This window comes from Suricata suricatta, chromosome 4 (assembly GCF_006229205.1).
Source record: "Suricata suricatta isolate VVHF042 chromosome 4, meerkat_22Aug2017_6uvM2_HiC, whole genome shotgun sequence".
NCBI lineage: Eukaryota > Metazoa > Chordata > Mammalia > Carnivora > Herpestidae > Suricata > Suricata suricatta.
The window spans coordinates 141,741,604-141,884,457 of record NC_043703.1 but is presented as its reverse complement, the minus strand read 5'-3'; the positions used below and the strand labels follow the sequence as shown (position 1 = coordinate 141,884,457).

At 46.3% G+C, this 142,854-nt stretch overlaps 2 protein-coding genes and 4 long non-coding RNA genes across 8 annotated transcripts in view; 5 read left to right on the top strand and 1 right to left on the bottom strand.

Moving 5' to 3' along the window:
- Positions 1-2,405, top strand: part of YPEL5 (yippee like 5) — a 15,635-nt gene extending 13,230 nt beyond the window's left edge. For all 3 annotated transcript variants that reach the window (XM_029938016.1, XM_029938015.1, XM_029938014.1), the window contains one exon: positions 459-2,405. In XM_029938016.1, the coding sequence (XP_029793876.1) occupies positions 459-683 (225 nt within the window). In that variant the 3' untranslated portion in view covers positions 684-2,405. The remainder of the gene's footprint in view (positions 1-458) is intronic.
- A 32,510-nt stretch (positions 2,406-34,915) lies between these two features.
- Positions 34,916-43,206, top strand: LOC115290201. Its single transcript, XR_003908014.1, has 5 exons — positions 34,916-35,002; positions 35,315-35,413; positions 36,057-36,218; positions 42,662-42,783; positions 43,140-43,206. It is a non-coding gene; the product is annotated as an uncharacterized LOC115290201 (long non-coding RNA).
- Positions 43,207-51,474: 8,268 nt separating this feature from the next.
- Positions 51,475-55,630, top strand: LOC115289133. Its single transcript, XR_003907403.1, has 3 exons — positions 51,475-51,560; positions 53,215-53,328; positions 55,518-55,630. It is a non-coding gene; the product is annotated as an uncharacterized LOC115289133 (long non-coding RNA).
- A 4,613-nt stretch (positions 55,631-60,243) lies between these two features.
- Positions 60,244-63,816, top strand: LOC115289132. Its single transcript, XR_003907402.1, has 4 exons — positions 60,244-60,345; positions 60,520-60,716; positions 63,504-63,629; positions 63,756-63,816. It is a non-coding gene; the product is annotated as an uncharacterized LOC115289132 (long non-coding RNA).
- Positions 63,817-68,526: 4,710 nt separating this feature from the next.
- Positions 68,527-93,803, top strand: LBH (LBH regulator of WNT signaling pathway). The gene is made up of 3 exons (XM_029938013.1): positions 68,527-68,749; positions 71,322-71,424; positions 91,073-93,803. Exons 1-3 carry the CDS (start codon positions 68,724-68,726, stop codon positions 91,259-91,261), a joined length of 318 nt encoding a protein of 105 aa, XP_029793873.1. The 5' UTR covers positions 68,527-68,723; the 3' UTR covers positions 91,262-93,803.
- Positions 93,804-100,759: 6,956 nt separating this feature from the next.
- On the bottom strand, positions 100,760-105,816 carry LOC115289131. Its single transcript, XR_003907401.1, has 3 exons — positions 105,630-105,816; positions 103,611-103,676; positions 100,760-101,298 (listed from the first exon to the last, which is right to left on the bottom strand). It is a non-coding gene; the product is annotated as an uncharacterized LOC115289131 (long non-coding RNA).
- Positions 105,817-142,854: the final 37,038 nt, after the last annotated feature.

The following is a 142,854-nucleotide window of genomic DNA, read 5'->3' as shown; positions in this document are numbered from 1 at the left end:
TCGGTCTGTATATAAAATGTATTTCCAGAAACAGAAAAAACTTTCTTTATGGAATACCTGTTGCATACTAGGTTCTTTTACATCGGTAGCCTTTTTTGAACTCCTCATTGAATGGCGAATGGTAACAGCTGGTCCCAAACTGACATTTTATGGCTCCAAATTGAGGACCTTTCACTGCAACACAGAAAGGTAGCTAGCACGTATGAATAATGTGGCTAGGACTGGTATACAGTACAGGAATTCGGGGGTGCATTAGATGTCCAGTGCAATTTCCAGATATTTGCCTTTCCCAGCAGCTTCTAAAAATAGCCCTTGGGCAGGGTATTGTAGGTCTGACTAAAGTACCAACTGCCATTTGCTTTTCTGAAGTTGCACTCACTGCATCAACCACAATAACCTATGCTTTTTCGGCCGGTAACGCACATGGCTCTGCAATTTTGTGTTCCCCCATTTCTTAGGTAGTTAACCTGCAGTACAGCGAAGTTCAAGACCGGGTCATGCTCACTGGCCGCCACATGGTTCGCGACGTGAGCTGCAAGAACTGCAATAGCAAACTGGGCTGGATCTATGAGTTTGCCACCGAAGACAGCCAGCGCTATAAGGAAGGCCGCGTGATCCTGGAGCGCGCCCTGGTGCGAGAGAGCGAGGGCTTCGAGGAGCACGTGCCGTCCGATAACTCCTGAAGAAAGAAGCTAACTCCATCTCTTCCCAGGTCTCCTTCACTGAAAACAAAAATCTCCTTACATACACTGTCACCTTAGCATCAGGGTCGGATTCGTGAACTGCGGAACAAGAGGTTGTGAGAATCTAAGATGGAAACTTTCTTTCTTTCTTTCTTTTTTTGTTTTTGTTTTTTGTTGTTTTTTAAATTTCAATTTTCCATCCAGCAGCAGTGTGTAGAGAGAATATTATGCAGATGCTGTTAATTTTTTTTTTCCCTGTGTTTACATCTTGAGGCAGAATAGTCTGTCTGCAGCTACACGATGGGCTATGTGAGGGGAAAAGTCTGGGCTATTAGAGTGAAAAAGTGTGTTGTATGTAAATTTTGAAAGGACAATGTGTCAAGAGCATGGTTTTTAAACTCATTTGGGCTTCATTTAAAAAAATTTTTTTAAACCCAGTTATTTCACTTGATTTGCTAGCTTCAGGGAAGAGATCCGAAGTTGTGACCAGCGCTAAAGGTTCAGTGTTAGTATGGCTTGTGCTGGCCCCCGTGCCATATTCTTGTTGGAGATGAACCGTAGCACCAGAGCCCACCTGTCCTTGTCAGTCTTGACCCAAAGATGTCACCAGTCCTAGTTATTTGTCACCACGTAATTGGTGTTGATTGGAAACTTTTCCTGAAATGGGGCAGAACTGCTTGGTTGTCTTTTCCATGTAACTTAAGCATAGTAATATAAATAAAGTGATAGTTGGATGTTTTTGGTCCTGTGTTGCTTTTAAAAACACCTTTTTAAAAGAGCAGAGTATTTAATAAGTAATTTTCCTGGTAACGTGTTTTTTTTTTTAATCTCTTAAGCTAAATTGACTGTGTAGAGATTACTTTGTTGAAAGCATACTGTTGAAACTCCTAGGACTGCATTTAGAAAAGAGTTGAACAGAATGCCAGTGTGCATCCATGCAGAAAGCATTTCATCTGCATCTGTTTTCAAAGAAGGGGGGAAATGAAGGAGCCTATCTAAAATTAGTGCTTTGCAAAGTGTTTTCAGCCTATCCTCATTTTTGTGTTGATTTTGACAAATCTGTAGAACCTAATAGTTTCATCAAAGCACTAGATCTTTGTCATTAGCATTATTTTCTCAGATCTACCCTCAGAAGTTCAGCTATTGAAATTTAAACTGTACTTGGTCCCTTCAAGCAGAAAGGGATCAAATGTGACTCAGGGTGTTATTTTAGCCCCAAATTTACAACATTACGAAGTATTAAAATACAAATGTTTCTTTATCCAAATGATTTCTAGATATTCTAGTATTTGTTTCTGGTGGAATAAATGACATTAAAATTGGCTAATTATTTAAATGTGTGAATGGGTGTTTGCGTGCTCAATCTCTAGGTCTTTGTCTAGAAAGGATATTTGACTCAATTAGCAAAATCTTTCTGTCATTGATACTAGAAGTGACTTCTGAGTACAGTTATGATTAAGTTTCTCTTCTTTGCCTTCGGGCTCTTGGTTAGAGGAGGCATAGTTCTCTGATGAAGTAGGTGTATAATACTGCATTTGAGAGAAGTGGGCACAAATGGTCTTTCCTTCACCGTGGAATAAATCTTCAAACTTTAAGAACCAGCTTTCCTTCCCATCCATTTCCTCCATACTGGCCTTGGATTATATGCACACCCCTGCTAGCCTGCCTTACCTTCAGGGCTATGTGCATCTGCTGTCACAATAAAGTATATTTTGTCTTGCATTGGTGCAATGCTACTTATTTTCCATGGAGTCTAGTAACCGTCTAAGTTTTTTAAAATTTCTTTTTAAGTTTATTTTTGAGAGAGAGAAGACAGAGCTTTGGTTGGGGGAGGGGCGGGGGAGGGGGGAGTGAATCCAAAGAAGGCTCCAGGCTCTGAGCTGTCAGCACAGATCCCGACATGGGGCTCAAACTCACAAACTATGTTAACACCTTTGAGTAGCCCTGGCTTTCTTCAGTTAGCAGTGATAAGGTGACATTCTGGCTTAACTTTACCTAATCTACACCAGGAGATACTGAATTTACCAGTGCTAACTTCTGTGATAGGACTTTGCCTCCAGCACTGAAGAACTAGTTTAGTATATGTGAACAAATAAAATGACCCATCACTAGATTAACTTGGGCGACTGGCAGGTACCACAATGAACAATGAGGTCCTCTATGTCCTCTATGTCCAAATCTTGTATTTGTAGGGCACCTGGGTGGCTCAGTCGATTGAGTGTCCCAACTTTGGTTCAGGTCATGATCTCATTTGGTGAGTTCGAGCCCCAGCTCGGAGGCTGGAGCCTGTTTCAGATTCTGTGTCTCCTCCTCTCTCTGCCCCTCCCCCCATTGGCACTCTGTTTCTCTCTCTCTCTCTCTCTCTCAGAAATAAATAAAACAGTTTAAAAAAATCTTGTATTTGCAAAACTGACAAAAAGCAACAGTGAAGATCAGTCGGATTGGATTGTTTACGGAAAAGCAAACGAACTTCACTGGAGATGAGAAAGCACTGATGGAAAGGATTTTGCTTTGGGATGAGGAGGTTGACCAAATACAGGGGAGTATACCACATAATCAGTGGGTCACTTAGGGATGGACAGAGTTAAGCTTTAATATTTGAAGACTCCAGAACCCTTCTTTTAAAAAAAGATTTTTTAATGTTTATTTTTGAGAATTTGAGTGGGGGAGAAGCAGAGAGAGAGAGAGAGAGAGGGAGATACAATTTAGAAGCTGGCTCTGGGCTCCAAGCTGTCTCCACAGAGCCAGACATGCGAGATCATGACCTGAGCTGAAGTCGGACGTTTAACCGACTGAACCACCCAGGGGCCCCCAAAACCCTTCCTCTTAATTTTAGGTGACAGTGACCTGGAATTATTTTGGTTTTAAATAACAGGAGTGATTTTATTTAAAAACCTAAAAATATTTTGGGGGTTAAGCATTTGCTAGTGATTATTGTAATGATTTATGTTTTCCTTGTGAGTGGCTACTTTGGGATTGGAGGAGAAAACTAGTGGTACCATGTCCGTTTTCTAAATGTACCTGTTTGTAAAAGTCACGTGGGCTGTCTCAACACAGAAGTGGCCCCAGCCCAGGCTGAAATCAGTCCACAGGTAATCTTGATCTGGCAGGATTGGGAAACTACCAGTTGTAAAATATGCAAAGACCTGTTTATGATGGTTCATTTCCACACTGGTTATAAAAAATATCTCACAGTTTAAATAGATATCCACCACCACATGCCTGTTTTAACACCAGTTTCCCACCAGGAGCCATTTAAAACCTTCTAGGGAAGGTGTGAATTGAGCGTAGAGCAAGATTAAACTGAAAAACTCCTGTTAAAGCCTAGCACTTTGCACTGATACGAAAATTATTATTCAAATAAAGCAGAACGAAAAGGAAACAGGATGGATACCCATCTAAAATCGAGTGTGAATTGTATGGCTTCTTTGATTTAAAATAGTGGGACTTAACAAAGTGAAGCTTGTATATTACAGTGTGTATGTAAAATACAAGTTCCGAAGCACCATTACAGATTTTGTGACCCTGGATAACACTCTACTAGGCTTGTGACATCACATGTAATCTGATCCCCTGGGAGGCTTGTTAAACTGAATTATGCCCCCATTCCCTCTCCCAATACCAGATTGGTCTCTGAGGTGGAGCCAAAAAATCCAGAGTTTTTACTCGACTGCAAACAACCTGTCTGTGAATACATGACAATCACTATTCAAACTCAAAATATAGTAGTCTCCCATTATCCGTGGTCTCACTTCCTGAGCTATCAGTCACCACCTATGGTCGACCATGGTCAGGAAGCAGATGATCCTTCTGACAATGTGGCCTCCATCACAATGCCCTTGTCATGCACCCCACTTCCTCTCCTCAGGTTGGCATTTTATCCTCTCAGATCATCACAAGAGGAAAGGTGAGCACAGTACAATATATTTTGAGAGAAGCCACATTTGTAGAACTTAGTATGTTAAAATTGTTCCGTTAATCTCTTACTGTGCCTAATTTATAGATTAAATTTTATCTTTTGTATATATAGGAAAAAACATACTACCTATAGGGTTTGGTACTATCCCAGCTTCAAGCACTGACTGGGGTCTCGGGTGTAAACTTTGACTAAACTTTGAAGACTCGGTGTCATTTACTATGTATGTGACTTTGGGAAGTATGTGACTTAACCTCTTTTAGAGAGAGTGCGAGCAGGGGAGGAGCAGAGAGAGAGAGAGAGAGAGAGAGAGAGAATCACAAGAAGGCTCCGCACTGTCAGCACAGTCCGATGCAAGGCTCAATCTCATGAACACGAGATCCTGACCTGAATCTAAATCAAGAGTCAGATGCGTAACTGAGCCACCAAGTGCCCCTGTGACTTAACCTTCGTTTCTCAAGTATAAATTATAAACACAAGTTCTATCTTAAATGGTTCTTGTTAGAACAGTGAAATACATGGCTTAAAAATCTGTTAAGTATTATGTAATTATGTGGAAAAACTATGCTTTTTTTATTAATCCTTCACAACCCTTCACAATTTACTCCAAGTTTACTCTAAATGAAAGAATGTCCAGAATGCTTTCAAAGTTCTTGAAATCCTTCCTGGTCTTGATATGCCTTCATAACAAATCAGGGCAAGAAATCTGTTTATCAAATGTTATCATCTTGACCTTGTGCCTTTCATAGGCAAAGGAATAGACGTTTTACTTTGCTTTCAAAAATTGCCAACCTCCTATTTTCCTCCTACCATGGAACAAAAGGGAGAGAAGGTAAGTGGCACATTGAATACAACCTCAATGATAAAGTAAAGAAAGAAAGAAAAAATAAAACCTCCATTCTCCCCCCCGCCCCCTCCACCAGACAAGGTAGCTTTCGAGAAGAAACCTGTAAGAATGTTCACTAATAGGTATTGACTGCTTTCCAAACCTAACTTTTATTCTCATGTCTTGTCTTAGCCTATTTCACACTACTGCTATAATAGCATTAGTCCAATTTTTGGAGTCCTAAGATTATGACAAAAATGATTTATATACCAAATCATCTCATTTTAATCCTCTTTTGTGGATTTGCCCCAAAGATAATGAACAAGTCATCGCTTGTCCCTGGCTTTAAAGCAAAGTACAAAGACCAATTCCATCTAATAATTTAGGAAACCTATCCAGAGCAATGCCCAGCTTTGGAAAAGGAGGTATTTACGTTCCTGAGGACTGGCCAGAGGCTCTCAGAATCTGGTGCTGTTGGAGAGACCCCACTTGGTGTGCCTCTAGGTCGGGAGGTTGGCTTCAGCTGTTCCCCAGAATCTCACTCCCCTTCCATAAACTCTGGAGTTGCCATGGAGTGAGCTGTCAGCATCTGGCCACCCCCCTTCTCAGGTGACCACCACTGCCTGTAGCCCTCCCAGAGAATCCTGGGCGAAGTGGAGGCATGGGTCCCTGAGTGCTCTCCTTCCCTAGCTAAGCCATCTCCATTCCCACAGGATCCAAGCCAACTGGAGAGTGCTCAGACGCATTTCTACAACCTGCTGAGAGGCCAAGAGGAATCAGAAGCTTTTCAGTCCCTTTCCTGAGTAAACCTTAGGTCCTGGGTTAAAGGGAGCTCCTTAGAAAACAAGTTTCAAAGATTGAGAGGAGGCAATATTTTCAAGGACTTGAGTAATAAAGAATAAAACAGTTGAGTGGCCCCTGCTGAAGTTTACAGTGAAGGAAGAATATTTTTTAACACAATATCAGCTGGGACTCATGATACCAGGAAAGAGCCAGTAGATGGCATGAGTATGCCAGAAGTTCAGCCCTTAACTGCTAGTCTGACCTGTCTTTTGGAAAAGAACAGCCAAAGCAGTCTTACCTTCAGCTCACCTGAACGCGAGAGGACTTTACTCCACAGGGCAGAGTTGTTGTGGGGGTCAAAGGAAATCAGATGTGAGAACGTGCTTGGATACTACAAAGATCATGAAAACAGCCTGGTTTCCAGTTTTGGGCATAAGTGATTTTTTTTTCTGCCATGTTTGTTTTAGTATCTAAAGTTTGAGCTAATGCAGCTTCAAGCAATGTTTTTTCAACAACTTTTTTTTAATATTAGATTTTATTTTGGAACTGACGTGAATCATAGAAAACTGAATGCCACAGTGTGACTTTGAGGTCAGTTAACCTCCTGAAGTCTGATTTCCTCAATGTTAAAATATGGAAAAACTACTGTATGGGGAATGTGTGTAAAAATTCTTTATTAAGCCATAAAGTAGTCTAAAAATAAAATACACGGCTATAAATTGAGTGAGATTCCGTGAGTTATTTAGCATAGGCTCTTGTTGCTAGAAAGTATTTCACTCATTTCTTTATCCTTTCTGCAACGTTTGAGAGCCCGTTCCTCGTGTAAGACAGTATTCAGCACCGGGAGCCCACTTCCCAGCACCCGGATGAAGGACACCTCCAAGCCCAGTAAAAATGCTCCGAATACTTTGTCAGTACTGACAGTACCCCTGCTGTGGGAAATGAAAGGCATCCAACTAGGGCTGCAAAAGCTTACAAAACACCTTCATTCTTCCAGGGATTGATTCGTTCTGAAGAATGTTACAAGTGCCACGGATTCCGAAATTGGATTGGCCTTCCCTGCTAAAACAAGCTTCATCTGTCCCCCTTCCAGGAGCACCCATAAATCAGTGTTTCCAAGGCACATGGCCATAAAGAAAGAACACGGCTCACATCTGACAGCCATGCCAAGTGGAGGATGTCCTTGGCAGCCAAGTCTCAGGGTCTTCTTTGCACAAGAAACATCCCAGGTAAAGTGCTCTTTAAGTTGGAGGAGCGGGGGGGCCGGGGGGAGTTGTAAATTCACAGGCCTTAAGATTTAGGCATTTTTCTGATGAGTGAGCCCAGACTCAAGTGCCTTTGGATGCTGGACAGTTGTTAAGGTGAGGCCCGTGGGCCCGTGTAAGCCCATGGAAGGTGGGGCGGCAGAGTGGAGACACAGAACATAGACCTCGTCATGACCGTCACTTTCAACTCAGATCAAGAGAGCCGGCCAGGGGCGCCTGGGTGGCTCAGTTGGTTAAGCCTCCGACTAGGCTCAGGTCAGATCTCACATTCATGGGTTCGAGCCCCGTGTCAGGCTCTGTGCTGACAGCTAGCTCAGAGCCTGGAGCCTGCTTCTGGTTCTGTGTCTCCTTCTCTCTCTGCCCCTCCCCCTCTCATGCTCTGTCTCTCTCTGTATCAAAAATAAATAAAACATGGGGAAAAAAAAAAAGAGAGCCGGCCAAACACAGCTTATTCTTTGAGGCCGTGGGCCTCCGTCTTATCACCCTAATCTGGGCCAGCTGCACATTTTAAACATTATGAAACTAAGGCCAGGAGAGGTGAAAGGACTAAGCCAAGGTCTCATTGTAAGTAGCAGGGAGAAAACTATGTTCAGGGCAAGGCATTTTAACACAACAGAGAACCCAACAGGGATATGTTAAAGCCTGGACACTAACATTTTCACGGCCGCCTTGGAGGCAGACTGGTTAAGAGCGTGGACCCTGAAGCCAGAGTCCATGTGCCTGAATCCCAGCTCTAACACTTAATAACTGTGTGCCCTCAGGCAAGTTACTTAACCTTTCTGTGCCTTGACTCCCTCATCTCTAAAATGGTGCTGGGGTGCCTGGGTGGCTCAGTCGGTTAAGCCTCCGGCTTTGGCTCAGGTCAGGTCTCACGTTCGTGGGTTCGAGCCCCGCATCAGGCTCTGTGCTGACAGCTAGCTCAGAGCCTAGGACCTGCTTCCGGTTCTGTGTCTCCTTCTCTCTCTGCCTTTCCCCCTCTCATGCTCTGTCTCTCTCTGTATCAAAAATAAATATAACATTTTTAAAAATTTAAAAAATAAAAAATAAAATGGTGCTGATAATAGCACTAACTTCATAGCACTGTTGTGAGGATAAAATGAGTTTATTATGTGGAAAGTGCTTAGACCAATGACTAGCCTGTAAGCATTACCACTTCCATGTACAAACACATGCATACTTAGAGGTCAAGGTCGTGCAGCTTTACTTAGAGGTCAAAAATCTGTGCATGCATGCATGCACAAATGCGCATGCAGCTGGTGTGGCACTCCCTCTCAGACATACTGATTTCCTGACCTCCTCAGCCTCACATCTTCAACGACCAACTTGGGAAGAATTGCAAAGGGGGGGGCTCGAACAGAGGCCAGAGCTGGTTGGCTTGGAGAGGCCAGTGGGAGTGGGGACTCCTACTTTTCAGGAGTCGTGTAGGCTTCCAGAAAAGCAAGCCCAGGGACAAAGTAGTTTATGCGCACCAGTGTTTCTCCAACTTTAGCGTGCATTAGAATCAGCTGGACAGTGTGCTAGACCACAATGCTGTCTGCACTCCCATACGTTCTGGTTCAGTAGGTCTTGGGTAAAGCCTGAGAATTTGCATTTCTAACAGATTCCCAGGTGACACTGAAGCTGCTGTTCCAGGGGGAGGGGGGGCCGCATGATAAAAACCACTGATATACATTTTTTTGTTCCAATCCTCCAAATAATCTTACGAGTTTGGCATTTTCTCCGTGTTCTAGTGGAGAAAACCAAGTCCAGAGAATATGGCTGACTTCCTCAGCATCACACCATTTGTAGGCAGTGGAACAGGGTCTTGAATCAAGTTGGCCTGGGAGCCTGTGGTGCTTCTCCCTCCCCATGTGGCGTGAGGCATGAGCATTTACTCTCTACCAGGGACCTCGCCATGGGCCGGAGGCACAACAACAGGGTGTCTGTGACGGGCTGGAGTGTGCAGGTGGAGAGGACACAGGGAGACCTCTCTGAAGAAGGGAAGGCCGTCCTACTGGTTCCTACGTCTCCCTTCCCCATTCACCAATAGCCCTATCTCCTGGGCATTCACAGCCCGTAAGTCTGACCAGATCACATCCCTGACACCCCCTTCATTGACTCTCCATTCCCTGCCCCCTCCAAGGCCCCGTCTGATTCTGCAAGTTCATGACCCTCAAAGCTGTAGTCATACTGAGTTTTCATCCGCTTCTGAAAGTGACCTGCTCTCTCTGGCTCACTGTGTTATGCTCAGTTTTCCCTCTGACTAGGGTACCCACCCCCTTCTTTGCCTGGAACACCCCCCCCTTGTCCTAGAAGACCCAGCAGCTCTGGCCACCCACCCCTCAACCCCACCAGTGCGAGCTGTGTACTTCCTCTACCTTCCCGAGAGCACCATGGCTTACCTCTGTCATAGCACTTGTGTGTGTTGTTGGGTAATTACATAGTTGTTGATCTATTTCTCCTGTACTAAATATCTAGTCTAAACCAGCTTTTACCTCTAAGTCCTCGGGGGCTATTACAGTATTTGGTATAGGGTGGGGCGGTGGTCGTGAAACTTGTCTGCCCATTAGAATCACCTAGGCATGGGGCCCCTGGTTGGCTCAGTTGGTTAAGTGTTTGACTTTAGCTAGGTAATAATCTCACAGCTTGTGAGTGTGAGCCCCATGTCTGGGACTGTGCTGACAGCTCTGAGCCTGGAGCCTGCTTCGGATTCTGCATCTCTCTCTCTCTCCCTCTCTCTGCCCCTCCCTGCTTGTGCTCTGTCTGTCTCTCTCAAAAAATAAATAAACATTTAAAAAATGTTTTAAAAAAAATCTCCTGGCCATCTTTGAAAACTTCAAGCCCAGGTCACAATCCAGATGAATTCAGTCATAGTCTCTGAAGGTGGGACCCAGGGCATTAGTACGTTTCTCAAATCTCCCCAGGTGCACCAACGTGCAGACAAGCTTGGGGGACACTGAAGGCGAGTTTCAGGATGCAGGATGGTTGGCTGGCTGGAAGGATGGTTGGACGATCAAGTTGAAGTCTGAAAAGGAGCATACCATGCAGAGAGAGGGAGAAGACTTTTCCATAAAAAGTGGCAGCATGAACAAAAGCCCAGAGGTAACAAAGGACACAGGAGCTGATCCATGATAAAGAGGTAGCGATCAGGCAGACTAGGAAGGACCCAGCTTGGTGTGCTCAGGAATTTAAACTTTGAGTTCCAGTGGTTGGAAAGCATTGGATGAGTATAAGCAGAAGGGGAGATAAACATTTTTTGGAAAACCAATTGGCAACCCTGAGATCTTCTTGGAGTGGGGAGAGGCTGGAGGCAGAAACAAAGTGTTTTTTCCGCTTCGCCCTCCTGCCGGAGACTGGCCTCGGGGGGCGCTGCTGAACTTTAGGAGAGGCCGCCCCAGCGAAGCTAGGTTGTGGGAGCACTTGAGGCTACGGGGGTGAGGGCTCCCTCCTCTACAGCTGCTGCTAAAACTAGGACCTAAAGCCGTGACTTTCTGCCTCCAAGTCTCATAACCTTCATACTTCAAATGATCAGCCACTCCAGGTGGGTTCTGACTCCATGTCTGGCATGAAAGTCATACTTGACAAATTCAAACGCAAAGGCAAGCAGACCTTAAGGGACCGGTGGCCACTAACAAAGCTGAACCCTCCAATTAAACAATTAGTTTTAGGGCTCAAACTACAAAGAGAAACACAATAGTGAAGCCACCAGTTATGCCTTCCAGTTTTATCTCTAGTGAATCTGTCAATCAGCTCTCTGATGCTGTAACCATTGTCGTCTGGATTGGGTCTCCCTGGCCCTCCAGAGAGGCTGCTCACCCAGGAGCCACCCCCATTTTACATGAAACTAGGTTTTCCTCTGGCCAGCTACATGCTGGAGTGTCTTTTTTACACCCTGTTCCTTCAACTAGTGATGGAGGTGGGGAAGGAAATGAGGGGGAGCTTGTGAACTGGAGTCCAAAGACCCCGTGCACTCGACCCTCCACTTCCCCAGCTGGCCGGGCTGGAGCTCCCAGCCACTGGTAGAAGGTCCCAAGCACCTGCCAAGGAGGACTGATAAGACCCCATGTACTCAGTCTGGTTTTCTTTTGTCATTTCTTTCCTCCTCTTGCTTCATCTCATAATTTCTCTCCCTCCCTCCTTCTCTTTTCTCTATTTTTCCTTCCCTCTTTCTCTAGCCCCTGCAACCAGCCTCTTACCCTCTAACCCCATCTCTCTCCTTTGTATATCTGTTACCTTCCTGCCCCAGGGTGGCCACACCCAGTTTTGCCCTGACCAGAAGGAAAGTGGGGACAGAGCTTGCCAAACCTGGAAGCATCTGCAGAGCTATCGCAGCCCAGAAGGGGGCATCCTTTCTGATAGGCACGGAGGCACTGGGGGGCTGGCTGCCCTGATCTCTGTATTCTTCTCTCCTTTCTGTGTCTCTCTCCCCTATTCCAGAGCAATGCAACCGGCTGGACAGAGCATGGGCTCTGGAATCAGGCCTGTATTCCAACCCTGGCTCTGCCATTTACCAGTTTGGTAAACTTGACCATGTTGTTTGCCCTGAGTTTCCATTTCCTCATCTGGGTCCATGTCTTTGGTTGTTAGTTCTAAATGCCTATGGAGGCATTCCAGCATGGGGAACACAGACCAAAGTTGTAAATGCTCAGTGAACCACTTACAGATTGTGTGACCTCAGTACCCAACCTCCCCAAGCCCTAAATTCCTCATCTTTCCAGTATGTAATAGAAGGATCAGATTTGTCAGGTTGCTGTGAGGATAAATAATCTAACTCAGGGAAAGTACTGAACATGAAATAATTGCCAACTATATGCTCTGGCTGTTGTTGTTATATAGTATTTATATGCTACTCAGCATGTGATAGATGCTTCCTGTAGCCAGCCTCCCCTGAGGTTACCTGATGTCCCCAGGGAGCCTCACCTTCTGGAATTCATACTCTCCTCTGGTCTTCTGCACCAAATCACAGCCAGTGTGAATGAGTGTGAATATGGTGGAAATGCGTGGCTTGCAAGACCAAGTCAGAAATGCTGCTCCCAGGTTTAGCTTCTTGAATCATTCGCTCGGGGGGGAGTCAGCCTCCCTGTATCGAGATTGTGCAAACAGCCTGTGGAAAGGCCCCCGTGGAGGGGTGCTGAGGCCTCCTGCCAACGGCTAGTGCCAACTTGCCAACAGCTGCAGGCCTGGCTAACATCTGATGGCCCCGAGCCAGACTGGCTGAGACCCTGAGCCAGAGCCGCCCAGCCAAACCAAATTCCTGACCCGTAGAAACAGCGGAAGATAGAACGAATTATTTGTCTTAAGCCACTCATTTGTTACACAGCAACAGTTAACTAACATAGTGCTTTTAAAAAAATCTCTTTCAAGTGAGAAACAGATTGACATTTCCATTTCAAATCCATGCAGTCTAGCATGCGAACAGCAGGGGGCGCCATTGGACCGTTTTCTGGTCAGGTCAGGCTGGTCCTTTTCTCCTTCAAGCAGGGGGCACATCCGGGGGTTGGGTCAAAGGAAATGCCAGACTAGCCAGCCCCTTCGGGCCCCTGCTCCTCGTTGGCAGAGCTGATGGTGGTCCCAGGGAAATAACCCAAGAATCAGCTCAGAGCTCCTTGCCTCTGGAGCCAGGAAGCCCAGGAAGCATGGCTCAGTCCTGCTTTACTGCTTTGTTATTTTTTTTAATGTTTTTTAATAGCTTTTTTAAACGTTTTTTAAAACATTTATTTATTATTATTATTTATTGAGAGAGAGAATTCCAAGCAGGTTCCACACTTCAGTGCAGAGCCTGATGCAGGGCTCAAACTCACAAACTGTGAGATCATGACCTGAGCCAAAATCAAGAGTCAGACACTTAACCAACTGAGCCACCCAGGCGCCCCATGCCTCACTGCTTTAAAGCACATTTCCAGGCAGGCATAGATACAACGCCTCAGGGGCTCTCCTGTTTTGGGCTTAAAGCAGAGACCCTGGTCAGGGGGCTATGGTTGTGAGGCACCATTTGGGAAGGGTTTTATGTCTCTTCCAAATGACCTATTTGCCACTGAGAAGATGGCTTGCTCTGTCTGCTGTCCTGGTGACCCCAGCCCAGCCTGTCAGCAAGCACCTTCGTGATTGCCTCCTGGTCAGCAGGTGAGCATCTGGCTGCAGGAGGGCCACTGACCTTTCCCATCTCATGCCTGAGGCTTTGGGGCCCCTCAGCACATACCTACGGACCCAGGTCCAGCCTCCAGAAATGAGGACCTGTCAACTGGGTCTGCCCCAACTGCAGAAGAGCTGTGGAAGCAGGAAGCGTTCCTAGGGACCAGATAGATAGCCAGCCCTCAAGAGGGCCACACAGCAAGCTGGAGACTGCTGGCGTCAGAGTGCAGGGCTATAGTTCCTGCTGGGAGGTGAGCAGAGTGGCTCAGTGTACCTCCCTGCTCTCATCTGGTGTTCTCCAGAGAGAATGGAGAGCCCTGGTGGCCCCATCTCCTCTGACTCAAGGTTATCAAAGGCCTTCGGAGTCCTGTTATCTCTTCCTGGCCCGGGAAAAGCCAGGCTTTTAGGGGAGAGAGAAAGGGGATAAAGCCCCTTCTGAACACTTGAGCCATTCCTTGTTGGGGTATGAAGCCTGGGTAAGGGCTGTGGGGAGCGGTCCTCCGATGGGATGAGAAGGTAAAGCTCAATGCATGGCAAGTTGGCTGGCCCCTGACCTCAGGAATGACCCCTGATACTTGTCTCCTTTGCCAAGTAGAACTGGTGAGGAGGCAGGACCACACTCTAGGGGTTTGGAGAAATGTAGGGAAGGCGTATTTTCTCTCTGATGTGGTGTGCTTCAGCACCACACCCACCAGTGCCTTGATCTTGGACTTCCCAGCCTCCAGAACTGTGAGCAATAAGCCCCCCAGTCTACAGTATTGTTGTAGCAGCCTGAATGGATGAAGACAAAGCTTATGGCTTGTTTGACAAGTCTGATTCTATAATTACCGTCATAAAGTATCCACAGCTGATCTTCTCCATCCTGGCTGTTGCACGGAAACCCTCACTTTTCCCGGATTCTCACAGAGAAGTCAACTCCAGTCCCTGGGAGGATCTCTGGTTGGATGGCCACAGCTGCCGAGCGGTCACTTTCCCTTTGCAGACCCACCACGTTGTTATCCTATATGTTAGTATTAAGATAGGGTTAATGGTGTTCATTCCTTTTGTTTTTGAAACTTTCCGGTCACGTGGCAGACACTCGATAAATCTTTCTGTAAACAAATGCTTCAAGGAGCCTTTGGTCTACATGGTATGATAAAACGACACTGATGAAAGAAATGGTGTCATAGGAATATATTCATTCAACAAATGATTCAGCACCTACTGCACGTGAGGCTCTGGGTGCAGGTTGTAGATTCTAAAGTCAAGGAGGGGCACCTGGGTGGCTCAGTCGGTTAAACGTCAGCCTTTTGCTCAGGTCAGGCATGATCTCACCATTTGTGAGTTCAAGCCCTGCATGGGGCTCGCTGCTATCAGCATGGAGCCCACTTCAGATCCTCTGTCCCACTCTCTCTGCCCCTCCCTCACTCACGCTCTCTCAAAAAAGAATAAACATTAAATATAAATAAAAATTTAGGGATGCCTGGGTGGCTCAGTCAGTTAAGCATCTGACTTCAGCTCAGGTCACAATTTAACGGTTTCTGGGTTTGAGCCCTGCATCAGGGTCTGTGCTGCCAGTGCAGAACCGGGAGCCTGCTTCAGATTCTGTGTCTCCTTCTCTATCTTCCTCTCCCCTGCTCATGCCCTGTCTCTCTCTGTCTCTCAAAAATGAATAAACATTAAAAAACTTTTAAAAAATTTTTTAATGTTTTGTTTGAGACAGAGACAGAGTATGAGCAGGGAGGGGAAGAGAGAGAGAATCAGAAGCAGGCTCCAGGCCCTGAGCTGTCAGCACAGAGCCCGACGCAGGGCTCAAACCCACAAACATGAGATTATGACCTGAGCTGAAGTTGGAGGCTTAACCGACTGAGCCACCCAGGTGTCCCTAAAAAACTTTTAAAAAAGTAAAGTAAAGGAGGGAGGGCCCCTGGGGGGTGGCTCAGTGGGCTGAGCAACCGACTTCAGTTCAAGTCACGATCTTACTGTTCGTGGGTTCAAGCCCTGCATCAGGCTCTGTGCTGGCAATGCGGAGCCTGCTGGAGATTGTCTCTCCTTCTCTCTCTCTGCACCTCCCCTACTCACACTCTTACTCCTAAAATAAATAAACTTAAAAAAAATAAAGTGAAAGAGGGACCATATCCATAGCTACCACAAGCAGAAGAACTTTACAAAACAACTCTTGTTTTTGTCCCCCACGTTCAAGGCACCCAGAATGGAGGCCTGGGCCTACCAGCTGGATGAGGTGTGTTGAAACTCTGAAGTTCAATACATTTCTAAGTTATTAGTTAAATAGAAATATTCTACCTAAGTAGTGCACTGAAACCAATGAGAAGTTGGGGTGGTCCCATGTGGCCTAGGGGAGAAATTGGAGAGCTGTAAAGATCAAAGGAGGCCTTGAGAAGCTCAGTGCTGATACATTAAAAAAAAAAAATCCATAAAGGAACTCTCTGGAAGATCTAGGTGAGATGGATGAATGTCTCCACCCCAGCAACACTCCCCTTTCCAATCCAAAACCCAGTCAGTGTGTTCTCACCTGCAGGAGGGCAGAACTCATAAAGTCAGCAGAGGCTCCATAAGCCCATGGCGAAGAGGATGCCCAAAGAGAAATGTGTAGAAAACCATTCGGTTCCCTCTGTATGAAAGGTCTCTGCCAGAAATGTCTTCACCTCCTCACAAAGAAACACACTGCTCCCAACAGCTCGGAATAGCTCTACCCGTTTCTCCGCAGTCAGGAAATTGATTTTCTGTTCTCTCTCGACTTCCTCTGGACAGTGGAACTCAGTTATCAAGCTTCACTTCCTGTTCTCTGGTAACCCTATTTGGCGAAATTAGAATTAGGACTTTAATTCAATGTAGTGCAAAACCCAATGAGATTAGCTTTGTGGTTTCAAGACCTCTGCTAGGAAACAGAAACTCACGTTCTCTATTCCTCTTCCTAAACCTGACAGGCATCCAAGGCGGGGAGGGGGCACCCCAGCCTGCGGGTTGGTGTCACTCTCATGGGGTCTGTGCCCCATTTCACCTAGACTGTTGTGATTTTGAACTCTTTCAGTGCTTGATATCTACCAACCAATTCTGTGAATCTCAGCGGGTACCCATCTTCAAAACAAAAGTGACTATTAGATTTCTTTTCCATGCTGCATGAAAATAAGATGGCCAGCAGCCAAAACACAAGTGGCTGACATGCTGCAGGCACCTCCCAAGTGGGACACAGTTTACACCAGCACCTTATGTGATCCTTACCTGTGTTGGCTTCACGGGTGAATGACCGATGCAGTTCAGAGACCCCCACTCTCAGAAGGGCCCCCACACTTGATTTACTGCTCTGTTGTTGTTGTTTTGAAAGTTTTAACAACTTTGGAGCAAGGGACCCTGCATTTTCATTTTGCACTGTTCTCTGAAGATTTTACCCAGTTCTACCCTCACTGTAACTCCATTGTGTGGTCGGTATTGTTGATCCCATTTTTAGAATGGGAAATGGGTGTTCTGAGTGGGTTCACTAACTCACCCCAGGTCACAGAGGTAGGAAATGGCAGATCAGGGACTTGAAGCAAGGACCCAGCTACCAACCCCACATCCATGTTCTGTTGACTCTGTGATGGCTTATTGCTAACTATTTCACGTCAGTCCACCTCTCCGAATTAGAATATCAATTCTGGACACTGGAGAGACCACTTTGAGGTAAACAGGCTTGAGCAATAAGTGTAGAAAGGGCCCACAGCAACCACCTGAGGCCTGAATACGGATAGCCACACCAGGTGACCCACCTCGAAACATCCGGAGGCCCTAACTGACCAATGAGTTACTTACGACAAGGCACAGTTACCAGAAAAGGGAAGATTCCATGCTTGGCCATAACTCCTTATTGTCCCCTTTTAAAAACAGACCCCCCCAAAGCCTCTCCTTTGTCGTCCTGCCTGCTGGTCTCTTGGGGCATATTCAACAAACTTCTCTCTCCTTTCTTCTGCCTCTGAATTCTCCAGCTCCTAGGTCCCCCCACATATGGAGGCCCCCATCTGACTGAGAGACACCCCATTTATACACCACAGACACTTCAGGTCAGAGAGCATTAGTAGGAGGGTTTTGTCCATTTATCCTCATGATAATTGCTTTAGACCTCCAAATAGTTCTCTGTTGTAGTATGTGTTTTCTGACAAAATGGTTTCCAGCACAATGCAACAAATTTTGTCTTTGAAGCCTAAGCAATGTTTTCAGCCTTATACACTTTTAAAATGGCATTACAGACGCTGACATGAAGAACATTTGCCCTATAACAAAATTACATTTCTTTCTAAGATGTAGTGATTTAATAATTAAAACAATATCCATGAAATATAAATACAAGGTATTCATAAATAAATTAAATTAGATTGTGGCTGCTAAAAGCCAATTATCACGTAAGATATCTTTGATGGCTGAAATAATAAGAGGGCCAAATATTAATTCTGACATCCTCTATAGGCCCTGATTATAAATTTAGCTAAAACTGTTTAATAGGTTATGGAATTTTATTGAGATTTCAGACAGCCTTTAAAATATTCATTGTGTGTTAGAAACTAGTTGTCTTGATTGATTTTAGTTATAATTCTGTTATATGTTTACAAGATGAGAACAGGAGGAGGGCTATAGAACTGAAGAGAAAAGTCTACCCTCCTTATGAAATAATAATGGTGATTAGCATGGTGGCAGCGTGATTGAGAGGTTCCTACGGACCTAGATTTGAATCCGAGTCTCACCACATCCTGGCTGTGTGACCTTGAGCAATTTACTCCTCAAATGTCCTCCTTGTCAGAGAAGGCTTGAGATGAGGAACCAATTAGATAATGCATAAAGCCCATAGCAGAGGGGGGCCTGGGTAGCGCAGGCACGATCTCATGGTTCATGAGTTGGAGCCCCGCATCGGGCGCTGTGCTGACAGCATGGAGCCCGCTTGGGATCCTCTCTCTCCCCTTCTCTTTGCCCCTACCCTGCTCACGCTCTCTCTCAAAATAAATAAATAAACATTAAAAAAAAAAAGAATAAAGCCCATTGCACAGAGCCTGGCACTTAGCAAGCACAAAATAAATATTAGTTCTTAGGATTTCTGCCACAAAGGGGGAGCTTGACTGATTTGGGAAGACAGATTTCCTACCTCAGTTATTATGCTTTAGCCTCTGTCTCAAGGGGCATATGTTTTCTTTAGCACCAACCTGGAAAATGATGGGGATATTCTCAGTGGTGTGTCAGCAAAGGTTGAACTACCAGCTCTGGAGGGCAGGGAGGGTAGGGGCCTCTGGAAATTGTTTGCTGATTTCCAGGGTGTAAATACTTTCCCCGTGACTGGTTCCAGTGATGTGGAGTTTGGAGGAGATGCACACACTCGCTTCTAGAGAGCTGCAGCCTCGGTCCGGCGCTCAGCCCTGAGAAACCCTGGCTTCTCCTGGCTCAGCTGTCCCCTAGGCAAGCCCTGCTGTCCCTGGGCCTCGGCTTCATCTGTAAAATGAGACAGTAGCACCTATCTGGCATGCCTCACACGGTTGATATGACAAAGAAACAGAAGACATGAAGAACCATCAAAAACTGTGAAACACAATGGGAATTAACTGGGCAGCGGCGTTGATATACAGACGACTATAGTTACAGAGGTCCTAGACTTGCAATTCCTTTGTCTTTCACCTGCTGTTCAGCTGGGCTCTGGAGCTGCCGGTTTATTTACCCTAATCTTTTTTCTTCCATCCGACCATTTAGCTCAAAATGATTATCTGCACAATTAACATAATAAAGCAAGTCAGTTAGTCCCTCTCAGGCCCCAGGAAACAAAGACAGGCTGCTATTACTTGAGGCCCAAAGCGGCTATCGGCTATCGGGACTGCGCTCCGAAAACCCTCAGTGTTAGGCCCCACCCACCCCTGGAGCACGGAATAAGGGCCCCTTGTCCTCCGGGGACCAGAGCTGTCCTGGTGACCTGGTCCTCTTGTTTTCCCCTCCCGAGTGGGTGCCCCTAGTTTCTGACTCTAGTTGCTCGGACAGTCACAAAATTCTCTGTTTCTCTTTCTACTTTTGGCCCCTCCCCCTGCTTCTGCTCTCACTACCTGGAAAGCAGCCAGCGTCCGGGGTAGGAACAGGAGTCAGACTGCAGGCGGGTTCAGATCTCAGGGCCCCCAGATGCTTACTTTGTACATTCCTGTGCCTCCCACTCATCTGTAGGATGGGGAAAGGGCACGTGCCTCAGAGGGCTGCTATGAGGTGAACTGAGTGAGAGCAGGTGAGGTGTTCAGAGGAGTGGCCGGCACATAGGGGTCGTTGCTGACAGCTGTCCGGCTTCCTCGCCTTCTCTCTGTGGTCTCCCCCTCCAGCCCGGGCTCTGCTTACATCTCTTTGTCACTGTTCAGCACAGTGTCCCCGCCCCCGCCCCATGGATGGACAGTTCTCATAGGCCTCTGGCTTTCCTCGTGGCTGCCTTTGGCTCCGAGGCACTGTCACCTGACACAAAGGAGGACACCTTATGGTGAGGAGCTGACCTTCATCTGAGGAGGGCTATGGCTGTGCAGGCCCTGGGTCTCTGGGCTCCCCTCCTTTGTCTCAAGCAGTCCTTTCTGAAGCTCGAAGAGGAGGCGACACCAGCCACAAGCATCTCCAGGAAGATCTATTCCACGGCTGGGGAAAGAAGGGTTCTGAAGGGGCGCCTGGGTGGCTCAGTTGGTTAAGCATCTGGCTTCAGCTCAGGTCATGATCTCATGGTTTGTGGGTTCGAGCCCCGCGTCGGGCTCTGTGCTGACAGCTAGCTCAGAGCCTGAATGGAGGCTGCTTCAGATTCTGTGTCTCTCTCTCTCTCTGACCCTCCCCTGCTCACGCTCTGTCTCTCAAAAATAAATAAATTAAAAAAATTTTTTAAATTAAAAAAAAGAAGGGTTCTGAGGATTATGATCAGAAGAAAATACAAGGATGTTTGGTTACTCTTCCCATTTGTGGATGTTTTAGAAGTTTGCCCTGTATTCTCCTCGATTTACAAATACATTCCTTAGAGGCCGTTCGGCTTGTCAGCCCTTTCCCACCCCAGTACCCTTGAGCCGCCCACTTCCCATCAGGAACAACCTCTGAGGATGCCAGGGAACCTCAGGTTGGGGTGTAATTCTCTCCAAGGGCACGGTTAGCTTGATCAGAAAGAGCTTCTTCATTTTCCTCAGAGGGAAAGCATTTAAGAGTGTGTTTGCAAGGTTCAGCTGCTCGTCTAATAACAATAATAATTACCTTAATGTTCTTCAGTAGGGGATTAGTTAAACAAATTATGGTACATCCATGGTACATGATGCAGCCATTAAATTAAATGAAGTAGAACAATACAATGTACCTGATTCCCCCGCTATCCGCGAGGAGAGCTTTCCAAAGAAACCTGAAATGACATTCAGTGAAGAAGCAATTACTATTCATTTGTACGGAAACTATTTTTGAGCACTCCCAGACCCTCCCCCAAAATAACCTTTTGAAGGCTATTTCTGATACCTTGGGACACATCTTGCTCAGAGATGCACAGCATAAATGAAAGCCTCAGAGGCTTGAGGCTGAGACACTGCGTGTAGTTCCCAGAGATGGCGTTTGGTGGCGCCACTCACGGCTGGGGTCGCGCTACCTCTAGGACGGCTGCGCAAACAAACCTTGGAGGCTCTTTTCGCTCATCTCCTTTTTTCCTTAAAAGCGAAAATAAGATTTCTTTTGGTTAGAAAAAACAGGCGGTAGAGTAAGTCTTTTGTAAAAGTGAAGTGGCAGAAGGCAGACGTTCAAAAAGTAGGGGGTACCTGTCTTTCATTAATTGTTATGTCGCTCTAAACCTGTTCGATGCAGGTGGTTTTGTGAGTGATCCAGCTTGGGGCAGGGGGTGCTGCTCTGGATTCTGGAACCGAAGGGCAGTGCCCAGTTGCATCTTGACTTAAAATCATGCCCCTGGATATGCGCCAGAAGGGCGTTTTCATACTGGTCACCTCCCTCTGGGGAGAGAGAAAGGCCAGGCCCGTGCACGTTTCCTGCAACACCGTAGTAAAGCCAAAGGGGTGTCGTAGACATGAGGCTGGGGCTGGAATTACAATTTCTGGGAGACGGCTCGGTTCGGAACTGGATGTTCCAAGTGGAGAACGATTATGTGAGTCACTAAATTGAGGAAGTCTCTGAGACTCCCTTGCGGAATCAGAGTAGGGCTGGGTCAGGGCCAGCAGCTTGCTGGCCCACCTGCGCTGCCTTGGGGACTGAACATCTGGGAAACACCGGAACAGACTACTTTCCACTGGAAGAATTTGCAGGAGCTCTGTACTGGGGAGCAGAGAAAAGGGGAGGGAAGGGGGTTCGAACATGCTACAGAGACCCACAGGGGTGAAAAGGGAGATAGTCTGGGTGAGAATTTTCAAGGCCGCAAAGGGGGGTTTGCAGGAGGGCATTTCTGGGCAGGTTGCCCTCGCTGCTCTGAAATGAGCATATGGCAGGGCAGATAGCAAGCGGGCTGGACATGTGGAATTTGTAACCTCACAGCAGGGACTTGGGGAATGTTGACATCTCCCGAAATTATTGCATTGTGCTTTCTGCCTGCGACCCAAAGAACAAGGCGTGGCGATCCATGCACGCTCTCACCGAGTTCCTGCTGCAATGACACGCAGCTATAAATGAGCAAACCACAGGGTATTAGCCCTTATCATTACTCCGGGTTGCCACCGAACGTGAGCGTCAGTGGGCTGAGGAAGAAAGGGAAGCAATTCTAGAAGCCAGCAAGAAGCAGGACTGACCCATGGAGCTCCCGTCTGAGATGTGCTTTCTGCAGGCCTCAGTCAGCTGGGTAGGGGTGGCTCTACCCTTTGGGGACAGATCCCCGACATTCCAGATCCCCATGGAGACAACAGGTTGCCAGGCCCAAGACTCTCTAGCAACAGGTAGGAGTCTCTAATTTGCCCTCCAAATGGTAGGATAGTCAATAAATGATGACACTGTATTCTCGTCACTCACCCTCTGAGATTTTGCAGTGTGAATGAGATAACCCTGAAAACCGAGGGGGTTGGAAATGGCTTTATATCAGCTGTTCCTGGCTAAATAACAAATGAGCCCCAAAACTAGCTGGAGACAATAATAATCCCTCACTGTTTCTGAGGCTCAGAAATTCAGACTGAGCACAGTGGGGATGGCTTCTGTCTGCTCCACTATGTCTGGGGCCTTAGCTGGAAATCAGAGGGCTCATCCCCTCACGTGGCCAACTCTTGATGCTGACTGTAGGCTGAAGGCCCAGCTGGGCTGTTGGCCAGAAAATTGACATGTGGCCTCTTCATGTGGCCTGGGCTTCCTCAGACTATGGTGGCTAGGTTCCAAAGACAAGGGTCCTAATAGAGAAAGCCAAGCAGACACTGTATCCTTTTTATGTCCTACCTGTGGAAATCACAGTGTTGTTTCACCATACGGCATCTGTTAGAAGTGAGGCACTAAGTCCAACCCGTATTTAAAGGAAAGATTAGGCTCCATTTTTCTGTGGACCTATTTTAAAAATACCATGGGCCTCCTAGTTACATGGATGACAACAAAGAGAAACATTTAAAAGCTGTTGCTCCCTATATTCCCTTTTCCTCACTGTAAGTGTGATGTGGAAACTCAAAGGCAGTAGAGGATTGAAAGATATCATTGAGTTTTGCTGTCATGAAGCCATTCCGTCCCCAGGCTAGTAAGTGAGAAGGAGATGATAAGGTCTCACTTGGGCCCTAGTGGGTAGTGCCCACGGAATTCCTGGAGAGGAATGAAATATGGTCCTAAGGATATTATGATGGAAGGAAGGGGAGTTCTAGTTTGTAAATGGGGACGCTTCATTGGAGGCATCATTAGACATTGGACATCTCTTTGAGAAGATTCCTGGGGCGTCTGGGTGGCTCAGTCGGTTAAGCGTCCAGCTTCGGCTCAGGTCATGATCTTGTGGTTCGTGGGTTCAAGCCCCGCGTCAGGCTCTGTGCTGATAGCTAGCTTAGAAACTGGAGCCTGTTTCAGATTCTGTGTCTCCCTCTCTCTCTGACCCTCCCCTGCTCGCACTGTCTCTCTCTGTCTCTCAAAAATAAATAAAAAACATTAAAAAAAATAAAATAAATAAATAAATAAAGAGAAGATTCCCAAAAGTCAACAGAGGGAATGGTGGACTAGACAAAACCATTAGCATTGGTCCCTGGTCTCTGGCATAAATAAGCTAACTATTTAAATCGCTAGTACCTTAACACAGCTCCTTGGTTTGTTTGAATTTTAGTTTCCCCATACTTAAAATGTGGATGAAAGCAACACTCATCTGGGAGGGTTTACATGAGAATTTATTTAGATAATACATGTGATGCACAGTGCTTGGTACTCAGCACAAGGGAAAAGGAAGAGAAACCAGGACTAATGCTAAAAGAGTTTTTGTAGAAAATTTTGAAGAACAAAATGCCGAACAGCTCAGGTATGTGAGCTGAGTGGATGGGAGAGAAAATTGAGATTTTTCTAAGATAAAAATTCTTCATCCGGTAACAATGCAATTATGAACTTGAGTTTATTTTCAACTTTTGGTTGTTGAGAATTTTTTGGTCAGGACACTGTTCAGAATGTGGACCAGGTGGAAACAGTCTTATAGGTGTTACATATTTTATATATGTTACATTTTTTTAAAACAAAAACTAAGGCTGTTGGTATAGCATTCTTATATCCATGACTGTTTTTACATAGACATTTCTGGAAGAAATCCGAGCAACCTTTAACAGTAGCTTTCTCTGGGCTGAGAGAGACTAGTTTTCATTTTATATCCTTTGGCTCTACTGAATTTTTTTCCAACCTGGATATATACCACTTTCTTAACCTACTTAACATAAATTAGGTGGTTTATGTTTTAAATAGTCATGTATTAAGTAGCCATTATATATCTGTGTTAGGAATTTTATATGCATTGTATTTGATCTTTCCAATAAGTTTTCAAGATTGGTTTCTTTATATCCTATTTTATAGAAAAGCAAACTCTATATAGATAGATTTTAAGAGAGAATGATATTTTAGGGAATTGGCTTATGTGATGGTGGAAACTAGCAAATCCAAAATCCATATGGCAGGCCAGCAGGTTGGAAATTGGGGTAAGAGCTGATGTTGCAGTCTTGAGTCTGAATTCAGCATACCAGCAGGCTGGAAACTCAGTCAGGGGTTCTATGTTGCAGTCCTGAGGAGAGTTTCTTCTGGAAACCTCAGTCTTTTTTCTTAAGGCCATCAACTGATTGAATGAGGCCCATCCACATTATGGAGTACAATCTGATTTACTCAAAGTCTACTGATCATAAATGTTAATCACATCTAAAAGGCATCTTACAACAACATCTAGAAGAGTGTTGACCAAACAACTGAACATCATAGCCTCCCCAAGTTGATACAAAATTAACCATCTCAGTGAGTTGGCCAAAATTTCACAGCTAATAAATGATAAGCCAGGAAGCTATTTATCTCTGGGGCCAAAGGCCAGAAATGGATGAGCAAACCATAGACATAGAGTACACAGACGGCTGGCTGTCACGGGTAGGGTGGTTCAACAAGAAGGTAAAGTAGCACATCATAGAGATAATCTCTGTATCGGATTGAACTCTTCTAAACTTCTAGATTATTCTGATGCCAACTTACTATGGGATATTAGGCAAGTCGCACCTCTTTGGGTCTGTTTTATTATTTCTCTTTTGAAGGGAAGGATTGGAGTAGATAGTCTTTTAAGTTCTTTCAAGTCATACATGCTAATATTCAATGCCCTATTAGGAAACACGGATTTATACTATAACAATGTATCACCACATACACCAGAATGGCTAAACTTAACAAGACTGAAAATACAAGGTGTTGGAGAGGATGTGGAGCAACTGGAACTCTCATATATCAGCAGTAGGAGTGTACATTGATACAACTACTTGGACATTCATCTGGATGTACTACAAGAGCTAAATAAATCCCTACTCTATTACTCAGCAATTACATTCCTGGGTATAGCAGACTCAAAAGAAACAAGTACATTAGTCCCCAGAAGATATGCATAAGAATGTGCATAGAAAATAAAAAAATAAGTAAATAGAAGAAAAGCAAAAGTGTCTGGGTGGGGGTACCTGAGTGGCTCAGTTGGTTAACTATCTGACTTCAGACTTCAGCTCTGGTCATGATCTTGTGGTTCATGAGTTCAAGCCCTGAGTCAGGCTCTGAGCTGTCAGGCTCTGAGCCTGCTTCAGATTCTGTGTCTCCCTCTCTCTCTCTCTGCATGGCCCTTGTTCATGGTCTCTCTCCATCTCTCAAAAATAAGTAAATGTTTAAAAAAAATTTTAAGTCGCAGGGTAATGGGAGGTAATTAAGATTAAATGAAGTCACAAGGGTGGACTCTACTTCAAGAGGACTACTGTTCTTATAAGAAGAGGAAGAGACAGCACACACATAGAGGAAAGGCCATGTGAAGACTTAGTGAAAAGGCAACCAACTGGCTGCAGACCGAACCTTCACCAGAAACCAAACCTTGATCTTGAACTTCTAGCCTGCAGAACTGTGAGAAAATAAATATATTATTTAAACTAAAAAAGGATGAAGAAGATGAATAATAATAAGAAGAACAACAACAACAGAAGGTGAAGGAGGAGGAAGAATAAGAAGAGAGAGAAGAGGAAGAAGGGAGAGGAGGAGAGGAAGAAGAATGTGCATAGAAGCTTTTTACTCATATTTATTTATAATATCTCAAAACTGGAAGCAACCCAATGTTTTTCAATAGAATGGATAAATATTGGGGGATATATTTATACAATGAAATATTACACCACAATAAAAAAAGAATCAATTACTGTTACATGCAACAACATGAATGAATCTCAGGTATTATTAAGCATGGGGGAAATAAAAGCCAGACTCCAAATATAAGCTTCCATTTATGCTAAGTTTAAAAATAGGCAAAACTTACCTGGGTGATAGAGGTCAGAACTGAGGTTACCCTTGGGGAGTATTGGCTGAGCATTGCCACAAAAGAGTTTGCTGGGGTGCTGGAAATGTTCTGTGTCTTGAGTTGGGTAATGATTACACAGGTTTATTCATATGCAAAACTTCAGCAAGAATTATGCAGTTTACCATATGTATTTTATAACTCGGTAAGAAAGGGCTAAAATTAAAAAAAAAACATATTATTGAGCAAAAGGTGATTCTTCTTCTTCCTCTTCTTTTTCTTCTTCTTCTCCTTCTCCTTCTCCTCCTCCTCCTCCTCCTCCTCCTCCTCCTCCTCCTCCTCCTCCTCCTCAGCCTCCTTCTCCTCCTTCTCCTTCTCCTTCTTATGCCAGGAGGAGATTCTCATGGGTCAGGACACTGCTATCTCTGGGGAGGAGGGAAAGGGTTGTATTCAGGGAAGGGCAGGAAGAGGCTCCTGGAATGCAAGTAACATTTTGTTTCTTGACCTGGAAGTAGACACATAGGTGAGCACTTATAGTAATTTATTAAGCTCATTATAACATTTATGTTTTATACACTTTTATGTAGATGGCTATGTTTTGCAATTAAAAAAAAAAGAATTTTCAACAATCAGACAAGCTACTTGATTGTTACTCTCTCGATGCAGCTGACGATTGGAGGCTCTGGGTAGGACCCCCAGGCAGAGTGGCTTCAGCTCAGAAGACCAGCTCCCAGGCCAGGTTCTGCTGCCCTTCCCTTATTTCAGGGCACCTGATCGACAGGAGGTGTGTTTATTGTAGACAGCTTGTTCCATTTCCCTCAAGAAACAACATTTTCTTCTCTTGTCTGATGTGTTGATTAAATTTCAGACAGGATTAGTGGGGTTGATGCCATTAAGTAAAAAGTCTTCTCTCTTGGAAACAGCCCAGAAAGTCTGGATTCCATTTTTAAAAGCCTCAGATCCCATTAAGATGAAATAGTGAGAACCATGTGGATTCAGATTCAATGGGAGAAGACAGAACTCCAAGTACCAGCCGGCTCATGTGGACACCTGTGGGTGGGAGGAGGAAGGTGGTAAATGAGGACAATATAATTTGGCAATAACATCAGAGAATTCTCAGCAAGTCTCTCAAGAATAAGTGATAGGCAAATCAAATACTGTCCATCTGCCATGGAATGGCTAAATAAATTGCAGTATACCTATATCATGAAACTATGTGCTTCCATTGAAAAGTACAAATTAGAGTTACACCAATGAACTTGGATGGATTTCTACCATCTATTATTATTAAGTAAGAAAAGCAAGATTCTTTAGCTTTTTAAGTATCTAAAATACGACACTATCATATAAAACAATGACAAACAACCTCCTCATGTATGTACATGAGTACCTATGTGCATGTAAGTGTGCCTGTATATGAGTCTACGTGTATGGACGAAAATACGGAAAGAAACATGCCAAGTTGTTAATATAGTTACTCCCAGAAGGATTTTGGGTGATAGTGGGTACTGAAGAGAGTGGAGAGGAAAGGAAACACAGCAAAAATGAGTATGATATGATCATGTTTAGGTGTTTATATAAAAATGAGTAAGGAGGCGGGGAATTAAACTATGTATTGCATCTCTACAGTCACTAGCCCTGATCCCAGCACTGCAAAGGACAGAGGAAGTCTCTCCCCACCAGAAGCTTATGCTCCTCTGAAGGGAACAAGGCAGAGACCTACATAACCCTTGGTGAGTATGTAAACCTAATTCACCATTCTAATTATGTCTCCTGCATTCCTAACACTCTGTTATTCCTAACACTGTTTATTTAAAAAGCATTTCCTGAGCCCACACTAGGTTCCAGGCACAATCGCTGCTCAAAGGAACATGTCTAGTTGTGGAAAATCCAGTATAATGAGGGATGGGTGCACAGGGATTCTAAGTAAATGCTTATTGAATTGGGTTAAAATAGCTCTCATTTGGACAGAGAGAGGTGTGATGTAAGATTTGTCATTGCTGTCTTTGTAGCCTATCACATTAGGCTCTAAGGAGACCTTACTACTTATCAAGTCTAACTTCCATCTTCTACATAAGTCGAAGTTGGGGCCCAGGGTATTTGGCAGAGTTGTGATCCCAGCCCACAGCTCAGGAAACAGTCTTCTTTCTTTCCACCATATTGTGAAGTCCCCAAGCAGAGCTGACAGCAAATAATGCCTGAGTGTAAAGAATTTGCCCTTTTAGTCATCTTTCATATGAGGCGGCTGATATAATGGGGGAAATGGTGCTATGGGTTGAATTGTGTTCCCCAAAAAGATATGTCCGAGTCTTAGCTTCTGGAACCTGTGAATGTAACCTTAACTAGAAGGTCTTTGCAGATGTAATCAAGTTAAGATGAGGTCATCCAGGATGAGGGTGGTCTCCAAATCCATATGACTGATGTCCTTATAAGAAGAGGGAAATTTGGAAACACTGACACGGGAGAAGGCCAAATGAAGGTGGAGGCAAAGGTTGGGGTGATAAATCTGTAGACAAAGGAGCACCATGGGTTGTTGGCAGCTACCAGAATCTAGAAGAGGCAAGGAGGGATTCACCCCTAGAGCCCTGGAGGGAGATAGCCCTGCTGACACCTGGATTTTGGACTTATTCCTTTGAGAAGTGCAGAAAACTATATTCCTTTTTTTTTTTTTTAAGCAACCCAGTTGGTGGTACTTTGTTATTGAAGCCACAAGAAAGTAACACACGTGGGTTGGAATTTGTTAGATCTGGAGTAAAATCTGGTTTTTGTTATTTACAAGTCGATTTCCTTGGGCAAGTCAACAGACTAGATCCTTGGATTTTTTTTATCCGTAAAATGGGTAATAGCAGCGTCTCGCCTGCTGTGAGGATTGAAGGAGGTATAGCACCCAACTTCTAATCCTTTGGCTGAACTCTGAGAAAGGGAACAGCCAGGCTGGGCTGAGAGCACATGTTCCCTCTTCATAAGACAGTACCATGTGCAGGGAGGCTGGCCAATCCAGCATCCTTTCAGCGACAGTTAACCTACAGTAGTGACTGGCATGTTATAGAATAATGATCCTGTAGGCTGACATTTGTCCCTCTCTGACATTAATAACAAACTCACTCTCTGCCTGAAGAGCAATTGCTTCAGAAAGATTGCACTTAAGCTGATGACAGAGCAGATTGGTTTGGGACAGAAGACCTCGGTTCTATTCCCGGCTTGCGGACTTCCTCTGTGACTTTGGAATTTACATCCCAGTGGAAATACAATACCACCTTCTGCCTCGCAAGGCACTAATAAAAATGAATATGTTTTTAAAAAGTCCTTTGAAGAATGGGGTAGAGTTCATAAAACACAAATGGATTTAGCTATAAATACAGATGGAAATTTGAATTCAGCTTCTAGATTAGAAGAAAGACAGAATTCCCGCCTTTCTGTATGCACCTGTGAAATTATTTCTGAATAATGGCTAGGATCCAAGGACACAAAGGTGAATAAGACACAGTCCCCTGAGCTCAAGTCCTCACAATCTGGTGTGGAAGACGGAATGTTGTAAGTTCATGGGCTCATGAGAGCTTCCAGAAGCTGTGATCCTGTGCAAAAGAGCTGGAGGTTTCTGGAACTGAAGATAGCAGGAAGGAAGTTCAGGGAAAACCTTTTAGAGGAGGAAATCCTATGTCATCTTTCCATCGCTAGTTGTAAAAAGCCATTCTGATCTCAAGGTTTCAAAAAAAGGGATCACGAATTATGAAACCACCTCCAATTCACTAACAATACATGAAAAGCCCTTTATCTCCCTCTGCCTTTTACCTTAAAAATTAGGTGCCTAGGAAACTTACGGCCACAAAAAATACCTGCACACGGATGTGTGAGATAATAGGAAATATACATTGGTTTCTATCTCCCGTCCGGCATTTCTGACATAAGGCTCCTGAAGCCCTTGAAATTCTCTGGATGATAAGGACACTAAGAGCATCTTTTGTTCACTCTAACATTTGGTCTTTTATCCTGGTTCCTGACATAAGGCTTCTGAAAATGTAGCAAATTCCTGGATGATAGGAGTGTTCTTGTTCTAATGAGATTCCCTGGATGGCTCCCGGAGGGCCTGGTCACAGAAAGACCAAGCCATGATTAGAAGCTTGGTATTTGCCTCCCTGCCCACCTCCCCCATTTTCTTGAGAAGGGAGAAGGGCTGAAAATGGAGTTACTGATTGATTACGCCTACATAAAATCCCAGTATATTTTAGGGTTTGAGGAACTTCCAGGTTGGCGAAGACATCCCCACCAGGAGGGTGACTCACCCAGCTCCATCAGGACAGAAGCTCCTGTGCTTGGGACCCTCCCAGACCTTAGCCTATGTGTCTTCTCATCTGGCTGTTCATCTGTATCTTTTAACATATCTTTTGATAAACTTGTAAATATTAGGTATTTCCTTGGGCTCTGTAGCTGCTCTAGCAAATTAATTAAACTTGACCAAGGAATCCTGCAAATCTCTGATTTGTTGCCAAATTGGACAGAAGTTGTGAGTGACCTGGGGACTTACTGTTTGTGATTAGCATCAGAAGTGGCATGGAGGCAGTCTTGTGGGACTGAGACCTCATTTGACACTATCTCCAGGTAGATAGTGTTAGAAATGAGCTAAATTGTAGGACACCCACCTGGTATCATGGATAATTGCTTCATTTGGGGAAAAACCTCCACACATTTGGTGACCTGAAGTGTCACAAGTGAAGTGTTTTCTGTGAAGGTAAAAAGACACACAAGATAAAGACACAGCAAGGGGGTGGGAGGAAAAAAGTCGAGTTTCTCCCATTACAGGATGTGTATAGCGGCTTTGTCCATAATTGCCAAAATGATGTCCTTCAGTAGGCGAATGCATCAGTAAACTGTGGTCCATCCAGACAAGGGAGTATTTTTCAGTGCTCAAAAGAAATGGGCTATCAAGCCACGAAACGGCATGGAGGAGACTTAAATGCATATTCCTAAGTGGAAGAAGCCAATCTGAAAAGTCCACATACTGTATATGATTCCAACTCATGACATTCTGGAAAAGGCAAAACTCTAGAGACAGTAAAAAGATCTGAGGTTGTCAAGGACTAGAGGGGAGCAGGGGGGATGCATAGACAGAGCACAGAGGATTTTTAGGATCATGAAAATATTCTCTGTGATACATAATGCTAAAACATGTCATTACACATTTGTCCAAACCCACAGAACGTTCAACACCAAGAATGAATCCTAATGTAAACTATGATGTCTCAAGTCGCGTCACCGACTTTAACCAATGTACCACTCTGCAGGGGGTGTTAACTATAAGAGAAGTTGTTGTTGGAGGTAGGAGTATATAGGAATTCTCTGTACTTTCTGCTCAATTTTGCTGCAAACCTCAAACTGCAAACTTAGAGTCTATTTTATTTTTTCTCTTTCTCTTTTACTATTTTTTAAAAATAATTTGTTATGAAGTTAGCTAACATACAGTGTATCCAGTGTAGTCTTGGCTTCAGGAGTAGATTCCTGTGACTTATCTCTTACATACAACACCCAGGACTCATTCCAACAGGTGCCCTCCTCTGTGCTCATCACCCATTTTCCCTGATCTCCCAGCCACTCATTCCTATCAACCCTTAGTTTGTTCTCTACATTTAAGAGTCTCTTATGATTTGTCTCCCTCTCTGTTTGTAACTTATTTTTCCTTCTCTTCCCCTATGGTCTTCTGCTAAGTTTCTCAAATTCCACATATGAGTGAAAACATATGATATCTGTCTTTTTCTGACTGACTTATTTTACTTAGCTTAATACCCTCCAGTTGCAAATGGCAAGATTTCATTCTTTTTCATCATCCGGTAGTATTACGTTGTGTGTGTGTGTATATATATATATACCACATCTTCTTTACCCATTCATCAGTTGATGGACATTTGAGCTCTTTCCATGATTTGGCTATTGTTGACAGTGCTGCTGTAAACTTTGGGGTACATGTGCCCCTACAAAATCAGCCCTACTGTATCCTTTGGATAAATTCCTAGTGCTATTCACAGGGTAATTCTATTTTCAATTTCTTGATGAACCTCCACACTGTTTTTCAGAGTGGCTGTACCAGTTTGCATTCCCACCAACAGTGCAAGAGGATACCCATTTCTCCACATCCCTGCTGGCATCTGTTGTTTCCTGAGTTGTTAATTTTAGCTACTCTGACCACTGTGAGGTGGCATCTCAATGTGTTTTGATTTGTATTTCCCTGATGATGAGTGATGTTGAGCATCTTTTCATGTGTCTGTTAGCCATCTAGATGTCTTCTTTGGAAAAGCATCTATTCATGTTTTCACTGGACATCTGCCCATCATTGCCCATTTCTTCACTAGACTATTTGTTTTTTTGGGGTGTTGAGTTTGGTTAAGTTCTTTATAGATTTTATCTGATAAGTCATTTGCAAATATCTTCTCCCATTCAGTTGGTTGCCTTTTAGTTTTGTTAATTGTTTTCTTGGTTGTGCAGAAGCTTTTTATCTTGATGAGGTCCCAAAAGTTCATTTTTCATTTTCTTTCCATTGCTTTCAGAGACATGTCAAGTAAGAAGTTGTTGTGGCCAAGGTCAGAGAAGTTGTTGTTTGTTTTCTCCTTTAGGATTTTGATGGTTTCTCTCACATTTAGGTCTTTCATTCATTTTGAGTTTATTTTTGTGTGGTGCAAGAAAGTGGTCCAGGTTCATTAATCTGCGTGTTGCTGTTCAGTTATTCCAGAACCATTTGCTAGAGAGACTGTCTTTTTTCCATTAGATACTTGAATATTAGTTGGCCATACATTCATGGGTCCATTTCTGGGTTTTCTGTTCTGTTCATTTGGTCTATGTGTCTGTTTTTATGCCAATACCATACTGTCTTCATGATAACAACTTTGTAATACAGCTTAAAGTCCGGAATTGTGATTCCTCTAGCCTTCGTTTCTTTTACAACACTGCTTTGGCTATTCAAGGTCTTTTCTAGTTCCATACAAATGTTAGGATTTTTCTTACTCTGAGAAGAAAGCCGGTGCTATATTGACAGAGATTGCATTAAACGTGTAGATTGCTTTGGGTAGTATTGACATGTTAACAATATTTGTTCTTCCAATCCAGGAGCATGGAATGTATTTCTATTTTTGTGTGTCTTCTTTAATTTCCTTCATAAACTTTCTATAGTTTCACCTCTTTGGTTAGGTTTATTCCTAGGTATTTTATGGTTCTTGGTGCAATTATAAATGGGATCAATTCCTTGCTAGCTCTTTCTGTTGCTTCATTATTGGTGTATAGAAATCCAACTGATTTCTGTACATTGAATTTATATCCTGCGACTTTTCTGAATTCATGTAGCAGTTTTTTTGGTGGAGTCTTTTGGGTTTTCCATGTAGGGTATCATGTCACCTACAAAAAGTAAAAGTTTGACTTCTTCTTTGCCAATTTAGATGCCCTTTCTTTCATTTTGTTGTCTGATTGTTGAGGCTAAGATTTCCAACACTATGTTTAATAACAGTGGTGAGAGTGGACAGCCCTGGAATGTTCATGATCTTAGAGGGAAAGCTCTTAGGGTCTATTTTTTAAAATGAGGTGCCATAGCTCATCTCTTGACCAATTGAAGAATGCTTTTCCCAGCTCTCCCTTCTCTGGTCACTAAACTGTCTCCTGTGAACAGTGGCCATTGGCTGGGAGAACCCCGAGTGCCAGGTGTAGGGAGAAATAAGTTAATATGAAAAGGAAGAAGAAATGGTGACAGTATCCAAAGCTTGTTCTTTGAAAACAGAGGCTCTTCATGAATCTTGTTTGAAGAGGTGTCAGCAGGGGGCGCCCTCGGCCCCAGCACCTACCACTGTATGTTTCCGCTGCAATAGGGGCAGACAGCAGATCTGTTTGTCGGTATCACCCTGGAATGAAAGTGCCTGGATGGTCGCAGAACACCCTGCTCAGGTAAAAACGTCAGTAATTCCTGGGATGTGGGCTGGACAGCAGTGACCCAGAGATGAGGAGGGGACAGTGTCACAGTGGCCCCAAACAAATCTCTGTCTTGAAGGGGATGAAACCAGAGAGAGGGATGGAGGCGGCTGTGGTGCAGGGAGGGGGCCATCATCTCTATTCCCCCCACCTCCCCCGCTTCCTTATCATTCATGGAGCTGTGCCAGGCACTTCACACGTGTTTCTTAATCTTCGCGTTAGAGTCTGAAGATGAACCCACTCTTAGGCGGTGTGGGACCCTGATCCTGTCCATTTCCATACATGAGATGGGACATTAGAGCCTGCTTCAGACCACCTTCCTTCCTCTTTAACTCGATTTCATTATTTTATTTTATATTCCATAGAAAGCAGAAAAATAGTGTATTCCAAAGAACGGCAGAGATAAGAAATTCAACCTGAAAAATTAGTTTGGTTTCATTCTGTTGGGACAGATGTTCCCTCTGAACATCCCCTCCACTCCCCTGCTGTTGTCTGCCCCCACCCTGGAGTCCTATTGTCTTGTGACAGTTTCTAAAGACTTTGCTGATGTTGGAAGTAGTCAGAGCCACTGTCAAATCCACAGATTTCAAGGTAAGAGTAATGTTAGTTTTCAGAAGAATAGCACCTTCTATCTGGAGAAACTACATTTGCTTTTTATGGAGTTGGCAGAGTTTAAGTTACATAAGCACATCATTCATCAAAGTGTTAAAAAGGTGACTGGGAAAAAAGGCCACAGTGTGGACTAAGGTATCCAAATGTGACTTGAGTGTTTAAGGCTAGTACTTGCGGAAACTTAAGGCAAGTCCAGGAAGGATGGCCAAGTGCAAGCAGCCTGGCTCTGAGTGGGGCAGCTGGGTGGGACTCGTGACACTTGTACTTACCTGTTTCCTTTGTTCCCTCCAGGCAGCACATGGATGATCATACTTCTTGCCTGGGGTTTGGGGAAGCATTTAAAGAACTTCACGAGAACTTAAAGACCCACCATTTGAACATCTGGTCTGGGTCAGTCATTACACAAAGCTCTAACACACCATCTCATTTAACACACAATGCCTGAAGACTACATATGAGAGATTAAATCCTCCCATTTCACAGATGAGGAAACTGAGGAGCAGAGAGGTTAGGTCCCAGAACTAGGACTCAAAACCAGACAGTGGGTGCACTTTTAGGATAAGTGGCCACAGTATAACAGGCACTCAAGACTGCTGGTCCCCTACCCCTCGGGGCTGGTGTAAGAACCAATGACTGGGCATTTTTAAACAAAAGGAAAACAGTACTTTGTCAATATAGGAAGCTTAAAATGAAAAGTACTTCTATTTTTTAAGTTGATGTTTAAAACTAGGAAAATGTTGCAAGTTTTATATTCATCTGTATAGTCTTATTCAGACTAGGATTTCAAAAAATGTTCACCTACCAAAAATATTGTTACAGCTCCCCAAAATCATTCATTTATAGGCATCCTCAAATTTGTTTTTATGGTCTTGAGGTAGTTTTGAATGTCAAATGACAGTCTGCAGAAAATCAAAATAGAGTTTCGTTGGGGGAAAAAACCAACAGCAATAGGACATCATTTTACTTGTGTGAAAGGTATTCAATAGAAAATACGAAAAAACACTTCTTTTCTCCCACTGCCTATCACCTACAGGCTGTTTCCTCTGTCTCCTCAGCGTTGCCTCCGCTGTGCACATCTGACCTGGTTTCTGGCTGCATTTCTTCAGTTCCTTCTTCAGTGGGCGTTGACACTGTTAAGTTGTGCCTTCCAGAAGCTGGAGATGCAGGTCCTTTAGAATGGAGGAGAGGGCTGCAGGTGAGGTCCCCTGGGCAGGGCCAGCTCCATGCCCACGTGTATGTGTAGTCACACAGGACTCTGTGGCTTCTAAGGGGGCCCTAGCTCTGGGATTTATTGCTCTGCACTTGCTGTCCTGAAATTCTTAATAATTTTGTCTTTTGTAAGTGAAATCTCACAGGATGGTGGAGCCCTGTCTCATTCCTGGTTTCTCTCCTTGCCACCCTGGGGCACCTTCTTCTCTGAGCCCCAGGACTCTACTCCCTACATGGCCTGCCCCTCCCCACCCCTGTCCTGCAACCACTTTCTGTCCTTTGCCCAAGGTGGCTCCTAGGTCACTCGGAGACAGACTCAGCATTCTAAGTACAGGTACGGAGAGGGGCAGGAGGGGACCCACGTCTTATGACATCTTCGGATGAGCGACAGCAGCTGTCTACCTTCGGGGCTGGCCTAGGCAGCTTGGCCAGAACCTCCTGCCCTCTCTTGCTGGAGGTGCAAGTGCTTTCCGGGGCAGAGACCATGATCCCAGACCATGGGTCACCTGGCCTCTGGCTTGAGGTGGGAGCCAGCAGACCGTGGGAAGGGGAGCGTGGCCTCCTTGATCCAACAGGGCCTGCAGTTTTATTTTGAATGGAGCCCACAGATTATGTAGCAGGCCCTTCTCCTGGCTTCTCTCTTCCTGTCATTCAGTGAGCACCAGAGTCCCAGGTTTCGAGTCATTCTTTCCCTACCTCCTGGATGCCCCCTTCCCACTGTCTTCCTTCACCACCTCCTGTCTTGTCAGAGCTCTATTTAGATGCCACCTGCCCTCGCTGGATTTCCCTTCCTTTCTCTGCCTTCAGCACTTAATGCAGCTGTGCCGCCACCTTTTGCTTTTGAGCTTAGATTCTTGACCTCCTTGGCCCTCAGTTTCCTCTTTATAATGGGGGCAGAAAGGTCAGCAAGCTCTTAGAGGGTCCTTCCAGCTCCGCCTTCCAGTCTGTGGTTGCACATGTGTGGGTCACCTGCTGAGGGTGTGAGCAGCTTGAAGGCTGGGGCCTGAACTTCTGCTCCTGGGGCTGCCACTCCTACCCGTGCTCAGCACATCGCAAGCATTTGATGAAGGTATATGGAATTGGATCATGGAAGTCTGCAAAACCCTCACTTCCTTAGCCCTTTCAGGCCCTCCTGCAGAGGGATCCCTTCAGTTGTGTGGCCCTGTGCAGCTTCAGGCTTCCACATCCCTCACGTGTCTCCCAGTTCTTCCCGCTGTTCCCAGTGGACTGAGCCCATCACAGTGGAAAGCCTGGCTCACCCCAGAGGTAGCCCTTCCTGGCTGTGTGTCTCGTGGAGGCCATTGCTGCCCCAACACAGGGCCCTGTGTCATTTCCCCAGTCACCGCCCATGAAGGGAGCCCATGTAGCACCAGGCAAGCAGAGCTTCCTTCGTGGCTGGAGAGACTGGGTAATGAAAGTCAAGCAGGTCTGCAAGATACCGAGAAAGACTCTTCCATATGGAGCTGACTCTCTGTAGGGTAGGTCTTCAAAGAAAGCAGGTTCCAGCCCTTGCTCTAAAGATTCCAAGTGTTGTGACAGTGATAGTCAGGGGTTTCAGTTGCAAATGCACTTGACCCTTCAACAACACAATTTGAATGGCAACCATCCACTTACACTCAGATTGTTCTCAATAAATGCAGTATCAGGCTATAAAATGTATTTTCTCTTCCTTGTGATCTTCTCAACAACATTTTATTTTCTCTGGCTTACTTGCCTGTAAGAATACAGTATATCATATACAAAATGTGTGTAAATCAACGATGTTATCAGTAAGACTTCTGGTCAACAGTAGGCTATTAAGTTTTTAAGGAATACAAAGGTTATCTGTGGATTTTCAACTGTGCAGGAAGTCAACACCTCTAACCCTATGTTGTTCAAGGGTTCACTATAATTGAAAGAGTTCTTGGTTTTCTGAAACAAGGTAAGAATTTATTGGAGGGCACGGTCAGCCAAATAATGATACTTGGAAGATGTCCAGGTCCTAATTCCTGGACCCCATGAATATGTCAATTCACATGGCAAAATAGGCTTTGCAGATGTGTGTAAATGGAAGTTCCTGAGATGGGGAGATTATCCTGGATTATCTGGGTGGGTCCTAATAGGAGGACACAGGAAGGTCAGAATCAGAGAAAGAGATGTAACGTTGGGAGGAGAGGTCAGGAACAGATTTGAAGGTGTTCTGCTGCTGGCTTTGAAGACAGAGGAGCCATGAGTCAAGGAATGCAGGGAAAGGCCATGCCTAGGAGCTGGAAAAGACGAGGGAATGGATTCTCCCCAGAGCCTCCAGGAGGAACCAGTCCTGCTGATGCCCTGACTTTATTCCTGTTAGACCCGCTTCAGCCTTCTGACCTCCAGAGTTGTAAGATAATAAGTTTGTGTGGTTTTAAGTCACTACATTTTTAGTAACTTGTTACAGCAGCAATAGGAAATGAACACAGCAAGTAAGGGGCACCTGGGTGGCTCAGTCAGTTGAGCATCTGACATAAGCTCAGGTCAAGATCTCACAGTTTGTGGGCTCAAGCCCTGCATCAGCACAGAGCCTACTTCAGATACTCTGTCTCCCTTTCTCACTGCCCCTCCCCTGCTCTCTCTCTCAAAAATAAAAACTAAAAAAAAAAAAAAAAAGGAAACTAATACAGCAAGTAAGAAGGCAGCTCAGGGAGCTAAAGGGGAGCCTGGAGAGCCTGGCCCCAGTGGGCGAGGCACAGGTGAAACCTTGCCCCAGGAACAGCCTGCTTAGGATGCTGCCCCTATTGGACACTTGCCACTAGCTTTGTGGGCACTGCTGGGGACACATGCTGCTGATGCCCCCTCTGCCTCATCTCACACCTTCATCTTATCCCCTAGGATTTAGGTGGCAGCATTGACCCGGAAGGAGTGACCTCCCAGGGCTCACGAGCCCATTCCCCACCTGCCAGGGCTGAAGTACAGAGCACCCGACCTCCCTCAGCTTCCAGTTTCCAAGGCACATGGGTCCCTGCTCCCTAGTGATCTCAGGAATCCCCACCCCTGGAAAGTATTCAGATTACAGCTGGCTAAAATGACAAATTCCCAACAGAGCGACTTTGGGCAGGTCAGCACACTTCTCTGGGCCTTAGTTTTTTACACCTTTAAGATGGAGAGTTACCATTTTTTCTAAGTTTGCTTCCAGCCCTTGCATTCAATAAATACTTGTTAATTGGTGAGGCAGGGCATGGCCAGGGGTGGAATGGAACCTTCTGTTTATTGTCCTGGAAAGAGCCCTCACAGTCCTGGTACAGCCACCTCATTGCACTGACCCTAACCACGGTGGGCATAGAGTGCATAGGCTCCTGGTCTGCAGAAACTGAGTATTTATCCATGTTAACCCAGACAAAGTTGAATTTGTATGTTAAGACCTGGAGCGGCTGCTCCTGGGATGGAGGAAATGGAGGCTGCTGTTCTCCCAAAAAGTCCTGGACACTTGTCTACCCCAGCTCAGCTGGGAGCAGCACATTCTGCTTTGACCCGTGAGCTTTGGGATGCATTTGGGAAGCGGGCGCATGGGGCAACCACTGGGGGACCGCCATCCTGAGCATTGAGAGTTGAGCTCAGCTCCCCACTCTGTTCCCAGGCAAGGAATCAACTGGAGAGATTTAAAGACTTATGCCCAAACCCCACCGTTTGGCAGAGAGAACAGAGCTGATTTAGACATATCCAAACAGTAGAGCGAATAGTAGAAAGAACCTCTGTTATCCATCACCTGAATTTAACAACCATCCGAAATCTTCCACACTTGCTTCATTTATCCCTTTTACCTTTGCCAAAATATTTTAATTCAAATCACCAGGACTGTGTGTCATTTCAGAACATATCTCAAAAGGGAGAAATTTCCCTAAAGGACTCCAATGTCACTGTCACACCTACCAAAATAAGCTATAATTCCTTGATATTTACCATCTAGCATCTAACCACATTTAGACTTATCTAAAAAAATGTCTCTTTAAAGACGGTGTATCTTCATCAGGATCTAGCCACACCTTACATTGGATAGTCTGTCTCTCAGTTCTCTTAGCACTTAGCGGTCCACTCTCCCCCAGTCTTCACTGCTGTTTTTAGTCCATGCTACTGACTTGCTGCAGAAATTGGCCACTTGTCCTACAGAACAGATCACCCTGGGTATCAACAATTAAAAGAAGAGGGACATGCTGTTATAGAAGAAGTTTGGCCTTTGTATTGTGTCTTGGGATCAGAGCCTGGCTCTGGGGTATTTGTATGTCTGGGCTCTTCTCTGAATCCATTAGGTTTTATCAGAGAAGCAGCACCTCTATGAGTGATATAAAATAAAGATATTTGGGGGGATTAGATCTTATGCAATTGTGGGTGCTAGTTGAGCCGTCTATATAATGTGGCTCTTCCTAAATCCAGTGTTGGGCCCGAAATCCCTAGGATGAGCATTGGAAGGGATGATGGACATGGAGCGGGGAAGAAAAGGACAAACCAGAACCCACAAAGACAGGTGGGCACCCGGGAGAAAAACTGAAGCTTGGATTGTTCTCATGATGCAGGCGACTTGCAGGATTGGCCGGCGGCCCGCAGAGCTGCACACACAGCTGGCTTGGATTTGGAGAAGGAGATGACTGTTTAGAGCAGGAGGGTGCTGGACTCAACTGCTGCCCCACAGGGAGGAGGGGAGCCAGGCCCCAGACAGCCCACACAGTGGGGACTGATTGCACAGGGAAGAAGGAGGACCCTTTACACAAATATCCCACCCCTAGAATACATATTTTAATTCAGAGAAGAAAACATGAAAAGATTAAATAAGGAAACAAGTGGGGCGCCTGGGTGGCTCAGTCGGTTAAGCATCCAACTTTGCCTCAGGTCATGATCTCACGATTTGTGGGTTCAAGCCCCGCGTCGGGCTCTGTGCTGACAGCTAGCTCAGAGCCTGGAGCCTGTTTTCAGATTCTGTGTGTGTGTTTCTCTCTCTGACCCTCCCCTGCTCAGGCTGTCTATCTCTCTCTCTCTCTCAAAAATAAATAAGGGGCACCTGGGTGGCTCAGTCAGTTAAGCATCCGACTTCTGCTCAGGTCATGATCTCACAATCTATGAGTTCAAGCCCCGCATCACGCTTTGTGCTGACAGCTCAGAGCCTGGAGCCTGCTTCAGATTCTGTGTCTCCCTCTCTCTCTGCACCTCTCCCACTCATGCTCTATTTCTCTCTGTCTCAGTAACAAAAAAAATTTTTTAAACATTAAAAAATAAATAAATAAGGGAAAAAGCAAACAAATAAGACCATACTTAAGTAATCCACAGATATGTATTATTAATATTTAGGGTTTGGTCTTTTTTCTACTATATAGACACATATATACACATCTATATTATATATAGTTTCACAATTATAATTCATTTTCATACAGTTCTGAATTCCACTTTTTCTATTAACATAATTCCTGTATATTCCCAATCATTAAAATTCTTGGAAAATATTACTTTTAATGCGTATCATTGTCTACCATAAAGCTATATAATAATTGATTTAGCCATTTCCTTGGTGTTGAACATTTATGATATTTTCATGGGACATTTATGCTACTCTGCTGAACATTATGCTTTCTTAAGTGGCAATGTCATGAACATCTGTGGAATCCTTTGTTCATATCCTTGAATATGTCCTCAGGAAGATGGAATTACTGGTTAAGGAGGACCAGCATTTAAAGTTTTATCCCCAAATAAACCATAACTTGAACATCTAGAAAATATCAAAAGCAAGCAATTTTTTTTCCCCACTCTTAACCCTCAAGCCATGAATGAACCCAGTTTGTTTGTTTGGCTGGTACTGGGTCACAAATGAATAGTTGCTCAGTTACACCCAGCTCTGCTTCTTAAATAATTAAGGCACAAACCCAGGCAGCGATGAGCACCCAGCTCAGGGCCCCTCAGTGCTGAATTGCTCCCAGTCTCCTCTACCTTCTTGGAGAGGAGATCTGGGGTGGAGAGGACACCTCATGGCCCAGCACAGTGACTGTTCTAGAGCTGGCTTCCAACACCCTTCCCATAGGAGCTCTCCGGGAGGAATTGATGTCCCTGAGGCCAGTGCCCCTGAGGCTTGCCCTTGGCCAGAATCCAGAGCAAGGAAAGGGAAGCTGCATCTGAGCCAAGGTGAACCTGTATGGAGGTCCCTGGCTCTGGGAAGGTGGGCCTTGCAGAGCTGCAGGTCACATGTGCTGGGGAAGAACAATTCACGGCACTTTGTCCCATAAAGCAGATTAGCCTGTCAAAGATGGAAAGGGGGAGCACACTGGGAGAGTGTCGGGAAGGCCCTGATGGGGACACTCGTTCAGGTATTGATCACAGGGACTTCTGGGAGACCACGTCTCTGGAAGTAATGCCCTTACTCCCCCACGTGTCCCCAGCCAGAATGCTGGCTGCCCTATAATTCTGGGACACCCTTGACTTTTCTTTCAGGAAACAACTTGACAAGAACTCCAGAAAGACAGACAGGCCTGAGACTCTACTTCACTTTCTGGATAGACCTGGTCCCCAGAGGAAGGGCAGCACTGGCTCAGAGCTGGGGATGAGGAGAGGAGGTAAGTGGACAGTTACCTGTACAGAGTGTCCTACATCAGGGAATATTTCACCCTACTCCTTCTTGAAGTTCTCAGTGAGCAGAAGAGCTGCTGGTGACCCACCTGCTGGTGCCTTAGGCTTTGCAGATCTGCCTCAAGCTTCCCCAAAAGTTTGGCTAAGCATTCCCACTGCCCCACGATGGGCAGCCCCGGGGTTCCCTTTAAAGGCTCTGGATGGAGTCCCGCCACCTCAAATGGGATCACAGAAGACCAGCCAAGCCCCCGAGAGCTACTTCCCAGCCTGTCTGGGAAATATTTCATTTTCTATTTGCAGAATCACAGATGTTGACTTTTGATCTCCTCCTCTCTCCCTCCAGGCCTCACATCAGTGATGACAGCTATTTCATTTCTTTTTTCTTTTCCCTATAAAAAGAAAAAAAATCAGGAGGGCTCAGAAAGGTTGTTCAAATATTGGAAGAGTTACATACTGGCTACTGGGGTAAATAAGAAAAGATCAAGCCTCTCCACGTGAGGCCAGGGGCAATCTTCAGAAGGAGCTGAGTGGGACACCCTTCAAGACAGTGTTTCTTAGCCTTTCATGTGTTTGTAAATCAATCACCCAGGAATCTTGTTAGGATTCAGATTCAGATCAGTAGTTCTAGGGAATGAGCGGATGAGGTCCGAGCTGCTGGTTCAGGACCGTGCTTAGAGAAACAGGTGTCAAGGTACTTCCTGTCCCTACCCTGCTCAAGTCCCAAAGTGCTGAGATCAGCAGATCCTCTCTGCCATCTTCCGGCAGCTGGGTCTGTGCAGGCAAGGTGCTGGCCACACAAGTTCCTCTTAACAGATACTTGAACTAAAACCCACACTTAGGTATGTATCCCTTCTACCCCATTCAAACCTAAGGACATTCAAATATACACAGATTTTGAAGGTATTTGTGGCAGCATCTGCCCCAACAGGTCACACAAAGACTCTTACTGAAGGGTGGGGCCTTTTTTCTCTTACTCTATTCCATCCCTTTGACTTATTTGTCTTCTTTTTTTTTTTTTTTAATGAAATTCAGGGTGCCTGGGTGGCTCAGTCAGTTGAGTGTCTGACTCTTGATATTGGCTCAGGTCATGATTCTAGGGTTACGGGATTGAGCCCTGAGTTGGGGTCCACATTGGGTATAGAGCCTGCTTAGGATTCTCTCGTGCGTGCATGCACAGGTGCACTTGCTCACAAAAATATAATTATTGTGCATTAGAAAGTTATTCTCAGTTTTATAAAAGGATTCACTGTATCATGCCTTCAGGTTGTGAGCTATTTCTGGGCATTTAAACTATGAAAATCTTGCCATCAACATTCTGATTTAATATAACACCCAGTGCTCTTCCTCCTCCCCCTTCAGCCCTCAGTTTGCTTTCAGTATTCAAGAGGGGGAGGGGGAAAGGGGAAGGGAGGTGATGGACTTGGAGGAGGGCACTTGTGGGGGAGAACACTGGGTGTTATATGGAAACCAACTTGACAATAAACTATAAAAAAATTACTGATAACCCCAAAAAGCTTATGCTTATGTAAGTTCTGTCTATGAACATCCACAGTATCAGAAATTAAAACTAGAAATGTTTAAATTATTTACTTATTAATTCATTTAAAAATAATGATAACCCATGACATGTTAGCATAAATAAAATTTTAATGAAAAATATATTTTCCCAAAACAAAAAAGTTTTTAAAAAAGATTCTGATTTAATTGGTTGGAATTAGGGTCTAGGGCACTAATATATATTTTTTTTAACATTCGCAGGATAACTCTCATGCACATCCAGGTCTGAGAACTACTAGGCTAAATAATGTCAAGTTTCAAAGTTTAAACTACTCAGATGAGTTACCAGCCATTTAAACTCAACAGGCATTTTGGTGCACCTGTGATATTCCAGGCACTCAGTGAGGCTCCAGACACAGGAGTAAATCAGTCCCAATCTTACCGTGAAGGCATCCACCATCTAGTAGGAGATAAAACATGCAGAATTAATTTTATCTAGAGGCCCCACAAGCAGTGAAACAGGGAAATGTGACTGTAACATACAAATAAAAGGAGAGGCAGGGATGGAGGAACCTGGTCCTCCATGATCATTCTTTTCCTTCCCGCTTTCTCCCAGAAGGTAGGCAACTAAGGTTAAATAAGAAGACAAGGATCTATGTAGCCTTCCAGACTGGTGATTTCCTTAAAGTTTATTTATTTATTTTGAGAGAAAATAGAGGCAGAGAGAGGGAGACATAGAGAATCCCAAGCAGACTCCACACTGTCAGTGCCGAGCTGGACACGGGGCTCGAACTCATGAGCTGTGAGATCATGACCTGAGCTGAAACCCAGAGCTGGATGTTTAACCAACCTAACCACCCAGAACCCCGGACTGGATGATTTCTTAATGGTTCTCACAAGTGGCCAGGGCTGAATATGAGGTAATTTTCAGAAGCTCCCCTGCCAAACAGTCAACTGACTGTAACCACCTTCTCCACTGCCCTCTTACTCCTTTTCTGAACACTTCTCCAACCTCCAGCGTTGGGAGCCTTTCTTCCCAGATGGCCTCAACTGGTCCCCCCATTGCTGTACCTCCCTCACCCCACCCAGGTTTGTCTGTCCCCAGGTTACCTCTCAGCAAAGGAAATCCTGACCCTTGTGCTGCAGACATCAAGGTAGGGACTCCATACCAAGCTATGAATGGCCAAGAGACCTATGCGAGAACTCTCGCCTTATAAGCAATAGGAGTCTGTTCTCCAAAAGCCACTCCACAGAGGGGAAATTCATGAGTGAGATATTTAATAAAGGAAAAACCAGGTGGCCCCCAACTTAAATTAAGCCACTGAAGAGTAGAGCAAATGGATGGTTCCAGGCCTGCCGTTTGACCTCACTTCTGGGTCTCAGCAAGTGTGGTCAAGTGGAGTTCTTACCCAGGCAGAGCTGGCCAGAGAGGGAATGGACTGTTTCTTGAGATGATAACTTTTGCTCTGGAAACCTTTTCCTCGTGGATATGAGGTGAGGTTTTGGGACAGAAGTACTTGAGCAATGCTTAGGATGTTAACTACTCTCAAGGAGCCTTCCAAGAAACTTTTGAAAGCCAACTTTAGCCTGTCTTTCACTGCCTTCCAATTCACAATTCTTTGAAATACTGGAATTGAGTTCAGGAGCTCTCCTGCAAGTGCAGGGCCAGTGACAATCCTGCAAAGCAATGAATATGAGCAAATAATAACTAGGACTTCGCTTGAGCCCTGCTCTGCGACAGGGATACATCCCATGGCTCAACCTCCCAATCCCTCCAAGATGTAGATCGTATTCCCACTTTACAAATAATGAAACTGAGGCTCAAAGGTTTGCCCAGTATCTCACAAAAGACAAGTGGTTTGAGTCCACGTTTCCTGACTTTTCATCTGAGGCTCATAGTATGATATCCTGACTTGTGTTCTGTTCATACACGGCAAAAACTGAAACATTCCCCAGAGTATGTATCTTCAAGAAAGAAAATGATCTCAGAGAAGAAGAAAAGGTATTTGGTGGAATCAGCAATGGGTTAGCAATGCTTGCAAGTCACCAGGAGTCAGAACAAGCCTGCCATTCTCCATGTTTACATCCTTTAAAATGTAAGGTGGGCCTTAGAGTCCGTACAGTCAGACCTTTTCGCTGAGAGGGAGCCCACAGAAAGAGCAGGAACGCACCAGTGTGGACTGCAGGAAAGGTCCGTCTCAGGGAGTGTGCATCAGAGAGCCAGAGGCATAGAAAGAAGAGCCCTCCAACCTGGCAAGAGGATGCCCCCAGGAAGTGTGCAGCGGCACAAGACTCTAGAACGTGCACAGGATTTGAAGATGAACAATCCAAACCTCAGGTCATCAGCGTGCCATTTTCTAGCTTGAGTCATCTTTCCTCTCTGTGCCTGCCTCTGCATCCACGTCAAGGAGATCATAACAACTGCCTCATAGGACGATGGGAAGAATCAGGGCAACAGCTCTTTGCAAACTATGAAGTGCACTTACTTGCAGGTTGCCCACAGGTTGGTTCATCTGAATTCACAGGCTACTCCCCTGACATCCTCTCTCGCTGGCACATAGTGAGCTGCTGCCCAGGTGGCCATGTGGATACTGGTGCTGGAGGGCTGGGGGAGGGGTGCTGGCTGGCCTTGAGGTGATAGGCAGAGGGAGAAGGGGATGCCCCTGCCCCCATTCTCTGGCAGGAGCTGCCCTGACCTCAGGATACTCCATCCCACTGTGGTGTGTTGCAAATGGGCTGTCGGTCCCCTGGGGTCCTATTTCCCCAGAGGAAATCCTGCAGCCTCCCCGGGCAGCAGCTGAGAAGAATTAATAGTCAGCCATGTGACCCAGCTCCTTCTGCCCCAGGGACCATGGGCAGAATCCCCTCCAGACTGGATAGCTCAGAACTGAAACACCAGAGAGAGACCACTCACCCCAAAGCCCTCTGACTGTTCACAACTCTTTATGCTTCTGCCCAGGGGCACCACCTCAGGTCACATTCATGATTTTCTTCATCAGGCCAAGGATCCTTGGAGGCAGGTGGGACAGATAAACCTTTAACTCCATTTTTTTTTAAGATGAAGAAATCTCTCAAGCTTAACTGATTTGCCCAAAGTCATACAAATGGTTAAAAAACAAACTGATCTTTAAAAAGACCTGGTCTTGTGGCCCTAAAGACACCACCTTTTACTAATGTTACCGCCAACAGAGATCTTCCATCCTTCTCCATCTGATCTTTCTCTCTTTTTAAAAATTTCTGCTATGGAAATCCAAGCCCATCATTCTCAACTTATCAACATTATCAAGTTGTGCAAAGATGCTCTTTTGTTTGGTTTAGTTTCATGGTATTTCATCTTCATTGTATTCCAATCCTCCAGATCCCTTCTTGGCTCCCAAACTGGCACTCCCTCCAATTTGGTTGGTTGGATGGCTAGTTCATTTGTTCATTCATTCATTTCTTCATTTGGAGGCTTGAGCCAGGTACGTTTCTGACCACCACTGTGTTTGTGATGCTTTTAACAAGTGTTTCTTTTTTGGTATTGTTTTCAGTTCATGGGCCCTAACCTCTGGTCCTTCCTCTGCTATGGTGCCAGTGATTTCTCATCTTATACTGATAAGCTGTCCTCATTCCCCGTTCATTTTATTCTTACTGGTTTCTGATTTATTTTATATTACTCTGGACTTGAATTCTCAGCTTGGAGGTGTTTCCCTGCTCATTTTTATTATTTGCTTATTTACTGTATATACATGCTTTTGACTCCTGCATCCAAGGTTATGATAGTGATGTTCGGAATCAGTCACTTTAGGTCAGTCCTCAGCCATCAACCTAAAGGCGCAGGTTAACTCCTTTTAAGGCTGACAGTAAATCATTGATACTCTTGCCTTGATCTTGATCCTCTGTACAAGTTTTACATATTTTTATAGTTGAATGAAAGAGCAGTGGTGTTCAATGGAACATAACGTGATAACAGAAATGTTCTATATTTTTGTGCTGTCAATATGGTAGCATTAGTGACATGTGGCTGTCAAGCAGTTGCAATATAGCTTATGTGGTGGAGGAGCTAAATTTTAGTTTTAATTAATTTTAATAAAAATATAAATAGCCTCATGTGGCTAGTGGTTGCCTAGCGGACAGTGTGGATCTGCTGTACTGCTACCTGCAGTGTGGACCCCGGACCAACAAGATTGCCATCCTTCGGGAGCGTGTTAGAAATACAGAATATTGGGCACATCTAGTTCTACTGAATTAGATCTGCATTTTAATAAGATCTCCAGGTGATTTTCATGCACACTCAAGTTTTTCCCCCAGGTGTACTGAGATATAATTGACATAATAACATTGTCTACTTTCAGGGTGTATAGGGCTGCTGATTTATATACTTATATATTGTAAACTGATTGCCACTGTCGGGTTAGCTAACAGCGCCATCACATCACATAATTACCATCTCTTTTTGTGGCAAAAACATTTAAGTTTTCCTGTCTTTGCAACTTTAAAGTATATAATGCAGTCTTATTAACTGTAATCATCATGCTGTGTATTATACCCCCGAGAAGTTACTCATCTTGTAACTGGAAGTTTATACTCTTTGACCAACATTTACTCATTTCCCCCACCCTCCAGCCCCCAGTAAACACCATTCCAGTCTATTTTCATGAGTTCAGCTTTTTTAGATTTCACATATAAGTGATATCATACAGTGTTTGTTCTCTCGCTGACTTGTTTCACTCAGCATAATGTGCTCAGGCTCCATCCATGTTGTCGCAAATGGCAGGATGTCCTTTCTCGTGGCTGAATAATATTTGTGTGTGTGTGTACACATCTTCTTTATCTGTTGATGGATATTTAGGTTGTTTCCAGTTTTGACTATGGTGAATAACACAGAGTGAACATGGGAGTGTAGCTTTCTTTTTGAGATCCTATTTTCATTTATTTTATTTAATTTATTTTTATTTATTAAAAAAAATTTTAATGCTTTTTATTTATTTTTGAGAGACAGAGAGAGCCAGCGTGAACAGGGGAGGGTCAGAGAGAAAGGGAGGTAGAGAATCTGAAGCAGGCTCCAGGCTCTGAGCTGTCAGCACAGAGCCCGACGTGGGGCTCGAACCCACAAACTGTGAGATCGTGACCTGAGCCGAAGTCGGATGCTTAACCGACTGAGCCACCCAGGGGCCCCTAAATTTTTCTTTAATGGTAAAAATTACCTTAATAGTTTCTCTTCTTCACATTGAAGTTTCTTATAGTCTAGAATAAGCCTTGCTTGGTCATAACTCTCTAATTATATTGTGGGATACAGTTAGCTAATATTTTATTTATAACTTTCATATCTATATTCAAATATGGAATAGCCTGATAAATTTTTGTTTGTTTTTACAATCCTTATCTGACTTTGTAATTAAGCTTACACCAGTCTTATAACAAAGGAGAAACCAAGTTCTAGTTTCTGGAACAATTTTTATGTCTTATATGATTATCCACCCTTATAGGTGGATGGAACTTTTCTATAAAATCATCTAAGCCTAGAGATTTTCAGGAAGAGGGAGGTCTTTGATTCTATTGTAATTCTTAATTGAGTACTTATAACTCAGAGCACTATTTATTCTTACTCTAATTTTGGAATTTCACGTTTTACCAAAATTATATTCATTTTATTGTCTCCTAATTACAAGTCTTCCTAGTATTGTTAATGTAAAACTTTTTTCTGTATTTGTGGTTTCTTTCAGTATTTATTACAGGTTTATATATTCTCTTTCTTTCCCCCATTAGTTTTCTCATGTATTTGTATATTGTATAATCTTTTGACAACACCAGCTTATTTAATGTCTTATTGTTGCTATGTTCTATTTCTCTGATTTTTGACCTTAGGTATGTGTTTTCTTTCCTTCCTCCTTCCCTTCCTCCCTCCCTTCCTCCTTTCCTTCCCTCCTTCCTTCCTCCTCTTCCTCCTCCTCCTCCTTCTTCTTCAGGATTATTCTGGAGGTTTTTTTCTAGCTTTCTTTCTGCACTAAAAAATTACCTCCAAGACTATTTCAAAAAAAAGTTTGGGGATAAGCTGCCTGAAGCCTTATATACCTGATATTATTTTTTATTTTACCAATATTTAAATGGTATTTTAGCTGGTTAGAAAATTCTAGGTTTGAATTCTTTTTCCATCAACATCTTAAAATATTACTTCATTGTCTTGTGTCCAGTTATGTTTTTGAGGGTTCATGTCATTCTTTTTCCTTTTTAGTTGATCTATTTTTTCTTTCTAGATGTTTTGAGAATTTTCTCTCCATCATTAATGTTCTTAAATTTCACTATAATATATTTAGGTGTGAGTTCCTTTTTTATCTATCTTGTTTAACACTGTTTCCTTTCAATCTGAAGTTATCTATTTTCATTATTTCTAAGAAACTCTCGGTCACAATACCTTTAAATCTATCCTCTCCCCATAGCTTATTTTCTCATTCTGGCTCCAAAGTCTGTGATCACTGCACAATCCTCCGTCTCTGAAAAGAGAGTCAACATTTTGTTGCCCTTGTCGGTTTAGGTACTGCCAGCTCCACCACACTGTGAAAGGCAGTGATAGGGTCTGATCTTCCATCTGTAGTCCTAGTGCATCAGTGCCCACTGTGTGTTAAATGAATGAATGAATGAATGAATGAATGAAGTTGAGAATGGAGGAGTATGAGAGGCCACAGGGCTAGAGCAAGAGGCACTATGGTGTCACAGAGCAGCAACCAAGCTTTATGCACCCGTAACCTCTATCAGCAGATCCCTCCCTGCGGGAATGAACACCTGGAGCAGCCAGCGGAGCCCAGTCATGCTCTGAGACAATGACGGCCATATCTCAATCAATCCTTGCCTCAAGCTCTACTCTGACTGTAGTAGGGATCCTGGGGTGAAGCTGATCTGACTTTTCTTGTCCGGCTGTGGGACCGATGGCAAGTTGTTCTGCTTTTTGACTCTCACTTTCCTTTTCTATAATGTGAGGATAATGACACTGCCATGCCCAATTTGTAAGGGTAGAAAGAGCAGCAAAAGAGACGTTTAAGTGCTTTGTAAGTGTGAAGAGCTGCATGTAACAAGGTGCTGCTGTCATCAGGGACATATCACAATGCACGCAAGAGCTTCTAGCCCTCAGGTCTGAGTTCTGAAGGTAGACACCCCATGGTCATGTGGAGTCCTGAATTTAAACCTGCTTCCCTACTCCCCACAGGTCTGCGGCTTTCCAGGTGATTGGGAAGAAACTTCTGGAAGTCAGAGCCAGCTTCCATCCAGCTGGAGCAGCAACTCCAGGCTGGTGATTATTCCTGCTCCTCACTCTCCCCTCCTACATGCTCAGCCCCAACATTCTGCTGTACTTTTCCACCCCACGCCCCACCTCTCAAACTTCCCTCTTCTGGTCTCATTGAGTCCCCAGCCTGGCCTCTGCTGCTTGTAAGAGGGCCCCACACCGAGCATTTCTCTTCCCTTCTGCCCAGCAGAACTTCCTTCACTATATCTACATGTCATGGCCCTTCTCTCAGCTAGGCCTGCATTGAGGAATTCAATCTAAGGGTCTCCTAGATGATCTAGCTTTACTCCTCATGAGTTGTTTATATAGACACCCCAAGTCCTAACCCAAAGAGGGCACCAATGGTGCAAATGTCAGGTCCCTGGACAGCCTGGTGGTCAGGAGGAGGAAGGACATATTTCAAACCCCTCAAATAGCCCACATACATAGTAAGGTAGAATCTTGACAAATACTCCCTTGGTTTCCAACGTACAGACATTTTTCTGGATAAGACTCTCTCTCCTGGACCTAGGCTATCAGCTCTTGGAAACACTTTCTCATTTTGGCTTCTCTTAATGCCCACTCTCAGCAACCTTTGAAACTTCATCGAGTCATGCGATTTCTTACCATCTCCTTTTTATTTTTTAAATAAGTTTGATGTCCCTTCAGTATTTGTGCCTTTCTCATCTTCTTTCATAACAGCCTTCTTTTGTATAGCTTTATGTTAAGAGGCTTTAAGCATGGGTGGGAAATTGGGTTGGATTATCTTGGGTACCATCTGACTTTGAACGCATTGATTCTGTGAAATTTACAACAGAGTTAACACTTAACTAGCACCACTGAGGATCACTAATGATTAAGCCTTCAGTTATATGGATGGTGCCTTTCTGCTTACTAAGAAGATACAGTGCTAACCAGCAACTTCTTTGCTCAGTGTAACGCTTAGTGAGTTACTCTGACATTGTCTTACATTCAAACTAGCCATATTCCCAATGTGCTTTGGAAAGCCTATCTTAGTAATGGCAATAACAGAGAGCACACAATATACCAGGCATTGTCCCAAGTACTTTAAATATGTTAACTTGTTTATTTCTCATAATAATATTATGAGATAATTAACATTTTTACTCCTACATTACAGAAGGGAGAACCAAGGCACAGAGATACTAAGTAATTTGCCCAAGATCAGAGTCAGTAAATGATAGAGCTGGGATCCAAACTTAGCAGTCTGGCCTCTTAACTACAACCCATGGTACCTCATAAAGCTCAGAAAAGGTTATTATACACTCCCTCACATCGAATTATGCTGTCATATATCCTTCCGGGAGACCATGAGGATCCTCTCCTTTCCCCCTTGTCATTATAATGTGTCTGGGGTCTACCTGCTACACACTGAAAAAAGAATTCGGAAACCTTTGAAAGAGGTGAGTCCTAGAAATAAAGGTACTGAAGCTACAGTAAGAAACCGGAAGTAAGCAATGGCTTGAGTCAAAGTCAGAAGGCTTGGAGGGGGGAGTGGAGGAGGAAATGAGGGTCTTATCAAGGACTGTGAAATCGTAAATGGGTGCCATCCAGAAGATGAATAAATTATAAAGTTGTCAAATTCATCAGTAGAATTTTATTTGAAGTCTAACAGGGTGTTTTGTTTTGTTTTGTTTTGTTTTGTTTTGTTTGGAACTAGGCAATCTGACTTGGAAGAAATTGATTTCAAAATGGATCTGGGAGAGTAAAAGGGCCAAGAATAACTGAGAAGCAATTGTGAAAAAGTAGAACGTGGAACAACTTGCCCTACCAGGTATCAAGGTTTATTATCAAAATGTTTCGTAATGAAGACAACAGAGTTTGGGCAAAAGGCTAAACCAATAGAACAGAACAGAAAGCCCAGTCATTGGCCCACTGGTGTCTGGAAACAATACCAGTTAGAGATGGTGTTACAAACCCATGTGGAAAGGGTGGTCTATTTAATAAATGAATCCTAGGAACTTTTGTCCATATGGAAAATGCAATATTAGATTTCTCCTTTAAATCAACCCTATGTAGATTAAAGAACTCAAACAAAAAGCAAAAGTTTAGGGGTGCCTGGGTGGCTCAGTCAGTTAAGCCCCTGGTCTCGGCTCAGGTCAGATCTCACGTTTGTGGGTTTGAGCCCCGCATCAGGCTCTGTGCTGACAGCTAGCTCAGAGCCTGGAGCCTGCTTCCGGTTCTGTGTCTCCTTCTCTCTCTCTCTGACCCTCCCCCTCTCATGCTCTGTCTCTCTCTGTATCAAAAATAAATAAAAAAACATTTAAAAATTTTTTAAAAAAGCAAAATTTTAAAGCATAGGATGAAAATATGGAAAATTCTTTATGACCTTAAGATAAGGAACAATTTCTCTTCAAAAAATAGAAAACCTAAAAATTTAATAATTTTGACTACATGAAAATTAACTTCTGCATAACAAAAGGCCACTATAAAAAAGTGAAAAACAAGCCATAGCTTGGGAGAAGGTACTTGCAATGAGTGTAACATACAAAGAAACCTCTCAAATTAATTAGAAAAAGATATATAGCCTTGGGAAGAAATGGGTAAAGAATATAAACTATTGATTTGTAGAAGAGGAACCCCAGAAGGTCAATAGAAATACAAAAGATTCTTGCTTCCACTGTTAAGCAAAGAAATACAAATCAAAACAACGATGAAATACCATTTACACCTACCAGCTCAGGGAAAATTTATGTCAGCCAATGCCAAATGTTGGCAGAGCTATTAAATCACGGAAACTCATTCCCTACTAGTGGCATTGTAAGTTGGTACAAGTACTTTGGAGAGTAATTTGCCATTAACTAGTAAAGCTGTAGGTGGTCATGTCCAGAAATTCTGCTCCTAAGCATCTAGTCCTATATGTGAACACAAAGAGACATGTATTAAGATGTTTGCTATAGCATGGAAACAACCTAAATATCTATCAACAAGATGTTGGATAACCAAATCATATTACACTTACATAATACAATGTAGTCCAGCATGTGTGGGCACAGATAAAAATCTCACAATTGGAAGGCTAAGGGAGAAATGAACACTGCAGAAGATGATGATGTTGTATATACACACACACATAGTTTAAAAGTTGGCAGGGCATAACAATACTTTATAATGTTTATGGATACATAAAAATGCAAGACAAATAATTGAAAAAAAACATAAAAACACACATGAGCACTGAATTCAAAACAGTGCTTAGGGGCACCTGGGTGGCTCAGTCAGTTGGGCATCTTACTCAGGTCATGACTGCATGATCTTGAGATGGAGCCCCATGTCGGGATTTTCTCTCTCCTTCTTTCTCTGTCCCTCTCCTGCTCGAACAAGTGTTTCTCCCTCTCTCTCTCTCTCTCTCTCTCTCTCTCTCTCTCTCTCTCTCTCTCTCTCAAAATAAACAAACTTAAAAAACAAAACAGTGCTTAGCTCTGGGAAATGAGGGAGGGGATGGGCTGGGGAGAAACCCAGAGGGGAACTCCATTGTATCTCTAACATTTGCTGTCTTTGAAGTAGAAGGACCCAAAGCAAATAAGGCAACATGCTAATATTTGCTAAAGCTGATGTGGCTGTCATTAGCTCTGCCCACCAAATATTTCTGGCCCTCTGCCTTCCAGGCCTAGGGTAGGGTTGAGTTACCATCCACTCTGAGGTTAGGGATGTCCTGGAGACTTATTTTGGCCAATCAGCTGGAGTGGAAGTGACTTCCATTTCTGGCCTCAGGAGCTGGTGCACAAAAGTTTTGGCCAACACGGCAGCGCAGAGTCAAAGCTCTCTTCCCCCATCCCTGTGCAGACATGATAGCCTCCATGGTACCCAAGGACAGGTGGATGAGTAAGAAATGAACCTTTCTTGCTTTCAGCCACTGAGACTTGGGGATGTTTGTTAGGACAGCATAACCAAGTCTGTCCTGATACAGCCGGAAGTTTGTCCACAGGGATTCACTGAATTGGTCTCTGCCTCTATCTACAGGTTGAAAAATAACAAAGAAAAAGTTTTAAGTTTTCAAATTGGACTGGATTAATCACAGTTCTCGGCCCATAGCCCACTATGTTTACTGGTCTGTGCCAGGCCCCTCTCTTACTTTCCAGACTCCAGCTGGAAGCAATGTGGACCTACAGGAGAGGTGGGTAAGGGGGGCGAGCGATGGGTTTGCCCTCCCAGCCTGGATCCAGGTTCCCTCCAGGGCCGGGTGCTAGCCCGCAACATCTCTCAGCAGCTAGCAGGAATCAGAAACCCGATGAGACAATGTTCGCTCTCCTCCAGAGAAGTGTAAACAAGAATGGTGATGCATGCAGTGACCCCCAACAGGTGCAGACTCTCCGTATGGCTTTTGGAAAAATTGGAAAAAATGGAGTAGCCTTTCCCCCAGGTAGTCACCTTTCCTGCCCCTTTGAGCCGGCACCTGTCCTGCATCCCCACAAACCAGTCACTGTGTCCTCAGGTGCAGGTCACCTTGGCAACAAATGCTAGGAAAACTTTCTCACCCACATCTTGGCTTTCAGGTTCCTTTTGAGGGCTGCCTGCAAAGCCCGCAGGAGTGAAAACCCCAGAAAGAGGTGGGGAGGTGGGGACAGAGTGCTGTGGAGAAGGAAGCGAAACTCATGCTCCTGGCCAGTTCTGTTCCGTACTGTGCAGTGAAACACAAGCGGCCTGGAAGTCACTGTGAAATGCAATGCCTTTGAGAAGTTCCGTGGAAAGAATGATATCATGGTCAACCACTCCCTGCACCCCCCCCCCCAACCTTTTTTCCAGCGGGAGTGAGAAATAAATAGACTGACACATTTTCCAGTCAGGGAGCCGTTCTGGAGAGCAAGTTTACCTTGGCACAAGCGCTCAGGTGGGGCTGTGAGAAACCTTATCTGTGCTTTGCCCAGAATACGAGGAGCCCTCATCTCCCCGGAGCCTTGGCCACCGTGCAGGGGACCGCAGGAGGGAGGTGAGCACGGTGAGCAGCAGGCTGGCCAGAGCCCCCGCAGAGTCAGACTGGCCAGGGAGCCTCAGGTAAATATTGTCCATATTTGATTGACAGACTCATTACTGACTCTCTGCTGGTTACCAAGAGAAATGCCATCAAATCCACCGGATTCAACGGTAAAACTGACGTCCCTTAACTGGATGCTTCTCAAACTGTAATGTGCATATGGTCACCTGGGGACCTCATTAAATGGCAGCTTCTGATTCAGCAGGTTGGGCAGGGCTGAGGAATCATGTTGCTAACAAGCTGCTGGGCCCGTCGACAGACCTCACTGAGAGCTCGCAGAGTCTTAGGGTTCAGATGTCGGTGTGCAGGTTACACAGGCGAAATAGTTACCGTTTAAGGAGCTCTGCCTTGACTCAGTGACAGGTGCTGGGCCAGGTGGTTTCTGGCATCTAGCTCTTTCCCCTTTACACCAGCTCTTCGAGGGAGGTGTTATTATCCCCGCCTCTCCTGGACAGGCAAGGAAATAGAGGCTAAGAGAGGTTAATTCGTGCTATATACGTGTCATTTCCAAGAGATTTCATGACTACCTTCCCTCCCCCTCCCGGTGATCTGAAATAACCCGAAGACAAAGGATAACAAACACCCTGTAGTCGAGCTGGGTGATTCTGCCTGTGGTGATTTGCCCTCTTGATCCCCGAGAATGAGTAATTCCTTTTGTACAGGATTGGGAGGGCCCAGAACAGGAGTTCAGGAATCCTAGAATTCATATCTGGCCTCGTAAGGTCTGGCCTCAGCAGAAACAGCAAGTCAGGAAGGTGGACGAGCCTTGTTTTAAATCCCTCTGGTGTTCATGTGTTCACCCCTATGACATGCCTTTTGAGATTCTTCCTACCTGGAGCAGGTGCTTTGAATGGCTCTTTGCCTCTTAGGACCATTCAGGATTGCAAGAGGAACAAAATACCCCAGCCTGTGGGAAAGCCAAAGTGGAGGCAATGATAGCTGGACTGACTGACTGACCTGGAGATATTTAAATATCTCAAAGAACTGTGATGTGAGCTTGCAAAACCCAGGCAGCCTCCGGGTATGGACTTGCATCATGCCCAAATCTTAAGGAGCAAGGCAGCCCTACTGGCTGGGCCTGGCCAGGCACTATGCATAGCAAAGCGGGGACAATGAGATGCCCCTGTAGACCCGTTGGAAGACCTGACTTTTGGTGGCCACTCAACAGGCCGGCCTCCCCCAGGACACCACTTAGCAGTTGAACCTCACCCAGCAGTCTGGAGATGTGACCAGGATTTGCACCGCAGGGTGGGAAGGCTAAGTTCAGGCCCCGCCATGGAGATAGATCACAACCTCATCCTGGCTGGGAAGTTGTTACAAGGAAGAAAATCCTCAGAAAATGCATTGGAAGCCTCCAAAGAAGTCAGCTATACTATTGTCGTTTACATATTATATCATTCTAGAGAGCATTTGATGGCGTTTACAGACACCATGGAAAATAGAGCGAAGTTAAAAAAAAAATAAGAGAGGGGCACCCGGGTGACTCAGTCGATTAAGCGTCCGGCTTCAGCTCAGGTCACAATCTCATGGGCCGTGGATTCGAGCCCCACATCAGCCTCTGTGCTGACAGCTCGCTCAGAGCCTGGAGCCTGCTTCAGATTCTGTGTCTCCCTCTCTCTCTCTGCCCCTCCTCCACTCACGCTCTGTCTCTCTCTCTCTCAAAATAAAATAAAAGATATTAAAAAAATTTTTTAATGAAAAAAATAAGAGAGACTACGGAGGTGAATAGAGGTAAATGGGGATAAAGCCTGATGTAGTTAATACCTCCTCAAATACTGTGAGGTCCCCCATACTTGGACCAAGGCTTCTTCACATCAAGCTCTGACTCTGTAACCTAAAGAGTGAAAGTGCAAAGAAAAGCACACATGGCACTCACCGCCCCCACGACGAGCAGAAAAGAAGCAGGACCTTCAGAGAGGTACATCCATTCCTGTGCTGGGGGTCCCCGGGGGGAGAATCGGAAGACACAGTGGAATGCCATGAAGTGCGGCCTCAACACGAGCTCTGGGGTAAACCCCATGGGTTGTTCGTGAGGATGTTTCCTAGAACACCCCAGTGCAGGCTAATGGACATGACTGCCTTGTCCACAAAGAGCAATTATGGAAGAATCCAGACCTGCCCCAGCTCAGCTGGCTTAAGTCCAGGATAAAAACCTGAAGGGCTGACTTCTACGGCCCCCTAGGCCCTTTCCCTCTGGAAATCTAAAGTCAATCTTTTCTCCAGGTCTGGTGTCACCTTCACTCAGTGCTTTGGGGAGTGAACCCCTAGAACTCCCGGCAAAGCTGCAGACATTGATGGGCAAGTTGAGGGGCACCACAGCTCTGTCCCCAGGCTGGGAGCAGTGGTCTCCCTGTCATGAGCTTCTGGGCACAGAGCAGTCTCCCTTCTGAGGACAAGCACAGGCCAAGGAGCCAGAGGCCCAGACCAAGTGCTGGCCCTGAGTTCACCACTCACTGACTGTCACTGCTGAGGCAAGGCAACCCCTCTCTCTGGGCGTTAGTTCTGTCACCTGCAAAATGCAGATGGACTAGCATTTCATCTGTCCCTCCCTGAGGATTCCCGAGCTGCAGGCCTCCGCAATGCATGGCAAACTGAAGTGAGGCCATAAAGTGGAGTTGCAAGCTTTGGGCTCTGTGGTAGAAATAGAAATGTGCCACCCGGATCCCTGGTCAGACGAAGGCCCAGGGTCCAGCTGTGGTGAGAGAGGCCAGCAGATAGCCTCCAGCTGTCAGCTCCTTTGAGGTTGGCACCAGCCAAAGACAGCCACCTCTCTCAGGATCACGCCCTTCCCCAGGACAGCCCACACTGTGGGTGGAGCCAGGCAGGGAAAAGAAGGCAGTGGAATTTTGTCCCAATGTAGGACATTCTGACAGGTAATATTTGCTCCAAAGCTCTCTGTAGGATTGGCCAAGATCTGCGGAGTCCTCATCTCTGATAGACTTCCTCCTGGGCCCGAGCCTGATTCTTCCCCTGCCTTTCCTGGGTGTTGTCCCAAACCCATATCTGCAGATGTCCCACATCTGCCTCTGGAGAACCCATCTGCAACAGCATGCAAGCACCCACGGCCCCCAGACTGGCCAGGCGCCTAGACTGCCATGGACCCAAGAGTGAGAGAAACAACTGGTGTGGACAGTGTGACAGCATGTGCAGCCATAACTACAGCTCAGGGGTGATCATCACGTGGGACCCCCCTCCACCTACAAGGCCAGACCCCCTTCTCCCCAGAACAGCCCCTTTGACACTTGGCTTTTTCAGCAGGTGCCACCAGTTTTGCAATGGCTCACATTCAAGAAACCCCAGTCTTCTCCAAGTCCCTTTCTCTACTACTCCACATCCAAATGAGAACGGAACCTCCACCTTTGCCTTGCCTCTGCCATCACCTGCACCTCCCCCCGGGGGCCATCGCAGCAGCCCCCTGCAGACCCCCCTCTCCAGCTCACCCCTCCTTTCTGTCCAGTGGCTATCCCCCATGCAGGGTCCTATCACTGCGAGGCCTCCTCTGCCCCCCGCGGCGCAGCGTTGCTCTGTAGGAGGAAGAGAGCGTTGGGTGTGTTGGAATCACACCAGTCCCTCACACCTGTTTCCCCCGAAGTCACTGGGAAGCGTTCGTTGCTGTTTGCAACAAATACCCACGCACAAAGCTGGTAAAACAAGGTGGATGAGATGTCTGTGTTTCTGTTTGGATTCAGGTCAGCGTGATTTCCCTACCTCGGCCCCAGAAGACAGAGCTTTTGTCAGCGGCTGCGGTGTCTCTGGTACACAAGTGCATGCGCGTGTGTGGACGTGTGGAGTCCCGACAACAAAAAGGGGAGCTAGGTGATCCGCTGGCACTTGATTCTAGGGTGGTGAGAAATACTCTGTGATACAAATGGCTTTAAAATGCCCACATCCTCGCGTGTAGACGGGCATGTGGGAGACTGTACACCTGCCGGCGAGGGCTAGTCTAGCCTCCCTGGACTCACAGGGGCTCCCACACCTGTGTGCTTCTAGCTGGGGTGTCGGCAAGTACAAGAGCCCGTGCAAAGACTCCAAGAAAGTGCTGGAAAGAGGAAGAGATGGGATATCAACCATTAGACTTGGCATCCTTCTCTTCTAAGAGAACTGGCATGGCCTCACTTTCTCAGAAACCCAGAGAGGCTTGCTGCTCTTGTTCTCCTGCGAGCGAGCAACAAAATGAAGAAATTAATGTTTCACTTTCCCTTCTTTGTACTCTGTTTTCGAGCAGATCTGATGGAGGATCATTTACTATCACACCTTTCTGCCGAGGAAGCTGAGCGCTTCTCACTAGGAACTCCTTACTGTGCAGCGAGCTGAGGGCAGGGAATGTCAGGCCCATTTTACAGAGAGTAGACTAAGGCCAAGTGAGGAGACCCAGTCATCCTCTTGTTGAGAATGTCAGACGACATTATGATCTGGAGACATTCACGAGTTTTTATAGGTTCCTCTTTTTAAATTGAAGAATCACTAAGCATTGTGGAAGGTGAGCATCCTGCAGATGTAGGCCATAAAATGAGAATGACCCTCGTATGTGTGCAGGGGACCCTCTAGGCTGGAACTGGACTAGTGAGGCAAGGCTCTCATTCGTGCACTCTCCATGCACTCTGCAATTCAAAAGAGCAGGTGGCGAGGAGCAAGGAACGCCCCCCCACTCCACCCCCACACACCTCCGGAGAGACTCCAGCACACATACTGCTCTAGCTGTTTTCAGTAGTAACATCACGGGCATTAAAGCGAGCATCTAGCGAGAAAACAGTCTTGGGAGAATCTCCTCCTGTCTTTCTCATTTTTGCTTCCCAAGAGAAGGCCTGGATGAAAAGGAACAAGATAGAGGCAGGCGAGGAGCACAAGGCTCATTTGCTGCAGTGGTGCAGGCTTCAGAAGTCGAGGTGCGGGCTGCCCAGCTGCCCCACTGTCCCCAGAAGCGGACAAGGCTCCTGCCTGAACCCATATCGTCCCAGTCCATCTGCTCAGGAGGCCCAGAAGCCCTGTGGGGAGCCTCTGCTGTCCTGAGGGCCTCAGTAAGCATGTGAAAAGGCATATGGCCTTTCTTACTGTCAAGGCTTGTCATCAGCTTTGCTCAGGTCAGTACAAGACTTCTTTCCTGGTGCACACCTAAGCTGCTTGGCTGGGCCTGGACCTGGGCAGGTGCACTGGGTGCCTGGGGCCCTCTCAGAGGAGTCCCCGTCTGTCTGAAGCTTTTTAGTAAAAAGGGAGGAGGAAAAGAATCTGCCGAGACCCCTTCCCCCCTCACATTGATCCCTGGGTTTCAGCCCCTAGGTGCTGTTGCCAGATTACAGCTGGGGGCAAGGATTCCAGTCAGATCCCTCCAGAAGGAAAGCCCACTGGCTGCCCCCACCCCAGCCCTCTGAGAGGTTCACTTCTTGCTCTGTCTTACCACTGCCTGGTTTCCCCTCAGATTTCTGCCATCAACCATCAACAGTCTCTGTGACCACAGAAAGGGCTCTTTCCTCTCACCCATTTACCCTGCCCGAAACGCCATTGTTCGACGGAGGCCCTAGAGGCATTTCGGGCTAGTCTGTCTCACCATAGTGTGACATTATGTGTCAAGTCAAGTGTGCCTGCTTTGCAGCTGCCTGGGATTAGGGAGTTGAAAGACAGATACTTTCGTGGGAAAGAAAAGCATGGGTTTTGGAGCTTGCAAGGCTGTTATGAAAGGAGCATGGGTGTCTGGAGATCAGTGGGCGCCCTGGGCAGGTCAGAGAGAGGTGTGAAACGAGAGGGAGTGGAAAGAGGAAGTCTTAGAAGACACGGTTCACATAAACTCAATTTGACCTACTTAACACTTCTGCCTGGGCACCACCTAACTGGAAAAGAAATGCTGATATTAACTCAACGCAGAGCTGAGGGAAACTGGATGGGTCTGGCCAGTAGCAGTGATGGACATTTTCCTGCTAGAAATTCTGTACACAGTCCATTCTGCAGAGTGCAAGGACCTTTGGTGGCCAATAGGTTTTCGATTCAGCATGCACACTTGGAGTGGTGGGGGGCTCCAGTGCCCCCTCCCAAGATTAAGATTCTTCTGCTCACTCCTAGCTCCCAGCACACCCCTGGCATGCTTTTACCCCTGGGCCTTTGCTTTTGCTGTTCTTGTAGATAGGATTGCCCTTCTCTGGCTTCTGCCCATCCTTTGAGGCCGGCTCAATGGCATCCTTTCTCTTTTGCTTTTCCTGATACCATTCATTTATTCATTCAACAGACATATCTTGAATACCTGCTATGTGCAAGGCACTCTTTCAGGTGATGAAGTCCAACAGTTAATGAAGCAAATTCAGTCCTTACCCTTAAAGAGCTCATATTCTGGTGGTCAGCACCCCTCTTCCCAAGACGAGAGGAATCACACCCCCCAGCATGGTCACCTGTCTCTACTGCAGTGGTTATCTTCCGGCCTTAGAGGGGGCTGGCGTTTGGTCCTCCCAGTCTCCCCAGTGAAGGAGCCCATGCCAAGCACTAGAGGTGGCCCTTGATTTCTTGATATTACATAAGGAACTCAAGAGCAACAAATCTGATAGCATAGGCAGAGGTGAGGGGGCTATATGCAAACTTACATGCACAACTTACATGCACGTGTGCCATTTTTACTCAGCCTTATGATTGTGTAAGGGATACTAAAGCAATTTAGGGAATTTGTCCTAAAGCTGTGTTGGCCTGGGCAGACACACTGTTACCACTGAGAGTGTGTTTCTTTGGGATGGCTTTGAGGGGTGATGGATTCAGGAGAGCCAGCCAGCAGCTGGCACATAGTAGGTGCCTAAGACCTGGCTGAATTGCTGCTGAAAGGGCAGGGAAGTGTAATACGGACCCAGCTATCTGATCCCCCGCAGAGTCTGGGCACCATGTGGGTGTGAAGCACACCCGGGGCTCCAGCGAGCTGGTGTGAGCTCGGGTTACACTTGGCAGAGGCGGTCTGAAGGAGCTGCTCCCTGGTGCATAATTCACCTCTCGCTCCTCCACAGAGGGGTGTGAAGCCAGGAGGGACGTCGCTGGCCCCTGGAGGAAGCAGGGCGACATCCTGTACCCTTGAAAAGAAAACGGAAAGTCCTTTTCTTCACGAGAAACTATTGTGTTTTCCTAACCCACAGGTATGCCAGAGTCTCTCTGGTCCAGAGCTGTGGGTGACAGGGGGGAAGTTGGGGGGGAGGGGCAGTCGGAGGGGCACCAAAGGGAGTTTGGATTGTTTCATAGTCTGTGCTCTTTGTCTAATTCAGGGACGTAGCAGCCTGCTGGAGCCCACCCCGAGGAGCCCTGTGCTATATGATACATGTCCTGGTGAGAGGAACCTCTTTTCTGGCTGTTAAAGTACATTCCTGTGTAGATGTGGAAGGAGAGAAAGCGCACTAGAGCCAGAGCTAGGATAGGAATGTGAGCATTTCCTTAATTGGACACGAGTGCCTTGAACTGGTTCCAATTTTAGTGTTTTCTTTCAAGAGCCTGGACCCTAAAGATTCCATAGAGTTTTCTTTCTCTAAAAATCCCCTTGGTTCAAAGGCCCCTTGATAGAAATAAAGACAAAGCCAGGGCTGAATCTCTTTGATATGCAGGAAGGCAAGCGTTTGTGGGCTGGCAGATCCCAGGCTTATTTGGGGGGGCGGGGTCGGCAAGGCAAGAGGGTTCTGGGTGGAAGGAAGGAGGCCCCTCCTAAGAAGTCTCAGTGCAAGAGGACCCATACACTTTACGTCGGGCCCCAGAGCCCTGATGATAGGATGCAAAGCCCTTTCCCCTTCAGCATTTGTAGGAGCAATTTCTCTTAGCCTTATTAGTGTCCCAAGAGCTAAAGATTCTTCTTGCCTGCTTCAGGAGACTGGGACTCCTAACAGCAGTCAGGCAACGTGCCTGAGAACGTATGGTAAAATGAGTCAGAGGCTAGAGGATTTTGTCTGATGGGCGTGGGCTGTTTGTGCATGGACTGATTCCCTGGTGCGTCCAGAACCCAGCTGGACATATGCTGCGAATCACGGAAGACTGGAGGAGCTCACAGGGGGCAAGGGGGGACGTGGGGCCACCGGCCAGAGCCTCACTACTTGCCTCTCCTGTCTGTCCCACCCGGAGCTAGAAACTTCACTCAAGGGACTCCAGGGGAAAATGGGGCGGTCCGTGGTTGAACGGAGTAAAAAAACCAAAGCAGATGCAATCAACTCTGCTGAACCCCATCTTTCCCCCCAAACACCTTAAAAACAAGCCCTGTGTCTGCTCAGTGCTTTCCAGCTTATCGAGTGTTTTCATAACACTATCTCATTTCATCCTCACATCAACCCACACACACATTCTTGCCTTTCAGATTTCTTACGTACTCAAACGAGTTTTACTGAAAAAAATTGGCTAGAAACTCCCCTTCTCCTACTCAGTTTTTTTTTTTAACCCTAAGTCTTTGACTGATATCTTTAAGAAACTCCCAGATCCCCAGGGTGTGAAATGTGTTTATTCTGACAGCCCTACCCCACTGGATGGACTCCAGTAGTCCTGGTCTTTGCCTTTGGAACCAACTTTTTTATATTCAGTTTGTAGTTTCTCTGTTAAAACAAATAAACAAAGAAGCCACAAGGGCCAGGATAAGTGTAGTATTATGGGGGGAAACATAGGTTTTAGAATCAACAAGGCCCACAGTCAAATTTTGGTGTAGCCATTTGAGAGCTGTGTGGCCATGACCCAGTTAATCTTTCAGAGCCTCTCTTCCTTCATCTGACAAATGGGACAATAGTGTGCCTATGTCTTAAAGTCATTGTGAGGCACAAATTGTGCTAGCAGATTCGAGTGTACCTTAGCAAAAAGCTGCTCCATGAAGTCCCTTAAGGCTAAACTGAGGCACCACTGCTAGGCAAATTTCATACAATAGTGTCTTTTTGCAAGGCAGAGGGGAGATAAAGCATGGAAATAGACTGCTAAATGAATTCAGATGGAGACTTTTTAATTTAATGAATAATTAGTATATGGCCTGCATACCGGGCACAGTGGTGCCGGAGGGAACTCTAATAAGATATAAAGTAATTCTTATTTTAGGTGTGAGAGCAAAGGAGTTGCGAAACTGGATGTATGCGGCGTTTGAAAGCAAGGCAGGTGTGATTACACTTGGATTTTTATTGAAGCAGAATTGCAGTGGGACCCTTGAGTTCCTGGGGACAAAGGTGGAAGAAGGAGGGGGTGCAGAGGCCTGTTTAGTTTACTGGGCTGCACATAACAGAAGCTCAGTAAATGTCAGTGGAGGGCTGATGTGGTTTGGAGAGTTTAGGTCCTGCGTTTCACTTCTGCTGCTGACTTCTTGGCAGAGGTAGTGCAAGGCATAGGGTGGTAGCGGAAAAAACATCGGCCCAGTGGTCTGCAGGCCTGCGTTCGGGTTCCGTCTACACCATTTAATAGCCTGGTGACCTTGGACATGACATTTAATCTCTTAGGTGTCTTCTCACCTGTAAAATGAGGAGACTGGGCTCGGTGATTTGGAAGGTCTCTTAGCTCTAAGTTTCTGGGGCTCTATGTTAACTTCATTCACTGGTGTTTCTGTTTATTTATTCGAAGGCTGTAGGGACAGTAGGAAGATATCCTATCTCATAGGATATTGGGAAGCATGTTCAAATACCCTGTGTCTTTACAGAGATGATCCCTAACAATGTAGCAGAGTAGCTGTGTGATCTTTGGCCGGTGCCCTAATTTATTCCAGTCTCCGTTTGCACACTGTAAGCTAGGGACTCTATGTTGTGCTGTGGTAATCTTATTACCTGCGTCCCATATTTTCATGTGAGTGAATGCATCGCCGTGGTTCCCGTGGGGAAACAGATAGTGTAGATTTGGGGTTCTAACCCAAAGCTTGCTTTCCACTCCAACTTACTGACAAGAGATAAATTTTAGTTAAAATGGCATTAATACAAAGTTTCTTCCAGAGCAGGGATCAGGTAGTTAGTTACCTCAAGGTTCTCCAATGTCGGAAATTTGCAGGAGGCCAGACATCTGCTGACCGAGGCCTTAGTTCCCAACCTCTTAAAAATGAGGTCATTTCGACACTCTAAGGGTGTGTATGTGTTGCAAGCGGGTCCGGGGTAGCTTTCTGAGTAAAGAAAACTTCACAAGCAAAAATCACAAATAGGTAACGTGGGACTGTTGGTCTGTAAAAGTGGTGAGTCAGTCTTTCATCCCAGGTCTCGCCAGGGATTGCTTCTGGGGAGAAATGGCAGAGGGCATCAGTTCTGCTTTCCCAGGGCTTACCTCAGGCCTTGTCAGGTTCCAACCTGGAAACCAGCTCTCCAAGCATTGGCTTCTCCTTTGGCTGCATAGATGACAACATGTCACACCCAGCCTTTGAGAAGCTTCTCCACCTTATGGAAAAGGTACAAACACCCCCCTCTGTGAGCAGTAACCCCATACTGGAGCACGTCCCTTAGCACCTGTCCATAGAAGCATCGACCTCCATTAGGTCACTACCTGGAAAGGAGCATCCCGAAGGTGGTACTTGGCGGCATAAATCGATTTCTGATCTATCTTACGGGGTGGAGTTGGGGGTGGGGAGAAGCTCCTGAATTTCTCTGGTTGAAAGGAACAGCTTGGGGAGAGGAGCTTGAAGCTGTGTGTTCATAGGAAGTACACTGTGTATAACTTAGGTTGTATATATGAATGACTAAACATAGCAAGTTTTTTTAATTTAATTGTTAGGTTGTTTTTGTTTGGGTTAGCTGGGGAGGGCTGGTGAAAATTATGTGGGCTTCCTCAAGGTCCTGCCACTGTTAAACCCTCACCATTAATCCTATCACCCTTTACCTGAGATAAGCTTATGTGTATTTTCACTTTTAAGCGCGTGTCTATGGATTTCATACATTCACTACCTTTCAAAGAGCTGACTTCAAAAGCACTTTCAATTTTGCCAAGGGTTTGATAGCTCCCCCTTCCTCCCCTGCACACACACATTTCCTCAACCCCCTGTGCACATATAGATCAGGGTTATAAAGCCATTTTACAGGAGTTTTTGCAGCAGAGGTGTGAAGCGAGGTGCTCCAGCCACAGAGGGGCAGACTCCTATCCTGGCTGTGGGGGCAGCGAAGCCTGACCGCCTGGACAGACCCCTTGAATTATAATTCCTGCGCAGTGCAGGAGGGCTTTGGCTGAAGCCCTTTGTTTCTTCGACTTGCAGGGGATCCGGGAGCCAAGGATGGTGGGGTGGGCTTGCGCGGTGCCCACCTGCACCCTATGCCCCGCGCCACGGTGTGTGTAGCTATCCAGCGGAAAAACCCTACGACTACACCACATCCTTTCTCACACAAATAAAATCCTCCACGGATCTGCAGGCTGCAAATCAGCCCCTCGCAAGCTAACATGTCTCTTCAGCTTCGCGTCCCCTCCCACCTTCCCACCGTCTCTTTTATAGCGGTGCTCTCATTTCCACGCAGCTTGCCAGAGATGGAAGGGACGCGCCTCCCGCGGAGGGAGCGAGGTGTCGCGGACGAGGCCTAGTTTGGGGGCAGAATGCTGAAGAGGTGTCCCGAGTTAAGGGGACGAAGAGAGAGTGCAAAGGAGAGCGCTGGAGCCAGGCATCCAGGGTCGAAGGATGGCGCCCTCCTACCGCGCAGCGCTGCCGCCGAGCGGTCACGTCCGGAACGGGCCCATAGTCTTCCGCCCGGAGCGCCCAGGGGATCGTGCAAGGAGTGGGGCGCGGAGGGGGTTGCGGACGCTGGCGGGTTTGTCGGCACGAAGCGGCGTTGACATTGAACTCCTACCCTGGTGCGTGCGTGTGTGTACGCGCGCGCGCGTCCACGCGCGTGTCTGCGTGTGTGAGTCGTGGGGAGGGAGGCCGGCTAGAAGCAAACCACGGCCTTCAGGGAGCTGAGCCTGAGCGCGCCCCCGAGCCGCCGCCCGCGGGAGCGGCGAGCACTGAAGCCATTCATGATTTTGGTGACGTTATTCCAGGAGTGAGTGAGAGGGGGCGGGGCCTCCCGGGGCCGAGCCCCGCCCCCCGCCCCTATAAATACGGCTTCCCGGGCTCTTTGTGGGGCCGCGAGCTCGGTGTAGAGCCGAGAGTTCCGTGCGCTCTGCGGACGCCGCTGGCAGCGGGGCTGTCTCCGGAAGGCGGACCCGCGGACGCCTAGTGCTTGCACTCGGCCGCCGGCCGCGCCTCTCTGCGCCCCTGACAGCCTTACTCGGGACGCAGCGGCCGTTTTTAAGTCACAAGGGCGTGGGTCAGCCTCCCCCAGGACTTCATGTCTGTTTATTTCCCCATTCACTGGTGAGTATTCTGCGCCCTCGGCGGGCATCCGTCTCGCGGCCATGGCTGCGGGGGCCCGGGCGCCTGCTCCTGCGGGCTCGGGTGCGAGGGCAGCTGGCTGCGCGGGCGCCTGCACTCGCCCGCCGCCAAACCCGTGCAGAAGTCAACGTCAAGGTTGCAAAGGTGGGGGGGTGAGGGGAGGTGGTGTCGAGAGCATCCAGACAAAGGGAGTGAACTCGAAGCCGTCACTTAAGGGACGGCTGGGAGGGTGTGTATGTGCTGGTGGTGGGGTGGGGGGGAACCAGGAATCCAGCTTGAACCCCGCTAATAAAACCCCAATGCGGAGGGCTGCAGGAGGCACGCGCCGGGGCTGGCGCAGGGGGCTCCGGCTCTTCCCGGGCCCCTCCCCTTTTTCTTTTTGTTTGCATGCAAGTCTCGGCGTCGAGGCCGGCGGCCGCAGGGCCGAGCTGGTGCAGCGCGGCGGCTTTTGCAGAGCTTCGAGAGGTGGGGGGAAATGCTCTCCCCACACGGAACCCGATTAAAGCCACAAGCAGCAGTACAAGTACACGCTGCACCCTCTCGATCTCGTTCTTCCCCATACCCCGTAAAACCTGATGCGCCTTTTTGGGGGCCCGGACTGGGGCTGGGGGAGCCGCCCTCTCCAGACCGGCTGGAAGAATCCGGGGCCCGGCGCGGGGCGGAGGAGGTTCGCACGGTCCGGGGATCTGGGCCGGGAGGGATGCGCCGCCGGCGCCGCGCTGCTTGCGGAGCGAGGCCCCCGGCCGCGCCGGCAGCCGCTTCCTTCCTGCCTCGGGGAAGAGGAGGAGCGGCCAGGGGTCGAGCCCTGGCGGCGCTGGAGCGCGACTTCAGGTGCAGGCGCCCGAGGCCGGCTCTGCGGGCTCACTATCCGCGCGGTCCAGCTCTGCCCAGAAACCGGAAAGTTCATGCTTCTCGCTTCAACTTTTCGGGCCCGCGCCACAGCCGGGAGCGAGGAGCGAGCGCCCCTACACCAGGCGGGGAGCCGGGTGGGCGCTCTTCTGGCCCGTTTCTTTGGGGGTCAGCGACAGTCTTTCCACCACCCCGGTTGAATCTGCCTTTGGAGTCCCCACTCCTGACCCTAACCCTTGCCCGGAAGCCCAGCATCTTCTGTCTCTCCCCCCGCCCCCCCCCCTGCTTAGAGAAATGAGCTCTCCAAACAAAGTAAAAACTCCCCCACCCTTAAGGCTTGCGTACCCTCCTCCTTATGGACGCCCCTTCCCTCCCACCCCCGTGGTCTGTGAGCAGCCAGGTGCCAGGTGGGTGAGGCTTCGAAGGCAATGGGAAGCTTTGTGCCCCTGCCACTCAAAACTTGGCGGGTGTTAGGTTCCATCAGAGTTATTATCCCCTGAGAAATGAAGGGAAATAAAAATAACTGGGAATTATTTTATGGTGGATTAGCACTAAATAGTTTGCAATGGTTTTTTTTGCCCCCAGAGATTACCCATTTAGCATAACTGTGGGATATACATTATTAGCATCATGTTAAGAAACAGAGCACCTGTGGCTCAGAGAGGTTATATTACTTGTTTGAGATAACAGAGCTCTTGAGCGACAGAACTTGGACCAGACCTCCTGCTTCTGTTCACAAATCCAATGCTATTTCTACTCTATGTAGTAATCATAAAATGAAGAGGAACAGGGATTTCCTTAAATGCAGTCGGTCTAAATCATTGCCTGCTTTCTTTTTTTCTAACTGTGTGTAAAGACACGATGGTGAAAATACTGGGTGCTGTGTGGGGAGCACACTGACTTTGGTATGTACTATTTGGCACTGTGCATTCGGGACCCGTGTGTGCCTGTGGCTTGTGTGAGGATAATGGAACATTTGTATCCTGCTTATAGCGTACAAAGCACTTTCACATGTCAGCCATTGGTGGGCCAGCTTGGCCCCTCTGGAAATTTCCTTTGCAATCAGAGTCCGGGCATCCTTAAGGCTTTTAATCCAGGGGATGTTTTTCAAGCTGTGAGCTTGCAGCTGCTGTGGCTGGGCTAGAGAAGGGAGTTGGATGGCAGATGTGACGCTTGCAGAAAGCTGACCCCTTGGGGCTTTAAGTGGGACATTTTGCAGAAAGGAACACCAGAGAGAGTGCGCGTGCAATATAGGAAGGCAGCATTGGTGGACTTGGTTTCCCTGAGGTTGACCGTTTATCATTATGTAATAATAATATGCAGTTCCCCCAGACATGGGTTTATTTGGGTTTAATAGAGACAGATGGACTCAGATACCTACTGGTAGTTTTTTTTCTGTTCTGTCACTTAAAAGAAAATCCAGAGTTGCTCTGTGCCAGTGGGGACCCGTACAGGGGAGGAGGGAAGAGAGGTTTGCCAAAGAGGTTTCCAGACAGTTTCAGGGCTTTGCTGGTTGAGACTGAGCCGTGCTGCCCGGGGCTTGTACAGCACTTCCTCAGGGTGTGAGCTTGTTTTTCTGTGAGATCTGTTTTGAGCACCTCTCATCCTGCCTCCAGACGTCCCCTGATCTAACAGCAGAACGCACCAAGGATGGGAACATGAACGCGTGTGTCTTTGTTGACATTTGGTCTGGGTTTCTTGGCAGCCCTGACTATCTGAGATCTGCAGAGATGACTGAGGTGATGATGAACACCCCATCCATGGAGGAGATTGGCCTCAGCCCCCGAAAGGACGGCATTTCCTATCAGGTGAGTTCAGTACTGGGTTCATGCTGCCTCTCGAGAGCCTGGTGACTTTTGCCAGGGCTGGAGAAGACTTGGTTCGGTATCCCAGTGCCACTTGGAACCACTGTGTGACCTTGGGAAAGTCCTCTAATGCCAGCAAGCCTCAGTTTCTTCATCCGTAAAATGGGACAATAGTCCTTACTGCAGAGAATTATGGTAAAGATTCAACTTGATAAGATCGTCTGGAGAAGGCATTCATAGTGCCTGGGACACAGTAAGGGTTCAAGGGAGCATGAACTCATGTCTTTAGTTAGTCATGCTGGCTGCTGGGAACCCTCCCATTCACAGTTGCAAAGTGGGGACGTGATTTGTGCAGTTGGTTCAGACCAGAACTTCCCTTCCCAGCCTTGCCTTTGGGCAGTAGAAGCATCATCACAAAGGGGAGCTTATGGAGAAAGGGGAGCTGCTGGAGGAATATCAGTGTCAAATGCTGCTTTCTTCCTCAGGTTGATGGGTGACCCATTGATGCTAAGAGTTGATGTTCAAAGTACTTAATATTTAGGAGAACTTTGCCCAAAGGCAAGCCATCTCAGGGATGTGATTGCTGGCATCTAGATTAGAGATCATCCCGTGTGACGGATCCAAAATACATAAGAACTCAGAACGTGGCCTAAGTAACACCTTCAGATTCTTAACACAGTTCTCTTCCTCGCCTGCGCTTGCCCGCTGTCCCTGGCTGGCTACACAGCATCTTCAGATACCTCTGGGACAGCAGGCTCTTTCCATCTTTCCCAGGAGAGTTCCTAGGTTATTACATGCGGGGAGAGGAAGGAGTCAGTTTTTAAGGGAAGGCCTTGGAGCTGGGAACATTGGCGCCGGGCAGATGAATGAGCCGTGATGGGCCCATTCAGCAAATATTAAAAATGTCTGCTGTGAGCCGTGCACGTTACAAGTGTTACTCGTTTACTCTTGGCCATAGCTCTGAGGTGGGAGTTCTTGCTCTGTTTAACAGATGAAGAGACAGGCTCAGACTGAGTAGACCCAAACTCCAAAGCCTTGCTCTTCTCACATATCCTCTATCTGGACCTGGAGCTGGTCTTGGTTAGAATCTGGACTTTCTCTGGCTAGTCATTCTGTAGAACAGTTCCGGGGCATCTGTTTTGTAAGGTAAGAAACAAATAGAAAGCTGGGGGCATGTGATGGTGGTGGGGGGGGGTGTTGTTGATTGAAGAGCTGGGATGAAAGCTAAGCTTGGGCAAGTGAACTTGGTAGGTGACAGCAGAGTCCCTTCCCTTCAGACACACTGGGAGTTTCAAGAAGACCCCTTTGTTGTGTGTCCGTCTGATCAAGCCCCTTTTGTTGGCTGGAAACAAGTATTCACGCGGCCTGAGGAGATGAGGGAAGTGAGGGGGAATACCCTTTCCTGGCTGGTTTTATATATGCTCCACCTCCAGAATGGGTCTGAAAGAGACAATCAAAGGCCCCACAGCCTGTGGGAGGGGAGAAGTTTCCTGGCCCACCAGCCAGGGTGTTTTTGGATACCAGTTTCCAAGCCACTGAATCAGACTGAATCTCTCTGTGGTTACAGGTGAGATTTTCTTTCAGTTCGGGGTTTTAGGTTTCCATCACAGAATGTTTCCAAACACAGTCAGGATGTCTCGTGTGTGCCTTTTATATGCTCCTTCTGAACATGTCCCACGGTAAAGGGCCACATCCTAGAGCGCTGTCATCTCCACCTTCAGGCCATTCTCCTGGATCAGGGGGACAGGTAAAGATGGCAGAACCGGCTGAGCACCGGGTGAGGAAGGCTAAGCTGGGATTGCAATGGCCGGGGGGAAAATAACAAAATTGCGTCTGGGCTCCCGAGATGTCAGGATGCTGCCTGAGAAAAGGGCCCGAAGTCTTGTCTTGTGGTGCCGGCCTGAGGGCCCATTCTCATGGATGCTCAGGAAACCTGTCCCTGCTACCTGGGTGGGGGCCAGTGTCCCGTTCCAAAGTATCTCACCTGCAACTTCAAAGCACTCTTCCTTTTTTTTTTTTTTTAATGTTTTATTTATTTTTGAGAGAGAGAGAGACAGTGTGAGCAGGGAGGGTTAGAGAGAGAGAGAGAGAGAGAGACAGAATCTGAAGACAGTCTCCAGGCTCTGAGCTAGCTGTCAGCACAGAGCCCAATATGGGACTTAAACCCACAAACCGCGAGATCATGACCTGAGCTGAAGTCAGATGCTTAACCGACTGAGCCACCCAGGCTCCCCTTCAAAGCACTCTTCTCACAAGATTTCAGAAAGGTCCTCCGGCTGCCTGATGAAGAGAAAGGGGAGATGGTGTAATCTTTAACCAAGCAACATTTACTGGACTTTTGATGCATGCAATGTGCTATGGGTGGGCCCTGTGCAGAGGGCCCCGGGGTACACGGGAAACCAGCAGGTGCACAATAACTGGAACATAGGCAGTCTAGTGAAGCAAGGCAAAGCCATGGTCAGTCCAGGTGTGGACGGCAATGAGAAGGCTTGGAAGGTCAGACTGGGGCTGGGCCTTGAAAGAAAATTAGGACTGGAAGAGAGTACCCCCACCTGTCTAACCTAATTTTATTGCGTGTCCGGATACCCCCTTGGCTTGTCCCTGTTCATGCCAGGTGTGGGGCTTTGTGGCAAGCTGATCTGACGATTGTCCTATGACCAATGTCCTCTGGGCCCACTCAACGCCAGTGTCTTCCAATGAAACAGATTCCCACCAGAGTTCCGGGGATTGGCTGGGGCTGCACTGGCCGGAGAGCTCATCCTCTGTGCATGCTCATTCTGGGCTCAGATCTGGGGCGGGACATCTCAGAACTCTGTTCTTGGCATTCTTCCTGAGGGTAATAATAGTACATGGCTTTTACCAAGACCTGCTTTTCCAAGGAACTGAAAGTGGGAAGGAGACATCAATCCCAACTTGGCAGATGAAATAGAATCTCAGGCTTATGATTCGACCTTGAAACAAGGTCGGAAAATAAATAGGCACACTGGACTTTGTCAGTCATTCCCCCACCTTCCAGACCTACCCAGAATGAAGCTTTCCTAATCTCTCTGCCTCAGATGGGACCTCTTTCTTCTTTCAACACCTCTGGCCTGTGTGCTCTGAAACGATGCTTCCCCGGGCTTTGAGGATACAGGTCCTGCCTGACCTCTCCCTGCCCAGGTCTCTGAGGACAGGGAGTGCCTTATTTTCCTCTCTGTGCCTATCAGTCATCACATTCTGAGCCCAAGGTGCCTGTGGGCTCCAGGCTTTCACAGAGCAGGCGTGAAATGGCTGGCGGTTGTTCTGGTGAAGTTGAGGCTCCTGATCCTAAAGCTGGCCATCTTCACCTCTACTTTAGGGTTTATAAAGGGCCGCCTCAGCTCATGTCTGTCAAGGCTTCAGGTAAATGCCTTTTTGTCCCCTGAAAAGTTCAGATAAAGCCCTACCTCTCATGCTTAGGATGTTCCTGTCATTTTGAGAGCCTGTATACAAATGAGCAGAGCCAGTGCCTTAGGGCATCCTCACATTTGTTTAGAGAGTCAGGTCCTCAGTGAAATCCGTGTCTGCACACCCACTTGGCATGAATCAGGACACCTGGCAGGGCGGGGGAGTAAATGGTTACTCGAAAGTCTGAGTACATGTTGGGCAGGCTGTGGGTAACAGGCGGTTCACCGGGGCTGAGCAGCAGGGTCCCCACGAGGACATTTAGGTCCCCAACTGCTGCAGCTCCCTCCCCACTGTGTCTGTGGGTCCCCTGTTCTCTGACCCACCCATGGGACAGGAACGTCCACCACCTACACCTTCTTACTTTCCCCAATTCAAGGAAGCAGGTCGGTGGCTGCCCGGTAGGGCCCTCCCTGGGCTCTAGGGTTTCTGAGTATGTAGCATGTTGGAATGCCTCTCTGACTGGCCCTTCTTTTCTGCTGCACCTGAATCCGCCTGGGTCCTGTGTGGGGAAGGGTCCTGAGAGTTTGCCTATAGACACTGCCACCGGCACGCCCCAAGGGCCGTGGGCATTCTGGCCGTGCTGCCTGACTTGCCCCCAGCACAGTGCTGGGGCTTGCCCTCACTAAGTTCTAGACAGAGGTATGGCTCCTAGGTTTTCTTTTAAAATTGCCCCTTTTAAAGCATCTGGACCAAGATCTGATAACTCTGTCCTTCCCTAAGCTCTTTAAATTCCTCTGTGATCAGCATGCGTGTCTCTCACTGGCTGTCTTTGTATCCCTGTTGCTGTTTCTGGTCACGTACTCCTACCATTTGACATCCATCCACCAGTCCGACAGGCAGCGGGCTCTCCTCAGGGAAGCCGGGAGGATGCGCTGTAAATCAGAAGGAGCTAGGTCTTCACACAGCACAGTGTTCCATGTCCTGAGCTTTCCCTTTGATCCCCAGAGCTCAGGGCTTCCCTGCGTCTTCCCCTTTGCTTCCTAAGACAGGAGGGAGGGATATCCTGGGTTTCGTACCATAGTGAGGAGGGAGAGTTGGGGGCTGACCTCTTGCCACACTTCCGTCATTTGCTTCTTGCAGTCTGAGAGCCTGAGTTTTAGCTCTGCATTAAGCACAGGGGTGGAGCACTCCGGCGGCTGAGAGCTTGCCTCTCCCTGGACCCAGATCTCTCCCGTCTCTTCTATCTGCAAGCCCCAAAAACAGCCAACTCCCTCTGCCCGGCCCCTCCTCCTCGCCCCCACCGCTCCCCTTGATGAGAAGCAGCAGCTCCTGTCTCAGCCAACAGGCTAGGGTTAATCTCTAAAGTCAGGCAGCAGTTCAGAAATGCCTTCTGTGCAGAGCCTTTCTTTATGAAGACCCCCTGAGCCTGGCTCTCCCTGTGCGTCCCCATCTGTGCAAACACACCCGTTGAAATAAGTGACCAGTTGAGCTTCCTGCCCAGGTTCAGCCTTCAGAGAGGCTGGAGCTCTGAGTGCCTGCCTCTGTTTCCCACAAGCCCCTGCTCAGGAGACCATGCCAAGGGACTCCCTCACCAGCTCTGCCTTTTCCTCCTCAAGCCCTTGTATCACTTCCCAGTTGTGGTACCCTACCACCTTCTCAAGGGTTTTGGAAGCCCTGCTGAGTGGCCTCACGGAAGTCCCATGGTCACTAGGAAATCATCATCTTAAAAAGCTCTCGACTGTCCCTGGAGAGAAATAAAGCTAAAATTGCAAAGCATTTGGCAGGAGATACCCAGCCATGGACACGATATGTTACTGGAATCACAGCAAGTTTTCCTTCTCCTATCCCTACCCCCTTCATGTCTCTCCCTCCTTGGTACAAATCTTAATAATGTGATGAAAAGAGCCAGTTAGGGCCACAGGGCGTAGCAGGAAGGCTTCATTTCTGAGTGGGTTTGTCTGCACACACCGCCTCTTTTCAAGTCAGAGCCCGGACCCTGTTCAGATCAACTCTAGCGCCTTCCATTTTATGCCCAAAGCCTTGACACACACGTCGTGTTCATGGTTTGGAATGTCCCCCCTGTTGAGGCCTGCAGCAGGCTGGAATTGGCCCACTGGGGGATTCCCCCGCCCCCTACCCACCCGACACACACACGATGTGGTCACAACAGTGAGCTGTAGCACGGCCAGGGAGAGGGAACAGGCTTTCTTCGCTTTCCTGGCCAACGTGTTACAGGCTAGAACCAAGCAACCCAGGCTTCTCTCAAAGGGCCTGTGTCAGGCCTGACGCCTCTCAGGTGGGTTGTGTTCATTGCTGTGTGGAACGGGACTAGGCTGTGCCTTAGGCTGCTTTGTTCCTGCGGGGCCGGCCACAGGTCCTGCAAACAGCTGCGTGGTGAGCGCTGAAGGATTGATTGGACCCTTCCTCTCTCCCTTTCCCTCTCCCTTGGCTGTCCCACAGCATAGATTTTTATAGGATCAGCACCTTCCTGACATGGGCTTAGTCTTCCAAGTTGAATAGAAAGGAGGATTGTACCCTTAGGGAAAGGGGTGAGTTTGGGTGGCGAATCTTGTCACTGGAGCCAAGAGCTATTCCTGGGTGTCTAGTGAATGTCCTGAAATGATCTTTCAGGCCCGCGTCCTGAAATAATCCTCAGAGGATATGAAAACAGGCCCTCATTCACATGGGGCTCGGAGTTGTCAGGGTCTTACTTCTTTCCAGTCTCCTAGATGCTGGACCCCCTCTGCTACCTCTCCCCTCCCCGCTTGCCCTTCCCTTGTCCCTGAGGCCACCCTGGGAGGAGTCTTTATCGGCAAATCAAATCCTGCCTCTGCTGCTTCACTCCTTGGCTGGGGGAGGGCTCCTTCCTGTGCAGACCTGGGGCAGAAAAAAAATTAAAAGTTGCCGGAAGTTTCTCCAGACTGTTGTTCACTAGCATTTTGAATGTAAGGGAAGTTTGGGGCTCCTTTGGCCCCCCACCCACTAGAATGAGCTGTCTTGTCGGCACTGTCGGAAGCTCCTTTCTTAGGTGAACCATAGAGAAGAGGCACCCGAGCATTTAGCCAGAGCAGCACTGTTTGCTCTTCAACCACGAATTTTATTGGAGCCAATGGGAAGGAAGGTTCTGGATCTCTCACCCAGAGTAGAAATGGCCTGAGCAAGGAGGGCATTCACAGATCTCAGTTCAGAGGTGGTGAATTTCTAGATCTGACTTTATCCTAACTTGAATCTGAAGGTAGTTCCCAGACAGAATTAATAGTATACTTTGAATTCACCTTCTGCCTTTACTTTGTAGAACACTCATTCACCCTGGATTTGAGAAGTGTCCCTGAATTCCTAAATGTTTTCTCTGGACACAGCCCTGTGTACAAGCTCTAATTTAATAGGTCACCATTAGCCCAAGGTGTGTGGGCAGGAGTGAGCTCAGCCACTGATCTCTGTGGTGAGACTCATGTATTTGCATGTGTGCACGTGCGCGCGCACAGACACACACACAGACACACATGCGTGTGCACGTGTTCGCTTACACGCACTCCCTCAAGACCAAAAGGCAGAGGGTGGAATGTTAATAGTGGTTGTTTTTAGGTTGGAGTGTTGAGATTATAGGAACATTTTCTCTTCTTTTCCCCGTTCCCAGTTGTTTCATATTTTCACCGATAAAGTGTGTATTTTGTTGTTCTTACGCTTACTCCTCAGATTATAAAAGTCACCTCTGCCCATGATGGAGCTTTAATTTTCATTAACTTTTTGGTTGTCTAAATCCCCATAATCTCATTGTGCCTAAGGCACGACCGTTCTTTTCCAGACCACTTATATTTTCCTGCAGCCAAAATCACAGTTGTGTTGTGCTTTTTTTTACTGGCGTGTAAGTCATCAGCGTCATATCATTACACCTTATGATTCTTTTCACCGTTCTGCAGTTGCTAAAAACTTTTAGATTGTATACGTCTTTCCTCTTATAAATGATGTGATAATTTGTATATAACTTTATATATAAACCTTTGTCCATGGTAGGTACTATTTTCCTCCGAGTCTTAGGACAGAGTTTCAAAGTCAAAAGGTGTTTGTGTGTGTGAGAACACTGCTCTGAACATTATTTTACATAAATCTCTGCACAGGCCTGATTTCTTTCCTTGGAATAATTCTTGGAAGTACAACTACTGGTTCAAAGAGACTCAACATCATTAAGCCTCTTGATAATACACGACCTTAAAAACAAATCATATAGAAGTGTTTATCAAAATACAATCTTTTGGTCTGGACAGCTCTAGCCCACAGAATTGTAGGCGTGTAAAACCTGTAGAGATAGGCTCATGAAAGGGCTGTGTGCATAGAGTCAGAAAGGTGTTTGGTTATTTCAGAGCGTTTAGGAGATGTCTATCTTCCTCTAGTTCGTTAATTGCTTATTTTGAGCAGAGATGATAACAATTAATGATGCTTCAGCTGTATTTAGCCAGCATTGCAAAATAGCTGGTGATCATATTTTTGTCCCATTGTGGGTAGATTGACACACTCTGGATTAGAGCTGTAAATGGGTCAGCGATTGCTCTCCTTGTTTTCTTTATTCTATTAATGACACCGGAGTGCCACATGACCTTGAGGAAGACCAGTGAAGTCGCCTCTGCCTGGAGACCCGTGAAATTTGGATGGACATTCAGGTGGTCCCCTAGGCCACTTTGGTTTCCCGGGGCTCCAGGTGTGGCTCATAGAACGATCATGGTTTAGAAATACTGCTTCCCTGGAATGTAGGATAAACTGCGCTCTTGGAAGTAGATCTGAACATAAAGGAAGTTTTGGGTGCCGTGCTCAGGGGCTTTTTACCCAGCAAGTGTGCATGCCTCAGCTTCTTGGCAACAAGTAAACGGCCTAAGCCAGTGTTCCAGTAGGATTCACAAACTCCCGATGGTTTACAAAGTCAATTTAGGTGTTACCCAGACAAATTTCTCAAGGGTTAGTGTATTTTTATGGTTTCTACCTATGACAGGCAATACTAGTTTTCCATCTGTGTGGTGATACAGTTTCATTTTTTTTTTAAATATGTTTTAAACACATGAGTAAAGAAAACATGTAATTGAGCCATAATGTGTATGTGAACAGGGAGGGATAATTGGAGCGGAGTCCAACTTCCCGAGGCTGGCATCACTATTGTTTTCATGAAGGAATTTCTGTTCTTCAACTCTTGTATCCTCTTAGATGAAAGCATTCTTAAAGCTCAGCTAACACTCCATTATGATTTCCGTATTTCTTTGGTCATTTGCCCCCTCAGATGTGACAGTTGGAGCATTAGGATCCTTCCTGGCTGTTTTCCTTGGCACCCTAATATTAGAGGTTTTCATGCCAAATTACTTCTTAATAATGTTCTATGTATATACTACTTGATGTTTTAACAAAGTGTTAAAACCAGAGGACAGCTGCTCCTGGGGTTCACAGGAACTTTCCAAGGGATGTGACAGCAGAGAGCATTTTCGGGAAACCTATTTCCACATCTACAGCTTCCTTCTGTTGCTTTTCTAAAATTGCATTTCCTGAAGACGGGCTTCGCCAGTTTTCTTTCCCTACCTTTCCTGTCAAGATTGCCTTCCTCCGCTTTTTTTTTTTTAATGTTTATTTATTTTTGAGAGAGAGAACGTAAGCAGGGGAGGGGCAGCAAGAGAGGGAGACAGAATCTGAAGCAGGCTCCAGGTTCTGAGCTGTCAGCACAGAGCCCGACGTGGGGCTCGAACTCACAAACCGAGAGATCATGACCTGAGCTGATGTCTGACTAACCGACTGAGCCACCCAGGTACCCCTTTCCTCCCCTTTAATAAGAGAAGGACCTGCGTATTGCCCTCCTGAGTCTTCTAAGGTGACTTTCCCCAGGGTGTTGAAGCTTCAGGCTCATCAAACAAATGGACCATCAAAATGTTACTGATTAGGAAACTCTCTAAATCCCACCTCTCTATCACATTAAGAAACCAATAAAAAAAGATTACTTTTTGTATGTAACAATTATTTGTGGCATTTTATTGATCAGTTATATACTAATACTACGAGACAAGCCAGATTTTTTTTTCTAACAGGCTTTAGGTTCATTTGATATAAAAACATTATCAGTTTATATCCATAAAAACATCTCTTCCCTGCAGAGAAGTATGAGAAAACCTCGTAACTAAAAACTTCTATTAAGTTAAAATTCTATAGAACAGTAGAATGGAGAAACAGTTTCAAGCAGAGAAGAGGGGATAAGACTTAATAGATTGTTTATGAGGTTTTTCACGGGCGATGGTTGACACCAAGTGGCTTTGATGTTTCTAAGGCATTGGATACATTTAAGAGAGTGGTGTAAAGGCTTTATTTTAAGATGTTGATGTTTATGGTATACTAGAAGTTTTAGGTGTCGATTTAAAAATGCGTGGAAGGACAGAGAATTTTTCACAGTTCTTTTAGAGAATATACAAACAAAAAGTGGAATCAAACCGTGGCCCTCTGGCGTCTCAGACGTGGGAGCGGCAGGCCATCGGGTCCCTCGGGCACTCTTTGCACACAGCCAGTGACACGGATTTCAGAACCTCTCAGCGCAGTGGGATTATGGACTACAGATCTGGAAAACTGGTTGCTAATCTTGGCTTTGCTTCTGTCTGTGTCACCTAAGGAAACTCACGTCACCTCTTTTGGCCTTGATTTCCCCGTCTCTGAGGGAGAGGGCCGATTCTATCACGTTGTGCTAGACTGTTAGAGGAGGTGAGGTCCTCCATCCTGATCCCAGATAGATCCACCCACCCACTGGCATGAAAAAATCTGCTCCCTTTTCTTCACGTCTGCCATCCAGCTGTTTGAAGACAACTTTATGTTCCTCTCAAGTCTTTTCAGTCTTAAATCATACTGTCCTTCACCCTTGACTTATGTGGTCATGTTCCTCTGCGTGCTTTTTCTCTAGGTCAGCAGTTCTCAAATGTTTTGATCTTAACCCCTCTTCCATTCTTAACAATTATTTAGGAACACTGGAGGTATTTGTTTATGTGGATTATATCTTTTGATATTAAAACAAAGCATTTAAAACTTTTGTGTATAACTCCTCTATAATAACAGAAACAGTAAAACCAAGGTGCCTGGGTGCTCAGTTGGTTGGGTGTCAGACTCTTGGTTATGATTCAGGTCATGATCTCATGGTTCATGAATTCAAGCCCCGTGTCAGGCTCTATGCTGCCAATGCATAACCTGCTTGGGATTCTCTCTCTTTCTCTCTCTCTCTCTTTCTCTGCCCCTCCCCTGCTTGCTTTTGCACACACACGCTCTCTCTGTCTGTGCTGACAGCAGAGCCTGGTTCAGATTCTATGTCTCTCTCTGTCCCTCCCCCACTCAAGCACACACACTCTCTCTCTCTCTCTCTCTCTCTCTCATATCTATAAATTAAAAAACCACTTTAAAATAACACTAAAATCATTACATGTTAATATAAGTAACAGTTCTGAATAAAGACAAATATGTTTTCAAAACCAAACCAACATAAAAAAAGGTTTAGTGAGAAGAAAGGCACTGTTTTACATTTTTGCAAACCTGTTTAATATCTGGCTTAACAGAAAATGGCTAGATTCTCTTATCTGCTTCTGCATTTAATTTGTTTTAATAAGTGTTGGTTGAAGTAAATGAAGGAAATTGGGCCTAAGCAGATATGTTAGAAAAACTAAGAAAAGGAAGAAATATCTTAATAGCTTTATTCAAATATTTTTCTTTGCTATTTCACCAAAACTCAGCAAGTGGCGGTTTCTTAAAGGTTAGTAGCAACGTGGAACCTGAAATCTCACCAATTAAGTTGTGTACTCTTACATTAGAATTCAGTAGTCTGTCTTACGCTTCCAATGAGTCTTTTACCCACGTTTGGTTTTGTGATGTGGTGCGTCGATCATTTGGAAAACACATTCGCTGAACGAGACAGGTCTTCCAAATCTGGACACATTTCATTTAAACTATCAGAAAGTCACATTTGTTCACATCTTTACCAGTCTCATCAGAAAGTCTTCAAGTATTAGGAAGCTGACAAGGTTATGATGGCTGATATGCTTTATGCTTAAAAGTTTGATTTTTATCATTGGTAACAAATATTAGTCATTTTCCGTGAAGTGACATACTTGTTTTGTTCACTTTTGAGGACATGTCCCCCAAATACCCAAGTCAAAATAACCGTGGTTTGTTGGCCGGTCATTTTTTTTCAAGTGCAAATGGTGTTCCATGGAAAAAGTGGCTAGTTCAGCTGGCAACTCTTTCACATGTATGCTATTCCTCGAGATGTGCTCTGAGATGTGGCGGCAGCCTGCTGTCTGCTGGCTTTCTGTTTCATCACACAGAATACTAAAGCAACATGTACTTAAGAGTCAATATTTAGGGGCACATGGGTGGCTCAGTCAGCTGAGTGACAGACTTCAGTCAGCTCATGATCTTGAGGTTCGTGAGTTCAAGCCTCACATCAGGCTTTGTGCTATTAATGCTGAGCCTGCTTTGGATCATCTGTCTCCCTCTCTCTCTCTGTCCCTCCCCCACACACTCAGTCTCAAAAATAAATAAACATTAAAAAATTAAGAGTCAATATTTGATAAAAGTTACATTTTACTATTTGTCAAGGATATTGTCTTTAATTGTGTGAGGTGGTAAAGAATATAATACGTATAAGTACAGTTTGCTGCTACATCATTAATTCTTGCCAAGAGGCCAACAGTTTCACCCACCAGTGCTCCTTATGCCATTAGTACAAGCGGCAACACAGAAAGAAAGGCAGATAACATCTTAGTATTCTTAACAAAATATTTTGACCCTATGGACACTCCTTCCATGAAAGGACCTTGGGATTTGAGCTTTGAGAATGGCTTCTCTAGACTGAACAGAAAGAATATGTCTGATCAGAGGACAGCAGGGCTATCACCTTCCTCTTAGTGTAGACAGCCTCTAGGAATGCAGCCCTGTTTGTGTCCATGCTGTGCTGTTCTGATCAACTAAAATCTCCAGGCCTCTTTTGTAGGACCTGCTATCAAGCAAGGCTTCCTGTTTGGGAAGAAAAAAAAAATGTTTTTAATTCAAAGAAAGCTGGGTATATTAGCTGATGAACCCACTTTGGGACCAGGTGAGTTTGAGATAATGGGTGTGGTGGTTTTGGAGTTGGTGGTTTTGCATGAAAGCCAGCTAAGGCCCCGGGGCAGGGCTTCAGGGAGCCCTCAGAGACTTGAGAGACTTGTTTCCATGCCGGGATGTGTTTGGAAGCCATGTGGTAGGGGTTAGGAAGGGGACTCCACACAAGGGTGGAAAGGCTGTGCAACTAGGCCAAATATTCAAGATTTTTGTCTCAAAATGGAGAATGAAGGAATGGTCGGTGGCATCAGTCTGGGCTTTTTGAGAGAGAGGAGGTGTGGCTCTAGGACATTTGGCTAATACCAATGGAGGGGGATGAAGAAAGGGTTCTGTCCTCCCTGGAGGCCCAGAGGTGACCAGGAGACCAGTCTCCTTTCTCAAGGGCAATGATAATATAGTCAATAGGATGGTAGAATGTGGGGATTTGAAGTCCTCTGTGCCAGATAACTGCAGTCTCTCACTGCCCTGAAGAACTTTGGGAATTGTTCTTTAACATTTCAAAAGCCCTGTCAGCCCACTGGGCCCAGAGTTATCAGCAGCAATTAGTGCTAATTAATTGGAATTCAGAACTCTTGACCTGCAGGATGGGTGTGTGTTTGAGACATGTTTATGAGGGACGGTGTTTATCTAGAGGATTTCCTTTTCTTTTAAGTTTCAGGGCTGAAGGCTTAAGCATCTTTAATCCAAAGGAAGGAGATCCAACAGTTGTTACAAAGCCTTAAATCTCTCCTCAAGTCTCCCACAGGCTTAGAGACACCCGAGAATGGTAGGAGAGGGTGAGGTGGATATTCCATAGCCCCAGGCCAGGGGATATGAGCATAGTGAGAGTGTCAAGGATGGAGAAGGAGGTGACTAGCATCCCAGTGGAGATGAGACTGTTCTTCCTCCCTGAATCCAGTTAGGAACCACTCTGCCCCTTTGTTAGAATTCTTTCTGTTCTCATCAGCCACATTTCATTTATGAGATGCAAATAACGATGATGATGGTGATGATGATGATGGCGGTGGTGGTACAATAGCAGGAGGCAAGTGTTTCAAAGAACATGTATATTTCTTGCCTTTGCATATTGTTAGGGGTCAAAAAGCAGTGTAACTTTTCATTTGGATTAGCTGCTGCTCATTCGTTCAGCCCTTGGCAGAGCAGGATGCTGGTAGAGATCTGCCCATTGTTACAAACCAGCCCCTCCTAGGAAGGAATAAACACACAAGGCCAATTCATTGTTGTTCTCCAGGAAAAAGAAGAAACCCAGACTTAGGGAAGCTGAGAGGCAGCAGGCCCCTAGAATGGGCTGTGGGGGTGGGGTGGTGCATGATGGGAAGATCACTAACTCTGGGGGAGCCAGGTCCTGGACAAGGCAGTGGCTTGCATTCCGGCTGGCCCAACCCAAGCCCTGGGAAAATAGAGGCACCCCGAGGGAAGTGATAAAGTCAAAATCCTTTCTCCAAAGAACTGGGCTTAGAATTGTGAGTGCACAGAGCTCAGAAGTGCTGCTCAGTTGTGCCCATCCCAAGCAATTGGGACTACTGACTTTTCAATCCCTCACTCTAAGAGCTTCTTGAGGATTGCAGTTTTACCAGATAAGATCCATCATTAGGAATTCAAAGTTTACAGAACATGTTCACACATACTGGTATTTGGTTCTCTCCAAAGCCCCATAAGATGGGAATGAACATTAATCCCAATCTATAGATGAAGAGAAGAGTTCAGAAAAGGCCACCACAGCTTTGAGCCCCTTGGGTACCACACTGGTATTCAACATGGAGCAGCATGCAATCATTCCAATGCTAATATAAAACAGAAATTCCTTCCTTATTTTGCTCCAGCAACGGAAGCTCCCAGAAGTTAAAAATGACTTGAGCAGGGCCACAGAGGTAATGAGACATGGGGGACAAAGCAAAAGCCATGTCTTACAGACTCCTGGTCTACCACCTGTGAGAATGGTGATTTTCCATTGCAGGTTTGAGGTTGATAAGCCCTGCTCTGGAACCGGAGAGGGGAGAGGCCCACTGTTTGGTTTTGTGTGCGGAGGCAGATCCCTCCCAGTGCCTTGGAGACTACTTGGTTATCCCCCTCGGGGCCTCTGCCCTACCTCCCCTCTCCACTCCACCCCACCCCAGCACACCTCATCCCTCTGTTACAGCCCAGCAAAGAGGATCAGGATGCCCAGGCCCCTGACGTCTCAGCTTGCAGAGCTGTTAATTAGCCCTTTGTGTCCAGTCAACCACCTTTCATCTCCTGCACTGGCCGGTGTCCGCTTTCCCTATTAGCATCTCTCAGCTCTTTGCCGAGCCCTCCGCCCTCTTTGTGGCCGAGTGAGTGAGTCGCTTGTCAGGAATGATGGCTGAGGGACGCATGCACTCAGGGGAGGGGCTGTTCCCATCAGAATTGCTCACATTTTCCATCCCAGGTGCCAGACATCTCTCTTCTCTCCCCATGGCAGAGGCAGCCAGGTTTAGGTCACCTGGCTTAGAGGCAGACAGTTGATAGCTAGGCCCCCAAATTTCAGGTCTTTGGAGAGCTGATATTACCTTTCAGTTCCCCACCATGGGTGAAATGGGAGCTGACTGGCCAGCAACTCTTACACTCAAGAAAAAGCCTTCTAATTCCTCACCCCGAACCCCAGAGTTCCCTGCTGGGACGCTGCCCATGTCAGTCCATCAACCAAACATCCTGACAGTTTTCCTGGACAAGCCTGTTTTCGTGGTCCTTGTATTTAACTATTTATGTGTGCATTGTCCAGTGCCGTGGCCACTAGCCACATGCAGCTATTTAAATTTATATTTACAAAGATCAGATAAGTTTGTATTGATAAAAGTTAAAGAAAATTTAACAATTGAGTCTCTGGTCAAGTACTCAATGGCCAGTGTGGCTACTGGCTACTATTAGTGCAGGGAGGGAAAATCTCCATGATCACAGAAAGTCCTAATGGACAGCTCTAATCCGTACAACCAGAAATTCCAGTATATTCGCATCCAAACTACATCTCACAGCCCATTTCTTCCTCTAGAGGGTCCTAAAGCTCCCTTGACCTTTCAAGTGAACTCATCTGAGTTCCCCAGATGTCAAGGCATATTGGGATCAGAGGCCACCTGGCAGAGGGTGCCTCTAGAGAAGTGTCCTCTATATAAGTCACTCGTGCCGAGTTTGCACGCTTGCTGTCCCCACACTGTGGGACACACAGGATCTGGATGGGATGGCATGCGCGCGCTTCAACTCTTCACTCCATTTGCAGAGGAAGGAACTTGGTGTCTGTCAGTTTCATCCAAGCCATCAGCCCCAGCAGCCAAGTGTGACAGCGGGATGGCTGGATGTGGAGTCCAATGTTGGCAAAGGGAGGAAGGGACAAGGCTGAGAGAATCACAGCTGGGGATGGATACTTCTAGATCTGCCCAGCCCTATGCAGGGGGGTTATGGTGGGAACTGCTTCTCAGAGCCTCCTACCTTCCTTTCTGGGCCTCTTGGAGATGGGTCTTTGCAGAGGGAAGAGGAAAGGATTTTTGTTGTTGTTGTTGTTGTTTTCCTTCCCTGGCCCAGAGAAAAAGGGGCACATTGGGGTAAGAAGTTGAACCAGAAGCACTTTCTTTTTGGAACGTGGGCAGTTCTTTATTCCCTGCCAGTTCCTGCTGGCAAACAGCATGCCAGGCTGGCCTGCTGCCCTGGCCTTACCTGTCATGTGCTTGGCAAGTCTGACTTGAGCCCTTTTTTCCACTGCCTTCCCTACCCCATCAAATTGCAGTTGCAACCTCTCATTTTTCTGCTGCCTAGATGATTAAAAAGCATGACTTAGTGGAAAAATCTCGACCTCCTTAGGGTCAGCCTCTTAAGCAGCTGTAGGAGATAAGATTATGCTGGCAAAATACTCAGCAACACTTTGCGAGGCTTTCTGTCTGCATGTGAGGAAATGAGAAACTGGTTCTGGGCGCATCTGGTCTTTGGAGAGCTGTGGTTTTCAGAGACATAAAATGGCATTATTTGATAATAAAATAAAACCTTTGATGGAAAGGTGTGATTATTATAGTGATTTTCTTAATGCAATTAACAGGCTTTGTGAAGGAAAAAAAAATTTTCTTAATGGCGCCTGCTTTGAGCAATTCAGGGAGCAAAGTTCTCTGGCAACTGAGCAGTATCAGAAGTTCAGTGCTCAGACTTCCCCCTAAGGACTTAAAAGACTTAATTGTGCAGCTCTTGGTATGAAAGGCATTGTTTGGAGTTATTTTAATTACCATGTGAGTATTGCTGCCTCTTGCTTGGAGATTGACTACTTACTGTAGTCTTGTTGAAACGGCTCCAAAGAGGACATTCCAGTTTGTATTCAGCATATGTCCTCAAAGCATTTTATCATCTGTGTGTTTGCCAAGAACTTGTACCCATCTAGTGAGACAGGAAGGTTGCCTCGCTTCTCAAAAGGAGAAACTGAGTCACGGGCAGTCGAGAGGACCTGACTGGGGTTATAGAAGTAACATCATGGACGTAGGGAGTATCTGGAGTCTGTGGCTCCACACAATGTGTTATCAAATTTGAAGTCCTATAGGTCTGAGTTCAGGTCCCCATTCAGCCACTTCCTAGCTGTGTGGCCTTGAGTAAGTCACTTGCCTTCTCTGGGCTTCAGTTTCCTCATCTATATAATAGGGATCACTATACACTTCATAGGATAATTGTAAAGGTTGAGATTCTGCCCTGTCTTGTCTTCTGTTACCATCACCATCATTTAAACATTCTTTCCCCCTAATTATAAATTATAATTATAAATCCCCATCCTGAAATGAAATGACATGCTCTCCATTCTCACTGTCCTTCTCCCCCTTCAGCTGGCCTTGCTACATCTTGTCCCTTTCGCCCTTCCCTGGCTTGGGTGATCATAATTAGAATCCAGTTGCTGGGACGTCACAGTTAGGCCCAGCCCTGGGCTTGCAATCAGAGGGAAGAGGCAGGAGCCCAGGTCTGTGCTGAGCCACGTGTCCATCTCCTTTTGATATGTCATAGCTCTGTCTCAGGTCCTGAAGACTTAGACCAACTGTACAGATGGGGAAATTCATCTTCTAGACCTAGCTACCCAGAGGCCATCCCGGCACCTAAACTGGGGTGTCTAGCAGCAGACTGGGCAGTTAAGGCCTGGAGTCCTGCCCACTCTCCCTGGTCAGTCTTCTATCTGTGAAACGGGCATCCATTCACTTTTCAAAAGGCACAGGCACTGAAAACAGCAGATCTTGGTTTGAATCCTGACCCTTCCCTGGGTCCTGCAGAGCCCAGGGTCTCCCTGCACCTCAACGATGGAATGTCTGAAAGAGCTTTGACAACTAGCTTGCGTTCTACTTACTGGGCTTCCCCTTGCTCACTCCCAAAGGTTGTGCATGGAAGGCACCTGTGCGTCACCTCCATAGACAGGTTCCAGCTCACTCAAGGAGACGTGGGGAGGGGCCTGGCTAGGCCCCTCGACTCTCTCCCTGATCAGCATGTCAGGTCAGTGTGCACAGCACAGCCCCAGGGCGGAACTGCAGGGCTGGCCCGATCTGGGAGAGAAAGCCTAGAGTGAGGGTCCACTGTCCCCATGCCTCCTTTGGCCCCAACTAGCCTAACCCTGCCTCTGGCTTGTTTTCCTCCTGGCTGCCATTACGATACTTTTTATGAGCCTGTTAAGTCTTTAATGATGCCTGGTTGTGCAGCTGGCTTACGGCTTAATCCCCAGCAATAGGGCTTTATTGGATAAATGGTTAATAATCACTTGTCTGCAGGGATTGGGGAGGTTTTGTTGAGGCCCCTGATTCTCCAAAGCCCCGCGTGGCCTGTAACTGAGGCAGCACTGCTCGGGGCTGGGGTGCTGTACGATTGGGCACCACAGGAGCTGGGCAGGCCTGAGTTTGTAGGTGAGCATTTCTGCGACCTCCCGAGAAGAGAGGACCCTTGTTCGGTGCTCTGGGCCTATCTTGATCTGTGCCTGGCTCGGGCGATCTCCAGGCTCTCTTCAAATGTGTGTCTCCACCCACTCCGGTTTTGCTTTCCTGTCTTGCCATTAACAAGCTGTGTGACCTTGAGCAAGTCTCCGGATGCCTTTGAGCCTTAGTTTTCTCATCTACCAAATGAAGAGATTGGAAGAGATGACCTTGAGGGCGCCATGTGGCTCTCCACATCGGTGGTCTGTAAGCCTCAGTGTCCCAGACAGAGGCTCCTCTCCGGCTCTCGGGTATGTCACCGAAGGCTGTGCGTGGCAAGAGACCAGCAGCCCATCGGATTAAGTACTTAAGCTGCTGGGCAGAGAATTGGGTCAGCTGTAGTCACAGGGCAGGGAGGGCCCCTCGTGGCCCTCGTTTTTATCCCCTGGTTTGGGATTTCTCCCAGCTCTGGGCAGGACACACAGTAAGCATTGAAAAGAGAAGCCTCATTGGCAGAACTCTGAAAAGACTCTTCCAGGTGTAAAACCATCAAGGAGCTAGGAGTTACAGGTGAAAACAGTGAGAACAGAATTCTTCCTGGTTTGCCTGTGGCTGGGGCCATGCCCTCCACCCTGATTCGGCTTTGACTTGATAGACTTCCGTGAGATCAGGACCCATCTGTTTGAGGGGCAGGGTGTTATTGGGGCCTGGGCACCTGGGTCACACAGACCTGGATTGGAGTCTCATTCCACGACCACTCACTTACAGGCTGTATGGTTGGGGCAACCTCCTTCAAACCTGAGATTCTTTAAGGTAACGTCAGAAACACCTCCCGATCAGCACAACCGTGTTGGTTCCAAACTGTAAAGCATCTGGGCGCGGGCTCCTACTAGGCACTGATCCTTACTCTGGGAGGAATCACTGTCAAGGTACCTGTGGCATGCTTTAGACTCGCCGGCATAATGTGCTGACGGCAGGCGGGTGTGGCTTACTACGGATGACAGGATTTTGAATTATTTTATCTAAAAATAAAAGATAAGAAAAGGCACAAACAGAGCAGCACCACAGATTTGGTGGCACTGCCCTGCACACTTGCAGCTTCAGGATTAACATCTGCTGAGACACAGTTTTCTGTGTTGCCCCAGGCTTCGCCCCCTGCCTCCTGCCTTCAGGCTCCCTCCCAGGATCCTGAGAGCCTGGCATGGTGGCAGGCACTTAGCAGGGCTCAGTTCCTCATGTGTACAGGATATGAAGGAATGGGATTTGTCTTTTCTGGTACTGTGCCTAGGTGGACACCTGCTCTGCTTTTCTTCCAGATCTTCCCTGACCCGTCGGACTTTGACCGCTCCTGCAAAGTGAAGGACCGCCTGCCCTCCATCGTGGTGGAGCCCACGGAGGGCGAAGTGGAGAGCGGGGAGCTCCGGTGGCCGCCTGAGGAGTTCGTGGTCCAGGAGGATGAGCAGGACAACTGTGAAGAGACAGAGAAGGACAACAAGGAGCAATAGAGTCCCTGCCGACTCCCTCGGGGCCATACCAGACGGCCACTGTCCCTGAACTGTGTGTTCTTTCCCGTTGTGATGAAGAAGGGAGTGAGCCACAGTAGTTCTGAAAATGTCAAATGATGGCTTCCGTTTTGCACCTGCAAATCACCGAGTTGGGTTTTTTTTTCTTTCCTTCCTTTCTTTTTTTTTCTTTTTCTTTTTTTTTTTTTTTTTGAGATGCTGGGCAGTGGAGCCCTCTGCAACAATGTGCAAGGCCTTCTGAGAAAGGAAGCTGCTTAGAGCAGGAGTGGGGGGTGCGGGGAAGTGGTGCATCTTCGAGATTGGAATCTGAACCTGAGCAGGCTAGAGGCAGCAGTGGGATTCCAGTGGGCTGGGGAAGGGGGGGGGGCGGTGCTGTGGGGGGGATGGGTTATGTGCACCGTGAGCGAGGAACATTTGGGGTAAGAGAACAAACAGGAGACGGTAGAGAAAATACACACGTTTGAAAGGGAGCCTCGAGCAGAGGAGTGCAGCCAGGAAGTTCCCGCCAGCAGCTGCTGGGGCATCAGGAAACGTGTTCATCTCTCTCTCTCTCTCTGTCTCTCTCTGTCTCTCTCTCTCTCTCTCTCTCTCTCTCTCTCGGTCTGTCTCTCTCTAGTTCTGCTCACCACCAGCCTTTGCTTTTATTTTGGCTATGTTGGTCTGTTAATAGGAGGCAGAAAAGTAGAGCAGTGGAAACCGGCTGCCTGCAAAGCCAGCTGGAGGTGAGGCGTGGGTGGGAAGGCTTCCCTGCCCCTCCTCCACCCTCACTCCAGCCCTGGCATGGCCGGTTCACATATCCGCTCTAATCTGGAAGTTTCTTAAGAGGCGGCGCTCTTGAGCTTTTCTCTCCTGATTTATCCTTTTACGCACCGCCCCCCCCCCCCCGCCGTTTCCCCTCGCGTTCTGCCAGACCAGCCCCTTTGGAAGTAGCTGGAGCGCGTCCCACCCCTGTGGAAGGACCTGGAAGGACCCGGTGGGCTCTTGGACGTGAGATCCTTGCCTCCTGCTCCCGCAGGCTTGCTGTGTTCTGAGGGGAGGCAGGACCAGGCCGGCCCTCCTTGTCCGCACCCCCCCTCCCCCCCGCAGGCCCTGGGCGTAGCAGTGAGGCAGAGCTTACTCCCAATCCTGCTGCCAGTCCCAGCCAGCCTGACCGGTGGAGGTACCCATCCCCACGTGCGCCCTGGCCTGGCTTTATTTTTGGTGGGAGCTGAGTGGAGGAGGCTCTTTGTTGGGGAGGTGAGCGTTAATGGCGATCCCAAATCCAAGACTTAACAGATGGGGATAACAGGGCTCTCACGCAGCAGTTTGAAACTGAAAGTGTGATGTGATCCCTGGCTTGTCCTTGTGAGGTTCCTGATGCAGGTGGGTGGAGGGCGTGGTGAGGGTGATGAGGGAGCGGAGCGCTAAGCATCGGCCCTCATCCCTCCCACCTCTCCTCTGGCCCCTGCAAGGACACGGTTGTACGAGAAAGCTAGCCTTGGACTTAGAGCCTCCTACAGTTAAGACCCCTCTGGAGCAGCGGGTTTCAGGGCGTACTCTTCAAACCTCCTGCAGCTCACAGCATGAAGGTGCAGCCGAGAGGTGAGCTCGGGACCCTCCTTGGGCCGAACCAGGCCAGCAGAGGCACCCCGCAGGTCTCCGGTGGGTCTAAGTTGACCCCAGTTTGAGACCTGTGTACAGAGCTGTATTTAATACCTCAAGGTTAGTGTGGTTCCGGGGACCTGGGGCGGGGAGATGAGGTGTTCGGTTGACCCCTCTGCAAGCTTTGGTTCTGGGAAGCCAACGCCCAGCCCCCCGCGCCCTGCCCCCCGCCCCCTCCTTCCTGGCCCCGTGTTGTCTGCTTGTGTTACACTGATGGCAATAACTTCTTCCAGCTCCTCGGGAATGGGCGAGGCCTGCAGCCCACATCCTCATGCTCCCGCTGGTCCTGCTATGGCTGCACAGAGTCCTCCCTCCTCCTTCATCCCGCACCTGCCTCCCTTTGTGGGTGGGGCCTTGCCTTTTAAAATCCCGTGTTTCTGTGTCCCTCTCATCTGCTCCCTTCTCTCATCTGTCCTGGTCTTGCCGTGTGATAGGAACGTGCTTGTAAACTGCATAACAAATCTACTTTGTGTATATGTGTGTTTATGGGGGTGTCTTATTACTTTGCTGGTCACTAGACGCCTTTGTACAACCGTTCGGAGTCTGAGCAGGCCGGGGACTGACAACTAAAGTCAGGACCTGCAGGCAGCAGCAAGCCTGTTGGAGGGACCCAGCCACTCTTAGACGAGTGGCTGAGCTCCTATCTGGCCTCCTGTTTTGTTTTGTTTTGTTTTGTTTTTTTAAAGTAACTTGTGTGTATTTCTAACTGATCGTATTAAAAATAAAAACCCTAGTATTTCAGTAAAAAATGCCTGTTGTAAGATGAACCTCCTGTAACTTCTATCTGTTCTTTTTTGAGGCTCAGGGAGAAACTAGCATTTTTTTTTCCAAACTACTTTTTGTCACTGTGACAGTTGTAAATAAAGTTTGAAAATGCTTTCCACTCTGGTCTGGTTTCCTTCTTTCTTCCATCGGGACTGGCAGAGCACGGCACTAAGATGCAACTCTCATTGGAAGCTGAGTTAGGAGGAGCTGCGAGTGAGGGTCCTTCCGGGGTGAGCCCATCCAAGGTTCTTGCCACGGGTGAGTGAAGGCAGCCTTTCCTTCTGCACCAGCGGTCCTCAACTCCGGACACACATCAGAATCACCAGGAAAGCTTTTTAAAAGTACAGCTACTTGGGCGCCTCGGTGGCTCTGTTGGTTAAGCGGCCAGCTTCGGCTCGGGTCATGATCTCACCGTTCATGGGTTCGAGCCCTGCATCGGGCTCTGTGCTGACAGCTCAGAGCCTGGAGCCTGCTTCGGATTCTGTGTCCCCCTTCTCTCTCTGACCCTCCCCTGCTTGCGCTGTCTCTCAAAAATAAATAAAAGACGTTAAAAAAATTTTTTAAAGAAAAGTACAGCTACCTTGGTTCTGCCCGCAGAGACTTGGATTTCCGTGGGCTGGGATGAGGTCTGAGCATTAGTTTTGCTTAGAATTATGGGGAGCTTTAACACAGTCCCAGTTTTTTTCCACCTTTCTAAGGGAAGAGAAACACCCTTCTTGTAAGGTCCTTCACAAAGACTGGGGTTGAGGGATGGGCATATAGGCAGCTAAAAGCTCTGGTAGCTATTCAAAACATCTACTGAGTGCCTGTGATTGATCAGGTGTCATTAAGAGATTGAGGGAAACGCAAGGGCAGTGCTCCCAGCCCTCGCTACACTGCTTTAGTGTAAAGTGAGAAGTGTGAGTTCAAGGCAGGGAAAACAGGATGCCCTGAGAGTATCTTTTGGGAGGGCCAAGACGGACATCTGAAGGAGGGTGAGGTGCACGGAGAGAGTGCTTTCAGCAGGGAGAAGGCTGGGAAAGAGCGGAACTAGTGGGGGCAAGGAAGTAATGCCAGGAAGGCTGCTAATGCCTGGGTAAAGAGGTTGGATTTTCTTCATCGCGCAGGGCATAGAGCGGTATCATTTACGTTTTTACACCACCTGGCTCTCTGGAGATGGGATTGGAGGGGACAGGATGGAAGGCGCAGAAATCAGGAAGGAGCCTTCGTGGAGGTGGGAGTAAGAGGAGGTGGAGCTTTGTATAAAAGGTTTTCTGACACTTTTCCATCATAAAGCTGGATTCATTCAGCCCACATCTGGGCTCATAACCATGGGGAGTATAGATAATCAAGTGATCTTTGCTGAGAGTGTCCCCCAGGATTGGTAGAATATGAATCCATTTTAACATTAGCTGAAGTAAAACCATTAGATTTAGGGGTCTGCCGCCCTGAGAGTGGCTTGCAGCCCTCTGTCTCTTCATCTTGGGTTGTCCCTCTACTTCCTTCCAATAGCCTGAGGGTGGAATTGATTAGAACACAGCCTCCTGAAGATAGCCCTTCATAAAATGGTCTAATTCACAGGTAACATCATTTACATAGAAAAATCCTGTTAACTCTACCTTCTCCCTCCACAAAACTACTAGAACTGACATGTGAGGTCATCATCATTGCAGGATCTAAGATCAACCTACAAAATTCCACTATATTTCTGTATATTAGCCAGGAACAATTAGAAATTGAAATTTAAAGCACACTTACATTAGCATAAAAAATATAAAGTGTAGGAATACATTTGACAAAAGATGTGCAAAACCTATTCAAAGGAAACGATAAAACACTGCTGAAAAAGATTCAATTAGACCTATGTCCACAGAGCAGTATATCGTGTTCCATGGATCTGAAGATTCCATGTTAAGATAGCAGTTGCCTCCAAATTGTTCTATAAATTCAACACATTCAAAATCCAGCAAGCTTTTCTGTGGGAATCCACAATCCAATTCTGAAATCCGTATGGAAATGCAAAGGATCTAAATTAGCCAATACAACTTTGAAAAAGAATGAAGTGAGATGATCCAAATTTCAGCTTCAAACCTTACTTACTACAAAGCGACAGTAATCCAAACGGTGTAGTATTAGCATCAAGAAAGACAACAGATCCATAGAGCAGCCTAGGGAGTCCAGAAACAGACGCAAGTATGTATAGTCCTTGAATTTTGGAAAAAGGTGCCAAGACAACTCTGTGGAGAAGGGAGTTTTTTTCTACACGTGGTGCTAAAACAATTGCATATCCATATGCAAATATCCGTAGGGACAGAAACAAAGTCTTCATTTCTGTTTCCCATTGTCTCCATGTGAGTTTCTAAATAGAATAATTATTCATTCAGAAAAAAAAATTCTATGGTTGGCCAGTTGCTTCAATATTGTCCCCACTCTATCCCAGTTCATCTCCTCTCTCCCTAAAGGAAAAGCAACTCCCCTGTGCTATTCAGATGGGCTTACATTCAAGTCCTATCAGCCCCTCCATATGTAATTTGGGGCCAATTTCTTTATAACCAGTATCCACATTGTTCTCTTCCAGTATATCTTGCACAGGGATGTGAAGACTGAGTACTCAGTAGGTGCCCCGTAAGTCAAGATATTTTTTCCCTCTCTTTCCCTTAAAGATCTGGCAGGTCAGAAAGTAGCTCCTGACTTCTGTCCTCGCTTTTTGCTCCAGGGGAATCTCAGAGTGAAGATACCTCCCCACCTACAAATATAACTCCCTTGGTCTGCCCCTTTTGTTCACCATTACAAAGGGGGAAAGCAGGGAAAAGAAGAGAATTTTAATGTTTTCTTTACCAAAATATTGGAGAGGAAAAGGGGACATACCTCCCATCAATGTGGGCCTGATACCTGACTCCTTTTTGATCCTTGGTCAGAGACCTGTTTGAAGTGATGGTTGAGTTTTGTGTAGACTGGGAAGAGATTCCAGGTGGGATGCCAGCAAGTGCAAAGGCCCTGCAGTAGAAATTGACTTGATTTTTCTTTTCTTTACTTTTTTTTTTTTTTTTTTTTTAGGAATGTCTGTGAAGCTACAGTGGCTAAAGTGGAGAAAAAGAAAAGTGGCGGGGTGCCTGGGTGGCTCAGTCAGTTAAACCTCCGACTTTGGCTCAGGTCAGATCTCACGTTCATGAGTTCGAGCCCCGCATCAGGCTCTGTGGTGATAGCTAGCTCAGGGCCTGGAGCCTGCTTCCGGTTCTGTGTCTCCTTCTCTCTCGGCCCCTCCCCCTCTCATGCTCTGTCTCTCTCTGTATCAAAAATAAATAAAACATTAAAAAATTTAAAAAAAAAAGAGAAGTGGCTGAGGTCAGATACCACAGAGCAGAGTTTAGAATTGCCCATTGTGAGAAGTAAGGAAGCAGACTTATCAGACATCTTAGCCCCTAGAAATCCGCTGGTCAGCCCATCCAGACTTGTTTGACCAGGGACAAAGTACAGTCAGTATTAATTGACCTGAGGTACTATCACATCCCGTAAGGGCATCTGTATCACTAGATAAGGATTAAATTAAGTAGAATTTGATTTGTACATTTGTCCTTCAGTTACTAAAAGGTGGTTACAGCTTAAGAAAATGGGCTCTGAGACCGGACTCCTGAATCTGTAGCTCAGCCCTGCCTCTTACTAGCTGTGTGACCTCAGGCAATTTACTTTCCCTCTCTGTGCTTCACTTTCCTCATCTATGAAATGGATACCTTCTTAGAGTTACAGCAAGATTTAAATGCATTTTTACAAGTAACATGCTTAGAAATGTACCAGGAACATAGTAACAGCTCAAAATGTGAACCACTGTGGTGGGCGGAAGAGAGAGGATCATGTCCTAATCTTTGGAACCTGTGAATATGCTAGGCTCTGTGGGAAAAGTGGCAAGTAGGGTTGTAGGTGGAATTGAGGTTGCTAATCAGCTGACTGGCCGGGAGAACCTGGATTACCCAGGTGAGCCCAATCTAATCACAAGCGTCCTTATCTGGAACCCGGAAGCAGAAGAGTGAGCGCTGGAGTCAGAGAAGTTCATAGGTGAAATGCTCCTGGCTCTGAGGATGGAGGAGGGGTCTACTAACCAAGAAATGCAGGTGCCCCTAGAAAATGGAAAAGGTCGGGAAACAATTCTCCCTGAAGCCTCCAGGAGAAGCATGACCCAGTCAGCATCAGCACCTTTTTTTTTTAAACATTTATTTGTTTTTGTGAGACAGAGAGAGACAGATCATGAGCAGGGGAAGGGCAGAGAGAGAAGGAGTTACAGAATCTGAAGCAGGCTCCAGGCTCAGAGCTAGCTGCCAGCCAGCACGACATGGGGCTCGAACCCACGAACTGTAAGATCACGACCTGAGCTGAAGTCGGATGCTCAAACGGCAGAGCCTCCCAGGCGCCCCATCAGCATCTTGGTTTTAGCCCAGCGACACCTATCTCAGACTTTCCCCTTCTAGGTAAGATAATCCATCTGTGTCAAGTCATTTGTGGTCATTTGTGACAGCCACAATGGGAAACTAGTAGAGCTGTTATTATGATAAATATAATGAGGATGGTGATCCAGACTCCTGCGTGGCCTGGAGAGTGGGGTGGCCACTAATGGGAGAGGGTTCCAGGCAAGCTAAGACCTTTGGCTGGCACTCGAGTCCACACAGTCCTAGGCTGAGTCTGCATGTCACGCAGAGGCATCTGTCAATGGAGGGGGCACCACTGAATAAATCTGGGGCTGTAAGCCTCAATTCTAGAATTTTAAAAATTAGTGATTAACATATGATATGCATGTTGCTATAGTCTATGAATCAGAATATTTATTAAAATACTCCCTTCTAGCTGCAGAGAAGGTCCTACTTTGAAATACAATTCGTTTGCAATACTTCCTTTGCTATTTCCAGTTAGAAAAATGTGGATTCCCTCTTTCCAAACATTGGGGGCCACCTACAGAGCCCTAGGCTACAGATTTACCTTCATTTCTTCTAATTCTCAACAGTTTTGCAAAGCGTGGGTTTTTATAGAGAGAATTTCTTTTCTGTACAAACTGCATTTAGCAGTGATGGAAATTACACAAGTCAGTGGAGTATGGGACCTCCCTTCAATTGCATCACAGAGGCAAATAATTATTTGCATTTTTGTTTCCTTCCAGTCATCATCCCTCTTACCAGAATGTACTCAGGGAATATAACTTTTTCCCATGAAGTCGGCATTTTTTATGTTATTTACAGATGAGGAAGCTGACAGGTCAGAAGGCTTTGAAATATACCGACTTTGGAGCCAGAAAGAACAGGGCTGGAATCAAAGAGGGTAAATGTGCAAGAGCTGGCTTTCAGAGGGGTAGGGAGAAGTCCTGATTTGTAGCATTTGCCCTCTTCCCCGTGGCTGATTCTTGGACAATCTACTCAGACCGGTGGAGTTTCAGCTTCCTTTTCTGCAAAACGAATAGAACTCCACACCAGGGCAGTGCCTAGTTCAGAAGATCTCTTTACACTTCAGGGCCCTCCCTTCATTCAGAAAAGAGCACTAGTTCCAGAAAGAGGGATTTGGTACACTATTTTTCAAGCTGAATCATGAATCCTTATTGAGTTGTGAAATTGATTTCTTTGTGGGTTGCAACCAGAACCCTAACTAGGAAATACTAGAACCGAACAAGGGAGGAAAAAATCAGAGTGCGGCAGGCTTGAGAAAGCTGTTACCCCCTGAAACCTTTTATTCCTCCGTAGCTATGGATGTGTGCACCAGGTCATGAAAAATCTTTTTCTTGTTGTAGGTCGCAATTAAAACATTCTGAGAGGGGCGCTTGGGTGGCTCAGTTGATTAAGCGGCTGGCTTCGGCTCAGGTCGTGATCTCACGGTTCGTGGGTTCAAGCCCTATGTCAGGCTCTGTGCTGACAGCTCGTTCAGAGCCTGGAGCCTGTCTTCAGATTCTGTATCTCCCTCTCTGTCTGATACTCTCCTGCTCTCACTGTCTGTGTCTCAAAAATAAATAAAAAACATTAAAAAAAAAAACATTCTAAGAGCCACGGACTTGGTGAACCTGGCTTGCTAGAAAGCAGTGCTTTTATCTTACAGAGCTTTGGAGTGTGAGCAAGACAACTGAAGAAACAGCCTTGCTCCCTTCTCTGCAGAGGCAGTGGGGCTGGGGAGGGAGGGGCGAGCCAGGGCAGGCCACAGTGCCCTTGGTGGCCTCCAAGGCCAGGGGTAGGCTCCAGGAGCCCTTCAGCTGCCCCAGGGCTGTGGTGGAGGGAGGGAACCTCACACGAGAGGGAGGAGGAGGAAACAGCACAGGAAACTGCCGCTGCAAGCTCACGGCTGCTGGATCACACCACAGCAGCTACTCACCGACCAACAATAGCACCATTAGATAAAAATAACCCGTGGGGTCTGCAGCCCCGCTGTGCAGGGCAAGGGCATGCTGTCTACAGGGTGGAAGTGTCACCAGGCTGTGGCTGGGGTCATGCTGCTTGGCGCCGTGCTTTGCCTTGATTTCCTGGTTGCTAATTAGAAGGCAGTTTTCCAGTTGGAGGTCACTTGGGCTGGTGCCAGGAGTGGGGCTGCTGGCCCCCGGGGTCTCTGGTTCCTGCAGTCGTGTGTGTGTGTGTGTGTGTGTGTGTGTGTGTGTGTGTATAAATACACACACACACACACACAAAATCACTTTTGCTAAGACCTTGAGGACTGAATGTACCACCTCTCCGAGAAGAGAAGGACTTACCTGAAAGAGAAGGACTTAAAAGAGAAGGACTTAGCTGAAGCTTGTCTTCCTCAGGGGGTTGTTCAGGGAACTGTAAGGGATGGATGAGGCTTCCCAGCAGCCCTCGAAGCCTCTGCCTGGGCCAGGCGGTGGTCTGAAGCTGGGGTGACCCCAAAGCAACTCTCTCTGTTCCGCAAAGGTCTCTCCCCAGGCTTCAGAGACAGGCTCTCCGGCTCCCCTCAGGCCCCATCTCTGCCAGCCCCGTGTCCTCCCACACCCTGGGAAATGAGCGGAAGTGGCCGGGGTCTCACCAAACTTTATTTTACTATCACAAGGCTTACTGAGACCCGGCGGCCCGCTGTGAGCTGCAGACACGAGGCTCCCTGTTTGCTTTCGGCCTCAAAGTTTGCCAGCAAATAAGCCAGATTTAGCCTGTTTTCTCCACCTCCCTTGCCCATCCCAGAGGCACCCACATCCCTCCAGGACTAACAACATTCACGGGGCACTGCACTCTACAGTTTACCTCTGACTTGCCTTCACTCACCCGGTACTTTTTAACCTGAAGTCCATGGGTAGAAATCAGGGGCGTGTGTGGATTTGGATAGGACACAAACATACCCTTGTCATTAACCACTAAGTGAAAGCAGGAGTCCCTCTAGTAGGAATGTAGGTGGCAAAGGGCAGCAGGGCCTGCGGCTCCAGTGGAAATCCCAGGTCCCCTTCCCTCCAGGGCCCAGTGGCTGCACGAGTCCCACATCACCATCTGTAGTCCTGGCTCCTCAGCGTCGCACCTGCTGCTGGGTTTCGTCAGAGGATTAACAACGGAGGATGGTTATGACTTGATCACAAACGCACTAGAGGAAATCTGTTGATAGCAGTATCTCTGCATAATAGATGTCTCTGTGACCCTCCCGGTCTTATTTTGTGCATTGGAAGCATTCTTCTGAGAAGAGGATTAAAACTTCTTCAGAGCTGTGGGAAGGATCTGTGGCACAGGAAGATGAAGCACCCAGGAGGCACGGGTGCAGGGGCCCTGAGCTGAGCTCGAATTCAGCCTGCAAAGGCAAGGAAACCTCACCCGTACCCCCCAGGGGCTCAAAGCCGAGAAAAATACCAATAAGCAAATAAACAACTGCAAAGGGGCCCTGTGAGGGTGGAGACCCTTGGGACAGAAGGCAGGTGGGGGATCTCAGGACGGCCTCGAAGGAGGCCACCTCTGGCATTGACAGCCACCTCTGGCAGAAGAGGAGAGAGCCCATCTACCTAAGCCATCACCTGCTCCTCCTGAAGGCCCCGGGGGGCTCTCGGTGCAGGGAGCTTCTCCCTGGGCCTGCTCCATTCACCTGTCGGCCCGGAGCCAGGCCTGTCCCCCCTTCCTTGGCCTGAGACATTTCCCAGAATACAGAACTTCTGGTGCTAAAACCAGGAGTCCTGAGCAAAGCGGTCACCCTACGTAGTAGCCAAACCCTACCCTTTCCTTTTAGGACGAATTCAAATGCCTGGAATTTGGGTCCGCTTATTCCCAGAAGCACCTTCTCTATCCACCTCTATCTGGGTCTCGGGCTCTCATTCTCTCCTCTGCTCCCCAATTTCTGCTTTGGCACTCAAGCTAGCCGATGTCCTCAGCTCCTGGCAGTCAAGTGATTTGAACTTTTGATTCCCCTGGGCCTGCTGTGAGCACTGCTTGCGCTTGGTTTTTAATTGGGGTATAATTTACATAAAGTGCTCAATTCCCAAGTGAATAGCTCAGTGAAGGTTTATACACCCATTAAACCACCAGCCGGGTCTAGATCTAGAATGCTATCACACCCCAGAAGGCTTCTGAGTGCCCCTTCGCTGCCCATTACCCCTCTGAAGGGGAACCACGCTTCTGACTCCTGCCGCCTTCACGTCGATGGAATCACACACTCTGTACCCTTTTGGGGAACACACACTTGCCCTGTCGAAGTTGCTTATGGTACCAGTGCTGCCAGCCCGGCTGGGAGAGGCCCCTTTCAGCAGACCTCATGGCTGGAGGGGATGGGCAGCCTCATTTTCTAGTAAGGACACCAGGAATCAAGAAGGGCTGGTTTGTTTAGTCCTACATTTGACTGGCAGTAACTGGGCTCAGGAACACAGCCTGTGCGGGGGAGGCAGAATCGAGGTTAGAACCCAGAAACCCTGGACAACTTACTTTTTTTAAGCTATGTGGCCTCCTTCAGGTAAAACCCAGGACAGACTCTCGATGGCTGGGAGGTTTTGCCGGGGAAAAGTCCAGGGTCTGTCCTCTGTTTCCTCCCCCCGCCCAGGGATCCTTCCCACCTGAATATGACTCCATGCTTGCTGCACATTAGAATCACCAGGGGAGCTTAAAAAAAAAAACTCTCAATGCCCAGACCTCACCCCAGACCAGCGAAATCAGGGTCACTGGGAATGAGAACCAGGTGCCAGTAATTTTAGAAATCCCTCAGGCAATCCTAATATCCTCAGCCAAGTTTGTGGGTGTGAGGAGGACGCTCTTGTCGAATTTTACAGTGTGTGTGAATTTTCTGGGGCTCTTACTAGAATGCAGGTTCTGATTCAGGAGGCCTGGGATGGCCTGAGATTTGGCATTTCTTTCTTTCTTTTTTTTTTATTTTTTATTTACTTTTTTGAGAGAGACAGAGCGCAAGTGGGGGAAGGGGCAGGGAGAGAGAGGGAGACTCTCTCAGGGAATCCGAAGAAGGCTCTGAGCTGTCAGCACCGAAACTGACGCGGGGCTCAAACTCACAAACCATGAGATCATGACCTGAGCTGAAGTCAAATGCTTAACTGACTGAGCCACCCAGGTGCCCCGAGATTCTGCATTTCTTTTTTTTTTTTAATTTATTTTTGAGAGACATAGAGACAGTGTGAGCAAGGGAGGGTCAGAGAGAGAGGGAGACACAGAATCTGAAGCAGGCTCCAGGTTCTGAGCTAGCTGTCAGCACAGAGCCCAACGTGGGGCTCGAACCCACGAACCATGAGATCATGACCTGAGCTGAAGCCGGACGTTTAACCAACTGAGCCACCCAGGCGCCCCAGATTCTGCATTTCTAACAAGCTGCTGAGTGAGGTCAATGCTACCAGTCTGGGAAAACCGCCTTGAGTAACAAAGATATAGAGGACCATTCAGCATCCCCATCCTTTTTTGGATAAATATATTTTGCAATGATTCATTTTTCTTTTTTTTCCCCCTCCAGTTTGTCTTCTAAATAGAAGGCTCACCCACCTGCCCAAATAATTATGTTTACCCACCTTTATCAGGAAAGGGTGTAATGATTCATCATGTGCTTTCTATGTGCCAGACATTGTCCTGAACAACTGTGGATAAAGAGGTGAAAAAATATGAAAACATTGGGTAGAGACAGAGCAGAGCTAGACTATCTGGTATATATCCAGTTGGGGCTTTAGAAGCTCACGAGAAAAAAATGAAAGGGTTACAATATCCAGCAAGGAAATGGATGAGAATTTGTCATAAATGATAACTACAACATCCCATAAATTCGAGCAGCTTGCTGGTGGACCTCCCCTGCCACCCCCCACCCCCCACTCAAAAGTTGAGAGAAATACACACCTGTACACAACAATTTAAAATACAGAGCGACTGATGGGGTGCCTGTGTGGCTTAGTCGGTTGAGCGTCCGACATTTGATTTTGGCTCAGGTCATGATCCCAGTTGTGGATTTGAGCCCCGTGTCTCGTTCCCAGCTGGATATGGAGTCTGCTTGAGATTCTTTCCCTCCCTCTCTCTCTCTTTCTCTCTCTGCCCCTCTCCTCTGCTCATGCTCTCTCTAAAATAAAAATAAGATACAATAAATAAAATATAGAACAACTGAGACAAAAAAAAATCCTAGCAGCAATCAGAAAGAGACAATTTACTCCAGTGGATTTAACATTGAAGCGACTCCTAACTCCCCTCACCTCCCACACCCACTTTGTGGGGCGCTGGCCTCAATTTACTGATGAGAATGTAGCTCAGAGGCCCACGTATTAGTGGCAGTTTTGACTTGAAGGCATCAAGGCTTTTTGGGGTAAAGTGCCTATCCCTCCCTCTCTACCTCTTTTTGAAATCGTGAATATTAAGGTTTAGGGTCTAAATAAAACTGACCCTGGGGAGTGCAAACCTCACCCAGTCTTTAGGACAAACTGAACTAGAAAACAGTCCATTTTATTATTTTATCATTTTAATGTTTATTTTTGAGAGAGAGAGAGCATGAGCAGGAGGGACAGAGGATCTGAAGCGGGTTCTGCGCTAACAGCACAGAGCCTGATGCAGGGCTTGAACTCACGAACCCTGAGAGCATGACCTGAAAGTCAGATGCTTAATTGACTAAGCCACCCAGGTGCTTCAAGAGGTCCATTTATCTCTGCCTCCTATCTCTTGTTCACATCGAAGTCCTCTGATTCCTTTTGCTGCCCAGACTTTCAGTGGAACTTCCTTCCCAGATAGCCCTTCCATCTCTCACCGCTGTGACTGCACACCCCAGGCTGGCTGTACCACCACAGCCCAGGACTATGGTGTGGCTTTGCACCAAAAGTGAGAAGTGCGGGCCAGTGGCTTGCTTCTCCATCCTTTACGCAATGCTACCAGCTAGGTTTAGGCTCTGGGGTCCTGGCCAAGGGGTGGGTGGTGTCCCCCAGTGGTCCTGCCACCAAAGAGAATTTCCCCCCACAGGTGAGGGCTATGCCCCTGGCAGATCAGTGCTGATCTGATCCTCCCAGCCCCTCATCTGGGAGAAGACAGACTGTCTAGCAGACTCCATGACACCTGGCAAAACTCTCCAGTTCCTCTTGCCCATTGTCATTCCCTAACAGGTCTGTTCATTAGGAACCAGTTGATGAGCACAGCAGGTTCTCTTTGGAACCTGTGTCTCTTTGGAAGGAGGAAATCATGAGCCACTACATTGTGTGAAATCCCTGGAAGGTTCAATTCCATTGCCACAGCCGGACATGGGGGCCGTTGTGGGCCAGCAAGGCCAGCTCTTGATGGGAGGCAACCTTGTGTGGTGGCAAAAGGATGGATTTCAGAGTTAGACCAGGTTCGAGACCCTTACTCTCCTGCTACTCACTTGCTGACCCTATGACTTAATTCTCAGTGGTAAACTGGAGGGAGACCATAACCAGTTGGGGTAATTGCTGTAAAGATTTGGTATTTCTAACGTCTGGAATTTGGTATGCATTCAGGTTCAAGTACTCCTCTACTGTCGTCAGGATTACATGAAATGTCACACATGGAGGGAAGGGGGCAGCTCCTGGCCCACAGAAGGTACTCACCAAATGTTGTGTGCTTTCCCTTTCTTGATGACTTCCTCTCTGATGCCCAACAAGCCATTCATCTGCTCTTTCTTTGTGCCCGGTGACAGAGGAGTGGGGGTGGGACAAGCAGTGGCCAGGCCTGAGCTCACAAGCTTGCAGCCCCTCCATGGGACCACTCTTTTCAGACAACCTCCTGTGACTACTATCAGCCTGCAGCCTTTGTTACAATTCCATGATCCCTCTGACCTTAGCCTTCGGTGGTTATCTTCAGTGTTGGGGGCGGGAGAGAGAAAAATGTTGGCATGTGGAGTTGTTCACCATGGCCCCACTCACAAGCTGCCACAGATAACTGTTTATCAACTCATTGGAAAAAGTGACTGCAATTGCATTTCACACATCAACAAAGAGGAAAAAGAAAAGCCCCATAGGAATGTCTGAGTCACTCTTCAGAGCCTTTAAATTACCCATTGGTTTTGACCCTTCTCCTTTCTGTCTCCCGTGCAGGGACAAGTAGGGCCACATGAGCTGGCGTTTGCCTGATGCTTGCCAGCCTGGCCCAAAGTCCCTACAGATGGCTTAGGATTCTGTTTGGGGCTTAAAGTAGACTGGGATCAGTGGGGCTTGGGGGGACATTCTTTAACGACTCAGTGCTCTAGGATGACTGGTGACTTGGGGGTGTCATTTACATACACAGAGAAGCTAGGAGGAAGGAGGAGGAGATCGTGGTCAACAAGGAGACGTGCTGTCACTTGGGGGCCAGCACTGGTGCACCAATGGAAAGTTTGCTTGTTTAAACATCAATCATTTCACCTAAGAGAAGAAGGTAGGAAGATTGAGCGGTGACCCTTCCTAAAACATCGTCTCTCTCCTGCCTCACATGTGCAGCCCAGCGCCCCATTTGAAGCAATCCATATATCCTGAACACTGGGTGTAGATCCAATGCTGGTCTCTAAGAACAGATCCTAAATTCACAGGAACAGTGGTTTTAAAAGTGGTTTTACTTTTTGGGTCTGGACTCTTTGGGAATCTGATGGGATCTATAATAGGCTTCTCCCCCACAAATACCAATAAATTGCTTGCAAATTGCAAAGAATTCACAGGCTCCGCTGAGAGGTAGGTTGTCCCTAGAACCAAAATTGCACTGGATAGATGTGTTATCTGAAGAGGCGCTGTGGTGAATTTGTGAAGTGTCCTTCCATCCCGGGACTCCCCGCTCCCACCTCACCCCTTTAGGTGTGTGTATAAGATTCATCTTGGCAAATAGGGTTTCTGCTCATGAGAGCAGTAGCTCTCCCACGCTGAGGCCTGTGAGCCCCCATCCCAGGTCTTAATGCCCCCAGAGCCTTCCTTTCTGCTCAGATACCAAGACCTCCTTCCTAAACCAGGAAGCCAGATCAGGTCAAGTTCAACACAAAATACCCACCATCAGGGCCTGGTGGGTCACCTGACCTCTCACAGGTCACCCCTCATGCCACCAACACAAAGGGTGACTTAGACCTCTCAGCCAAATATCCCTGGTCCCTCAAAGGAAATGCTATTGGAGGGCAGAGAATGGCAGGTGTCCCAGGTGAAAGAGCACACTCTGAGATACCCAGGGCTTCTAGAATCTTGGCCTCCATCCATGCATTCTTGGACTCGATCATTAAATCAGCAGCTGCGGTGGGTGGCGAGCAACAGGTCTAGGCTGGAGAAGGCTGTGTTTACAAAGCAGTTCTATGCCCGCCTGTCTGTCTGTGAACTTTGGAACCCTTACCTACCCCAGCCATACAGCAACTATCAGTAAAGATAGCAATGATTTCTTACTTTTGAACGCCATTTTGCCCTTTGCAAAGTGCTTATGCATACGTTCTTTTATTTTGGTAAAATCAGACATAAAATGTAGTATTTTAACCATTTTTAAGTGTCTGAATTATGGCACTAGGTACATTCACTGTATTGTGCAATCACAATCACTACTGTCCATTTCCAGAATGTTTTCATCACCCACAACTATAAACTACTTTCTGTCTCTACGAGTGTGTCTCTTCTAGGCACTTCATAAAAGTGGACTCCTACAACATTTGTCCTTTTGTGTCTGGTTTATTTCACTTAACATGATGTTTTCAGGTTCATCCATGTTGCCTGTTTCAGAATTTCTAAGTAATATTCTGCTGAATATTATTCCATGCTATGGATTTATAGCATTTTGTCTGTCCATCAGTGGGTGGACGTTAGCATTGTTTCTACCTTTTGACTATTGTGAATAACGACGCTAGGAACACGGGTGTGCAAATATCTGTTTGAGTCTCTGCTTTCAGCTCTCTGGGCTGTCACTGAGGAGTGGGATTACTGGATTGCGTGGTGATTTTATTATATTCTCCTATTTATATTGCAAAAGACAACTCTTACTTGATTGTAACTGTTTTTAAACAAGTGGATACTGAAAGCTCAGAGAAGGGAAGGAAATAAAATCACTCAACAGAGGTTTCAGTGAAGGGATCGTGAACACTCCTGTGCCCAGGGCTGGGACTAGTGTGAGGCAAGTGAGGCTTCTCGGGTGCCGAATTCGGGAGGGCTCGCTCTCAGGTGTGCACAACCCCTTGCTGTGGGCAGCTTTGCCGCTGAGCACAAAGCCTAGGGCCCAAGACAATTTTAGGGGCCATTAACATGCTTTATTTTAAAATCAGAAGAAAAAGGCAAATATAATCCAGTTTGGGTTATATTTGTCTTTTTATTAACACAGTTTGAAAATGCAATTTTTAATATATATATTTTTAAGAAGGAAGCGGCCCACAAGGCAAAGGTGCCCAGGCCCTGAAATCTATCACAGCTCCTGTCCTGAGATAGAGCATCCTATCAAGAGCCCGGGGTCGAAGGAGGCTCTCATCGTTGGGTTCCTGCAAGGACAACCCTGCACTGTCACTAACCCCAGAGTGTTGCCTCCTTAAATTTTGTGCCCGAAGCACCTGGGTTGCCTCACTGAGGCCTGGCCCTGCCCGGGGCTTGACCAGGCTAGGTGGCTCCTCCTGGCACTCTGGGCAACAAGGTCTCGGGCTTAGGGCTCCTCACTTGGTAGTGCACTTTGTGTTACTAAGGGCAGGGGTCAGGCCAAGGGAAGCCAGGTTTCTAGTGACCCATGGGGCGTCGCTAGAAGGGTCGTGATGAACCCTGCACCGAGGCAGCCTTCGCTAATAACACTTAACAACATTTACTCCATTTCACATCTGTAATTATTTTTTTTAATTTATTTACTTTGAGAGAGAGACAGAGCAAGCAGGGGAGGGATAGAGAGAGAATCCCAAGTAGGCTCCACACTCTCAGTGGGGAGCTCAAACTCACAAACCACAAGATCATGACCTGAGCCAAAATGAAGAGCTGGGTGTTTAACCAACTGAGGCACCCAGATGCCCCTCTCGTTATTTTACTTAGAAAGTCTCTGTGTGTATTCATTCCCAAACCTTTAGCTCTTCCTACCAACCCATAAGGACCAGAGAAGGAAAGCTTTCTTTTCTGTCTACTTCTGATTCATAATCTTTCTTATTTTCTCGCCCCTTCAAGGGAACCCTCTCACCCCTACTTCACAAGACTTGTTCACATTTACTGCTGTGGGCAGAGGGTATTTGGGATAAGAAGATACATCTCACTTATGAATGAGTTTGTTTGGCAAATCTTTATCAAGCATGCACTCTATGCTTAAGTGCTAGAGTTACAAAAGTGAAGATGGCAGTAAAAATTCCTCACTTTTGTGGAATTTACATTGTAGAAGGAGGACATAGACAACAAAAAGTAAATGCCAACCTACAGCGGGCCATCTGATGGTGATATATAATGGGAAAAAAATGGAGCAGGGAGTAAGGAACATGGGAAGGAACTGAGAGTGTGGTTTTAGATCAAGGTGGTCAGGGGAGGTCTCCTGGAGAAGTTTCATTTTAGCAAAGACCTGGGCAGCATTGGGGCCCAAGCCAAAGGGAATCTGGAGTGCATTCCAGGGAGAGGGATCTGCAATTGCAAAGGCCCTGAGGCCAGAGCATGCCTGGCTGAGGGCAGTCCCTGCTGTGTCCCCAGGGGTTGTTCCTTCTGGACAGCATCAAATGAAAGTCCCTTCTGAGACTCCAGTTCTCAGGTCTCAGCTCATAGTGACCCTCTTTTCTAAGAGTCACAGGCCTGGCTATTTCAGAGCCTGTGTTCCAGGAGGTCTGTTTCCAGTAGAACAGACATGAGACATGAGGCATGGCCTCAGGAGCCATGGGGTGAGCCCATTTGCACCCTCCTACCTCGACACCACATGTGCACACAGAAGCAGAGGAAACAGCTGGGGACAAGATGGCGAAGCAGCTGTGTGGGTCGGAGATGGGTCCATGCAGGCAGAGGAGAGACCAGTGAGATGGCCATAAAGATGGAAAGTGGGAAGCTGGAGATTGGGAGAGAGGAGGAGACTTCACCTTTAGGTGACTGCTGTCGGTTCCTGATTCCCCATCCCTTCCTGGAGAGGCCCCGATGGGCTCTGCCATTGGAACCCACCTAGATCTCCATAATTACTCCCACTTGTCCCTTCCTTTCTCCTAAGTGGGAATTCTTAGGGGAGTCTTTGTGCTGCTTCTTTGCTCTGCCTTTGGCCATCTGCATCCCTGAAGGAGCAGGACCTTCGGTGCAGGCGCCCTGATGACTTTAGGCAGCACAGCAAGGCAGAGAGCCCTGGGCCTGGACTCAGCACCCTGCGTTCACCCTCCAGCCCAGCCAAGTACTAGTTGCATAACTTTGAACAAATCATCCCAAAGTCCCAAGCCTCTCTCTCTTCACGTCTAACCTGGACACTATCATCCCCACCCCGCCTGCCTCTCCACGCTGTGTGAAATGACAGGGGAACCTATGTGGAAATGTCCTGCTGGCTGTCAAATGCCATGTACACGCATGTGGTTATGACCCTGACTGAGCCCGGGCTGCCTCAGCCACAAGCTATGACTTAGCCAGCTTCCTTGGCCCGGTGCCTTGTCACTCAGCTCTGTGGCAGAGCCCCCACCTCAGTCTGCCCAATCTGGGTTCCACCCAGCAGCTCTCCTTCCTGTTTCCTCCTTCTCTCACCCCGTAAGTTTTCCTATTGAGTTGGTTACTCTGAATCAGCCCGCCCTCCATTGGCTTCTCAAAAATCTGCATTTTTCCTAAAGCTCCTTTGCTCTATGAAAGTCCCCACCTTCCCTCAACAACTTGGCTCATCTACAGGCCCACCTCCCTTGTTGGAGGCTACCCCAACCCTGTGCATGCTAATGAAAACAGCCACCACCCCATGTTGGAGAGGTTCCACACTGCCCTTCCTCCCAATGATGAAAGACCCCAGCTTGACTCCTCTTCAGGGGTGACCTCTTGGGCCACAACCAGTTGGCCTGGCTGAAAACCATGTAATATTGCTTAGCTGCCCTTTGAATCCCCTTTTTTTCCTCCCCATAACCACTCTGAGTCTCCAACTTAAGTCCACATGCTCACAGGAGATTATTGCCAACGTCCCCTGGCTCTTCTTCCTAAACCTCTTTTACCTCCCTAACCAAGCTATCGCACCCCTGTCCTCAGAGTAAGCCTTTGAAAAACGTATCTAACACCCTTTTGAGGGGGCCCCAGTCATCTCTACCTCCTGATACTTGCAGACTTGTGTAGATCTCCTCCTCTGGAGAGTTGCTGGCCACAATAATTTGCTTCTCCCACAAGAGTAAGGCAGAAACAATGGGATACCAATTCATAGTCATAAGAGACTATGGCTTCCATCCTGCACACTCCCCTCCCTCTCACTTGCCCTAAGAGAGGTCAACTGCCATGTTGTGAGGAGCTCCGCAGAGAAGCCTACAAGGTTGGGAAGTGAAGGAAGCTGCAGGCCAAGTGCCAGTGAGAAGCTGAGGGCCCTCCGCCCAACAGCCCATAAGAAACTGAATCCCACCAACAGCTACACAAGTGACCTTGAAAGCAGATTTTTCCCTAGTGAAGCCTTCACAGGAGACCCCAGCCCTGGGCTGCCCTCTGACTCCAGCCACGTGAGAGACTTCGAAGCCGAGTCACCCAGCCAAGCTGTACTCAAATTCCTAACCCAAAACTGAGGCAATAAATGTTGGTTGTGTTAACAAGGCTTGAGATAATTTGTTAAACTGCAATAAATAATTCAAATAATTTCTTGCGAAGTCTCAGAAACCCACTGCAGAACTTAATACTACTATAAATTCTATTTATTATTGTTTATTTTTTATTTGTGAGAAAGTGAGGGAATGCATGCACATGAGGAGGGGAGGGACAGAGAGAGAGAGAGAGAGTGCCTCAAGCAGGCCCCATGCCCAGTACAGAGTCCAATGCAGGGCTTGATCCCACAAACCATGAGATCATGACCTGAGCTGAAATCAAGAGTCAAATGCTTAACCAACAGGTGCCCCAATACTACTATAAATTCTCAACCAGCATTTTCCACAGATCTGTCTTACAGCCTCACGTTTGACTGTTTCTCTGGCCACCTTAACCATCATCTCTCCACAATAAATACCGCTAATCATCTCAACTGTCTTCAGGTTTTAGGCCTCTTACCACTGACCTTTGAAGACTCCCTCCAAGTACACACCCTCCTTGCTCCCAGTAGATGGTCTCATGGAGAATATGAAAGCTATCAGATGGGAAGTCTCTTACCTTCCTGCCCTAAAGGGACAAACATCCACGTCAGCACCCAACCATTCATACCACTGTCTTCTTACAATAGAGGGGGTGACTTCTTACAGTGGATCCCAATCCCACTTCCAAGGGTCTGGATGCCACCCCACCCCACCTACATCCACAGTTATCCCAACTTTCTCTTGGATCTGCAATCCCTCCCTCTCCTTCCCAGTAACATTTCAGGTCACTCAGTTCTCTCCCATCTTAGCAAACATGTCCTTGGTCCCACAACCCCCTCCAGCGACCACCACCCTCTCCCTCTTTTTTCTACAACCAAACTCTTGTCACATCCTCCACATTTCCTTCCTTCCCATCCGCTCCAGTCTGGCTTTTGTCCTAACCACTCCACAAAAATCTCTCTCTTCAGAATCATCAGTGACCTAGAGGTTGCTACATCCAATTAACATTTTTCAGACCTCATTGTTTTTGGCCTCCGGGAACATTGAAATGTTGACTTCTCTGGGCTTCAAGACTCTCTCCAGCTTCTTATTTATATATTCTGTTGCACTTCTCAACCTCCAGCTGAGGAATGCTCAGCCTTGGTCCCAGACCCTCCCCTCTCCTCCTACCCTGCACAGTCTCCTGTTCCCAGACATTCTCAGCCACATCCTGAACACTATCTCTGCATCTATGACTCTCAAATTTGCACCCCAGCCCAGACGTCTCTGAGCCCCAGGTCAATGTACCCAACCACCTGCTATCCACAGGCAGGCTCACAGGAACCTCTGTCCAAATTTGAATTCACGTCATGAACCCCACAATTGGCACTTCTCCAGTGTTTTAGTTCCCAGTGAATTGCCCAAACCAAAAATCTGGTAATACTTCTTGGTTACTGCTCTCTATTCTGCCTCCTATAAGTACCCATCATTTGCTTTCAGTCACCTTGAGGCCAAGCCACCATCTTCTGTCACCTGTGGTGGAGCGATAGCCTTCTAATCCTCTTCAAAGCAATACCCTCCTGCTCCAGGGTTCTGCAGGCCTAGATGTGCCTGCAGTACTTTAAAAATGCACTAATACCAAAATTTCATCCCAGACAAAGGGTTTTAAAAAAATCTCTGGTAATGGGCTCAAACCAAACCATCTTTAGTAAAAACTTCCCAGTTAATCCTAACCTACAGCTATGATCGAGACTCACCAGTCTAACTGGTCTCCCCACATTCATCATGGCTCCACTCCATTTTCCACCAGGCCATCAGGGGCAGACAAATCTCATTTTGTCACTCTCCCCCATTGTTCTTAGGATAAAGAGCAAAGCTGTCTTGTCCTGTTCCATCTTACTCTGTCTGCACCCTGTAAGCCAGGGTGCTCTACTATCAAGTCTCCCACTGGGCACTACTTTCAGATATGCTGAACCCTATGCTTTTTCTACTTCAGAACTGTCATGCATGCTGTTCCCTCTTCCCGGAATGTTCTACCTGACTAATCAGTTCATTCACGTATTCCGCATGGAGGCCCTTCCTGATTCCCAGATCAAGTGGGCTCCTGTGACCCCATTCATGTCCCCATAGCTCTTCTTCCCCTTCACAGACTTAGCACAGTTGTATAGTTATTTGTAGGAAGTTTGTTTAATTCATGTTTCCACCATAAGGAGAGAAGGATCATTTCTGCCTTGTTACTTTCTGCACTCCTGATGTCGAACCCAATTACCTGGAACCTAGTAAGTATTAAGAAAAAATTCGCAGAATGATAAATACATGTTCCTTCATACCCCCATAGTTTGGTATATTTTTGTCTCTCTGGTATGCACCAATCCTGTCCACAGCTTCCTCATTTTTCCTCCTGGCAGACTCCTCTACTTTTCCTTCCTGACCCAGTTTAAAGAGGCCTTCTCAACAATTCCTTCCTGGTTCCCTAAGGAAGAGTGAGTTTCCCCTTCTCTGTGAGCTAATAGACTTTTCCTTGTCATAATTTAATTAACTTGCTTATGGACCTTCTTCCTTCTGCAGCTGGACTTCATGATCGGGTCCCTTCCTCTCAGGTTAATAACTCATTTGCTGGATGAATAAACCAATAAGCTAATGAGATCACATCACTTCACTGTAACTTTAAGGTGAGGAATGTACATATGATCGCCTCCCGCCATTTGTGTTAAGCTCTTGGGTCACATGTGAAGTTCTTGTGCTGCATCCCTCTGGCAGAGCTTTCTGGATTTTCTTCTTGTGCCTCTCCAGCCAGGTCCAGAGCAGTTCTTTGATGCAGGCTACTGCATGGGTTTCTATAATGGGAAAGGGCATGAGATTCTGCTTCTGGAGATAGGGAGGGGGCGTGCAGTTCCAGCTCTGTCCCCTCTTCTCATTCCTGATGAACTGTTTTCCTGGGGGAGCCTGACTCTGCTTTTTGGTGCCGCTTGGAACTACCCAATTGTTTAAAGCTAGCAGGCCAGGCCTTAGTTCCAGGCTAAGAAAGATAAATAGGGGAACACCTGGGCGGTTCAGTCAGTTAAATATCCAACTTTGGCTCAGGTCATAATCGCACGGTTTGTGGGTTCAAGCCCTACATCAGGCTCTGTGCTGACAGCTTAGCATCTGGAGCCTGCTTCAGATTCTGTGTCTCCCTTGCCCTCTCTCTCTGCCCCTTGCCTGCTCATGCTCTGTCTCTCTCCAATAAACGTTAATTTTTTGTAAAAAAAAAAATGATAAGTAGAGACCAAGGCCAGCATAGAGTGAGGGGTGGGTCTCTATCAAGATGAGGAAATTAGGGAGAGATGTTTCATGGCCAGGTTCCAGCTGCCTTAAAATGGGAGCTTCTGGTATTTTCCTTCAGCTGCTCCCTCCTTCCCAAGGCACTCAGCCTGGGAAAGAGCCTCTGCATCCTTAACACTGCCCAGTACATCTGTGGTAGGAGGCCTGCTGTGTTGGTTCATGTCTGCTGACCAAGGGGAGAGAAGCAGAAGCAGGGCTGGGCAGGGCCAGAGGAAGTCATCTGGGGAAATGCAGCTGAGGGCCCTCTCCCAGCACGGCCCCACCCTGCCTGAGCTCAGTCCCGCTTTCTCTTCTCTTAACCAGCTCCTCCACCTGAGGTACATACAGGACGTGAGGGAATGGCCTTCAGAGAAGGACCACCTGCCACGTGTTAGGAACAGGGGCATGGGCAAGAAACACATTTCCCAGGCCAGAGAGATGGAGCGGGGTTGATATTATGGATAATAATAGTAATAATAGTAACTAACATTTACTGAAGATTTCCAAAGTACCAGGCCAATCAAGCACTTTACACAAATTATTCTAGTTGTTTTATTTAAGTACCTACTCCTCTTCAAATGTTCTCTGAGAACCCTCTGAATGTGGTGGCCACAGGCCTGGTGTGTACGTGAGACCCTTCTAAACCACCTTGACTGTCTTAGCCTCACCGTTTCTGGGGCTCCTGGCTACTGCTTGTGCTCCAGTTGCTTCTATGCAAATTTCTCAGCATCACCTCCATCCAACTTCCAGGGGCACCGTCTTGGAAACCCTTACTTCATTCCTGCACTGTGCACCTCTCCTTCCATGTTACCTCTGAGGTATGAGGTGCCACTAATGAGCCTCATACACACAATGCCAAAGCATGAGGTTGGGCAGATCTTTGACTGATGAACACAGTGGACACATTCCTCCTCCTTCCTCCCCACTCCATGGGCTGCCCTGAGACTCAGAGTTTCTTATAGCCTCTTGGAAGATGGCCCCATGATATCAAACAATTGGTTTATTTAATGTAAATGGAGGCCATTTACATTAATGTAGCACACTGCGGGTTGGCTCTCCTGGCTTCCTGCCTCACCCCCTCTTATTTGTTCTTGTTTCCCAAGAACTGCACATCCTAATAAAGCAGTAGTATAACTGCTTATGCCTCGAGCTCTGCTTTCTGGGGTACCCAGGCTAAGGCAAGTGAGTGGGGAAACAGATATGAATGTACGTCATTTATGCTAAGGAAGAAATAAAGATTGCTGGAGAATTCCAGGCTGGAAGATGTGGAGTTTGTTCTGTGATAAGAGGGAGCTGTCAATTGCAGGAAGATAACTCTCACAGCTGGGTGGAGAGGGAAATTGAAAAAATGAAGGCTCAGACACAGTCTGGGTGGTGGCTGAGGCACAGGTCTGGGGAGGTGCTTGGCTGAACTCAGGCAACCTTTGTATGCTTACTTGTCTGGTGGTCTGTGGGTGACCATTCTCTCTTTGGATGAAACAGTGGACAAGGGAAAGAGATGAGGCCCCTGCTATGGATCCTCACTTATCCTTTCAGAGAGTGTCTCTGATTCTCTTGAGGCACATTGTCAGTCGCCTGCATGGAGATTTCCATATTTTACAAGTGCCCAGTGTTATAGACAGGTGTCTCTGGGTTTTGACCCTGAAATCCAGTTCTGGAAAAACCACTGTCTAAAGTGCCTTACACATCAGAAATGCTTCTCTGAGACCTGAGCTCTTGGCCCCCAGGACAGAACTTTCTTTGCCCTTCATTCCTCCCCAGAGGAAGGACTTGCCTGTGGGACCACCTATTAGTCTGAGACTGATAGACCTTCCTTGTTTCAACCCTGTACCATTGACCTTGACTTTATCCCTCAGGTATTTGGCTGTCCTGCTTTCCCATCTATCTGACTCTACTCAAGTGCTCCCCAAGCTCCCCTCACAATCATGGTGGTTTTTATGAACGTGAAGATAATCACCAGTAAGCCATGGCAGGAAGGTCCAGGGAGCTAGATTTGGGCTTTGTATAACCAAAGTTGTGTTGGAGGAAGGGCTAACTCAGTTTGAATGACGTAGGCAGAATTGCACTCCACTGGGACTGAGCTCACACCAGGACTTGAGGAAGCCCCAGCACTCCCAATTCACTAGCATCCTTCACCCAACAGTATAAAAAATTTTTGATAAATAAAAAATAATCCACACTCTAGTCACTTAAGGGGGCCTGTACTCAGCTCCCACGTCTGTCCCTGGCTTGGGAGCCATGATGACCGAGCACCTTTTCCAGCCACTCCACCCACAGCTCTTCCTGTGGGCACTTTTCTAGCAGCCAGTCCTGCCTGGACATGAAGACAAAAGCAGTCTCTCACTCAGATGTCTTCTCTCCTCCACTTTCCCCGTCGTCTGCCCTCCCAAGTCTGGGTCACAGTGACCACTGGGGACTACTAAAGCACACTTGACTGCATTTCATAGAGGAGGAGATTCAGCTTCCCAGGAAGGAAAGATGTGGGAGGACCACAGCTGACGTCTTTCTCTGCTCATCCCCTTCCCAACCCTCAGGATTCTTACCCTCATGGTTAGGGGAGAGGCTCTTCTGATTAATGTGACCACAACATGTCTTTTTGAATCCTTTTCCTTTTAATCTATGTGTGTCTTCACATTTCAGTTTGTTTTCTGATAAAATGTGATTAGAACTTACCTTTTGAAAATCTGGTCCAAGAACCTCTGCCTTTTAAGTGGAACTGTGTATATAATTTACATTTAATGTCATTATTGCTATGATTAGCTTTAAATTTATACCATCTTTCCCTTTGTTTGCCATTTGTCCCATCTGTTTTCATTCCCTACCTTCTCTGTTTTCATTTTTAGATTGGATTATTTTTAATAGTTCTGTTTCACTTCTCATATTGGCTTATTATTGATACCTTTTTGGTATGGTTTGGTTTTGACGGTTTTCTTAGGACTTATAATATATATATTTAATTTATCACAGTTTACCTTCAAGTAATATTATGCCAATTCATACATAACTTAAAAACCTTATAGTATACTTCCATTTTCATCCCTCTCCCCAATTTTTTGTGTTACTCTTATCAAATATTTTACGGTAGATATAGACACCACAATAAATTGTTAGTATTTTTACTTTCAATAATCAAGTATCTTTTAAAGATATCTTAAATATCTTAAATTTAAAAATTATATATATTTTTTATCCACACATTTACCACTTAGCAACTCTTCATTTTTTGTGTCAAATCAGATTTCTATTTGATTTCATTTCTGCACAAAGGCCCTCCTTTAACTTTCTTATAAGATTGGATGTCTGAAATAATTTTTATTTCACTTCAGTTTTATAAGATATTTTTGCTATGGATAGCATTCTAGGTTCACAGTGCTTTCAGCTCTTAAAATAAGTTGCTCAGGGGTGCCCGGTGGTTCAGTCGATTGAGCATACAGCTCCGGCTGATCTCATGGTTTGTGAGTTCAAGACCTGTGTTGGGCTTGATGCTATCAGTGCAGAGCTTGCTTCAGATCCTCTGTTCCCTTTGCTCTCTGCCTCACCCCCACTTGTTGTGTGTGTGTGTGTGTGTGTGTGTGTGTGTGAAAACTTAATTAAAAAATAAAAGTTGCTCAGCTGTCCTTTGGGTCACATTGTCTCCAACAATAAGTCTGTTGTTATTCTTCTGTTTGTTTTTCATGGCTGCTTTGAAGATTTTCCTCTTTATCACATTTTAAGTAATTTTATTATGTGTATTGGTGTCAGTTTCTTGATGTTTCTTGTGCATAGGTCCATTGAGCTTCCTGGTTCCTTTTACCAAATTAGGAAAAATTTTCTCCTATTTCTTCTCTTTATTTCTTTACTTTCCATTTGGGGCTCCAATTTTTCCTATATTACATTGTTTGAAGTTGTCCTATAGCTCACTGCTGCTCTGTTTCTATCCCTCAGTCACAGTGTCCAGTCTATGTTTATTCCTATCCAGTATATTTTTGCTTTTTTTTTTTTTAAGTTTATTTATTTATTTGGACAGTAAGAGAAAGAGAAAGAGTACAAGTTGGGGAGGGGCAGAGAGATGGAGAGAGAAAATCCCAGGCAGACTCCCAGTGTCACTGAGGAGCCTGATGTGGAGGGTCCAACCCATGAACCATGTGATCATGATCTGAACCAAAGTCAGGCACTTAACTGACTGAGCCACCCAGGTGCCCCCACTATGTTTTTCATCTTAGCCATTTATTTTTTTACCCCTAGAAATTTGACTTGGGTCTTTTTTTTTAATATGTTTCATATTTCTCCTAACATGTTCATGCTTTCCTCTATCTTCTTGAACATGTGGAATATATTTTATAAGAACTTTTTAAAGAATGTTCTTGCCTATTTCTATCATCTGTGTCCTTTCTGTATCTGTTTCTATCAGTTGATCTTTTCCCATTATGGATTCTATTTTTCTGGTTCTTTGATGCCTGACCATTTTTAATTGAATGCCAGGTAATGTGAACTTTACTTGTTGAATGCTGGATTTTTTTTACTTAGATATTTTTGAGCTTTATTCTGAGACTCCATTACAGAACCTGAAAGCAGCTTGATCTTCTGAGACATGCTTTCAAGCTTTTTAGGTGCGATCAAAAAGTTAAGAGCCAACCTTTCCTATTACTGGTGTAGGCAGTGATTTGTAAGCAAGAGAGGGTCACAGTAGGATTTGCAATTAAGGTAACCACTCTGGCAGCATGACGAAGCTAGAAGGGAAAGGATGGGAGGGCAGAGAGAGACCCAGCACGGAGCCTACTGCTTATCCAGACAAGGGAATGAAGAAGATGGTTGTTCAGGCAGCAGCCAATGCAGGGCTTGGACATAAGGTTAGAATCAGTGATGCTACATGTGGGCAGAGGAAGAGGGAGAAGGGGGAGTCTGAAATGATCCAAGGTTCTCATTTGGGCTTCTGATAGATTGAGAGGAAATGAGATCCATGTGAAGCCATTAGTGGGGTTTCCAGAGGCCTAGAATTTCCAATCACTCTTTCTTGAATTTCTTCATCACAACCAGAGACCAATTCCAAAAAGGAGGCAGAGTCAGAACCTAAACAACCTAGCACTTTTCACTGGTGGCTCAAAAGAACATCAGTATCTAAATCAGGATCCTAAGCATCCACAAATTCTCTGCCTATAACATCATAGACTTTCTTCTGTTTAAGAAAAGATTTCTCTGTATGTACCATCTGGTGCTCAGTAGAGCTTGGCAAATTAGAAGATTTTATAGCTCTGCATTTTTATAATGTGATATTAACATTATGTTAATATCTCTGGTGCTGCAGTTACATTAGCCTAGGATTGAGTCTGCCTCTCTCTAATGAAAAAGTGTTAATGAAGAATTTCATTCATAAAATGTAAAATGGCCTCCCTGGTTCTCATCGGACTATTCAGAGAAATTTCCTCGAGGGCCAGAATCTCTGTTTTGTCCCAATCTGTGATCCATCCTCTACTCCTATTTCCAGAAAAATGTTCCTCCATGAGCTACATGCCACACAATAATTCCCCCCTTTCTTTGATGCAGCAACAGGTTTTCTGGCAGGACAAATAAGAACATTGATATAGTGACTTTGGAGTTCAAATGTCCTTTGTCCACATCTAGTTAAAGAAAGGGTTAAGTTTTTTGTTTTGTTTTGTTTTGTTTTAAGTTAAGAAGTGAGACCCATTCACTTCCTCTCTCCCCTTCCTCCCCTGGCTGTAAATTTGACTGAGAGTAAAAGAAATGTCTCTAATTAGCTTGTCCAAGTAACAAAGTACCTCCCACCCTGCAAGGAGCCTAGGAAAGCCACGAACTTGGGCTGCCTGTAAAGGCTCTTGTTTCTCCCAGGATAATCATTGTTTGGGGTCCAAACCTGACAGCTGAAGAAAAACGGAAATTGTAAATGTAAGCCTCAGAGTTCATACACTTTGCAAATTGTTGGGGCATTCTCTCATTTCCTCTATCTCTTGTGTTTCACACATATGTGCACACCCAAATAAGCCAGCTAAATATATTGGCAAAGTCACATCAGGGTTTGTTGTAGTTCTTGATTAAAGCCATTGAAAAAACAAAAAACAACCCCCAAAATGCTAACTGAAGCCATTAAAGAAACAGAAGAAAACATCAACTGAAGGTAGCAGAAGTCACTCTCAAACACTAAACTCTTTGTATTGTAAAGTGAAAAAAAAATCTGAAAGAATGGGTTAAATTATTTGCATAGTTAATGTCATACAAATTATCTGAAAAGGCTCAGGCCCCAACACTGCCTTCCAAAGCTAGGAAAATGCTAACTATGGTCTCTGTCTCCTGGCACCGAATAGGCAGCTCTGAAATGATCCCAAATACCAAAACATGCCCAGGCTGCATTTCTAAAGCACTGAAGTTGAAATTTCCAACATAACAAAACCCCCAAACATTTGGTTTCCAGCAGTGCCTGGATATGTTCAAGCCTGATTCTGCACAAGTCCAAGGTAAAACAACAGAAGAATCTAGAAGGAGGAACACAGGAGGTGGTGGGAGAGGGGGGAGGTGAAGGGGGTAATTGGTGAGGATAGGAGAGCCCTGAAGTGAAACCAAATTCAAATAATAAGCTAAAAATGGAAACAGTCTCCTAAAATGTTAGGAAGAGACAATGTATTATTCAAATATAATTTTCTCAAAAAGGTAAGATCATGACTTATGCACAGATATAAAAACGTACACATTCAGGAATTTATTTTCCTCATGATATGAGGGAACCGGCCAGATATTCATGGGACAAATCAGAAACACAAAAATGTAAATCAAGTAAAGACCCGTTGAAATGAATTGGAGAAAAATGGAGATAAAACCAGGTTTTGAGAAGTACCCGGTGGCTGGCTCTGTTGGGTAAGTGTCGACTTGGGCTCAGGTCATGATCTTGCAGTTCCTGAGTTCAAGCCCCGTTGTTAGGCTCTGTACTGACAGCTTGGAGCCTGGAGCCTGCCTCAGATTCTATGCCTCCCTCTCTCTCTGCTCCTGCGCTGTATCTCTTTCTCTCTCTCAAAGATAAACATTTTTAAAAATTAAAAAAAAAAAAAACCCTGGGTTTAGAAAGTCAATTAAATCTCTATCTGACATAATTTACATATCTATAGATACTTACAATTTACAAGGTATTATAAAATAGCTCAAAGACAGAAGAACGGTAGAATCTGATAACCAGGAAGGGTGTGTTATAGATATGCAGATATGCGTAGTTTTCCACTGAAACAAAAAGTTGTTTCTACAATATTCATAAAAGCTTGTTAAGGGGAAGTTGGGTTCTTTGGTGGGGAGGACTCCTTCCCAGAGAGGACATGTCGCCCGAGTGGTTAGACTCATAAAGAGGCGGGGCAGGGTGTTGGTGAGACTTCTTAAACAAGGATTGAGTCAGAAAACAATAGACACAGCCTAATAATTTTATTATTTATTAAAATTGGTCACTTCACATGTGTGTGAGCATGCACACACATGCACACCAGCACTCGTGTGAAATTAGAATACAAAGGCTAGCCTAGATAACAAGATCAAGATCAAGAAGGTGGATCTTGTTATCTAGGCTCCACATTTCATGGATGAGAAATCTGAGACTGTAGGCTGGGATTTGTTCCAAGGTCATGCTTAGTGGCCATGACCTTGATTCTTAAAGTCTGTGAGCCTGGTGACCCTGACTACGTGGCTGTGGGCATCTAAAACTCGCCCTCCAACCCCACCATGTATGTATATCTTATATGCATAATCAAAGTGCATTTTTCTGGGGATGAGTCTCGAATGTTCATCCCTGGCTTTACATTAGGCCCAGTAGTATATGAAATAGACATCTAAATCTAGTTATAATAAAAATAATTGAAATGTGGCTACTTTCATAGAACTTTCCAAAGGCTTTTTATTTTGGAGGAAACATTTTAATAGTCCACTCTCTTAAATTAAAAAAAAAAAAAGGCTAAGAAATGTGAACAATGCATTCCTTTTCCCTGTAATAAGTGGAAACATTCCAAATCACTCCGTTGTTCTTTCCAGAGTTAACTGTTTGAGCATCCGAGAGTTGCAAGGCTGACAGTCTTTAGCTGTGAGAATGTGAAGATCAGGAGAGAGCTTAACTTCTCAGTTTCTTGTGTGCTTTCTTCTTCTATCTCCTCCCCACTCTCCCAGCAGAAACAGCACTGGGGGCCTTTAGGGTAGGAGGAAAGGGAGGGGGAGGGGCATGAGAAGAAAGCTCCCCTTCCCCTTAGCACACTAGGAAGGGACTTCAACACAATCAAATGGACACCAGACTGAAGACTTGTTTAGAATTCCAGCTGTCCCCAGTCCCCTCTGCCTCCTCATTTTTTGTTCCCTCCTGAATCCAGGGCTAGTGATGGAGACCCTGCTGTTGAAACTAAGTCCAAGTAGTAGACATTGTCTAAGTAGAAGACATTGACAAGGGTCAAAATGAGAATGAATTGCAAGCACTGTGGTCAAGAAGGACTTGTAGTATGAGCTAATGTATCTCTTCTGCATCTCAGATCATCCCCAAACTCGTGTGAGGCAATTCCTCTGGCTTGGCATTTAAGATAAGGGTTAATCTAGAAACCACACACAGCTCCCCTCAGAAAGAGGGAGGTCAGGACCACTCTGAGTGCGGAGTGGACATTCCTGGGGCAAACAAAGCAAGGCAGCTGCCAAGGATATCCTGAGAGCTTTTCTTCTGGGTGTCCCCCACGTCAGAGCCCCTAGCAGCTTTCAGAGTGAACTCTGAATTACAATATGCATGTTGGGTCCTCTCTGAGCCTCTGGATTTTGTCCTTGGTGGATGCTATCAGCAACTGAGACAGTAGAGACAAGAGAAAGCCAACTTATGGGGAAGAAGGATATTGAGAGGCGGTTTGGATATGGTGAATGTGGGGAATATGGGAGACTCCCAAGTAGATACATCTCGGAGACCAGGGGACACTAAGGTCTGGAATTCACAGGAACAATCAGCCTGCCAATTTGAAATGGTAGTCATCCATTTATAAGCCCATCGAGCACCAGGCATGGGTCAAAGTTTCCTTTCCAGCAAATGAGTAGTTGGGCTGAGTCTGTACCCTGCCTCCACCATTGTTCATAAGTATTTAATGCGGGACGAGTGGTTGCAATTAGGACTCAGGCATACAAAGACCCCCTCCTGCTCACCGCAGAAGGGCTTGCTGCTGTTGATCCTTACTTCACGTGGAACGTCGTGTTCGATGTGGGTGAGTGGGATGCTCTGATTCATCCTGTGAGTGTTGCAGTGTGTGCTGATGCTCTAGTCCAGTAGCTGGATTTTCTGTCCATATTAGGCTGGGAGTAGGGGTGTCCTCTGGTGCCATGTACACACCATCAATGAGTGACCCGTTTGCACCTGCCACATCATTCACTTATGACTTCAGTCAGAGCAGCCGAGAGAAAAGAGGGAATGTGTGGGCAAGACATTGAGTCACCCTGTATATCTGCCCTCTGAAGACACAAAATGCCCACTCCAGGCATCCTGAATAATTCCATGTCATATTCCCAGACAAACATCCTCCCGAAGCCTCCTGTTCCCTCTTCCTCTCTCCAGCACTCAGCCCCACCCACTCTCAGCTAATTATCTGTGCACTCAGCCTTAAGTGTCCAAGCATCCACTGCCAGGGCTTGGAGTTTAAAGAAAGGGGACCAGGCTCCAGGAAGCAGGAAGAGCTAATTTGTCACAAGCCTTAAACTATGAGCCAGAAGACCTAGATTCAGATCCTCACTTGGGTTGTGATGTGTTGCATGTCCCTCATCTTTCTGACCCTGTGTTTCTCCATCTGTAAAATGAAAATGTTGGAAATGATGCTATTAACTTCTAAACATCTTTTGACAACTGAGAGGATATACTTTAGAAGAGTCCAACAGATACTGAGAGATGACATTTTTGAGTGTTTACATTTTATCAGGCAGACTTCTGCACACTTCAATCTTTAGAATACCCTACAACAATCCTAAGGTAGGATTCTCCTTATTCTATAGGTGAAGAACCCAAAGTCCCAGGGCTAAACGTGGTGAGACCAGGGGCCCATGGGTGGCTCAGTCAGTTGAATGGTCTCACAGTTCACCAGTTCGAGCCCTTTATTGGGCTCTGTGCTGACAGCTCAGGGCCTGGAGCCTGCTTCAGATTCTATGTCTCCCTCTCCCTCTGTCCCTCCCCAACTTGGATGTGTGCACTTTCTCTCTCTCTCTCTCTCTCTCTCAAAAATAAATAAAAACATTTTTTAGAAAAAGTGGTGAAATCAGAATTTCCCACCCCTCAAAAATGTGTGGTTCAAGAGCCCACAAGCATCGTGTTTATAGTAAATGATTCTCAAAGTGTGATCCCCAGGCCAATAGCCCCACCAACATCTGGGAACTTGTTAGATATGCAAATTCTCAGAACTCACCCCAGAGCTACAGATTCAGAAATTCCAGGGCAGTTGTGGGGGAAGTAGTGAACTAGTTTGACAAGCCCTCCAGGTGATTCTCTGATGCTTAGACAAGTTTGAGAAGCACCAGTTGACACTATGTTTTCTACCAGGGCACAGGTTGTGGAATCCCAAAGAGGAGTTAGGAGCCAGGTTCCATGGTTTCCTAGTCGTGGGACTTGGGCAAGTCACATAATCTCCCTAGGATTCATTTCTGTCAATTCCATATGGGTGGGAAATACCTGCTTGATAAGAGTGTTGAAGACTCAAAGAATCACTCATGAACAGTGACTAGAGGAGCACGTGGCATGACTGCTTCCCCACCGCTGCTCTTGCTCACACCTACTCTCTCTTGCTCTTCCTTTACCCCTCCTCAACCTACCCCTATCCATATCTGGCTTGATTTTAATCACGAGAGGAAAGGGTCAATTGACAGCAGAAATGACGTGAATCAGAGAATGTGAGCTGTGTCAAGGGGGGAGGGGTCTCTTTTCTCTGTTGGAAAAATTTGGCCAAATGCTGCCCCTGGGGTATATGGCCTGGGCCGTCTGAGTACCAGGTACATGGAAATGCTGCTTTTGTCAGGCTTCCTGCTGCCTGGCGCAGCGTCCCAGGGCACAGGGGTCGCCCTCACAGAGACCCATAGTGCTTGCCCCAGAAGAGGTGACTCTTCCCCAGGGAAAGCAGAATTGAGATGAAAGTTTACAGGTTCACCGCCAAGACCCTCTTCAGCATTGCCTGCTGGAATGAGAGCTCTCTGAGGTCAAGACTTTTCCTCGTGCCTGTACCTAAAACAGTGCCCACGGCAATGGCCCATGAATATTTCTTTTTTTTTATTTTTTTAAATGTTTTATTTATTTTTGATACAGAGAGAGACAGAGCATGAGAGGGGAAGGGGCAGAGAGAGAAGGAGACACAGAACCAGAAGCAGGCTCCAGGCTCTGAGCTAGCTGTCAAGACAGAGCCCGACGTGGGGCTCGAACCCACGAATGTGAGATCTGACCTGAGCCAAAGTCAGAGGCTTAACCGACTGAGCCACCCAGGCGCCCCTAAATATTTCTTAAATAACCTATTCCCAGTATGGATCCATACTAGGCTCTTAAAAGACTCAAATGAGTTAATGGTACAAAAATGCCTTGTCACTTTTGCTTTTCGTATTTTTTAACTGCATTTACATTTCATCTGGCAGTCTTCTACACACTTCAATCTTTACAACAGCCTACAACAATCCGAAGGTACAGTTCTCCTTATTCTACAGGGAAGAACTGAGACACAGCTAACCATGCCTCTTTGAAGTACACAGTTGTCTGAGTTTTAACACACGCACATTCCTGTAACCCTCACCACCGACAAGATAAAGAACAATCCCAACACTATAAAGAATTCCTTCCTGCTACCCCCTTGCACTCAGACCCTTCCTCCACCCCAAGTCCCTGGCAACCTCTGATTTATACTCTGTCCCTGGAGTTTTCCAGAATGTCATATAAGAAAACTACACAGTATGTAATAAAGTATATACCACCCCAAAATATGCCTCTTTGGCACTGAGAGTCATTTTGAGCTGATTATTTTTTTTTAATTTTTTTTAATGTTTTATTTATTTTTTGATACAGAGAGAGACAGAGCATGAGAGGGGGAGGGGCAGAGAGAGAGAAGGAGACACAGACATGGAAGCAGGCTCCAGGCTCTGAGCTAGCTGTCAGCACAGAGCCTGACGCGGGGCTCGAACCCACGAACGTGAGATCTGACCTGAGCTGAAGTGGGAGGCTTAACTGACTGAGCCACCCAGGCGCCCCTGAGCTGATTGTTTGAAGAAACAGCAGACACAGGAGAAGCTCTAAAAAAGAGTAGAACTTACCCTTTTGTAAGGGATATTTACATTTATAAAAGAAGTCTCCATTTGTAAAGATGTCTCCTTCCCTGTACTGGAAAAGGAAAGGAGACTCCAACTCTCCAGAAACAGTTATCAGTGGAGAAGACACAGACTTAAATCTGTCTAACCAATCTTATCGTCTTTACCATGCTTTTTTTGGTAATTTCCCATAGCCAGCTTCCCCTCATCCCCTAAACTTCTTTCTTTTGTCTTTGGCTGAAGATGGTATTTAAGGTGGTGGCTTGGACCACCTCAGAGAGTTACTCAGTTTTCCTGGGTACCTCCCATATATATATACACACACACACATATATATGTATATATGTGGTATACATTAATATACTTCTGTTCATTTTTTTCTCATTAATCTGTCTTTTGTTACAGGGGAGTCTCGGGCAGGAACTCAGAACAGTGGAAGGAAAATTATTTTTCTTCCACACCTGTAACATTTGAGACTGGCTCCTTTCACCTAGCATCATGCATTTGAGATTCAGCAAGTTGTATGTATTGGTGTTTGTTCTTTATCACCCAGGGGTATCGTATCCCATTGCACAGATGTACCACAGTCTGTTTCCAGTCGCCCAGTGTGGGACATTTGAGTTGTTTTTAGATTTTGGCAATTGTAAATAATGCACATTTGTGTACAAGTTTTTGTGTGAACGTAAGTTTTTATTTCTCTGGTATAAATGCCTAGAAGTGGGATTGCTAGGTCACACGGTAAGTATGTGTTTAGTTTTATAAGAAATAGCCAAACTGTTTTCCAGAGTGGTTATGCCATTTTCGCATTCCCATCAGCAACATATGAGAGTTCTGGTCTCTTTATATCCTCACCAGAATTTGGTGTTGTCAGTATTTTTTGTGATTCTAATAGGTATGTGATGGTATGCCACTCTGGCTTGAATTTGCATTACCTAATGACTAATAATGCTGGACATCTTTTCATGTATTTATCTGTCATCTGTTTTATTTACTGAAGCATCTTTTCAAATCTTTGCCCGCTCAAAATACTTGGTTGTGTCTTCCAGAATGTCAGTAGTTTTTTGTATATTCTGGATATAAGTTTGCTGTCTGATGTGTGATTTGCAAATATTTTCTCTCAATCTGCAAGGGTTTTTTCCCATTCTCTTTAAAATGTCTTTCACAAGTGTAAAAGTGTTTCATTTTGATCAACTCTAATTGATTTTTTTTCTTTTGCCTCTATGGATCAAACATTTGTTATTGTATCTATAAACTCTGCCTCGCCCAGGATCACAAAGATTTTCTCTGATGTTTTTGCCTAAAACTTTTATAGTTACACATTAAGGTCTGTGATCTATTTTTACTTCATTGTGGTATTAGGTATGAGGTGTAAGTCAGGATTTACTTTTGTGTGTGTATATTGTCTAATTGTCCAGGCACTGTTTGTTGAAAGGACTCTCCTTTCTCCATTGAATTGCCTCCATCTTTTTTGGAAATCAAGGCCCATACTTGTTTGGGCCTATTTCTGGGTTCTTCATTTTGTGCATCCTCTTTCCAAAACCACACTGACTTGATTACTGTTGCTTTAGAGTACGTCTTAATGCCAGGTGGTGTGTCTCCAACTTTGTTCTTTTTCAAAATTGCTTTGGCTCACCTCCCATATAAATTTCATTTTATTTTTTTTGAAAAATTTTTAATGTGTATTTATTTTTGAGAGAGAAAGAGAGAGGGGGTTGCAGAGACAGAGGGAGACACACAAGTCGAAGCAGACTCCAGGCTCTGAGCTGTCAGCACAGAACCTGATGTGGGGCTTGAACTCACAGACCATGAGATCATGACCTGAGCTGAAGTTGGATGCTTAACCAACTGAGCCACCCAGGTGCCCCCATATAAATTTTAGAATCCACTTGCTCATATCTCCAAAGGCTTGTGCTATGGTTTTGATTGGGAAGGCATTAAGTCTCTAAGTCAATTTGTAGAGAATTGACATGCTAATGACTATTTCAATCCAAAGACACGCTGCACTGGGAAGGCTGGAGGATGCTAAGGCCCAGCGTATTTCTGAGAAGCCTCTTGCCTTCTGCCCATAATAGCTGAGTGATCTTGGGAAAGTCACTGCCCCTCACTGGCCCTAAATCTTCTCAGCCATAAAAAGAAAAGGTTGGATTACATAAACTGAAAAGTCCCCTTTTCAGCTCAGACATCTCTGATTCCTAGTGTAACCTAGAACTGACCTGGCAGGAACATGAGCACCGGTGTTAAGGGGTCTCCCCTCAGGGCCTGTCTGATGAGACCATCCAACAGCCACTGTGCCCATAAGGCAGCTCCAAGGCCAAGAGTTCAGTGTGGGAGACCTGCTGATTTAATATTCAGCCCAGAGCTGAGGATCTCTGCTCATTCCTAGCATGCCACAGGCCAGGTAAGAAGTCCCCCGATAACAGCCTGAGCCCCTGGGCTCTGTGAGACAGAGCAGCAGACGTAGGGTGAAGAGTAGGCCTTTCCCACCCCCATGCTACCCCCTCCTCACGTCCAGGCGACAGGGAGAAAAGCCAGGTGACTTACAGCCCTATTTATAGTGTTCAGACATTGGAGGCAACCCAATTGCCCAGCCATCAGGGAATGCTCAAAGTATGGGACATCAGGACCCTGGAATCCAGTGTAGCCATTAACAATGACAAGTATGTGGATTATGCACATTGAAGTGCACAATAGATAAAATAATGTCAAATGAAAAATGTTGAGAATCAGATAGCACTTGCATACCGCTACAATAATGCTAACATGTTTAGAAATTACGTTGACAAGATTTGGAAAGAAGTTACTGCTAATGCAAACAGTCTGTGATTGATAACATGAGTATAATTGAGCAGCTGTTCAGCCGAGGCACTGTGGTAAGTGCTTTGGGAGATTCGGAGAGGCCAGCGGCTCGAGGGGGCTTGCCCCCGAGGACCTCACAGCATAGTTGGGAATTTATCACCAAACACAAGACTATGTGAGTGCATTCTGACAGGAGGCGGCTTCCACAGTTATTCCACCTCCAGATTCCGAGTTGGAGTTCTAAGGGTCTGGTATGGGAGGGCTTTTTACCAAACGACTCTCCCAGGCATCCCATGAACCCTGGAGGCACATGATGAAACAAAGCTGTGGGTTAGCTGGAAGCCCACTGCGCTCAGGCCCCGCCCCGCCCCCCAGGTTCAATAGCCTTGAACCACTGAGGTTCCTGGGGCCATGCCGTAGGCCTCAAGACTAGGGAAGGACCCCCCCAGGTGAACCCCCTTCAGGTGTGCCTTCTGGATCCTCCAGTCTCCTGCAGGGGCTCTTTGACTTCTGGTGCTCCAGGCCCACCATCTTTGGAAGCTGGGGTAGACAAAGTGGAGACTCACACCCCTCAGGTGGGTCATCTGCCCTGAGAGCCCCGGCCAGCCAGAGGCTCCCTCCTCAGCAAGCTGCTGTGGGCAAGGCTGGCTGGGCGCAGGGCCCTGGATTCTGACCCAGTGCCATTGCCTCCTACGGGTCCCATGCAAGTGACTTAATGCTCTGGGGCCTCAGTTTGCCCATCCGTACAAAGAGGGGTTGCATAGTGCACTTTTACATTCACTAAAATAAAAGCTTCTGTTCTGGTTGCTCTTGAGGGACGGAAGCTTGGGGAGCCTGGGGGCAAACCCTGCGCCACAGCAGTGGCCCTTCCTCAGAGCACACAGTGGTTGGTAACGAAGCGGTTTCTCCAGAGTCCAGTGTTCACTTTCAGGCCCAGCCCCAGCCTGGCCTCTGGAACCAAGGAAGGGAGCGGCCTTGGACTCTGGCTGGGTGACCGATGCTGGGGCCTGAGGACATGCTGTTTAACTCAGGCCGCCCCCTCTTGATTCTCGAGGGTCCAGGGGGTTCTCTGGGTGAGAAGCCCAGCAGCTCGGCTTTCTGTGTCATAACTGCATCACCCCTTGTTGATAGCTAATTAGTTAATTACTATGCAGGGGCAAAGCCAGAGCAGAAATGCCAACTCTAGGTCGGAAACAGCACTTAAACCATGAGTAACTCTCATTAACTCTGATAACAGGCCTACTCAGCTGGGGACTGTGTGGGAGGGAGCTGGGCTTCTAGGAGCTCTTTTGTTCACGGCAACTGAGGACTAGCCAGTTACCAGGATGAGAGGGCAGGAGAACAAGCCTGAGTGTCCCCCCCCAGGTCCAGCCACTCCCCCAAAAGCTGGAGACTGGGGTTCAGGTGGTGCCTAACTAGGTTAGGTGGTCTTAGACATGTTTACTTCCGCAACCTGGGCTGAAGGGAGACTTCGCCTGCTTCCCACTTCTCTCTTGAAGGAAGTGCTACTCTGTTCTCTCCAGACGCTGAGGTGCTTCCTCACTGACCCGAGGGGCAAGCTAGCTCATCCTCAAACTTCCTTGGGTGATCAACAGAACTGCTGGCGGTCACAAAGAATCTGTAAGACTGAGTGAGAACTCAATCATTTCTTTGGGTATTTGATAAATAGTTGCCTTAGGGGGCACCTGGGTGGCTCAGTCGGTTAAGCTTCTGACTTAAGCTCAGGTCACGATCTCGTGTTCATGGGTTTGAGCCCTGTGATGGGCTCTGTGCTGACAGCTCAGAGCCTGGAACCTGTTTCAGATTCTGTGTCTCCCTCTCTCTCCGCTCCTCCCCTGCTTATGCTCTTTTTGTCTCTCAAAAATAAATAAATGTTAAAAGATTTTTTAATGTGAAAAAAAAAGAAAAAAGTTACCTTAAAGGTGGGAATGTTCCCATGAATGCTTTGAGATGTGTCAGTCTGCTCCCACATTGCCCATCATGGAGAGACACTGAATGTCTTCTCTCCCCACACCTTCCCAGTCACTGCCTCCTGTTGTGTTCTCACTGACCTAAGGATAGGTCATTTATCATCCAACCCTGGCAGCTTTGAAGAGGGAAAGGAAATGGTGCTATTCATTTCTCCCCTGAGGCAACAGTCATGAGTCATGACTGCCCCTGGCAAAGCTGGTCGGTTTCCTAAGGACAGAGTCCAAAGTGCTTTCCGTGTGCCCAGGAATCCTTCATGGCAGGCCCCTGCTGGCACTGCGGCCTCATCTCTGGACACATCAGCCCTTCCCTCCACTCTCCTGGCCCCATATTTCTTTTCTGCCCACCCTCTGCCTTCTACAGCTTCATGTCCCCTCTACGAGGAACATTTTCAGCCCACCCTTTCACTGCTTATTCCAACTCATCCGCCAGCTGCCAGCTTCAATGGTACTTCTCCCCCAAAGTGTCTCACAGACGACACCCCATCCCCAAGTCTGGTTGAGATGCACCTGTTTACGTCCATGTTCCCCTGTCCACCCCTGTTGCTGCACTTACTCTATTGCTGGTTCCATGTCTCAGGTCTTCACTGGACAGTGCTCTGTGAGCACAGAGCACGTGCCTGTCCTAACCACCATTGTCTTCTCAGATAAAGTATCTCTTCCCAAAACAGAATAGATGCTTGTTGAATGAATCACTTTATCAGATCTTGTGCCCAAGATTATAAACTCATTCTCCCTGAGGTAGAGAATTATCATTTAACACATGACAAAACCCCATCCAGCTTAAGCTAAAGTGATAATATTCTGATTATAGATTCCAAAAGGCAGTAGCCAGCTGGGAATTCAAATCAACCCCCTGTAAGTGGCAGCAATTCTCACTTAAAAGTGACCCTGGTCTTGTTGAAGGTCCTGGCTAGAAAATTGCCCCAATCTTTTTGACATGGATGCATGTGAGTGCACTTGTTACTATATGAAAACTCTAGGGGCACCTGGGTGGCTCAGTTAAGTGTCCCACTTTAGTTCAGGTCATGATCACACAGTTCGTGGGTTTGAGCCCCATATCGGGCTCTGTGCTGACAGCTCAGAGCCTGGAACCTACTTTGGATTCTGCGTCTCTCTCTCTCTCTCTCTCTCTCTCTCTCTCTCTCTCTCTCTCTCTCTCTCTCTCTCTCTCTCTCTCTCTCTCTCTCTCTCTCTCTCTCTCTGCCCCTCTCCCTCTCAAAAATAAATTAACCTCAAAAAATAAAAAATAAATAAAAATCTCTAGTCCTTGGGAATCCTAAGGGAACTAATATCATACTTGGAACATGTTACTTTATTTTATTTATCTTTTTTTGGAACATGTTACTTTAAAAATATTGACCTTTTATCTCAAAAATCATGACCAAAAACAAAAAAAAATCATAACCATAAGAGACTCTTAAATATAGAGAACAAACTGACAATTGCTGTAGGGCAAGTAAGTGAGGGGATGGGTTAAATGGGTAATGGGCATTAAGAAGGGCATGTTTGGGATGAGGAGTGGGTGTCATATGTAAAGCTTGAATCACTGGGTTCTACTCCTGAAGCCAAGGATACACTGTATGTTAATTAACTTGAATTAAAAAAAATAAGTGGAGAGAAGGATGGCTTGAGGTGGTGCAGCAACAATAGCAGTGAAGCAGTAATGGTAGAATCTAGGTGGTAAGTATATGGGTATTTGCTGTAAAATTCTTGCAACTTTTCTGTAGGCTTGAAATTTTTTAAAATACAATGCTGAGAAAGAAAAAAAATAACAATATTTTGGTGCTATTTATAGTTTACAAAATTTTTCATGTATATTAATTTATCTGTCTCAAAACAACCAGCAAGAAAGCAAGGCAAAAGCCCTTTTGCAGATGAAGAACCCCAATACCCAGAAAGGCTAAGGCATTGTCCTGAGGCTTCAAAATCAGCCCATGGCTGAGTCTGGAACCCATCTGGGTGGACTGAGTCCAAACCCAGAGCCCTCTCCACCACACATCCTTGTCAGCACAGATGATGGAAACAAAAGCCATATTCTTCCCAACAGCAAAGGATATTGACAATAGCTTTTAGATAAATATTGCTGACTGATCACCATGTTTTATTTTCTGTGCTTGATTATAACTCCTTAAGGGTAGGGTACTCATTTTTATCGTGTTTATGTATTTCTTATCCTGATAGTCTCACATGCTGCTAGAATGTAAGCCGGAAGAGGTCAAGGACTTGCCTCTTGATCTCAGCCATGTTCTCCGCACCTGGTAGGTGTATTATAAATATTTATTGAGGTAAACTATTTTCATGCTGGGGGGGGCGGCTACTACAGAGCTTTGGGCATAGCATGTGCTCAGTAAATGCTTGAGAATCATACAGAGGTAAACGCTGACTCCTTCTTTAGAAGGGTGATTCCGTGAGGCAGATGTCCTGGGAAGAAGGTTGGCTACTTAGACCAATTAAGGAGCTTAGATATTTAGGAGACAGCTGTGCCCTTATCTATTTGTCCTTTCTGTTGATAGGGAAGGTATTTATAACAATAAATGGCAGGAACACAAAGGAAGCAAAACCCAGGGCTCAGGCTCAGAAGCATTTAAGAAGCCATCTTCCAGAGCAGAACAATTCATTTCACACCAAGATCCCAGCTCAAAATCCTCCTGTTATGAAAGTCTGTTATGGAAGAAATGGCAGGTCTTTTTGTATTTGGAGTTGGGTATGAGAGGTCTAATCAAGACTGTGAGTCAGGAATAAAAGACATGTGTGCCAACCTGAGAGTCTGAAAGCAGGGGTATCTGATCTGGGCCAGGCCCACTGCTTACTAAATCATCTGAGATACAATACTTCCCCTCTGTAAGTCTTGGTATTCTATGGTTATGTCATCTTGACTTCATCAGGAGAAGGTTTTGAGCTAGTGGATTAGCATGGATACTAGTTTCCTACCCGTGCCTGTTTTGGAGAAGGAGGGAAGAAAGAACAACCAAAGCCACTAACACACCTGAAATGTCTTTCTATAGAGGGGCGCCTATTCCTGGGACGCTACTCTTAAATAATAGACCCTGGGCCTAGGACAGAGAGAAAGCGTGTGTATGGTGGCAGCCAGCAAGCCTCCCTCCTGTGACCTGTGATCATCTATTGGCAAGGAAGGAAGTCTTGGCCCTCATGAAGGGAAGCAGCCAGCTCACTCAAATGGATCTGAGCCTGGGTCAGGTGCTGGGAATCCTGGATTTCCTTTGCTTCCACAGGTGACTCATGGCTGGATTTGTCATTTGGACCCCAGATGTAGGTGAATTAGACCTTGAAAGCCATTCAGGGTGAGAAGTCAGTGGACTATGACCCAGGATGGAACCAGGGGCCTGATCAAACCTAGTAAGGGGGTTCCCTGATAGAAAAGAGTGGCATGCCAGTGGACTAAGTGGGCCTACCAGGCATGACACCTAGGAGAAGGGGGAAAAAAGAAGGTGAGATTCCTGGAAAGTTTAGAACAATGCTACCCCTCACCCCTTCCCCTCCTATCCTGACACCATGCTAGATAGTTGGGCTTAGTTCATACAGTACCTAAAGTTAAATGAACCTCTAAGACCATCTAATCCTACCCTTTCTTCTACAGAAGATAGAAAATGAGGTCCCCCAGCATTAAGTGACTTGTCCAAGGACTTGAGCAGGTGGAGAACGGACTCCCCATTCTGGTCTCAGGCCCCTTCCTTTACCCACTCAGACCTGACAGGATGTTGGGTAGCCAGTGCTGAATGGAGCTGGAGAACAGCCAAGTCTAGAAGGAGAAGAAAAAGCGTGTCAGAGGGTATCAGATGAAGTCACAAACACAGACGTCAGCATCTTGGAGGATAACAAAAGATGTGGAAAGAGACAGGGATTAGGCAAGGAAGGACAGACTCTCGGGAGTTTGTTATGCATCAAGGGCAAGATGAGTAACTTGCTCAGACTCTTATTGTAGTACTTACAGAGATATAGTGTGAATATTTGCTTATGTAGCCATTTCACTAGCCGGTGAGTTCCTTGGGGCCTGAGTTATGTATTATTTATCTTTAGATTCCTGGTACAATCTGACTCCAGAGATGTCTGGTAAAAGAATGAATGAATCAATCAATGAATGAATGTCAGCTGGGCATATAGGACCTTTGGAATTCCATGCTCAGCTCTGCCACTTACCAGCTATCAAACTCAAGCAAGGAACTGAAAAACAGGAGTACGACAGTACTCATTTCATAGGATTGTGTGAGGATTAAATGAGATCAGGCATCTGAAGTGCTCAATAAATATTAGCTATTTTTATGATGACTATTTTCAGGAACCAGAACCAAGGGGGAAGTTAAATTCAATAAGCCTGTAGAGTGGCACACAGCTCAGTGAGAAGTTTAGGCTTTAATACATTGTGTGTCTCATCATCTCCACTTTCCTCTCCCCTCACCACTGTAATTACTGGGATCCACCTGCTCTTTATTTGAGAATACGTTGATTTGAATTCACCTGATTGTATTTAGGAAGATCTTGGAGGCTCAGGGCAATTTTGCCTCTCTCTAGTCTATGCAGTCACACAAATCCTTGCTTTAGGGGACAACATAGACAATAGACACCCCTGCTTTTATGATCATGCAAATGGTGGTATTTCAGACTACATGGCACCTGGAGGGAGCAGGTCATGTGGGACCTTGGCCTTGTTGAATCGAATCACACAATGATGGTGGGCAGCCATGCTGCGCACTTGTTCCTAAGGCCATCTTGGTGCTCACTTTGACAGCATATATACTAAGGCCCTCTTGAGCAGGGTAATAGGATAGGACAGTGAAGGTCCCCCCTCTGACCACCTCTCCTCCTAAACTCTGGAAAACCCGAGCTAATTCACAGGGAAAGCATATATCCCCTTTTGGACAGGCTGAGTGATACGAAAACAAATCACCAGGCAGAAACAAAGAAAGATACAGTAGAGCTAAATCCTGGAGGGCCTTATATGCCAGGCTATAGGCTTTTAGGCTTTCACCAGCATCTGATGGGGCATTGTTGAACATTTCAGAAAAGGTATATAACCTGTTCAAAACTGTTTCTGAAAGGTGATCTGGCAGATGTGCCTATCTGTAGGGATAGCAACATGTAGTGATAGAGTGGGAGGAAATTAAGAACTGCAAGAAGAGCCCCTAGTGTCAGAGGACAACTGAGAAGAGGGAGGAAAACCATTCCAGAAAATCTCCCCTGGTATCTTATGGGCCAAAACCAGGTCACATGGCCATGCCTGGCTGCAAAGGAAGCTGGAAAAAGTAAGCAGCTAGATTTTCTGTCTCTGTCATGTTAAGTAGGGTCTGCTGGCTGGGAGGGGGGTACAGGGGAAGGGCCATAGACAAGGCAAACAGCAGTGAGTACTGCTTGGTTACAAATAGACCAAGTACAGACTCCAAAGATGAAGACCAGGGCCATAGAGGGAAGGAGGGAAAAGAGGAAGAGAATGAAAGAGGCACTGTGGAAGTAAAATGGCAGGACTTGGTAACTACTGAGATATAAGGGCTTAGGGAAAGGGAAGGGGTTGTAGATCATCTGGAGGCTTTGAGCTGGGGCCTCTAGGAGAGTGTGAAGTATGAGCAGAAATAGAGAAGTCAAGGGAGAAACAGGACATGAGACACAGAAGTGATAAACTCTGGGGTCATGTGGAGTTTGAGGCATATTTCAGATGGAGACTTCCAGGTTGGAAACATGGAGCTTGGAGAGGCTCAGGAAAAAGTCCTATGTTACAATCTACCTGCTTAAGTGCTAAAGGTCTCTAAAGACTGGGTGGGCCATATGAAGGGGCTTCCTGCAAGGGGCGAGCTGGAAAGAGCATTTAAAAAGGAAATGCCATGGAGAGAAACAAGGAAGGTCATATGGAAGGGAAACGTATGTGCAAATCCCAGAGAGGAACAGAGGACAGACTGTGGCTGCCAGGGAGAACTAACCTGTTACAGAGATGAAGACAAACACTGATGAGGCTTGTGCAAGGTCAGGGCAGAAAAGATGCTGGTAAAGGGCTTTAGATATGGACCAAGGGGCTCAGATCACGTAAAATCAGAAAGAGAGAGCCAGGGACCTTTCTTGACCTGGAAAGGATGGCCAAGCTATACCTGAGAAAAACCAATCTTATGAGTGCTTCCAGAGCCTAGAGGTTCCTCACTATGGAGAACTAGAATCTTCTTACATCATTTTAATCTTTAGAATTAAAAAAATAATAAAACTTTCACATCTCCGCCATGATCACCCTTTTGAGGAAGGTTAGGAAGATTGCTCCCCATTGTAGATAAGGAAACTGAGATCCAAAGAAGTTAAAAATAACCTCCTTGATGTATGAACAGCCACATATGCATAGTAAAGGACATTTAACATCATTAGTCGTTATGGAAATGCAGCGGATAACCACAACGGGCTACCACATCACCCCACTAAAACAGCTAAAATTCCAAAGACTGGCGACACCAAGTGCTGATGAGGATGTTCAGCAACTGTCACATTGTAATTGCAAAGTGTGAAATGGTACAATCACTTTTGAGAAGTTGGCCAGGATTTTGTTGTTCAGATGTTGGTTTTGTTTTTGTTTTTTTGGTTTTTTTTGTAATATAAAGTTAAACAGACTCTTACCAAGTAAGTCAGGAATTCTACTCCTAGATATTTACCTAGGAGAAATGAAAACACATGTCTATACAAAAACATATGCACATATTCATCACAGCTGTATTTACAATAGTATTAAAGTAGAAAAAGAAAGAAATGTCCGTCAAGGGGTGAGTAGATAAAAATTCTGTGGCACACCCACACAATGAGACACTACTCAGCGGTGAAAAGGAATGAACTACTGATATATGCAATGACATAGGTAAATCTCAAAAGCATGCAGAGAGAAAGAAGCCAGACACTAAAAAGAACATGCTGTTTGACTCCTTTTATATGAAATTCTAGAATCGGTAAAATCGATTTATTTCGTGGGAAATCAGATCAGCAGTTTCCTGGGAGTTGGTAAGGGAAGGGACTAGAAATGCTCCATTGAAGGAGTGGTATCCACATGGGTTCATACACATTTGTGAAAACTCACCGAACTAAACACTTAAAATGGGTATATTTTTTGATATATAAATTCTATCACAGTGAAATTGTTTTAAAAGGAAAATGAAATGTTGGGCCCCTGGTGACTCAGTTGGTTAAGCATCTATCTCACTCTTGATCTTGACTCAGGTCATGTTCTCACAGTCTGTGAGTTTGAGCCCTGTGTCAGGCTCTGTGCTGACAGTGCAGAGCCTGCTGGTGGTTCTCTCTCCTTCTCTCTCTCTCTGCCTCTCCTGTGTTCTCTTTCTCTCTCTCAAAATAAATAAACATTTCAATAAAAATTAAAAACAAAAAGAGAAGAAAATGTGACTTGCTTGTAGTCACCCAAGTGAGAAGTGCAAGAGTCATGAGTAAAGTGTCACCAGCACTGTTCCAGGTGGACAGGGCGGGCTTTGAAGAGGGGCCTTTGAGGTGTGTCAGTGCAGGTGGGCCAACTCGGGTGAGTAAGGGAAAAGATGAGTGAGCCCTAAGCAAGGATCTCAGGGGCCCAGTCTCCGCAGGAGAGCAGAAATAGGAATCAGGTGGGGAATACTAGCCCAAACAAGTGGCTGCAGAAGGGAGCATGGGAGAGGAGATGGGAGGTTGTGGGGCAAGGGGGTGATGAGTGGAGGCCTCTGCGAAAGAGCCCCATGGAGGGTTAGCCTTTGGAGGACACCCTAACTAAGGCAGTAGCTTGTCTTTCCAGAGGCTGGATCCAAAATGCTACCCAAGCTACTTTTTTGCAAGGACCTCAAGCATATTGTAGTATAGAGGTGGAATTTAAGGAAAGGTATTAAGCAGGCTGTGTTGTAGCCTATGAACAAGTAATATATCGTATCATTTATCTTGAATGTATCATAGATAAGCTGCTATATAATGATTGCCACTTCAGATAGCTGTGAAATTAGGTGATTAACTAGTTGTTACTTAACCTTCTAATTTCTGTATAAGTCTAATTACATGAAACAGAAGTTGGTGTTTTGATTTTTTACTTTGCTTTCCTGTTTTGAGTGTCATTGCAACTACTGTATTGTAAAGGATAGAAAATAATTGCATATGTTAAAAAATATGAAACTTTATAAAGTAAAAAATAAATAAATAAATAAATAAATAAAAATTTTTAAACATAAAAAAAAAAACAAAATGCTACCCAGTTTCCTCAAAGAGGGAAGACCAAGGTCCTTATGAACTGAACTCTCCCTCAGCCCCTTGTGCTGATTTTCACCCATGGGTGTGGGGTGTGGGGTGCCCCCTTTCTGACCTAGCTCATGCAGGCTTGCTTGATTTCCGTGGGTTCTGGGGGGAGGGGCAGCTGGTATTGTCTTCACATGTCCTCCTCTCCCCCCAAAAAAGGGACCTGTACTAGAGGGCATCATCCTAAAAGCTAAACTGATTCAGTTTTGTAAAAATAGCAAAATTATACAGCTTTACACTCCTTTGTGTATCTCAGTGTCATAATCATTACAGAGAAATCAATGTGCCCTTCCTTAGGTAAAACACAGATCTTCTTGCCACTGAAATGGACTTTTAAAAAAATTTTTTTTTATGGTTTTTATTTATTTTGGAGAGACAGAGACAGCACAAGCAGGGGAGGGTCAGATATAGAGGGAGATACAGAATCTGAAACAGAATCTGTCAGCATAGAGCCCGACGCTGGGCTCAAACCCACAAACTGTGAGATCATGACCCGAGCTGAAGCCGGACGCTCAACCGACTAAGCCACCCAGGCACCCCTGAAATGGACTTTAATAACTCCGACCTTGTTAACTTCTCTGCACAACTAGAGATTGATTCTAGGAATGGAAGGGTGCCAGATACCCTTGTACCCCCGGATTTTTCACACTGCGTGGAGTTAGCCAATTGTCCAAAACAAATTGGTTCCTTTGATTTCTTCACTGATTTTTTCACTTTGAATTTCTCACTGTGATTTTTCACAGGGAAGGAGAGAGAATCCCAAGCAGGTCTGGGTTCATTGGAATAGAATGCTAACAACCTAGAACTATAGACTTTGTTGTTGGAGCCAAACTTCATAAAAAGCTACTTTAAATGTCTCTGTTCTTTCCCCCACAGTCCTTGGCTTATTGCCATTATTATCCCCCAAAATTCAGCTCTGGCCCTCAGCTTACAAACCCAACTCAACCACGGAGTTAGCCAGCCCTGTGCCTCTTTGCAAGCAGGTGAGCGATGAGACACCGTAGTCGGCGTGCCCTTGAAGTTTCACACCTACACATACCCAGAAAGTGTTCACCCCACAAAGCACGTTTCTTTCTAGGCAGGATGTGGCAAACATTGCTGGTGCCTATTTGGCCATCATTCCCCAGACTTCCTGGCCAAAAGAAATATCCCCAGGGCCCAGCAATGAACTGTAATTGGTCCAGGTCAGTGGTTCTTTTTTTTTTAAGACTATATTTTTAGAACAGTATTAGATTCAAAGAAACATGGAGTAAAGATACAGAAATTTCCCCTGTTCGCCCTGCCCCCACACATGTATGATTCCCTCCGCCATTATCTAAATCCCCTACCAGAATGGCACATTTGTTAGCAAGGATAAACTTGCATCGACACATCATTATCACCCAGAGTGATTTTCTACATCAGAGTTCCCTCTTGGTGTTGTGCATTCTACCAGTTGGGATGAATGTGTAATGACATGTTTGCAGCACTGTAATGCCAGACATATCATATAACACCATATATAATTACCCTGCTCTAACCATCTCTGTGCTCTCTTCATCCCTCCCTCCTCCCTGACTACTGACAATCGCTGATCTTTTCAGTGTCTTGACAGTTTTACCCTTCCCAGAATGTCATACATTTGGAATCATACAGTGCGCAGCCTTTCAGATTGGCTTCTTTCACTTCATAATATGCATTTAAGTTCCTCTAAGTCTTTTCATGGCTTGATGGCTCATTTCTTTTTAACTCCGAATAAAATCCTGCTGCCTGAGTGCACTGTGGTTTACCTGTCCATTCACCTGCTAAAGGACATCACTGCTTCCAAGTTTTGGCAATTATGAATAAAACTGCCATAAACATTCCTGTGTGGGCATTTGGGCTGATAAACCCTTTTAAAATTATTATTTTTTTATCACTCTACGGAAACTTTTTAGACTTTTTCCCCCAATTGCCTCCTATGAAATTTTAATATCATAGATATACTGCATATGTTTATATACTGTGTGTATATCTGTGCTTTATACATAGAATAAGATTTTTTTTTGCCCTCAAAGATCAATTTTCACTCCCTTGAGGGTGATATCACTCCCTTTGAAAATGCATGGTCTTAGTCAATGAAGAATTACTTTTGGCAATGACTGATCTGGGGTGGGCATGTGATTCCGTTCTGGCCAGTGAAACATGAAGGGATTCTGCTTGGGAAAGACTTTCCTCCTTGATTGAAGAGACATGTAAAAAGAAATGGCCTTTAGCCATGAAATATGGTCTCTCATGTGAGGATTTGCCACTTGGAACTATGGCTGCCATCTTGTAACCATGAGAGTGGTAGAGAGAAAGGACAGCAAACGCCTAAGCCCTGCTGAAATCATTGGACCATTAAACAGCCATAACCCCTGCCTGCTTCCAGACGTCTTATTAAATGCAACAGTAAATGTCTGTAGACTTTAAGCCACTATCAGCAGGATATTCTGGGGTTTGCAGCCTAAAACTTCCTAACAGATAAACAGGGTTTCTATTGCTAAGGAAGAAGCTATTTCTCCCACTAGCACATTTTATGGAGGCAAGCTTGGGCAAGAAGAGCAGAAGGGAGGTTAGTTTGGTCAGGTTTTGAGCATTTGGGCAGGAAGAAAGGATGTGGACCAGGCATCTGAGAAGGGCGCCAGA

Bases quoted from the DNA above. Each gene is read 5' to 3' on its own strand.
- LBH (XM_029938013.1), top strand. From the start codon at position 68,724: ATGTCTGTTTATTTCCCCATTCACTG. The intron at 68,750-71,321 runs GTGAGTATTCTG...GTTTCTTGGCAG, and splicing joins GTTTATTTCCCCATTCACTG to CCCTGACTATCTGAGATCTG. The intron at 71,425-91,072 runs GTGAGTTCAGTA...CTTTTCTTCCAG, and splicing joins AGGACGGCATTTCCTATCAG to ATCTTCCCTGACCCGTCGGA.